General features: G+C 40.8%; 2 protein-coding genes, 1 long non-coding RNA gene and 16 other non-coding genes across 20 annotated transcripts; 16 read left to right on the top strand and 3 right to left on the bottom strand.

Annotated features, from left to right (window-relative positions):
* Window positions 1–5,044: 5,044 nt before the first annotated feature.
* Window positions 5,045–75,875, bottom strand: sema3h (sema domain, immunoglobulin domain (Ig), short basic domain, secreted, (semaphorin) 3H). 2 transcript variants are annotated; one of them, XM_037773675.1, is made up of 18 exons: window positions 75,367–75,875; window positions 45,758–45,912; window positions 38,905–38,967; window positions 37,334–37,453; window positions 36,160–36,253; window positions 34,188–34,307; window positions 32,529–32,674; window positions 32,021–32,135; window positions 15,086–15,155; window positions 11,909–12,053; window positions 11,699–11,788; window positions 10,533–10,662; window positions 10,318–10,406; window positions 9,218–9,259; window positions 8,443–8,597; window positions 7,419–7,480; window positions 6,842–6,984; window positions 5,045–6,534 (listed from the first exon to the last, which is right to left on the bottom strand). In XM_037773675.1, the coding sequence occupies exons 1-18, from the start codon at window positions 75,464–75,466 to the stop codon at window positions 6,067–6,069; spliced, it is 2,307 nt and encodes a 768-aa protein (XP_037629603.1). In that variant the 5' UTR covers window positions 75,467–75,875; the 3' UTR covers window positions 5,045–6,066. The 2 variants fall into 2 exon arrangements, with proteins under 2 accessions (XP_037629603.1, XP_037629602.1); XM_037773674.1 differs by having other exon boundaries at window positions 8,443–8,600; window positions 75,367–75,466.
* On the top strand, window positions 30,007–30,079 carry trnar-ccu. Its single transcript has one exon. It is a non-coding gene; the product is annotated as a tRNA-Arg (tRNA).
* Window positions 30,541–30,613, top strand: trnar-ccu. Its single transcript has one exon. It is a non-coding gene; the product is annotated as a tRNA-Arg (tRNA).
* On the top strand, window positions 31,189–31,261 carry trnar-ccu. Its single transcript has one exon. It is a non-coding gene; the product is annotated as a tRNA-Arg (tRNA).
* On the top strand, window positions 31,268–31,339 carry trnam-cau. The gene has a single exon. It is a non-coding gene; the product is annotated as a tRNA-Met (tRNA).
* On the top strand, window positions 34,510–34,582 carry trnar-ccu. Its single transcript has one exon. It is a non-coding gene; the product is annotated as a tRNA-Arg (tRNA).
* Window positions 35,053–35,125, top strand: trnar-ccu. The gene has a single exon. It is a non-coding gene; the product is annotated as a tRNA-Arg (tRNA).
* Window positions 35,133–35,204, top strand: trnam-cau. The gene has a single exon. It is a non-coding gene; the product is annotated as a tRNA-Met (tRNA).
* On the top strand, window positions 49,132–49,204 carry trnar-ccu. The gene has a single exon. It is a non-coding gene; the product is annotated as a tRNA-Arg (tRNA).
* Window positions 49,212–49,283, top strand: trnam-cau. Its single transcript has one exon. It is a non-coding gene; the product is annotated as a tRNA-Met (tRNA).
* trnar-ccu lies at window positions 50,172–50,244 on the top strand. Its single transcript has one exon. It is a non-coding gene; the product is annotated as a tRNA-Arg (tRNA).
* trnam-cau lies at window positions 50,251–50,322 on the top strand. Its single transcript has one exon. It is a non-coding gene; the product is annotated as a tRNA-Met (tRNA).
* Window positions 51,002–51,074, top strand: trnar-ccu. The gene has a single exon. It is a non-coding gene; the product is annotated as a tRNA-Arg (tRNA).
* trnar-ccu lies at window positions 68,777–68,849 on the top strand. Its single transcript has one exon. It is a non-coding gene; the product is annotated as a tRNA-Arg (tRNA).
* On the top strand, window positions 68,857–68,928 carry trnam-cau. The gene has a single exon. It is a non-coding gene; the product is annotated as a tRNA-Met (tRNA).
* trnar-ccu lies at window positions 69,922–69,994 on the top strand. The gene has a single exon. It is a non-coding gene; the product is annotated as a tRNA-Arg (tRNA).
* On the top strand, window positions 70,001–70,072 carry trnam-cau. Its single transcript has one exon. It is a non-coding gene; the product is annotated as a tRNA-Met (tRNA).
* Window positions 75,876–78,601: 2,726 nt separating the features above from the next.
* LOC119490492 lies at window positions 78,602–81,847 on the bottom strand. Its single transcript, XR_005207418.1, has 3 exons — window positions 81,709–81,847; window positions 79,560–79,641; window positions 78,602–78,928 (listed from the first exon to the last, which is right to left on the bottom strand). It is a non-coding gene; the product is annotated as an uncharacterized LOC119490492 (long non-coding RNA).
* Window positions 81,848–92,456: 10,609 nt separating this feature from the next.
* rhoab (ras homolog gene family, member Ab) lies at window positions 92,457–110,471 on the bottom strand. Its single transcript, XM_037772391.1, has 5 exons — window positions 110,320–110,471; window positions 100,178–100,335; window positions 97,452–97,572; window positions 96,439–96,569; window positions 92,457–95,795 (listed from the first exon to the last, which is right to left on the bottom strand). The coding sequence occupies exons 2-5, from the start codon at window positions 100,331–100,333 to the stop codon at window positions 95,622–95,624; spliced, it is 582 nt and encodes a 193-aa protein (XP_037628319.1). The 5' UTR covers window positions 100,334–100,335; window positions 110,320–110,471; the 3' UTR covers window positions 92,457–95,621.
* Between the last annotated feature and the right edge of the window lie 2,680 nt (window positions 110,472–113,151).

Raw genomic sequence — 113,151 nt, 5'->3', positions numbered from 1 at the left:
GTAATGAACGAGGAGCAATAACCCTGCACTAGCGTCTTTGAGGGAAACACTAAATGTTTAAAATGGTCCGCCATAAAAATGTCTCGTAGGAGTTCTGCCTCCCACTCGTGTGGTGTTTTGGACACAAATATACACACTCATATACACACAATATCCACAAGCCGGAGACCATACAAGATTTAATGTTTTCATATTCTTTAGGTTGTTGGATTGGCTGCATCGTGAGAGCAGAGAACAGAAACTCGATCTTACACTGGCAGCGTACTCGAAATGAAATAAAAGTTGGCGTCTTCTCACAAGGAAAATAGAGGGATTAAGCCTGAAAATGTCACATTTGGCTTTGTTTGCCTGAGGGTTTGCAGTCTGGCTCGCAGAACGTGTCAACACAGCAACAACAATTGCCAACACGATAGTGCCTGAAAGTTGGTCAACAATGTCATATGGCCACATAACGTTAGCTTATAGAGATCCGAAATCCCTCCTCCTCTCCTGGCTAGCCTCTGCCGTTAGCTTCTCTAATGTAATGGCAAGAAGGTTTCTTTTATCTGCCTTTCAAAAAGTTAAATGTCCCTGAGGTTAGATGTCCATTTTTAAAAGGAATTGTTTGACAAGCGAGCTGTATTCCCTGTTTTCAGTCTTTGTGCTAAAACTAAGTTAAGCAGCTGCTAGTGGTAGCTTCATACCACACTGACATAACATCAATCTACTCATTTAAACTCGGCAAGAACGCATAAACATATTTCTCAAAATGTTGAACTATTCCTTGAAGCTAGATTTGCATTTATCGCTAGTGCTAGCAGAAGCTTGCAAGGAGGGGGCTAACTTTGATACTCTCTACTTTTAATTGTGTACTTAATATTTGGAGGAACAAGATATAACAACGTTAGCATTCAACAGCCCAATAACCCCGTGTGTCTCCCACAAAATCACGTTTCCATAACTAAACTGCATTCTCAATTACGTTTCAAGGGAAACTCCAGGATTACGGTAGCAGTTTAAACAGGTTTAAACACGTGGTTAAGGGACAGTGACCAGATTGTCCAGGTTTCAAGCTGGGTGTCCAGAGTCCCGACAAATATCTGTTCTATCTATCATGTTCTGTCCCACTCGTTATTACCTAACTAAATATAAAAACAGAAACAATGCACCACACGTCTGACTTCAACACTGGTTTGTCTGTATGTGTGTCAATCAATGTGACATTGTTAAGGCTGTTGCTATGACGCCTGCGAATCTTTCCGACAGAATTTTTCAGCACGTTAGTTGTCATGCCGAAGAGAAAGTCGGTATTTTCAAAAGAGCCTTCGTAAAGTACCTGGCAACGGAAATGCTGTGTTCTGCACACATTGCAAGAGTACATTTTTGGTTGCCGATATGCCGATATAAAAGTTCATATTAAGGCCAGATAGTAATATACAGTAGCACGCCTATGGTGCGTGCATAAGCGCATATATATGCGTGTGCATGAACGCGTGGTACACTTACTGTAAGGGTCCCGGTTTATGGGTTTGAATATATGGTCACTCTAGGTTAAGGTTGTAAATTGAAACAAAACACAACAACACTACTTAGTTAGGTTTAGGCAACAAAACTACTGGGTTAGGTTTAATAAAAAAACATCATGGTTTTGGCTTATAATGACTACGTTTCACACGGAACACGAATAGCGGTCTCCTGGGGGAAAGTCCTGTGTTTATTGGACCCATCCACCTCCTCACCCTCTCACCAGTACTGGACTTTGCTTGTTATTACACCAATAACGTTATTATTCCACGTAACTTTCATTAGCGGTTGCACGATATACTACGTCACCTGCTCTGTACGTCACTTGCTGCGGCCGTCCACGGACTTACAAAAGTGTTTGTGATACAGTACGTCAAAGACAAACGTAATCCGCGACAAAATGTTTCCTTCCAAACGTAATTGAAAATGCAGTTTAGTTGTTCGGGAACGTGATTTTTAGGAGACAGGTCTGCAGCCCAGACAGTATGTCAGTGGCTACGAGTCATAGGATATTGTGTGTGAATGCTCACAAAATAACTGTTTTGTCGTACCCTAAATGTCACATTTGACAGCAGTTTGAAAACACACCAAATCCTGATTTCATTTGGATCGTACTGCCAGCTTCACACTCACCCACACACCCTTTTAATTTCGGAGGCGTGTCTGTACATAACACTTGCACACTTTCAACATTCAACAGAGCAACACACTAACATATAAACTGTCTCTTTACTCAAACACACATTCAGAAGTAGCTCAGCGCTGGTTAGCTCTTTCATGTGGCCAAAGCCAAGAAGCCAAGAAGCCAAAGAGCCAAAGAACCAAAGAACCAAGCCCATGTTCATTTACTGTGGGCTCTCTCTGCTCGGGTTGATTTTTCTTACAGCATCAAAAGTGTCTCCGACCCATTGCCGAGTTCCCAGTTTGGCAGATTTACTGGCTTGGCCTAGCTGAACCTGTGTTTTAGCTCCTCTCTCTCTGATGTCTCTCTCATGTCAAACATACACACAGATGCATACTGTACAAACACACCCACCCATCCATTCAGAAATACATACAACCAGCAGTGCAAAGGGATTGGGATCCTACAGGACCCAGCGTGGGATATATTTACTCTTATATAGGCCGAATTGCGTGCTCAGCATCATCATTGTGGGATTACATATTTGAAAATATAAGAGGCTGTTATTATTAGACTAAACCTTGCATTGTCTTCCAGTAAACCATACAAAATAAATGTTTTAATTTAGTGAGCCTTTCTCCTTCCCCGTCTCCATTTTCTAAACTTAAGCTCAGTTCTGATGTTTCAGCATTTGTTTTTTTTGTATACGTTGTTCTGGGAAACAATATAGACTCTCAGAAAAACAGAAACACAAACCATCAAATTTCAGTTCCTGCTGTCTCGAGCCGAAGCAGTTTTTACTTTTAAAGGAACACTTTGTAATATTTACACTGCACCTTTAAATGTTTGCGGGATGGGCCAGATTCTCAAAAAAATAAACATGATTGCAGGCAGGACTGATCTAGATTTCCACAGGTGGGAGTGGGAGGAAGGTGCATCAACAGAAGCAGATGGTAACAATTGGAAATCTTGAAAAACAAAAAAAGAAAGGTACCGTGCAGACTTCAATGTGTGGGCACACAAACACACATACAAAGACAGACCAACAAAACCTTAAATAAGCGTCCAGTTTGTGAGACATCATGGTTAAATTGGGAGCTTGATGTATTTCCTCAAAAATCTGACCTCCCAACTTTTGAAACACGCAGTTTCACTCCAGACTAAACAAATAAATACCACTAAGAAGGAAGTTAAATAGAGGTGGAACAAGTTGTGTTGGTTTAACATTTTAACAAATACGAACAAATCACTATTAACTGCTTTGCAAAGTCAGTGAACTCGCTCAAATCCCACACGCCAGCGTCCATTTGACACCAGTCCTGCTCAGCACTTTCTCGAGTTCCAACTTTGTATAATAAAGGCTTCTTTATTATACATCGGGCCTGCTTCATAATTTACAGCCAGATGTCGTTACCAGCTGGAGCTACGGGACCAGCAGTATATTACTCCACTTCTTCAGCCGAACTGGAAGTCACTCAAAGTCACCAACGGCCCAGTTAGGGTCCTGAGCCATAGGTTGAAAAACATGCATGTTCTGTACAGAGTCTCTTCGCGGTCCTCTTCAAAATGTGTTTTCTTGTCCATGTTGTATCCAACACTACAGAAAAACATCTTTAAAAGCATCTTGATACTCTATAGGGTTCAGTATGCTCATTTAACTGCCAACATTTCAGCTTCTACATGCTAGAAATGTGATTTTGAATACTACCAATTAAAATATCCCTCTGTGTTTTGACCAAAAAAGTCTAGAAGTCGTGACCCTGGTTATGACGCTTAGACTCATTAAAACCATTTCAAACAGATTCAATCATGAATGTCAGGAGGAAAAAGTTGTTTTTTTTTAGTTACTGGAGAGGCTTGATTGTGCCTCATCTAATAGCAGCTAAACATTTCTTTTCCCAGAAACTTACAAAGCAAAAATGTAAATTTGTCTGCAAATTGGAGTCCCACGTTACAACAAACATATTTTCTAAATCTGTACACTGCACTCATGTGGGACAAACTAAACCAACACTCAGAATAGGATTTTTTCTGACGCTATAAAACACACCAGTCTTCTTTTCCCCCACACCTATACTAAACTCTGTGTTGCGTGGCAGTGCCAGATATGTCTGTGAACGTTACCAGCTAATTGAATTTCTAAACCTTGAGGAGAACATACTGTAATGGAAACATCTCCTGCAGTGCGTCTGTACGGCGGCGGCGTCCTGGGAAAGTAGATCTGTAACCTCATCAAAGCCGTCGCTATGCTTTTCTCTGCCTTTCATCTTTGTGGTCACGGTCAGTCATCTCGCGGTCAGACCCCAACGATCTAAAGAAACCAGCCAAACTCTCACTGTAGGTGAACTGATGGTATACTGTATATCCAACTGGGGTAAAAGAAGCATAATACTCATCAGTGCTATTTACTGCTATTCACATTCCACAGTAAATAATTACCTCCTCAAAGCTCTTTGATTAACTATTACTGCTGATTATTTTCCAAAAAATACCCACATCACAGAGAATATTTTCTTTTACCTTCTCCTGTTCTTTGCTGAAAACACAAACTGTTTTAGGAACCAACACAGTCTCACAGCAGTTTGTGAAATATTCATGAAATTTAATGTATTTCATTCGTGTATATAGACACGAATTTCCCTTTTTTAGTGATGCTCAGCACGACTTTCAACAACATATTTTTCATGGTTTCTCCTACAAATGTCCAGCAACATGTGACGCACGTGTCAATTCCCGCTCCAGTCTGTTCAAAATAAAACTACTCAGTTTGGAAAAGATCGTGATTTGGGTTAAAATAACACGGGAAGTTACGTGACAAATAAATCAACTTTGATTTCACACTGGACACGAACACCGGTCTCCTGAGCAAAAGTCTGTTGTTTTTTCCCCGCTCTCTATACTTCACAATTACGTGGATTACACACAAATTTTGTGCTGACCATCACGAAAAAAAGGTGAAATTCGTGTCTATGTACAAGAATCAATACATTCAATTTCATGACTATTTCTGAAACTGCTGTGCGACTGGGCTGTAAGAACAATCTCTGTTGATGTGTTCAAAGATGCTCTAACATCTGACATTCGATGGTGAACAGAAGCCATGCTTGCTTGTTTTGTCTTCTTGCTTTCACTTTCCAATGACACAGCTTGTCAATCAAAATCTTATGAGCAGTTGACCCTCAATTCTACAGTATGAAGGCCAAGGATGGAGTGTCCTTGAACGCAACACAGTCAAGTTTGGAAAATGCAACATGACTTTGACATTTTTTTTAAAATCTGAAGCATTTTGCATGTTTCTGTAAAGACGGTTTTCAAAGCAAACTGAATTTAATGCAAACCAGTGTCTGCCTGGAAGGTACGAAATCTATCTAAACACATCTGTTCTGCTTTGGAGCAGCATTGTTAGTGTGTATGTGAATTATAATCAATGAGCAAAAACATGCAAAACCACTAGTACGGTCCTTTAAGGCTGCACTAATTTTAGAAGGGTTGGATGATTTTTTTAAAAGCTGAGTATCTATGTCTGGATCCAAAACATCCCCGCCCATGTCCTTGTCACGACACAGAGTCAGTCAAACTGAGTGATCTGGACACGCCGTTCGTTCTTCATTCAAGATGCTACGCAGCCCCCCTAATTTATTCTACTTTTTCCTTTGTATTCACAAGTCTTTTGTCCGGGCGCAACAGTCTTTCACGTCCTCCTGTACATACTTCAGTTTGTTTGTGTGTAGCTTAGTTTAAAAGTTTGTCACTATAATGAAAGGATGCCTTTTTTTGTTTGTAGATAAGTGCATGCGCATGTCATAGTCTCTGTACATACAGTATGTGTGTGTCTCAGTGTATAAGTTAAGTGTGTGTGCGTGTTTGTGTGTGACGTTAATATAAATGGATGTGTCTGTGTTTAAGTCACTGTAAATCTGCCCTCCTGTTCCGCGAAACATTCAAGCGCTCCTCGGTGCCCTCTGCTGCGGCTTGCTCCTGCTCTTCCTCCCCGCTGCCCTTCCTCCCCCTCCTCCTCCTCCTCCTCCTCCTCTTCCTCCTCCATGCTTGTGCCTCTCCCCCTTCTCTTTCTCCTTGTTCGGCTCCACCACGATGCCACCGTGGCGACGGTGGTTGCGTGGCGGGCGGTATCCCAGCGCCCGGCAGTGCTGGCCGAGGTTTCCGGGGTGAATCAGCGCCATCACGTCCTCGTACCAGGGTTGGGTGCCCGCGCCCTGATAGGACGCGGCGGACCAGGAAGCGAGGAGGCGATTGGCCGAGGGGCTCCAGACGGCGAGGCGGACGGTGACGGCGGTCCAGTGGTAGCCGTGCTCCTCCACCTGGCAGTGGTAGACGCCGCCGTGAGACAGCTCAGCTTGACGAATCAGGACGCCCCGCTCGATCACCACCAGCTGGTCACCTGTGACCACCTGGAGAGAGAGAGAGAGAGAGAGAGAGAGAGAGAGAGAGAGAGAGAGAGATCAGATGAATGCTGAAATCTTATGTTTTTTTGCTGTGCTGAGCTGCATCTCAAATTAATCTCCAGTTTCCCAGTTTTCAGATGATGTACACCACTTCTATGTGACATCTACTGTTGACCCCCTGTACCTCCCTAAAAAGACAAAAACGGGTCTATGGTAAACAGGAATGGAGTGGAAAAGGTTAAAAAATGAGAACACAGACTAAAAGTATTACAGTAATTTGTGTGTGTGTGTGTGTGTGTGTGTGTGTATATACCTGGTTTAGTTCAGGACTGTTCTCTCCGGCCTGTTTGTACCAGGTAACAGCAGCGTGTCTGGATCGGGGCAGACACTCAAGGTAGGTGCTGTTGCCCTCGGCAACCATCATTATCCTCTGCTCCGCCTCCACCTGCAGCCCGGCTGAACGACATCGAGGGAAAGATGTGACAGGTTAGAGAACTGTTTTGTTGTTCAGTTTTAATTCTGTTTGCTTCCTTTTGTGCAGAGAACTATTTCTATCACAGAGTTTATATTTGTGCCTATTTTACAAAATACATTTACTTTGCATTTATTTTCAGTGTGTTTTACTTATTTGTTTATGATCAAGGTTCTAAGGATGGAGGGTGTCTTATGTTGTGCAGATTATATTCAATCATATATTTGTTATTTTGGGCCATATAAATAAAGTTGACTAGAATGAGGTTACTACAGTTTCATTTAAATGTATCTTACTGTGGCTGAAGCATTATTGAAGCTGAAGTATGGCAGTAATTGCCAGCCAAAGGTGATTACACCACAGTGATTGTATCCGTGAGTATCGCTGAATGAATCAACACAGTAAATTATCTCCTCACCTCCCTGTCTGACACACTGCGTTAACGGATCCTCATCCTCCCCTAAGTGACGAGCGTTCCTTCTGTAGAGGAAAAGACATGAAATTACAGGAAACAAAGAATTACAACCTGCTAGTCACTGCAAGAGGTGGAAATTTTCATTACACCCCGTAATGTGGAAGTGTTTGACTTAACGAGCAATACACTGACAATACAGACCTTTTACATTACTGGATTTTGTGTGTGCAAATCATAGACTGTATATAAGAAGCAGACATCGTCACCGTGACGTGACCCAGTAGTTTATAGACAACGGTTTTGAAGCCTCAAGTTCGACATTTTGATCATCGCCATCTTGGTTTTAGCAACCAGAAGTGACAAAACAGGGTGGAGCTAAGCACAACTGAACGCTGAATAAAACATTTTCAGGCGACCAAAATGTTATAATTAACTTTTATGAACTGAAAACACGCTGTGAAAGGGTTAAAGTTCTAAGACGAGAACACGGAAAACTCCAAGACCGGACAACGCCGTGGTAGCGACCTGTCAATCACAAGGTAGCCACGCCCTAAAGCATACCCTGCTTTATGGTCTATTTGACTCTAAATGGGATCATAATTTGCTGGCTATTAGAAAGAATGCATTCTTCTGCATTGGCTTCACTTTTCAGACCCCGGAGGTTGCCCACTGGTGCAAAGGGGAAATTCTGGCAAATGTTGATGATGGTGGCACTAAAGGAAAGGCCAGCAAAAACATTATCATTGGCAAGCTTCATGGAAATTTGTCAATTTGTCATCCTTTGTAATGGAATCAAGTGTTGGTGAAGTTGAAAACATGCTTAAAATTTAATCAGAAAGATCTGAGTTCAGAGGAAATTTGAGCCACGTTTCAAACGATCGACAAATGTGGTTTAAATCTGATTTGAGAAGATCGATTCCATGTGTTCGTCCTCTGATATTCAGACTTTTGTGAAAACTTGTAAGAGACATCCAACATAGTCAGATAAGTATTGTTTGGATGAACAGATGTAGTTCGTCGTTCCTACCTGCGTACGGTGGGCATGTAGGGGCTGCAGGCGTGTCCGTCCCAGGTGCAGTAGGGATCTCTGGCCAAGCAGCACTCAGCACAGGCCTGACCGTACAGCTCACACTGGTACAGGGCCAGCTGGGACACACCCTCCCTGGAGCCCACAAACAACCACTGCTGGAGGAGGAGGAAACAAGGAGGGGGGTATGAAAGATAGAAATGGATATGCAGAAGTAGACAATGAACAACAGGGAGAGGATGGACGGAGAACGAAAGATGGTCGGAGGAAGAGGGAGGAAGTGAGAAAGAGGAGGAGAGTAATAAATGAAGGAAAGCCAAGAGAGAAAGAGGGCATTCAGTTTGCTCCCGTTAGACAGGAGACGCATTGACAATCAACAGCTAAACCAGAAACATCTTCACTCTCTGAGTCACACATCCAACTCCCACTATAACAATTTCACTGTGTGAGTGTGTGTGTGTGTGTGTGTGTGTGTGTGTGTGTGTGTGTGTGTGTGTGTGTGCGTGTGTGTGTGTGTGTGTGTGTGTGTGTGCGTGCGTGTGTGTGTGTGTGTGTGTGTGGCATCGCTTCATTACTGCACCGACTGAGGTAGGGTAACCATAGCAACTGGTGATGAAGCTGTCCTTGGAGATACAAGGTGGAGAGATGAGTGATAAGTGTGATGTGTGTATGTTCGTGTATGTGTGTGTGCGTGTATGCGTGTGTTTGTGAGTGTGTGTGTGTGTGTAGGGTAGTTTGGAAGTTTGAAAGTGAGTTTCTGTTTCTCATCTGTTACCTTTTTCTTTGAGAGTGTCATGGCTGTCACAGGTGATTTGTGCTGTGAGGAAGAGAGAAAAAAATCTAGTTAAAATGAGACAAATAAATAAGAAACTGTCGCACTCAGACAGACAGACAGATAAATAAAAGAGACGGTCAACTAACATATTGAATTTATAAAAACAATAAGGCCTTTGTCTGAAACTCTTTGGGTGCGGCTGCAAACCACAATAATTTAAACAGTCTAATAATTTAGTGCACTGATCTCATAGTCTGTAATCATCCATATCACTTTAAAAGGGTTTCACTAAGCACAAACTTTCCAACAGAGAGCAGAAAAAACAAACTCAGACTTTGCTCAGACAAAGAAATCTCCACCACATCAGTCAATACAGAGTTTTTCTTGAATTTGAGCCTCCAGTGGAATTAATATTGAGCTGAACTGTGAATACTGTCAACTGTGGTCGTTTACATGATAAGTAAGTGCAGCTGTAGAGTTTTAGTCTTGATACAGTAACACGTTCTGGATAATTTCATGGTAATAGTATACAATATATATATGTGTGTGTGTGTGTGTTGGTTCGTGGCTGGGAAAACACAATATACGGTATAATGGGAGATTTAATCATGCTGTTTTCTCTGTTCTCGCCTTTAAAGGAGCATACCAGAGCTTCTGCACACTGTAGTGCTTCAGATGGTTGAAACTACTGGTTTCCATTCATTTCCAAACTGAGTTGGCAGACCATTGAAACTCTTAACAGATAGGTAATTCATCACAGTGAACATCATGTTTGCATTTATTTTTGTGGCGTGGCAATCCAGTCTGAGTGCAGACTGATTTGAAAATCTGTGCTGCATTACCTCTTCAAAATAACGTAACTGTTTGAAGAGTTTGAACAGTCTGATATTTGATTTTCATACCACGAGGAAATAGATGGACACTAATAGCTGCATGAAAGGCAGGAAAATGTATTTAAAAATCTGAAACACACATGCTAAATTTACAGAATGATTAGCTGTTATGCACAGTAGTCAAGTTTATAATAAATAAGGTGAAACATGCAAAGTCTCTGGTATGGAGGTTACATTGTGTTTTTGTACAGAAAGAGTTTGCTGCACCTGAAAGACCTGCAGCTGCTCCAGAGTGACCTCCTGACTCTGACCGTGTTCTCTGGGCAGATGGATGGCCTTCAGCACGAGGCCTGAGTCTGCAGAATTAAAAAAAACAAAAACGTTTATTGCCAAAAACAACATAAATGTTGGGTTTAAAATGCTAAGCTCACAATCCTACACCCTTAAAAGCAGAGAGAAAATGTCCAGAGCACGCACTGTACCTGTGCCGATGAACAAGACGTCGTAGGTACCGTCCACGGCCTCCACTCTGTCTACCAGCAGTTTGCTGAATTTGTAGTGTACACCCACTCTGACCAGGAGGGGGCGCTCTCCCAGTGGCAGCACATTTTCCTAAAACAGTTCAACAGTTTAGGGTTTTGAATTTCATAATCAGAAAATCCACTACATTACATGTGAATGAACAGTGTGATTTATTAGGAGGCTTTCACATCAGCGACCCGGGCCCGAATCTGAGTACACTTGACCCCAAAGTCCAGTTTGTTTGATTAGTGTGAACACTATGTACAGTACTCTGGCACGGTTCGTCGATCCCTGGACTGCTATTTAACGTGAGTAGCAGTCAGCGAATAGTTTTGAAAGGGCACGCTTTTTTCAACGCCGCCGGTCTCCTTGAAATCAACCGCTAAGTGGGCAGAGAGAGAGAGAGTGGGGGGGAAGCAGAGGGTAGAGCCGGAATATTTTCACATCAAACTGAAATAACGGTTAATTTTGACCAAAACAAGTTGGTGATTGTTGGAAAAGACCAACAAAGACGGTCTTGGTGAGTTATATTTTGTTTCTTTCTTGTTTGAATGAAGTCTTTTTCTGATGCTCCACAGCTAGAACAGCTGATCTCTCAGCTTAAACTACAGCGGTGACTTCATACACACATACACAAAACCAGTGTGAATATATCGGCAATCTCTGGTTGTTGGGATGACGGGGCCGGTTGGAGAATTTGAACATATTGGCCAACCCTAGGCGTAATGCAAAGATCGACTCATACGGGCTTGGGATCTTGCGATTGGGTAGCGCTTTTCTCTTCACTTTAGCGACAAAATAAATAAACGTCACGTAGATGATGACGCAAGTGTACTCGAGTACGGAACAACATTACTAATGTGAAAGCTGAGCAGCGGGGGAGTGGGCATGGTATGAGTCAATCGTCCTAATATGAAAAACACCCTTATTGCGTTTTCGTGAAATCATGTTCATCCGTTTTGGACTGGTCTCACTTTGATGAGGACAGTCGGCTAATTTAATTTCTTAATCTCACTTAAGAATTGGGACAAAAATAGAGGGAAACTATGCGTGACCCCTCTATAAAGTAGGCCGCAGTCTAATTAAATTAGACGTGTAATTTAAAGAAGTGAATTTTCAGCTGAACCTGCAGCAGCGGGTGAGTCCTGCTGAAGAAGATGACGTCGTCAGGATACTCTCTGGTCGAGCTGTAACTCCCATACGTGGTGCTGGGACACTGAGAGAGAGAAATAGAGAAATCGAGAGGAAAAGAAAAGGATAAGAATGTTTGGAAGACATTTTTATTCAATACATGTGGTGTAATTCAACTTCAAAACAGCTGCCTGAGTTAACTTACAGTTCCTGGTCGCGGGTAGGGCACCTTGCCTGTAAATTCTGCCCACTTATACTGAGGTCCCTCTTTATGAAGGAAGTTTCCCTTAAAAGCCCGAACCACATCCTCCATTCGGTAAACGCACACTGCTGAACCGTTCAGGATATCACTGCGGACAGACAGGAAAGAAAGGAGTCATTCATCACAGTCAGATTCATATAATCCTTCCATCCATTATTCCTCCAGCGTGCGTGAATAAAAACATAAACTGAGCATGAATTCATTTGATGAGGTGCAACGGTCTTAAAGCAGAAAATCTAATAAGAAAGTGATGCACTGTACAGTAGGTACTGTATGAAGAGCTGTGAGTCATTGTGGCTTTTCAGCTTGAATGCATCAGTTCACTGAGTGTGCTTCAACCCAAAAAGTCCAGCTTGGATGAATGTGCTGCTTTCAGCCCTTCGGTCCCCACCACAACACATCCTATCCACTGTAGTTAAGAGCATGGTTAAGATTTGGACTGTCAAGTTGATGAGCAGCACTGCTAGAAACAGAACAGATAGAAAGGCACTGTTGTGATCACTGTATATAAGAAGTGGACGTAGTCACCGTGACGTCACCCGTTGGTTTGTGGACTGCTGTTTTGAAACCTTGAGTTTCATCCTTTTGGCCATTGCCATCTTGTTTTTTTGCAACCAGAAGTGACACGAGAGAGTGGAGCTAAGTACAACCGAATGCTTTAGGCGATTTTTAGGGGACCAAAATGCTTTCATGAACTGAAAACACACTGTGAAAGGGTTAAAGTTGTAAGATGAAATCACGGACAACTCCCAGACCGGACAATGCCGTGGTAGCGACCTGTCAATCACAAGGTAGCCACGCCCTAAAGCATCCCCTGCTTTATGGTCTATTTGACTCTAAATGCGACCATAATTTACTAAATGAACATCATGCTGTATTGAAGAAGACTTGAAACTAGCGATTGAGACCATAAACTCATGTTTACAATGTTTACTGAGGTAATAAATCAAGTGAGAAGTAGGCTCATTTTCTCATAGACTTCTATACAATCTGACTTCTTTCTGCAACCAGAGGAGTCGCCCCCTGCTGGCTGTTAGAAAGAATGCAATTTTAAGGCATTTCAACATTGGCTTCACTTTTCAGACCTGGAGGTTGCCGCCTGATAGAAGCTCTCTTTTCTCCCCTTCACAGAAAGGTCAGAGGTCACACTGAGGACCTCTTGAGTCCCTGTAGCTGGGATGGACTTTGGTGTTGTTCAATGGCATTTCAGAAAGAAAAAAGTCTTTCAACATGAGCTTAAAACCTCAGCGCTCTTGGTGAATTTGTATGTAAAGTGAATTAACACAGGACACCCACCGGAAAACGAATCAGACAACAATGAAACTCAGCAGCCAGATGCTTCATTTTTTATAGAAATATTATCACTGGTGTCTGAGATGGGTGAGAATCCAAACATGTGGACAGGAGTTCAAGAATTTAGCTGCTAAATTCTTATTAATCAATGTAATTTCAATTCCTCACACCTTGTAATTATTTGACCAGTTATGTCTGATATGTTCAATGAAATACCCAAACAAACAAATAAAGGAAGGGATGTATGAATGAACAACATGATACAAGCAAATAACAGAGGACAGATCCACAGCATACACTCTTTGACTTCATCACTAGGGATAAAAATGTCTGTGTGTGCATTCATGAGTGAACCAGAGAGAGAAGTTTCCATTCAGAGGGAATGACCTTTCCGCACCCTGCAGTTCTGTGGTGGGACCCCACCCTGGGTGATGCTTTGGATTTCTGTCCGTTCCCCGCTGAGGTTCCAGACACTTTCCAAAACCCAGAAACAGACCAACTCCCTGCTCCGCCATGCCAAATGTCGTCATACCTCGGCTGCTACTGTAGAGCTCTGCCGTCCGCCTCAGAAACCGGGTTATTCTCAGAGCATGTGGTGCCGTCAGTAAGTTTGGAGGAAATGAGAAACTGCAGTTTGTTGCTCATTTGTTCTCTCGTTATATATTTCCCCCCACTTTATTTCAGCCAGTGCCTGTATTTCAGTATATGTGTTGTATCTGTTCACCTGTTATCTGTCTTAAAAGGTTAGTTGAGGTGTTTTGAAGTGGGGTTGTATGAGGTACTTATCCATAGTAAGTGTATTACCTACAGCAGTATATCGCTTTGCTTCCGTGTGGTAACTCCTGTCTGTTTCTCTAAACTGGGGGCTTGCCGACCATCATCTACTGTAGGTAATACACTGACTATGGATAAGTACCTCATTCAACCCCACTTTAAAACACCCAAACTGTCCCTTTAATGAGAGCCTCTCTTTTTTAGTCCCAAACTTTTTTTCTATCCATCTGTATGTCTGGCTTCTATCGTGCAGTTTTCTGTGTTTGTGTCATTGCTCTGTCCCGAGAGGAGCAGAAAAATGCTTTTCTCTTCCTCTCTGTTTTGACAGTCTCTTAACATGTGAGCAAATGATCATTTTGTAGATACTAACAGAGATCATATTGTCCGTGGACTCTAATCAAACCCATCTCAGTGCTGCTTCATATTTTCCATGTTTTGACATCATTTTTAATTAGGTTTCTAGTTTGCAGAGTTGTTGTTCTAGTTGGAACATACATATTGTATTTTGCAATTTGTCCCTGTGAGCAATTTCAGAGGGAATGAAAACTCTCCACCCAGTGGAAATTGAAGACACTCCCAGTGCCTCCCACCCACCGTCATCCTGGCACTTTCAACTCTTAAAAAAAGGGTGCACAGATTACATTTAAAGAGGACATATCATGCTCATTTTCAGGTTTGTACTTGTATTTTGGGTTTCTACTAGAACATCTTTACATGCTTTAATGTTTTAAAAGCTGTGTACTCCTCTCCAGCTCCGCTCTAACTAGCTTTGTTTGAGGGCGTGCCAAACTAGCCGCTAGGCAGGTATTTTGCAAATGTGTTACTTGGTGACATCACCAATTTATGGAAGAAAAGGCAGGACTTCAAGCAGTTTTTCTGTGGGGTAGAGTAATTACCCTTGGCGTGGACTTTGTAACTTTGCCGACCTTTTACATGCACAAAAAAACTATATAACACACTAAAGGAAAGGGAAAAACGCACAAAAGCATAATAGGTCCTCTTTAAAGTTACTACAATATATTCCCTTGTTTTCTGTTTTACGGAGGCACATACCTCGAGGTGGTAAACAGGCCGTAGATGAGAGGGTTCTTCTTGTCTTTCGCCTGCAGGATAAAGATGTCTTCTGCATTGAGGGAACAAGGAAAGGAGACAGGAAAAGGAGGGGAAGGAGACAAAGGGGTAAAACATTAGTTAAGCCCGAGTAAAAATCATAACAGTGTCTGAACTAATGGAGACATTTTGATTGGTGTTGCACCTGCATGTGTGTTTGTGTACGTGTGTGCATCCATCAGTCTGACTGTGTGACTAATAGCGTCGGGCGTGCTGGCAGCATGGCTGACTGGCTGCTTGTAATGAATCTGTGGCCATTAATAACCGGCCACAGTGGGAGAGCCGAGCGCCGAGTCCGCCACAGGAGAACAACACCTGCTGTCACACACACACACACACACACACACATACACACTAACACCACGACGGCGTCTTCACTCTCCATCTCAAACACAGCGAATCACAACATTTGATACGTCTGTTTCACTCCGACGGCGATCCCTCACACAGAGCAATCAGGTGGAGGGAGGATTTTCATCCTCTCCATCTGTCTGTCTTACACTGATTGGCTCCTTGGTGATGTTTTTATTCATATATAACAAGATATATAACAAGATATATCATACACCAAATGTCTGATCTTAACACATCTTAAAGAGATGATGAATCTTTGCATTGCAATTTTGATTAATGACACCAATTAAAGCGCTATGAATCAATCAGAATCAATCAGCTACAACACTGGTAAAAAATTAATGTATAAATCATCCGTCACACAAATGATTAATAAAAGGTATCCTGCAGAGTTTTCGACCACCAGTTGCACTATGGAATAATGCTTTGGTGTATCTTATAATACATAGAACTTCTCAATTTGGGATCATTAAAGTACATCTATAAAGTTTAACAGGTTATAATTAATTTTGGTAGACTGAGATATTGTGCATAACAAATAAAGCAAACTGCTCTTCCATAAAATCCACATCCTGTAGTTTCTCTCCTCGGGCTAATCACTGGCATTTTCCCAAATTACAGTGGAAATGAAGTATGTCACAAATAGATGAAAATATTAATGAACACACTGACAGGAATACAAACAAAAACAAAAAAACAGATGGCAGGAGTCAGGAGACCAAAAAATTAGTCTTCTAAAAGTCTCTCATTTATAAACTTGCTAACAAACATATGTAACTCTTTAGGTGTTTACAGGAAAACTCCACAGGGTGTGAGTGCAGTATCCCTGACTTTGAAAAGGCCTAACTCCTTCCATTCCCTGTACTGCCCACTACACACGACACAACTTGCTGTCTTGTAATCGGGTGTCTTGTAATCGGGTGTCTTTAAATCGTTGTGGTTTTCACAGTACATGACTGATCGGCGACAGGAGGTCACACACTACAAGATCTATCACCGCGGAGGAACCCCCAATGAGGTCTCCACACTACGTTTTGTCCCGACAACACACTCAAAAAGTGAAAGACGTATTCGTGCTTCTTGACACAAAATAGCCTGTTTCCACACATCTTTACTATTTCCCTTATGTAGATCAGTCCCCGTGTTATGTTTATTCAAGCAAACATCCAACACCCTAGATGCAACACATACAGTAAGTTCCTATTGTTACAGGCGACCCCTCCTCCCCGAGGTTTCCCCTCAACCCGAGTCTCGTGCTCTCATTGGCTGTAGCTCCCCACCAACAGATCCAGACATTTAGCATGGTGGATATCTGGAATGTGTCTGCAAGGCACCGGCGAGCCTCTCGGCTCACGTCTTTTAACAGTTAGCACATGACGCTCGAGCGCCGACGTTCGAGCGCCGAGCCAACGTGGATTTGCCTATGATCTGGGGCTTTTGTCTCAGCGAGTGGAAAATCAGGAACAGGTGTAGTGTGAACTAGGCATAAGGTAAGAGAAAATTGTACGAGAGGTCAAGAGCACTCTTGCCATAAAATGTTTGTCCAACGCAAGGAAATAAGTTTTAAATTTGAGGAAAATGAAAAACGCATGAATATCATAATCAAATTTAGATTATTATATGTTTTTGAGTAATTATAACGATTGGATTATTGAAGAAGTACTATTGTTCCATTGATCCCAATTAAGACTATAAAACCCTTGAATGATATTGTGTGCGTTCAGCTTCTGAATGGCTTTCATACTGCTGTTAGATGTTTTTTGATTTTTGACTGCTGAAGGTTTTCTTCTTCTTACAGCCTTTTTTTGGTGGCATCTCTCCAATTCAATTCTAGTATTGGCACACGGCACAACACCTTCCCTTATATAGTGTTGAGGGGGTGTTACCTATATTAATACCTGCCCTTGTATGGGTGTTACCTATGCTAATAATAAACAATTATTCAGTTATGGATGTTTGGTGCATCTGGAGTTAGACTTGAGCTGCATGAGGCCCAATGAGAGTGTGACATAACAGACACTCAAACTTTGACAGATTGTGAAGCATTTTGGAGCTGCGTTCTTGTGTTTAAAAGCATTACACTGATGCACGGTCTTGAAATGTTAATCACATTTTCATCCCCATATTTCTAGTGTTGCTCATCGTCGTTGTATAATTCAGTTGTCTGCTGTCACAGCACAGACAATGTTTTGCTTTTCACTGTTTATTGAAATCACAGGTTTATTGTTTTGCACTTTTGTCTCAGAGAAGAGTTGGGAATGTTTTCATCATCATATCACAACGGTGGAGAACAGAGCCTTTTGTTTCCTGTGTGGCATGCTGTGATAATCTATAAATACATGACTTGACTCGGCTCCTAGGTGGGACAAATAACTTTAAAAGTCTTAGAAACTCTATAAACGGAAAGTACTCAGGTTGATGTTGAGATTCAACGAGTTTGGCAACCTCTGCAGCAACAAAGGTTGAAAAAGGAAGTTCAAAACAAGGTTTGAATGTGCTCTACATATCTCTGCCTTTATTCTCATCTCCTTGTTTCCTTTCCTTTCCTCTCCTCTCCTCTCCTCTCCTCTCCTCTCCCACGATGAGGCAGAGATGTTGTTGTGGTGACGGAGACAGCGAAGCGTATCACTGTTCCCACATTCCTGACGTTCCTGCTGCTTCACATGGCCTCCATGGAGCTACAGCCCTGCAGGAAGTCTAATCTCATCTCATCACACACACACATGCACCACACAGTGAGAGAGTCGGGAGCGCATCAAACAAAGTGAAATGAAAGCATGTACGGCCACATGCTTGCACACACCCACACACACAAACACCAAACTGCAGGGACCAAAGAGTCGAAGACACGCTGATACTGTACGTATAGACACACATACAATCAGCAGGCCCCATGGGGCAGAGCAGAGAGGACTATGGGTAGTCTGCAGCCTGCAGCATACACACTGCTCACTCCCTCCATCCCTTATTTAATGTATCACTCCTTCATTATTAAGTTTTCTTTGGCGCTTCTCCTGCTTTTAAATCACAATGCAGATGTCTCATTTGTGCAGTTAATCTCTCTCTCAGCCCTGTCTCCTAAAAATGACATTTCCATACAACTAAACTGCATTCTCAAGTACGTTTGGAAGGAAACGTATTTATGTAGGGCTGTCAAAGTTAACAGGATAATAACGTGTTAATGCAAATTACTTTTAACGCCACTAATTTCTTTAGCGCATTAACGCAACTAACGTAAAACCTGAGGAATCCATTGGTACCAACCATCTCATACTAGCTTGTTGTGAAGGAGGCTAAATAACGCTCCAAACTTGCGCTAAATTTATTTTTTAGATACCCACGAGTCTCCCCTTTACAGACATGCCCACTTTATAATAATCACATGCAGTTTGGGGCAAGTCATAGTGAAGTCAGCACACTGACACACTGACAGCTGTTGTTGTCTGTTGGGCTGCAGTTTGCTATGTCATGATTTGAGCATATTTTTTATGCTAACTTCAGTACCTGTGAGGGTTTCTGGACAGTATTTATCATTGTTTTGTGTTGTTAATTGATTTCCAATAATACATATATACATACATGTGCATACAGCAAACATATTTGCCCACTCCCATGTTAATAAGAGTATTAAATGCTTGACAAATCTCCCATTAAGGTACATTTTGAATGGATTAAAAAAATGTGCGATTAATTTGCGATTAATCGCAATTAACTATGGACAATCATGCGATTAAATATTTTTATCGATCGACATTGGCACCAATGTACTGCACAATGGTCCTAAAACGATGGGATTGTAATTGTTCCCCATAGTGGGCAGCCTACATGAAGGGTGAGAAGAGAAGGGAATTCATTTTAAAGAACATTTTGAAAATCTAATTTGATAAAATGTCCAAATAGTTTGGATATGACAATGTGTTGCCCATAAATCTGTTTGTTGAAGCATTATGTTCCAACCTGTCATCTCCTCCAGCCTCTGTGTGCCCTGTGCCTCCTTTAATCCTGTCATCTGCTGCCTCTTTAAAACTCATCACATCTCTGTCCTTTTGTCAGCCTCCATTGTTTTTCCCCCATTATACCCATCATATCACATCTCCTCTACATTTTTTTAAACATTTCCAGCTAGTTTTCTTTCCTGTTCTTATCTTCCAAAAAAATGCCCCTCCCTCTTCAACTCCTTTCATAAATCAAAACCTTTATCATCTCTCCATTTTCTGTATCTTTCTCCCTCTACTTGTCTTGAAGTTTTGTTTTTATGGCAGTATTGCTTTATTACTCTGGATGATATATGTGCTCTTTGGTGAACGCTTTCATCCAAAGCACCTCAAAGTTTTTTTCAAAGGAAGGGATGAGCCAGAGTCAAAAGAAGGGCATTGGAAGATTTACATCTAAACCTGCAGAGCTGAGTTTTATAGCCTCACAGCCAGCCTAGTGGAAGCCATCACCGTACAGATGAAATACAGACTCCCTTTAAACCTGCTGGGAACATGTTTACCGGACGGGTGATCGGATTGTGGTCCGATAGGGCTAAAAAAAATTGATAAAATCCACTCGTAAGTGCACCTAAATATGCGCTCAAACTCTAATCATCCACATCACATCTCCAGAGGTGGTCAGAGCCTTATTTGGCCACACTGACGGCAACATGTTGATGCAGTTTGTCTGCAGGACACATGTTTGAGTTGTGGAATGGTAAATAAACCCTCATGTGCGGAGGTGAAGAAAAAGGAAACAAGAAAAGAAGCTGCAGCAGTTTAGACAGAAACTTGTAGCAGTAAACAGCGACTTAAGCTCCCACAAGGAAGAACGCACATTTCCCAGAAGTTCATTACAACACAAGTGAGTCTTGAGTTGGTAATTTGCAGAGCAAAAGACTTGTAGACACGCATGTCTATATTACGTAATGTTTAGCAGCAGCTACCCTTTTGCAGAGCAACTTATAACAAGACAAAACTATTAAATCAAACCATTCTGGTGATTAGCTGAAGTAGCTTTCGTATATATAAGAAGCTCTAATGGATTCTCCAGAACTGACCTTTTTGTAAAAGTATACACAAAAGTGAATCACAGTACACTGAAATTATTCATTTCCAGGACTGCCCCCTAAATGGTTGAGAGGTTGAGTTGAAAAGCAGATGAATCGACTCACATTTTGTCAGTTGAATCACTGCACTTTTTTTCTGTAAACAGAGCAATGCAGAATAACAACATGGCAGATTATACACTTTTACAAACCAAAATGATTTAACTAGAAAACCAAAGAGAGCTGATGGAAAGAGAGGCCATCGATTTCTTTCTGTTTGCTGCGTCATCGGCTGTCCTCGGGGTTCCCCACACACAACAGGATATCCGATTGTAAATATTGAACATGTTTAATATTTACGATTTGAAATCGGTGCGGCCAGAATGGACTTCGGAGCGCTGTTGAGAGGTCATGGTCATTTCAAGTATTTCCGTGAGATCACACACGCACCGTCTGTCTCTGTCCTTGTCTCAGACCTCAATTCTGACATTTATTGTGCTACTGTAATGGATAAAGTTGGCGTTTTTTGCGTGTTGGCTTCAGGTGGTTGATTGACGCATATATTCTTGGGTCAGGCGGTGCGGATTGGCTCTCATAATGGGTTGTGTGGGTCCGGGTTATAGAGTTACAGTGTGCCCAGCATTAGGCACAGTGGTGCTATGAGCTAAATGCTTACGTCAGCATGCTAAACTGCTCACAATGACAATGCTGATGTTCAGCAGGTATAATGTTTACCATGTCCTCCACCTTAGTTCAGCATGTTAGCATGCTAACATTTGCTAATTAGAACTAAAATCAAGTCTTTCAAATCTTGGACAAAGGGAAAATCTGACCAGTTAGTAGCGCTATAAGTGAAAAGTTAAGGGATCACCAAAGTGATTACAGTTCATCCTGAGAGGGACATTAATGTCTGAACCAAACTTCAAGGCAATCCATTCATTATTTGTTGAGATATTTCATTCTGGAACAAAGTGGACCAACCAACCGATCGACAGACTGACACTGCCATGCACAGATAAAAATACTCCAAAAACCTGCAAATCACTTGCTGGCAAGGTAAGAAAAAATGCCCCTCCCTCTTCAACTCCTTTCATGAATCAAAACCTTCATCATCTCTCCATTTTCTTTAATTTTCTCCTTCTACTTGTCTCCTTCACTACCTGGCAAGGTAAGAGACAAATCTCAATTTACTGTGGATAACGAGGTGTTTTAAAGCCAGATAGAAAGGAGGCCACATAGCCTGTAAAAGTAAATATCCTCAGTTCAATATTGAAAAAGTACTGTGTAAACTTTATAGAAACTTTGGTAAAGCCTGTAGGGAAAAACTGTGACTCCACTGCCTTCTGCTTGAAAGTTAGTCAGTGTGTCTTTCTTCTGAGCACCTCACTGTGCATTCAGCTTCACATGAAAACAAAGTTAAACTTTGGAAGACGCAGCCAGAACAACATCAACGACGTCTCAGTTATTTACAGCTCGGCTTGGCAAAAATTCACTCTTATCTCTCCGTGACAAGTTTAAATCACACCTGATTTAGTGCCGTTCCACCTCGTTTCTACATCTCCCGTCAAGTTTGATTTATTAAACTGTAGTGACTATAATGTCATTAATCTTTAAACGGGGGAGGGAAAGCAAAACACAAACACACATTCATTACAATCACTGAGTGCAGGAAATATCTGCTTCTGTCTGACCAGGTGAATCAAGGTGAACGTTTACTCATCTTTCAAGTTGAAGCAGGAAGAAGTGCAGATTTTAAGTTACGTTGCAGTTACAAGAAACATCTTTACGTCTTCTTTTTAACCCCCTGAGCGACGGACTTTACTGTCTTTCAGAGGCTGTATCAGAGTCAGTTTTAGAGCTAGAGTAAAGGTATAGATAGCATATGAAACTAGAAAACCTAAGTTTGAAAACCCTATAGGTTAACCTATCCACTGGTACCAACCATGTCATGCTAGCTTCCTCCCGGAAGGAGGCTAAATAACGCTTCAAAGTTAGGTTAAATTTTGGCGAGGAAAACTGGCATGGCCATTTTCAAAGGGGTCCTTTGACCTCTGAACTCAAGATATGTGAATGAAAATGGGTTCTATGGGTACCCACGAGTCTCCCCTTTACAGACATGCCCTCTTTATGATAATCACATGCAGTATAAATGTGTTATTTTTGCCTATTCTAAAATGCTGCAGTTGAATATTTCTGCATACTGGGGTCCCTAAACAGTCTTGGAAATGCATAAATTGGGTATGACTGTAAAGCTGATACTCTTGTGGATCCAAATTAGCCATGTACACCACTTCTATGTGACATATACTGTTGACCTGCTATCTCCCCCTAAAGACACCCTAAAAAAAGACAAAAATGGGTCTATCGTGGATCTCAGAGGGTTAACCACGTCTTCTTTCTCTTAAACCGTCAGACAGCTCGCCACCATGTTATACTAACAGTAATCCCTCGTACTGAGCTGCTTTCCTCCCTCTAAATCTTCTCGCCTTTTCTTTGTGTCTCTTTATCTTTCCATCAGGTGCTCATCCCTCGTCCCCTTCTGCTCAAATCCACCTGGACTTCCCAGGATCCCTCTGGGTGTGTCTCACTCTCTTTGTTTCTCACTTTCACCGCCGCTCCCAGTCTCCCTCCCTTCCGCTATCTCTCCATCCCCTCCATCTCCCCGTCCATCTGTCTTGTCTGTCTGGCCTATTTTCTCCGGAGGATTGTTCTTGTGTCTTCTTCTCTAAACAAAAAGCAGCTGTGTTCCCCTGAGGGAAGATAGTCCTGTCTAGCCCGTAGACCTGCAGCCTCAGCCCCTATCTTCCTCCTCCTCCTCCTCCTCCTCCTCCTAATTGTCTGGCCTTAGCCCCCCAGGCGAACACCCCTATCCTCTTCATTTCTCTGCTTTCCCTCGCTCCTTGCCCAGCCACCCTGAATGCCAATATCCACCTCCTCCCTCCTCCTCCTCATCTTTCTGACCACACTCCCTGTCTTTATTTCCTCCTCGCCATCTTACAGTAATTTACCAATAACAGCCCTGCCTCCATCTTGTCTGGTTCTTTAACCCCCTCGGCTATTGGCCCTATTCCTTCTGCCACCTCACCTCTTTTCTCTCTGACACATTTTCCCCCTCCAGCCACCGCTGTTATCCCCATCCTGATGTCTCTCTCAATTTCAACCTTCATGTCTAGACTGAGATATCCATTTCGCATTCGCTATTCGAGTCGCTACTTCATGCTGCAGCCGACAGTTCACATGGCCTCTTATCTGTTTGTGATATCTTGATATTGATTTCGGGACAATGACATGGCTGGATATCTAGCTAGTCTTGTTGTTAAACATACTGTCAAGTTATATTTACAGTTTTTCCACTGTACGCAATGTTATTGACAGTTGAAGTCAAGGCTACTTTATTTAAATCAGGGGTGTCCAGAGCGCCAAAAAAATAAGTAAAGACAGATTCAGCAACTGCATGGCTTATTTCTCGCATAAAATGTTTTCAGAAACACATTTCATTGACCTATTTTTGTGATATAAGAGAAGAAAGTTTCCAAACGAGCCGACATGTCGGTTCCGGTTTGAAAGCTGGGAGCAGCAGTTCACGAGGGAAAGCGTTCGTCCAACCAGGTATGTCTTGTAACTGGTGGCAACCCATCAAGCGTCCAATGCTGGGAAGCGAGGCAATCCCTCGTGATAAAAAACGCCTCTGTGGACACATCAGGGTCACCAGGGAAACGGAGTGAATGGATTGTGGAAAAACATTAGATTTTGGTTCTGGCCTCCATTTCATCCATTAATTCCAGATAATGGACATCTTGTCGGGCTTTATCCCTTACTTATGTATAATTTTGGAGGACACTTTTGAATGATGTTCATTAAAGAATGCGCTCTCAGTCCAGAAATTCTTTTAATACCTTTAAAAGATTAAGGATATACAGTATAATAGGGATATAAATCTCCTAAAGGAACCCTTCATCTCCTCCTTGTTGTTTTCTCCTCCTTCCTCTTCCCTCACTCCCCACCTCTCTATCTGCTCCATTCTTCCCTATTAACCCCATTCCCCTCCTTCCCTCCCGTCCCGTCTCCCTCCCACCAGCCCTCACACCCTTTTAGCTTCACTTCACCTCCCTCACCCCCTCCATGTCCTTCGAGGAAAAGTGCCTTTTGTCTGGGCTGTAGTATCTCCTGCTACATAACTATCACCTTCCCTTCTCTCTGGTTTTGTCCTTCTCCTCCTCTTCTGTCTATCCATTGCCCCATTATTTAAATTCCACACTCCTTGGTAGCATCAGCGCTTAAACTAATTTTCCTACACCGTAGAGAGATGTAAGAAAAAAGTACTGCCAACGATCAGTGAGGACCTTTCTTACTTTCAAAACTTACTTTGTTCATGCACTCTCATCCGGATTTCTGCACTAATTAGCCGTCTTATTCCTCTTTATATAGTGAAAATGTAACTTCCCTTGTGTCACTTTCAGGCCACCCTATAGCTCCAGGGAAATAGGAAACTGGTTGAACAGTGGAGGCTATATGGAGGCACATTCTGCCCATGCTATTGCAATTTCCAAGAATTAAATAACCTTTTAATACCAGCTCTCTTAAACATCCAGAGCTCCTCCCGTCTGTTCTTCATCATCCACTTTCTTTACTTTTCCTACCCTGAAGCCAAATGTATTTCCAATCCTCCTCATAATCAGCTATTCCTTCTCTCTGTCCTCCTCTTGCACCTTGTCTTTTACAGCGTTAGAGCAATAACGCTTTGATAACAGTTTCTCCTCCTCATCTTTTTATCCTGTGCCTCTATTTTCCTCTTCTCCTCCTCCATCCCCTCCTCCTTCTTTTCTTCTCCTGTCTGGTCAACACCTTGTGCTGTAACCTCTACCCTCCTCCTACTTCATCTTTTTCTCTCTCACCCTCTCTCTAAGCTCTCCTCCTCCTCCCTCCGGTCCCCCTCTATACCTCTCTCCTCTGTTTCTCCTTCTGATAAACTGGGCTTCCATTCAAGTAGTTTCACACACGCTATGACGGATTAGAAAGGCTGAATGGAGGCGTCAAAACATGATTAATTTTCTTTAGTATCACAAAACATGTTTTCACACCCAACTGTTTTTGTTGATGAGGTCATTAAGCAGTAAATAGTGGAGATGCATTTGTCAGGTTAATCTGACAGGTCCGGGCGTCCTGGTGGCTCAGTAATACATGTAGCGGGCAAAGGAATCTCTGTCTTTCTGTATGTCCTTCGCATATCTTGAGAGCCACTCATCCGATCTACTTCACACTTGTCGAATGTATTGCTGAGGATCCCATGGAGTGCTTTGACGAATTTGGTGCAATTTGGACCCACAATACGTTCAATATTAATAAACTTTGAATAAACAAACGGGCTTCAGGGCTTTGCAGACTGAGATGAGCATGTTGTCCGCAGAACGGGGCTCATTGAGTGCAATTCATTTTTACTGCTGGATGCCGGATATACTAACGTTACAACCAAACTCTTCTTCACTTGCCTGGAGTCAATGAGTACAGAGCGGTTCTCGTCAACGCTGCAATCAGCCCGCTACGAACAGGCACGAGCCCCCGACGACGCTGCAAGCAGCAGCAGCGGGAGCAAACGAACCCAAAGAAGACGCAATCAACCCAAAGAAACGTTTAATTGCAGAGTAAAACTATTCAAAAGTGTCTTTGGATGAATGAATGTTGCCTATCAAATTGTACACAAGGCCTAAAGTAAAAGTAATTTGCACTGACGCCATCCAGCCAGGTGAAATTATCTCAATTTACTGGCAGATATATTTGTACTTCTAATCTTCATATAATTCTCTGACTCAAAAATATACAGACTGGCTATTTGAGATGACTATTTTCCTATGTTGAAGCACACTGGTTGGTTTATTTGTTGAAGCATTTCAAACTCATTTTCAGCTATATTTGAATCCAAACAGTCTGAGGGTAAATATAGCTGCTGTCTATTGGTCTTTCCATCCTTCCTTCATCCCCACCGCTCCCTCTTTTCTTTCTACATCCTTCGATTTTTCCAGAAAATTGTTTCTTTCTGGCCTTTGCAGACTTCACCTCATCCTACCGAGGCGTTGTGAAGATGACAGTCCTCATTTTCTTCATCATCCATTTGTTATATTTATCCTCCAAGTTATAAAAAATACTCCCTCCTTCTATTCCCTTCCAGCATTACCGGGTGGTGATGCAGTGACAAAGATATGGGTGCTGTCTTATGTCTGGAACATTGAATCTCTCACAAACAGACAAAAATAGATGACGAATATGCCTGAAAATACCTCAGTGTCTCTGGTGCCAACACTCTGAGTCCGGCCACAGTGGGCTTTCTGTTTCCAGCTTGAAAAACCTCAAGCCTGACTCTCCTCCACAACAACTACGACCACAACGGGGACAACGGCAGTAAACAGCAGAGAATCCTCTTCCTGTGAGCTGGACTCTTGAGTTGTTTCAGCTTGAATTGGCAGCAGGAGGAACGTCTGTCCTCCATGACACAGAAAACACACTAAACATGAACCACTTCCACTCGACTGTTTGGGATTTTTAAATAATTATGGTTCAATGAGGCTTGATGTGACATCAACATTTGCAGAGAGCCTCATAAAAGCGAACCTCTACAACTCCAGACATAAAAACAACTGAACAATAAACTCAAAGCAATCCTGTGTCATGAGTCGGTCCATGTGGTGATCAATGAGCGGATGCTTTGTTCAAAACAAAGCCAATTGTAAGGGTGTTCAAGATCTTAAATATGTGAGTCAACAACTACAAAAATACACTAAAGGAAAGACAAAGACAATAAAATGTGTTGATTGTCACTTCCCTTTAGAAAAACACATTTGGGGCTTTTCCATTGGCACTTTTGGTCGCACCGAGTCACACCATGCCGCGCTGATTTGTGTTTCCATTACCAGTTTTAGCGTGCCGAGTCGCACCCGAGATGGATCATCTCCGGACTTGGGCCAAAGTGCGCCCAACCCGACTCCAAGCAGGTTGCGATGATGTCTCGCCGACCATTGCCAACCCGTAATGACCCCACTTCTCCTCAAACAAGCGTGTGTTGAGACACAACTCATGTCTGTGCAGGAGACTAGAGAGAAAGACGTTGCGTGCTCACCTCTCAGGACTTCTGTAGCTTCTAACTGAATCTCTGTGGTTTGAAGTTTAGTTTCTCTCCTGCATCCCTGTTTGTACTTTCAGATATCTGCTTTCAGCTGTACAGGAGTCGTGTTAAGTTCCTGATGAAAACCCAACATTTCCTGATTTTGTTGCTTCATAATAAAAGCTTTTAAATAACAAAATAACGGAGGACATTTTACTGTGAAGAATTTATAGGAAATAAATGTGTTTATCACCAAATTAGCAGAGCTTTGTTAGCAGCTATTCTTAATAAAAACAAGTCTACTTATACTGCAGGGAGGAAGAGTACAAGCAGCAAAAATAACGGGGGATTTTTATTATGAAGAATATAGGAAATAAAAATGTGTTTATAGACCGTTTAACAGCCGCTCCTTTGACCACTAGTCACAGCCATGGTTACACACACATTCAAGCGGGCATACTTGCCAACCTTGAGACCTCAAAAATAGGGAGGATTTCAAAACCAAAGCAGGGAGTTTCAGAGACTTGCTTCCTGTATTCTGGTGACTTTTAAAGAATATACAAAAATACAAAATAATAAGTACACTGCAACAGCAATTTTTGTTAAATAGGCCTTCTTTTACTACTCTGGTGTGAACTTGTGTGAATCTCGGGAATAAACTAGTGTCCATCAATTTTCATTCATTTTTTGAGTATTTCTTTCTCTTAGTACTCTCCATTTCTCTTTCCTTCTCTCACTCACTGAAGGCCCTCTCAGACACAACGCGACAACGGCACCACTGCGCTCTGAAACCCATTATTTCCAATGGTTTGCGCCACGCCTGCTTTGCTGTGATGCTGTGATAATGCAGCGAGCGTAGCTCAAACCGCACCACGGTGTTATAAGCAGCTCTCCTCCGCTGGGAAAAGACATTTGGTGTAGTTGTATTGTCATCCAGATGGAAACAGTAGGGCTTATACTGTACATGCTGTGCAGTGCCAGAAACAGGTTGAGATAACGAAAAGGAAAAAAGGTGTGAAACTGGGAGAGGGCAATGAAAAACTGGAGTCTCCCTGGAAAAATCTGCAGGGTTGGCAAGTATGCAAGCGGATAGCCCTGCTGTAATGGAGATGTAAATCCCTGCTGTGCTGGGCTGACGCGCCGAGTCGATCCAAGCAAGCATTTTCTGATCTCACGTCCCTATTGACAGTACAGCATCATTTGTAATTTCTCTGGCTTCTTATACATAGTAAAGATGCCCAAGGCACATGGGCATTGTTCTGTTATTATTGTACACTTGAATATGTAAACTCAACATAGAAAGACTCTAGCCGACCAGAGGATTTGAACCCAGAACCTTCCTGCTGGGAACTGACTGTGCTACCCATTAAGTTCGTGATGGATTTGACCTACATGGTATCAAATACTTTTCACCTGTAAAAACAGTGTCACGGCCGACAGGAGCTGAACCCAAATAGTGCTGCTTTTTTTGTGTGAGTTACACAAATACATACAGCACTCACTACAAACTCACTCCCATTTGTGTAATTTGCACGTAGCTAATTTGTTTTCTATGACTCAGCACCTTCAGCAAATTTGAATCATAACTTTCTCACATACACACACAGCCAGGTGGTATCCACTGCTCCGCTGCTATGAGGGACCCGCAGACCGTCAAGGGTTTATGGGATTTGTAGTGTTTCTGTGTGGCTGAGCGTGGCATAAACAACACTGACAGCATTCTTCTCCTTCATATGGGTTAGTGGTTTTGTGTGTGTGTGTGTGTGTGTGTCCTGCTGAAGTGTTTTCACAAACAAATTTGTATGCACCCTTATCAGATGTGTAAAACGTGGCCACAGGCATGCTGGGAAGAAATGTTTACGCTCCTGACAAGTCAGAACTGTCTTGTGTACATAGACTGAGGCTAAAGTATGTGTTAACAGTTTAAAAGCTCTGTGTGCATTCTTAATGTTGCATGTGTGCCTGCATGAGGGTTCGACTGTATGAAAGAAAAAGAGTGTTTGATTTACTGTGTGTGTTAATGTACTGTATATGTTCACATAAAAGGTAATTCTATGCGTGTGTTCTGTCGTTTACTCTGAGAATCTTCTGTTTACAAAAACAGTAAAGATAAGAAACCAGTCCTGTCTCCACAACTCTCTCCCTCTGTTCTCTATCTCCTTGTCTCAAATGTTTTTTTTCACCAAGTAAAAGGTGAAGCCGTGTGATGCTGACCGCAAAGTGGTGCAGCAGAAGCACGTTGAGCCGATAACCCAGAAGACGATGGATTGAAATTATCCTCTCTGCTAAAGTTTTCATGGCATTGCAGCAAAAGAGACATTTATGCTTATCTCTACGAGGTCCTGGATGAGTAGTAACGAAGCTGATACATTATCTAGACCCAACACTGAAGCCCCAGTGGCCTAATGGATAAGGCACTGGCCTCCTAAGCCAGGGATTGTGGGTTCGAGTCCCATCTGGGGTGATTGACAGCAGAGTGCTGGGCCTATAACCCAGAGGTCGATTGATCAAAACCATCCTCTGCTATCAAGGTTTTATTGGCAGCTGTTTGGCCTTAAAGACATTTCAATTACTTAAAAAGGTACTCCAGTGATTTAGTGCTACACTTCCATAAAGCTGGAAGACTGAGATATGAAGGTCTTAGTCCAAAGACACACTTACAATTCCCATAAACCTGAAATTATATAGTCAAGGTCACCATTGTAAGGGTCCACACAGACTGTATCTGTGGACCGTGCACACCGACCACACATGTGAATATGTCCACTGCCACACTGCTACTTTATCTCTTTATTGCTGTGCCACCTCTGCCACTGCCACGGTGACCTTAGGAGCCATTGTTGACTAAAGCCAATGTTTGTTCTCCCATATTGTTGCTTTGTAGACAAAATCACTGCTCGTCAATAGGCCTATCCTACCTGTGAAGCCTCAGTGGCCTAATGGATAAGGCACTGGCCTCCTAAGCCAGGGATTGTGGGTTCAAGTCCCATCTGGGGTGATTGACAGCAGAGTGGCGCAGCGGAAGCGTGCTGGGCCCAAAGGTCGATGAATCATAACCATCCTCTGCTATCTATGTTTTACGGGCAGCTGTTTGGCCCTAAAGACCTTTCAATGACTGGAGGTTGGAATAAGAAGATATCCTGAGTTGCAGTCCCTTGTTTACTTTAAGCTCTAAAACTTGACACAGTGACATAGGTTGCACCTAAATTGAGAAAAACAGATCATGCCAGAGACAGAGCACAAATTATTTGTGCACCTGCAAACAGTCAGCATCTTGTAATGTGCAACCCCAAGTCTTTAACTACCCTTCCAATGTGTACTAATGGGGTGTAAAGAGGACAATTTCACCCACCAAATGGACAAAAGTTTCTGACAAATCATTGCATACTCTCAGTATAGACTGCAGATGTCAGGAGAACAGTCTGTGCTGCAGACAAAGACTGCTGAGCTCTATAACATTTGTTGCTTCACTACATCACTGCTTTTGTCTCATGTTCCCCATGTTTTCAATGCCTTGCTTTGTCATGCTGTTTATGTCCATGTTCCAATTGTCTCTCTAACACTGTTACAGAAGCCCCAGTGGCCTAATGGATAAGGCACTGGCCTCCTAAGCCAGGGATTGTGGGTTCGAGTCCCATCTGGGGTGATTGACAGCAGAGTGGCGCAGCGGAAGCGTGCTGGGCCCATAACCCAGAGGTCGATGGATCGAAACCATCCTCTGCTATCAAGGTTTTTAAGGAACTTCAAAAAATAATAATAACCCCGCTGGAAACAAAGGTGTCCAGCACAGCACAGAGGGACAAATCATTCTTAATAGTACTGTCTTCATCGCCACTGAACATCAGAGACTTACACATCTACAGCTACGAGTTCAGACAGAGAGCAGAGGGAGGCTCACATCCGAATTCACTCAAAACACATATGAAAGACTTATGCCTACATAGACCTGCTCCTGAGGACACACACACACACACACACACACACACACACACACACACACACTGGCGCGAATCCTTGATAATGAATAAACCCACAGCAACTGAATGTAGAGGCCAGTTTCCGTGGTTACCAAGGCTGAGGCACGAAGACGAACCCAAGGTGACCGACAGGGTTGTTGATCACCGTGGTAACGGTGGAGCACACACACACACACACACTGAAGCTGTAGTAGAGCGTTTCTAAATTTCTTTGGTCTGTGAACTCTTCTTCGTCATTTCAAAATATTTCAGTTCCAGCTCTTCATAAACACAAACACACACTGGCTGAGTATCTGAACTCAGTTCATCTTTTATGAAGCATGCAGTGGCTCCAGCTGTTGATGTAACCAGTGGTTGAGGCCTGTCTGATGTGATTAGTTTTACTGTGTAAGTAATGTGCTTGTCATTTGAGGCTCGTGTGCACTCACGCAGCTGGTCGAAGTGCGTCTGCAGTCCGTCTGGTCCCGGGACTGAACACACCATACGAGCCTTCTGGAAGGTACTCCACTTATTGACTAAACTCCTCTGGCCTCCGATGTCGTTCTTAACACACACACACAAAAAAGAGCAATTTAATACAAATATTTCTACACACAAACACGGTCATGCACTTTTACACATATTCACATAAAAAGGCAAATAGTACAAACCTTCACAGTGTATCACAGAAGACACAGTGAAGACACAGAGATGGCGACACACATAACCAGTCCCCTATACACAGACTTCAAAAGTCACATCTATACGAGCTGGCAGGAACATCCAATCACACATAGCTGCTTGTTGCGTAAACACATGTGCACTGACCAGCACGTACAACTCTCATACTCTACCTGTTCAGGCGAACACATGTTTACGTAAACTACATGCAGACAGTTTCTGATATGAGCACACAAACACACATCTCTATCTTTTTCCAACAAACACAATCCATACCTTGCAAACACGTGCGACTCTGGAGTAGAGCACCTTCCCAGCAGCCCCTTCTGCCTCCTGAGCGCGCTCAGTGAAGAACACGTAGACCTTATCATCTTCTGGGTTATCAGTTTCAGACAGCGGCGCTACCCGCACAAACTGGGCATCTGGAGAGAGAGAGAGAGCGAGCGACAGGTACAGCTGAGTTTACAAACAGCGGAGAGAGTCATCATGTATCTTGTTGTTATCAGCAGTAGACGTCGACACAGCGGCCAGATAAAACACCGACCGGGCGTGCAGGAGATGGTTTTAGAGATTTAGACTTTCGGTGTAGTTCAGAATATTCAGTTTACAAAGCAAGAAGTAAAGAGAAAGATGGTTGTTAAATGTATTCATTTATATCAATCTAATGACTTGACACCAAAGAGAACACTTTACTTGAGAAATAGATGTAGAAACAGCACAGATACTGTGTGTGTTGAACGAGTAGCTGTTTGATAAAAAATTCATAACCAGTGGAAACTGAACTGCTAGCATGTTAGCTGTTATCAGAGTGCCACATGTTTTAGTCTACGTGTCCACAGGGGTGTTTTTGGATGCGAGGGATTGCCTCGCTTCCCAGCATTGGATGCTTGATGGGCTGCCACTAGGCACCTGATTGGACGAACACTTTCACTCGGGGGCTGCTGCTCCCAGCTTTCAAACCGAAACCAACATGGCGGCTCGTTTGGAAACTTTTTTTTTGTATATTACAAAAATAGTTCATTGAAATGTGTTTCTGAAAACATTTTAGGCTAGAAATAATCCATTCTGTCGCTGCATCCGTCTTCATTTTAGATCCACAACGGTTAGTTTAAATGTTTTTTGGGAGTTTCCAGAGGCAGCGAGTCGCGCCGGACGCCCCTGATTTGCATAAAGTAGCCTGGACCTCAACTTTATGCAAATGAGGAGCGGCCAATGTAACGGTCCGTCTCTCAAAACGTACCACTATGCTACCAGAATGCATTACACCGCTGACAATGAATGGGATGCATGGATATGACAGATCTTGTGGACACGTACCTCAACACACCATGACTCACACTTTACAAAGAAGGCCATCAAGACAAATCGTGGGTAGCATACCAACTAAATGCAAGGTCATTTTGTTTGGTGTTTTCTAGTTGAAAAAATACTCAAGTGAAATTCCATTATTTGCTGTTTTCTAAAAGGACTTGGGACCAGCCATCTCAGCAACATTGCAGTATAAAAACTCTGTACACAAGCAGAGACTTCTGTTGCGGCATCCGACCAACTGTAGGTTAGAGATCAGTTTTCAAAAGTAAGGAGTTCTTTACTCTTTTATCTCTCCGGTCACAAGGTGGAAATCTACTCTATGTGCCCAGAGCACTTTCTAAGTCTGGTGAGATGGCTTTCAGTATTTATGCACCTGAAGATTGGAACAGTTTGCCTTCTGATCTTAGACTTGCTCTGACGCTGTGTTCTTTTAAATCCAAACTTACTTTACTCACACTTGTTTGTAGGTGTGCATGTATATGTATTTTTATATGTATGCTTTTTTGTTCTTTTGTTTTTATGTAAATCACTCTGAACTGCTTTTGTATTATATGTTGCTGTGCAAATAAACTTGAATTGAATTGAATTTTATTTTGGCTCTCTTTGACATTTCTTTGCGCTTACCCTGCAGCCAGGTGGAGTCGTACTGCTCAGTGCGGATGACGTGACGGCTGCCAAGACTGCGGAAGAAGGCGGAGTCCCGGCTCATGAAGTCTGAGGTGATCCCAGCATACAGCTCTCCATCTACAAAGAACATAACAAAAGGTTTAAGTATTTCTTTTAGGTAATACACAAGTGTTGTGTAGTTTCCAGCCCAAGCCGACTCTGTATGAGTTACTTTATCTCTGCCACTGCCACAGGGGCCATTGTTGACTAAAGTCAATGTTTGTTCTGCCCATATTGTTGCTTTGCAGTGAATAGAAGTGGTCAATTTGTGAGGTATGAAGCTCCAGTGGCCTAATGGATAAGGCACTGGCCTCCTAAGCCAGGGATTGTGGGTTCGAGTCCCATCTGGGGTGATTTGACAGCAGAGTGGTGCAGAGGAAGCGTGCTGGACCCATAACCCAGAGGTTGATGGAGTCAAACCATCCTCTGCTATCTGTGTTTTACTGGCAGCTGTTTGGCCGTCAAGACATTTCAATCACTTAAAGAGGTACTCCAGTGATTTAGTGTTGTACTTCCATTAAGTTGGCAGACTGAGATATGAAAGTCTTAGTCCCCTGTATAGGTCAAGCTCCAAAAACACCAGAACTTACAATTCCCATAAACCTGAAATTATATAATACATGTCAGACTGTATCTGTGGACCGTGAACACCAACCACACATGTGAATATGTCCACTGTTACTTTATCCCTGTATTGTTGTGCCACCTCTGCCATTGCCACGGTGGCCTCAGGAGCCATTGTTGACTAAAGCCAATGTTTGTTCTCCGATATTGTTGCTTTGTCGAACTCGCTGTTCGTCAATAAATCTAGTCTACGTGTAAAGCCCCAGTGGCCTAATGGATAAGGCACTGGCCTCCTAAGCCAGGGATTGTGGGTTCAAGTCCCATCTGGGGTGATTTGACAGCAGAGTGGCGCAGCGGAAGCGTGCTGGGCCCATAACCCAGAGGTCGATGGATCGAAACCATCCTCTGCTATTTATGCCGTAAGCATAACAAGATAACTGATGCAGCGCAACTCTTCATATTACTTCCAAGGAAAACTCATGATACTCCTGTTGCAGACATACTATAACACATTTACACATTTCCAGTGATTGTGTATCGGGCTCTGAGTGCTGCCAAAACTCCTACTCTCAATACTGTGCCTGAATGCATCCTGTGTAGACACAGACAGAGCACAGAAGCTGCTGCTCTGCTAACATGCTGCTCACGCTACGCCTCCTGTGTGGACAACATGTAAACCAGCCATACTGAGAACTAAAATATTTTGCAGCCTCAAAATAAACGTAGACAATATGTTGAGATGGCATTGTGGAAAAAAAATCTCTAAAACCTATTATAATATTAACAAAGTTAAGAGTGTGCTGATCTTTCTGCTTCTGAATAAGCTCTGTGGCAAACGCAAGTTCATGATATTTCACTTTTTTAATTTGACCGTTAGAATTAAATTGCATTTTTTATTTTGTTCAGCAAGATAATCTTCACAAATGAACACCACGTTTATGATTTTTAAAGTGTAACTGCAATTGCCAGAAGTAAAAAACTAACGTTAGGCTATAAACAAACTACACTACAGTCACATGAGTGTGAATATACACAACAAGACTATAAAGGCGGATGTGTCAGCGTGATGACGTATTGTAGTATCATTAAGCCACTTGTTAGCAACCGCCTTTTTTAAGACATGTAAAAGCTTCAAAATGTACGAGTGGGATATTAAATGATGTTTTTTATGTCAAAGGACAAAGCGTTAAAATCTCTTCAGCTTGTGTTAACCACAGACCTTATTTCAGGCATCTAATTAAAACCCATTGACTTCCAGACGAGGGAACCGGAAGTGCTCAAATGCTAAGTCATTTTCGGGTGTCAGGACTCATTCCTGTAGCACTTTATTTGAGTTGTGGCTTGAGGGAAATGACGGTCAACTTACCAACGACAGCGGAAGCTGTTTTCTGGAACGGATCGTAGGGACATTTCCCTTTCCCACACTCTGTCTGGCTGTAGGAGAGAGTCTGGTGCTCCGACTGACAAAGGAAACAAGAGACAGAGGTCACTCAGACAGAGAGGGAGAAAATCAGCTGGACAGAAGAAGAAAGACAAGAGACTGACAGTCTGTGACTCTTTAACTCATTCTTTAATTTATAAGTAATTTCATTCATCCACACAAATAAGCAAGAAGACTTTTTCAGCGGAGTGATTGGCTAATTGAGAGTGATCAGGCGAAGTGGAGGGATTTTAAAATGTGTGAAGTCCAGCCTTAAACCAGTCAGCACCACCAGCTCCTCTAAGCACCACGTCTGAACCTCTCTGATCACACACAGCCTTTCATGGCATTAGCTGTTCGCTGACACACATTCACACGCACACACACAAATACGAATGCAGGAATGCACAAACCCACACACATAAAATCACACACGGTTTCTGATCCCACATTCATACAACTGGCACAGATTTAAACCACATCCCCACCCCCACACGCACCATAACTGAGGGACTTTAGAACCATTAACCTATTTCTGACACAATGGTAACCCACATGTGTCTGAATCATGAAAAATTACCAACTAATCAGTGTGGAACAGAGGAGACTCTCTTGGGCTCTAGAATTACATTCACATTATAATTGACATAAAAATGTCACCTAAAACATCTACAGTGTCCGGTCGCCCCCAGGGTGCCGCCTCAATGACAAAAGGTACATTGTATATATTATAGACAGATGGCCCAGGGTGAACCCTGGTAGATATATGAGAATAGGGGCAGACACCACACATACAGTATATTTCAGCTGCTGATAGGACGGTGTATAGGGGCTGGGACTGGCAGTCAGTACACACACAGAGGACGGTGGGTGGCAGGAACCCTTTTTTTTATTGTTACGGTATTTAACTATTTTGTATTATATTGTATGATCGTATCTCTGAAAAAGCCTGACATTAGCTTGCAGACTAGCAAACGCAATCAGCTAGAGAGAAGATGTATCACACTATTTGCGGTTGTATAGTGGTGTTAGAGGGACCACTTTTCTATATGGTTAAGTGGCTACAGAAAATGCTACAGAAAATAATTGTTTGTGTGTATAATAATAATAATAATAATACCTGTTGGAAGATGCTGGTAGCTATGAAAGCACAGCGGGGGTTGAAGGCTCCGGTGCCACAGACGTACAGGTGAGTCTGATTAAAAGGCTGCAGAACTCGCGGGAAGTTAGCACACTCCAACTGGACAGAGAGAGACACACAGAGAGGGACCACAATGTGAGACATAATGTATGTAGAGTAGTTTGTAATATTGTTTTATTACCAGAGGTGCGACCAGGTCGTTGTGTTGCAAGTCACAAGCAAGTCTAAAGTCTTTGCACTCAAGTCCCAAGTCCTAAACTCTGAGTTTCTAGTCCTAAACAACTCATGATGCGTTCTTCACCCAATTGTAATGCCATTTTAAAAACAGAGTAACTGGCGTTCTTCATGGTTTTCTCCTGCAACTTGATTGGATACTGTCGGATTGGTTCAAACTAAGTGGATCTGAGGAATTAAGTGTAAGATAATCAAATGCAAGTCCCAATAATATTCACCAAAAATAGTCCAGAGTTCAACAAAAAAAAAACACCAATATTCGGGGATTCACCAATAAACAATAAAAGATAGAAATTCAGTTTGTCAGTTAATTTTTTCCCCGCAAGTAAATCCTCTCAAAAACTAAATAAGCCCAACATCTTTGACGCTGTCGGAGTTACCTCTGGTATCGGGCAGTTGATCGTCTTCGTGCACACACTTTTTAAATAACATACTTTCTAATCTCTGGGCTTAGGGGAATGTATCAAGTATTTTCAAGTCAACAGGCTCAAGCCCAAGTGAAGTCACGGGTCATTGGTGTTAAAGACCATGTAGAGTTGCAATTTTGTTTTGATTTTTGTTTCGTTTAGTCATCAAATTTGTGAGTCAAGTCCAAGTCCTGTTACTGGAGTTCACACCTCTGTTTATTACATATTTAAAGGAAGTGGTTATCTTATATTAACTGGTTGAATTTCTATCACCAGGCAACATTATTTGCAAAGTAATAACAAAAACAGCCAAGTTGAATTTTATTGAAATAACATCACAAACACAAAGTGCATGTTTCTTATTAGGATCTGTTGTGCATGTGAAAAACTGCCAGAGTTTTTATGTGCAAAATACTTGAATGTCCCTAGCTACACTGAACTTGAAAGTAAGATATGTTTGCTCGATGCGCATCAACTGTTTTTCTTTAGTCCCTCTCAAAGTCTGCCCACTTTGTCCCGCACATGTCGCTTTGTTGTCTCAATGAATCTAGCTAACCTGAATCTTGATATCCTCGCCAGCATCAGACCTCTCTTGTTTGTTTATTGTTCCCAAATGAATCAGATTAATTCAACTTTAGTTACACTGTAGATTGTGATCTATCATGCAACTGTCTTGCCTTATTGCTGCATAACTCTTCAGACAGTTTAACATTGTAGCAGGCAAAGGAGGGAGGATGTTAAACCTGATATGACCTGACCTGAAACCACTGATCCATATCTGTGAAGAATTCTGTGTAAATGAATTTTCTTCCCTTTAAAACAGAACAGTAGGTACCGTGCTACATGTTACTTTGCTTATGCAATCTAGTATGTGTGTGTGTGTGTGTATCTGTGTGTGTGTTGACTCACCTCTGGATCCTTCCCAGCCATGAGACATTCTTGGACACGGTCTGGACTGGCTGGCCAGTACAGCTGCAGAGAGCGAGAGAGAGATAGAGAAAAAAAAGAGAGATTTAAAAACTGTTTTTTTATTACTCACGCTAAACCCAATAAAAGGCTTTTGGCTTTGGCAGGTGCTTGACGAGGAAGCGAGGCAGCAAAACATGACTAATCTAGATGGGGAAAAAAAGAGCAGGAGGAGAAGAGGGAGATTGTGAGGCAGACCTTCAGGGAGGAGAAAATAAAAAACCAACTGGCAGCAGCGCTAATGATGAGTCAACCTGTCAGAGCAGCAGTGACGGTGGCAACATGACAAATTAATCTACCATTACACTGTGACTACACAGTCTTTAGCAACAGTTACATGTGCACAATAATGCAACTATTGTTATGAGTTTGGATGAAGCAATCCGCTGATTTTCTTGCTGACTGAATCAGGACACATCTGGATAAATGTCTTTTTTCATTTTGTCATATTTAACTTGTATTGACCCAGGCAAGTCAATTAAGAACAAATTGTTATTTACAATGGTGGCCTGGCAAAATGCAAAGCCTCTTGAGGGAAGGGGGTAGGGGGTAAAAAGAAATATCAAAAGTTAAAAAGACAGTGGTGGCATATATGACAAGCATTACATATGACAACAAGCAGTACATACAAGAAAAATGCAGACAGACACACAATCAACGGACAGTACCAAACAAACAGCATCAGGCAATACAACAACAGAACAAGAGTAGCAAGTAGTAAAGACAAACAATCACAACAAGCTTTACATTCATTCATAAACATTTGAACACCACTTCCAGTTGTGCCACTTGTTTCGTTACAGCAGTAAACTATTGTTGAGTGTGGCGGTATTGAAGTTAGGATGCTATTTAATCCTGGAACTTGGACCTTAATGGTGTGCAACGGGCCAAAAGCATTAACCTATTGTATTGTATTGTTAAGATGCAAAATGGTACTAGGATCCCAAGTTCCCCCTAAATGAATATTCTTTTAGCTTTTACATAGTTAACCACTTAAAACCCAACTGCTGAATACAATTGGGCTCATTTCCAGTCAATTTATGCAATTCAAAAACTGTTTAGGGGCCCCAGCATGTAGAAATATTCAATACACCATTTTTACAATAGGCGAAAATAACACAAAAACTTTTTTTTGGCCCAAACTGCATGTGATTATCATAAAGTGGGCATGTCTGTAAAGGGGAGACTCGTGGGTACCCATATAACCCATTTTCATTCACATATGTTGAGGTCAGAGGGCAAAGGACCCCTTTGAAAATGGCCATGCCAGTTTTTCCTCACCAAAATGTTGCCTAAATTTGGAGCGTTATTTAACCTCATTCGGGAACAAGCTTGCATGGCATTATTGGTACCAATGGATTCCTTAGATTTTCTAATTTCATATGATACCAGTATCTTCACTAGCTAGCTCCAAACCAGCCTGTTACAGCCTCCAAAACACAGTAAAATCGGTCGGGACTACCGACTCTTTTAAATTAATATGGGTCATGTTGGCTTGCGTGCCCGACTTTGGGCAGCCCTGATCTACAATTTGGGACTAATCTACTGTAAGGACCCGAACTAACCCAAACAAGCCTCCAGCTGCTCCAACTTGGTTCTATGTCATGTCAAGTTTATTTTACTTTGCCACAAGTTTCCAGTCTGTCTGATGTATGTTAAGTTTTTATAGGACCTGACAGGACCTAAGAAGAATCAGACTGTATGCTTATTATGTTAAAAGAACAGCACTCTGGCTACGAAGCAAAAATGTTGGCTGATTTGTTTTGGTTACAGTTTGCCCACACAGAAGCCCACATACATGCCTCATGTCTCTTTCTGATCAACAGCCAGCCCACAGGCCAGTTCATTATATTTTATATTAAATTTTCTTCATAATGTATGTGGGCTCTGGTGCCATGTGTATCACAACAATGTTGCAACAGAAAAATAAAGAAAGACCACTGTAATGCAGAAATGAGGAAACAATGAAACCTGTCTAATGTATGGCTCTGGGGCAGATATGGAGACGTTAACCATGAGACACTGTTTATCCACTTTCTTTAAACTGTCTGAATCACTATGTCTGAATAAAATCCACAGGTTGTTTAAGGATCAGATCATTCGCTTCGGGCCTGTTTAGGTTTAGTTGGGTGTGTGTTTTACTTTAAACGGATTAGTTCATCCTAAAAGACTTATTTTTAATCAGAAAATGGATGACTTCACCAATGGAGTGATTTAAACGTAAACGTAATCAGTACATAATGATAAAAACACACACAATGGGGATTATTCCACTGCTTTCATGTCAAGCCAGCAGGGCAGGAAATAATGATGAAGCATCGATAAGAAGAGAAAGAGAGAGAGAGAGAGAAGTGTGGCTCAGTGTCAAATAGCAGCAACATGACTAATCTAAATATTTCCCTGAGTCAGTCATTCCCTCAGACACCGGAGCGGTGAAGCAGAGATCGAATCGGTATAAGTGATCATCCTCAATTATCTCTACATCTCTAGACAAATTGCAAAGTTTACTGAAGGAATTGCAGGAACTTGACTTTTGTTTTACATCACTTTAAAATAAAAAGAGGGAAAATATCACCCAAATGTGTACTCTGATCTGATCTGTGTTACTTCACCAACATGCCTGAGCCCTGAGTCCACCCACCATAAATCTGAAAAATGCAAAAAAAAGTGCGCAAGGGGCTGAGAGATAAAACCACGCCTACTTCTCTATGACGAAAGCCTCGACGCAGCTCCGACAAATATGATATAGCTAGCTACAGTAGCTTGGAAAACAGTAATATGGGGCACTGAATTTGATGAATTTACTGTTTGTCAGACCACAAATGAGATAAAAATTAGCACCCTGCAGTCCCTCTGCCTTCCCACCGCTGAGAGACCACTTCACCGGGTGGAGAGCGCTCAGAACAGGTGCCAGCTCTTCCAAGTTGAAGTAGTCTCCCAGCGACGGGGAAGAGTGACTGCCACATTTTCTGTAACCAGTGTAACATTAGCATGAAAGCAACTGCTAAAAGAGTAAATGCGTCATCCACACACAGATGTCTTAACACACATGGCTTAATTTCAATTCCACAGAAAGGAGAGAACAGGCTTGTGATGTGCTGTGATGTAATGCTACTTAGTGGTTACGGGAAAAAGTGAAAACGACAGATGCTGTGGGGAGAGGCAAAGACGGGGGTCTGAATAGAGGACGTTAACATTATTTTTTTGTATAAATTTCATGAGGTAGATTAATCCCGAATGGTCGACTCTATCTCAGAATTGGCTTTGCAAGATTAGGACTGATTTAAAACAGTAGATTGAGCCATTTTCAACCATGAAATGAAGATTTGAAGATGAAATTTGTGAAGAAATGTCAACTGAACTGTGATGAAACACTGGTGTTAATACCAGTATTCACAGTTCAGTCATATCATTTAGTTTATAGCCTAAAAAAACATATTAAAGTGTGCAGTTACACTTTAATAGAGAAAGAAATAAGACATTATCTTTGCATGGATACCGGCCCTAACAGAAAACTCTCGAGCTGCTGTGCTACAAGTCAGAATTTGCTACATTTTAGAAAATGTGACACCAACTCTTCGAAAGTAATTAATGACAAATGATGGAGCTTTCAGGAAACAATTTCTTCTGGATGTCCAGTAATCGTTCCCTGATGCAGTCATTCCCGCAGAGCCCTGTGCGGAGCCGAGACGATCAGATTAGATTAGAGACCACGTTCCTCCTTATCTCCAAATACCACACACTGACAGGAACATTGACCACCACTAAAGGATTCTCACCAGGTAAAGACTTCGGTAAATGGAAATCTACCCCTCTGTGAAGAGCGTGCTGGTTGTCAGTTTATACAGCATGCAGGAATGTGGGTTTATATGCAAAATATAGAATTCACTGATAGGGAGAAAAAAAAGGAATTATGCAGATATCCAAATGTACTTCGGTAGTGCTGAAAAAGAAAGAAAGAAAATGGAAACAAAAGAAGTAGAGAATGACTAAAGAACAAATATGCGACCCAAAGCCACAAGCACTCACTCAAACCCTCGGTGACCCTTTGTGTAATGTGGGTTGCCAGCTGTAGACTCACACAGAAGGAATGCCTTGAGGGTTTTTAGCCCTGATCAAAGAAAAATGCGTCTGAAGGCAACAGCATCACGTTTGGCACTCTGCTCTGAACTGGGATGGACTGGAGGAACTAGTTACGTGTCCATCTCTGTGCCAAAATCTGTTTTACTGAGCCAGCAAGACTGCGCATATATCCAAGTATGTGTTAGGTTTAAATCATGAAAAATGTAGGAATAACGTGCTGCACTGATAAGAAGCTCAGTAGCAGAGAAAATAAACAGAAATGTAGAGAATATGGCACCGCGAGTGGTTTTAACACCACAAGGGAAAGAGCTGAACACGAGCTGGAACAGTATAAACAGACTATAAATACTGTATGTACAAATATATAACTTTACAGCCAGCACGGAGCTGAGTTATGAGCAGACTATGACTATCTATCCTTTTGTTGGCTGACTGCCTGGCTGAGTGGGTGGCTGGCCAGCATGACTGCTGTCTGTCTGTGTGTCTCACTGGTTGTTTGTCTGCTTGCCTACCTGTTTGGCTCTCTGATAGCTTGTGTGTACGTCTGACAGATGAGGGTATTGATTTGATCGGGCAGGGCAGACTTATGAAAAGGCGGCACTGTGGCTGTCCTTGCTCTGACCCTGAACTTAAGCAGACTGCTTGGCAAACCGTCACCACGTGTGTCTGGATTTTAAATGAAAGCTGCAGCAACCTGAAACTTAAATCTAATAGTCATTATTGATTTTTTGAAAGAAGCAGACTGGTTTAAACTGATTTCCAGCCATAGGTCATGTCCCTTTGCACCTAAAACTTGTTGTGTTTCCTGTTTGGGCTCCGGTAAAAATGTAAAAAAGTATCGCGATATTTTGCTTGGCAATATTGTATTGATACACGGACGTCAAGTATCGTTCTTTTATTATATAAACTATTAACCACTTAACAATCCGACAGCCGCTATTCTGTCTTCTGGCGGTTGTAGCGTGTTCAACGCTGAAGATACTGGTATCATATGAACCCAGAAAACCTAAGGAATCCATTGGTACCAATTGATTTAAATTGATGCTAAAGATGTAAAATTTTGGAAAGGGAAAACTTTAATGGCCATTTTCAAAGGGGTCCCTTAACCTTTGACCTCAAGATGTGTGAATGAAAACTGAGATGAACAGAGTGAAAACTGTTGTTAGATAAAACAGATGTTGACAAACATAATTTGCAGTTTAAAAAAGGTAATAAATTGCAATATATCTTATCACAATACTCAGCATATTGCAAAATGTTAAAAATCGCAAAAAGATCAGTTTTAGATCTGGTGATTTCCACCCCTAATATTAGTCTAATTAATTGACACAATCACCTAACAAGTAACAATTCGTTTTTAGACAATGCATCTTGAATATCTTGTAAAATGAAAAAAGTACTACTTTTGAGCATTACAGGCTTATTATGACACACAACACTTCCTAATACTAGTGAAATATAGATCAAAATGAGTTTCCCGGCTAATTTCTAGATCTCTTTTATCTCGGAAGACCTAAATATTACATCATATTTCAAGAAATCTTACCAAGTGAATTTTCACTTGTTCCATTGGCAGATTTTGTACTTATTACAAGCAAAAACCCCCATGTATTCATTGTTTTTTGTTTTACTTATTTTTCAAGTGGACCTTTTTTCCAGTATATGAATATTGCTTACTCTGATGCTGGATACATTTTGTCATTTGCACCATCGGTGAGTAGCATTGCAGGACTTTAGTGTGTAGTGACACAAATATCAGTGATATCAGTGAGTGATATTATGTGTCAGGGCGGGAACTTGACCAGCTGGATCTAGAGAGGGCAGAGCAGAGCAGAGCAGGGGGTCCGCCTCGGGGTTTTAGTGAGCTTAATATCATGATGCTTCATATTATTGATGCCATGTGAGCATTCTGGTCATTAAAATCTTGATATACACCTAAAATGAACTTGATTAATCCACTAAATCAGACATTGCACTCACAGGTATAAGAAATCAATAAATAGGCTACAGAACATAATCAATTTCATTAACAGGCTGCACACAGGTTGCTGTGTGTTTCCTGATGATTCTGATCATCTGTCTCTGCTTTTGTTCATAACTTGATCCAAATTTCAGCAGTGAGCGTGGACAGAGGGGGAGGTAAGACTGTGCAGAAAATAATTTGTGTTCTGACTGGAACCTATTATCTTGGTATTTATTAATGTCAGTTTGGAAAGAAAAATGGAACAAAGGAGCTTCATATCTCATTCAGGGTGTGCGAGTAGTAGATTAGAGTACATATCAGCTTTAACGGTTTAGGCTGTTCTCATACACCATTCGTAGCTATACCTACGAAAAGTAATGCACTGTAATCTGTGTATATGTCACAAAATCAATTTGTATATAATCCACAAAATCGTGAAGTATAAAGAGCAATAAGTGCTGCGTAGGGATGAGGTCGGGGGGATGGGCGGGTCAAAAGAGGGACAGAGGAAGAAAAGATGTGTATTTCTGTAATAAGAGTAAGGGATTAGAGAAAGATAGTTGATCAGAGGGGTGTGACTTTCCTCTTCCTCTTATCATCAGTAATTAGTCCCATCAAAGCCCTGTCACATGAGTTATCTGAATCTGCTGTCATTTGACTGAGTGTTTATGTGTGTATCTCCAAGCATTCATCTACTGCATGTTTGTATTGTACCATGCCTCGGATGGTATGTGTGTCCTCCGTTCTAACCTTGCGTGGGTTCTGCGTTATGTCGTCCAGACTGGTAGACAGCAGGTTATCTTTCATGGCCACGTACAGACGCCTCCTGTCTTCGTCAGGCAGCAGGGAGTGCAGGTCTCCGGCCACCAGGGGCAGCGTCAGCAGGCGGCCGTTCTGGATCAGCTCTGTCAGAGGAGAGGGAAGACAAAACGAAGGATTACAATCAGCGGAGATCGGCTCACGGCCCTTTCCGTTTTGAAAATGTTCAAGGGATTCTGGGAGAAATTAACATGAAATACACTTGTATGAAAAAAAAAATACACTCTCCAGGCAAGTTGTGGTTTTACCATCAGTCTTCATGCCAAGTTAAAGTGAGCTAATTGACTCCTGACTCAAGCTCCATAGGGGAGAGTAGAGTCAAGATCTTAATGTTCACAATGGGGAGTTTGGTTTACACACAGGCATGGGTATAAGGAACATCAAAAAAATAGAAAAAGATCAAATAAAAAATACACATAACACCCATTACAAATATCTGTTAAAGTAACAGATGGTCAGGGATTTTGAGGCCAGTTATAAAGCAAATTTTTCAACAGACAAACCATCACATAAACTAACATGTTGGTCAAAGACACAAACTTTCCCACACCTGCAGTATCTACCCCCCCCACACACACACACACACACACACACACACACACACACACACACACACACACACACAATTGTCAATTGTTTGTCTTGCAGCTTCCTTTCTCTTATCGCACTGGACACTCGTGTCAAAGAAAAGAAACTGTAATGTATCTTTTGTGAAAAACAAACAAACAAACAGACACACTGTACCTGAACTACATCTCCAGACAGATTATATGATAACGAGTGATTGTGAAAGCACAGATAACGAGCGTGCAGCTTAAATGTTGTTGAAATGATTACACCGTTTCACCACGTAAACTATGAGAACTATGAGAACTATGAGAACATCGCACGTCCGTCTGTCTTGTGTTAACTTTCATATTTGAACTGCCAAGTGTTCTTCGGTGGATTGGACTTGGCGTCGGCTCACAAAGCTAAAAGCATAAACATATAGGCTTTAAAGCAGCACCAGGCATGGCTTCACACGTTGGCAGCTCTAAATAGCAGTGAGAGGCAGAAAGAGCTTATAAAACACGGTTTGAACTTCAAAACCCAGAAAGTCGGGCCAATAATGTTGATAAATCGCACACAGTATACTCTTGTTTAGCAACCTGGCAACCTTCTGAGATGCAATACCAAAGGGACGAGAGGTAGAAGATTACATTTTCCAATCTTAAGTGTATAAACCAGACCCTAAGGAGAAATGGGATATATGGGAGAATACAGCTTGTAATTAACATAAATTATTACCCAGTGTAGCTTTAGCACACAATATTGGTTCCCTCAGGGGAAGATTTAAAGGAGTTATTAATGATTTATCATCTTTCACTGCGGCAGCAAACTCAGCTTCACTCTTATTAAAAGAGAGATCATGTATAGTTTTGTATCAGGTGGGCATTCATGCGGTGCTTCTTCCTTTGCAGGGATGGAGAAACCCCTCTCAAACATACGCCGTGTTTCCTCAAGCGGCTGAATCTGAACTGACACAAAGATCATACAGAATATAATCTGGTCAATATTCCTTTCAATATCACGGTGGTGTTAACTTCCAGCATGGGCACCTTTACTGAGAATCAATCATTCAACCCTAGCAGCTCTACCTCACTGAATTATACAGGAGGCACTGGTGTGTATAGTGTGTGTGTGAGAAATTCACTGATTTTCTACCACTGACAACCCATTTTTGTAAAGATCAACAGCAAACGTAAGTCTGCAATAGAAAGCTAACTAATGACGTATCTGTCTCCATCAGATTTTCAATTAGGGCCGGGCAATATATCAGTATTATATCAATATCGTGATATGAGACTATATATCGTCTTACATTTCGGATATCGTAATTAGGGGTGTAAGAAAATATTGAGTATCGTGACATTATGTTTTGTGATACTGTAACGATTCTCAAAAAAAATGTCAACACATATTGATTCATAATCAACAGTTAAATTGCAAATATTAACTCAGCCAATACCTTACTTCATTTGCAAAGTGAGGAACCCATCCCAAGTAGTGCTACTGTATGTTGTTGGATGTTACAGGGACTGTGATAAATGCAAATCTCAATGTCTGATTTTATGTATATGGCAGTGTGTTCTTTATACAATGACAGTTTTTTTATATCACCTTGCTTACAGTATCGCAATATATCGCAATATATTGAATCGTAACCCCTGTATCATGATACGCATCGTATTGCCAGATTCTTGCCAATACACAGCTCTAATCGTAGTATCATATTATGGCATAAGTGTTGTCTTTTCCTGGTTTTAAATGCTGCATTACAGTAAAGTTTATGTAATTTTCTGAACTTACAAGACTGTTGTAGCTTTGTCTTTACACACTTAGACATTATATCCACATTACTGATCATTATTCATCAAAAATCTCACTGTGTAAATATTTTGTGAGAGCACCAATAGTCAACTCTACAATATCGTCGTAATATCGTATCAAGGTTTTTGGTAAAAAATATTGTGATATTTGATTTTCTCCTTATCACCTATAGCCCTAATTTCAATGCAGTTTGATAAAGTCAAAACCTCTTCAACTTCTTCTGGACTTATGAAATGAAAAAGATAATGCAATTATCCAACACTATCCTGTTGTAGGACTTCTCAGGGTTACAAAACCCAAAAGGTAAAACTTCTTGCTTTGCCCGCTACATTTAACAAACCAACAAACAGAAATCTATCCGTCAAAATATAAATCTGTTTGCTGACACATCACTGTGGCTGCCCCTTATTCTATAAATAAGCCCCACAGCCTTGCCTCTGCAAACACATGGCAATTATCTGAACTACGGCTGACAGAGGCAGATGTGGGATCTAAGAAAAAAGTAATGAATGACTCTGAATACCTTCAACACCCTCCTGTTATATCTGCTCTTTATATGCTACACATCATGTTAGTTGGCATGTGGGTTTAATAGAAAACACATGGTTCGAGAGGAGTTGAGAAAAGATGGAGAGACTTATAGATGAATGAAATGCGTTGAGGAGTGAACACAGAGGAAGAGAGGGAAAACAGAAAAAAGGAGAGATTGGCAGACGTGGTGAGAAGTGGGAACTGTTGAGATCGATGGCAAGACTAAGAAATAAATGAAAAGAAATGATGACAGACTGGATATAAAATACATGGAAAGATGAGGAGATGGCAAAAGGGCTGACTGGGGTGAGAGAAATGGTAAATTCATTGAGATCATACTCATATCAGTTTGTTCAAATTAATGAGGACAAGACCATTCAAACTGGCCGTATTCACCAGTAACAGCCCCAGTGGCCTAATGGATAAGGCACTGGCCTCCTAAGCCAGGGATTGTGGGTTCAAGTCCCATCTGGGGTGATTTGACAGCAGAGTGGCGCAGCGGAAGCGTGCTGGGCCCATAACCCAGAGGTCGATGGATCGAAACCATCCTCTGCTATCAGTGTTTTACGGGCAGCTGTTTGGCCCTAAAGACCTTTCAATGACTGGAAGTTGGAAGACGAAGATATCCTGAGTTTCAGTCCTTTGTCTGCTTCAAGCTCCAAAAACAATTAGCTCTAAAACAGTGACATAGGCTGAACCTAAATCGAGAATAAGAGATCATGCCAGAGACAAAGCACAAATTATTTGCACAGGCATGTGCACCCGCAAACAGTCAGCATCTTGTAATGTGCATCCCCAAGTGTTCAACTGCCCTTTTAATGTGTACTAATGGGGTGTCACCAAATGGACAAAAGTTTCAGACAAATCATTGTATAATGTCAATACAGACTGCAGATGTCAGGAAAACAGTCTGTGCTGCAGACAAAGACTGCCGAGGACTATAGCATTTGTTGCTTCACTACATCACTGCTTTTGTCTCATGCTCCCCATGTTTTCAATGCCTTGCTTTGTTATGTTTCTCCCTCTTTGCATCGTCTAGGTTGTCTCTCTAATACTGTCATTGAAGCCCCATTGGCCTAATGGATAAGGCACAGGCCTCCTAAACCAGGGATTGTGGGTTCGAGTTCCATCTGGGGTGATTGACAGCAGAGTGGCGCAGCGGGAGCGTGCTGGGCCCATAACCCAGAGGTCGATGGATCGAAACCATCCTCTGCTATCTATGCTTTACTGGGCGGTCTCTTCCACTGCTTCCTAACTGACAAAATCACTCTGAATTGTTTTTTGCAGCTTTACAGTCTCATCCTCCTCTTTCTGTTTCTTTTTTGTTGTCTCTGTTACGGCCACAGTAGCATCAGGGGCCATTGTTGTGTTATTGAAAGCCAATGTTTGTGCCTCCCATACTGTTGCTTTAAATTGGAACTCACTGTGTGCTCATGCTGTTGAAGCCCCAGTGGCCTAATGGATAAGGCACTGGCCTCCTAAGCCAGGGATTGTGGGTTCGAGTCCCATCTGGGGTGATTTACAGCAGAGTGGCGCAGCGGAAGCGTGCTGGGCCCATAACCCAGAGGTCGATGGATCGAAACCATCCTCTGCTATAAATGCTTTAAGGAAAGTCAAAAGACTTCAACCTCCACTTTACTAATGACGATAACCCCGCTGGAAACAAAGCTGTCCTTGTAGTACAGAGGACACAGACAAATTGTTCTTACATGTGACTTGAGGATCTTCATTTGTGACACTGAACCTGTTTAGATCATCAGCAGCAGCACTGACAAACAAAGCAACACTCTGATGCGACCAACTGTCGTGCCATCTTGATAAAAGTCTTAAAGGTCACGACTACAATCGAAACCATTCTCTGCTAACAGTGTTTTACTGGCAGCTGAGTGACTAACATTTCAAATACTTAAAGGAGAACTCCTGAGGTTGATGAATCAAAACCAGTCTGTGTCTGGTAATACAGGGCCCCAAGTGTTCAACTGCTCTTCTAATGTGTGCTAATGGGGTGTAAAGAGGGCAATTGGGCTCGCCAAATAGACAAAAGTTTCAGACAAATCATTGCATAATGTCAGTACAGACTGCAGATGTCAGGAAAACAGTTTGTGCTGCAGACAAAGACTGCCGAGGACTATAGCATTTGTTGCTTCACTACATTACTGCTTTTGTCTCATGTTCCTGTTCATGTTTTCAATGCTTTGCTTTGTCATGTTTGCTTCATGCTGTTTATGTCCCTCTTTGCATTGTCCAGGTTGTCTCTCTAACTCTGTCACTGAAGCCCCAGTGGCCTAATGGATAAGGCACTGGCCTCCTAAGCCAGGGATTGTGGGTTCGAGTCCCATCTGGGGTGATTTGACAGCAGAGTGGCGCAGCGGAAGCGTGCTGGGCCCATAACCCAGAGGTCAATGGATCGAAACCATCCTCTGCTATCAGTGTTTTGGCGGCTGTAGCTTAGTGGCAAGGGCTCCTCCAGTCTGCAGGTGGAAGTGTCCTTGAGTGAGATAACTGAACCCCAAGTTGCTCCCCGTGCGATTCACAGCAGCCCACTGCTCCTAAATGCAGTTATCCCACTTCATGTATGTATCGCTATGTATATGACGAATGTAATAAAGTTTTTTAACAGGGTGTTCGATTAACAGATATCTTAAGCTTTAACACTCATGCAGGTGCTGCTAGTCATTTCATGCAGTCCCACGAATATGGATTTTCTCGCTCTGCTTACTAAAGATGCCACCAAGCGGTAAACCCCAGGCGTCAGACATGTCTTCAGAAAACCATTCATGTGATTTGCAGATAGAAATTCATAATCAGTCACGTCCTCGTGTACTTTTAAATTGGTACGAGCGACAGACAAAGAGAATGTGTAAAAAGTCATTTGTTTGGACCCGAGCCAAATTCATCAAAATGTATAACATGGTGGGATGACAGGTTTCCACAACTCTGCCCAATTAACAAGCTCCATGCTGTGAGCCCATGTGAGTTCTGCTTACAGTACGGTTCCTGGCTGGCGTGTAATTGTGTGATCCGAACAGAACTGAATATTGCCACTTTTCTCATTGCATCTGTATTTTTCACCGTGCACATAAATCACAAAGTAACGGTGAGAGGGTAAAATAGCAAAGGTGGATAAAGTCAAAAAGAGGAGGAGGAGGAGGGAGAGAGGATGGGAAAATGACATGGCAAAGTGACAACAAGATGAAAACGGTCTGATGGGTGAAGACGGTTGCGAGATGAGAATAGGAAAAATGTCAAAACATGACACGATAACAGACAGATGAGGAAGAAAGGGAAGAGGAGGGGGGGAGGGGAGGAGAGCAGAGTGAAAGAAATCTTGATGGAAGAAATGAATAAATATTGATTGATGATGATGAGGATGAACAGGAAGAGGAGGAATGGGAAGAGACAGGTGGGGATTGGACAGGAAAGGTTGATGAGGATAGAGGAGACAGCTTCTGTAAAAATCATGTTGCGATGACAGGGCTGGGGGGGAATGATGGGCATACGGGTGGATTGAGGAGGAAAGTGGGAAAGGAGGATGAAGGGGGAAGAGTAGCCGAGAGCGTGAGGGGAAAATTGTAGCGTAATAACAGAGTGAAGGATGATGAATAGATAGGTGGATTGAGGAGGAGACGGGTGAGAGAGCCGGATGAAGGCAAAAGTGAGAGGAAAAATGATATAATGACAGGGTGAGAAATGATGACAGGTGAGGGAAAGCAGGGAAGACAGAACGGCGAACGGGAGAAGAGACGAGTAGAAAAAATGAAAGGCAGAGACTCATGGAAGGCTACGAAAACAGGATGAAGAGGAAGAAGAGGAGGAGGAAAAAAAAAAAAAGACTGATGCTGGAGACAGACAGCAATGAGAGGAACCACAACATGCTGACAGGCAGGAGAAAACACAAGAGATGGATGAGTGGAAAAGAAATGAGGAGAGAATAATAGAGAGAGGAAGGCATGAGTCAATGGAAATGGAGAGATAATCTGAAACAGAGAAACAGGCCGAGTAGGAGAAGAAAGCTCTGCACACTAAAGGTAGAAACCTATACTTTAGCTCAGTGGGAAATCTCTGCTTATTGGCTCAGTGGGTATACTTTGTTAATATTCAGCAAACGGTCAGAGAGACGTAAATTGTTTTGCTTCACACTGATCTTGGCTTCGTTGATCCCAGCGTGTGCATCAGCAGCACAATGAATTCAACAGAATCGTGACTCTTTATGTTTGTTTTGTTCAAGATTTAATTGTTTGTTTGTTCACCACTACCCCCATGTCTTAACGATGAATTTTAACAGCAAAATGTTATGATAAACCGATTGGAATGATGACCAAAAATATGATTATTTTTCTACTCTTCACTGCAGCACATGAAGTCTTTTGCTGTCGTATGTGCACTGTCCTCTTAGCAGCAGTGTCATACTGGTGTCAGAACGGAAAACAGTTGTCATTCTAGTTGACCTTTTCCACCACATTTTGACTCATCATAGCAGAAAAAGCACAGCTGTAAGCAATGACATTAATAATGTCTCCGTTCCGTTTAGATAACCCAGAAATCCAAACCACTGAGCCAGCATGAACAACACCCTGCCCTGAAACAGCACACAGAATTGCAATGCAGTGATTATTATTGTTATTAATAACACCTGTGCTTTTTCTGCTATGAAATATCGATCTACGGTGCTTTGAAGTGCGGTCTTGTTTCCTGTTTTACATGACATTTGTATGACCAGCTGATGAAGGATTTAGGGACGTCACGATACAAGAAATTTAGTAGTCGATATACCAGTACCAGTGAAATTCCACGATTCTCCATAGCAATCCGATACCACAGTAAAAAACAAAAGTAAAATAATAAATCCCATGTACTTCAACATCCACTCCTTTATTACTGTTTGCATACTGGTTTTTGTTATGAAGTTAAACAGGTCAAAATTTCCTCTGTTACCTATTTAATAACATCTCCTTCCAACAGCTGGACTTATTCAAGTTTCTCAACAAAAAACTCATTTTACAAGATCACATTTCAACACATCCTGATAACGTTAAAATACTAATATAATACAAATTTTCTGGATAGAGCCTGAATGCATCATAATGTGAATTAATGGCAGCTGGTAAGCAGCACAGTCCTGCACAGAGCTAACGACTAACATTAACTAGCTCTCGTCCTGCCAATTTCATCACAGATTTGTTGTTCACAGTGTGGCGTTATCAGGGGAAAATAGGGTGCGTCCCCCGGATGCATTGATAGTGAGTTTACTGCGTCCCAAAAACATTTTTTATCGTCTCAGAGACAACGAGGTGCCGTTAGTCTCGAGCCCTGGCGGTACTTACGGTACCTGTGGTAATGTAGAAAAACGAGTATCGTCACGTTTTAAGGATTTTGGCATTGACTTGGTACCGAAGCAGAAAAAAATTCCTGTGCAATTTTATGTTTTTCCCCCTCAGCCTATACTTGACTTGCTTCAAACATTATGTTGACTTGCAAAAAAATAAAAAATCATTCAATCCAATTTTAATAATAGAACAAGGCGAAGTCCATTTTTGTTGCCAGTTGCCTGGGATAAACTATTTGAATGCTGAGCCCATTTGGAGACGAGACATTTCCGCCGCCCTCTTCATGGGGAATCTAACCCTGTTGGAATTCATGCCTTGCTCTGCCTCCTCACACATCAGACACTTCATCTGAATTACAGTCTGTGCGCCACAAGAGCGGCATGACCTCGCTTAATTCAATAGAAAGGGAAAAGCTCAGCTTAATTGAATGTGAAACCACCTCTGCAGTGGAAACACCAGCGACATTCAGCATCTGTTACCATCACGGGATCCTATTGGGTCAGACAGCACACATCCTCACTTTAGAGGGCATTAAATCAGCATTATGACAAAGAGATGACACTCAGATCTGCAAGAGGGAACTGAGAGTGGCTTTGTAAAAACACACACAAAGAAAGAAAGTGGGTGCAATTGGTGAGTCAGCAGCACATGTTCCAGACTGCAACAAATTTAGATTCAGCTTCCACACACACACACACGATTTCTTGGTCTGGATTCAACTTCTCTAAATCACACATGCACAGAATTTTTGGAAATTTTTTGTGTCCCATCTTGACCTCACAACGATGAATGGCTCTTATTCATGAAAACACACACTCTTTTCTCCACCATGCACACACACACACACATATATACAGTCGTGAAACACCAGCTGCACCCACCCCACCCTTACTCTTGGGACAGTTGCCTTGGAAACAGCAACCATGCCGACATAATTTTGTGAGGGGGTGTGTGTGTGTGTGGTGTGTCGAGGGGTGTCTCTTGGCCTTGCCTCCTCACCCCACACCCTCCACCTCCCATGTCTCACACACACACACACACACACAGATGAATGATTTGGCCCACACCGCTCATCAACACTTTGGCTAAAACACAGAGGGCTGTTTGGAATAATGGAGTGTTTTTCCAAGACATCAAAGCTATTTAGTTAATGGGAGGGCACACACATACTCATTCACCATCAACCACTCACATTTCCAGATATTTCAGGACACAAAAAGCGCCATCTGTGCCCCGCGGCCTGGCTATCTGTCACTACCTAACATTCAACAGGATATTAACACACACACCTGCCAAGACTTAATTAAATCTTCGGCCATTAACCAAACACGGTCGGGAAAGGTCAACCAATTCACCTCAGAGTCTGCACTAACTTCTGAATGAAAGCTTTTATAAGTCGTACTGAAAGTGTGAGAGAAATTTTCAGCATTCGTCTGTGATGATTTTATCGACCGAGCGGTAATCTGTTCTCCAACTCTGCAGCCTTTTCAGAAAACTTCAGAATTAAAATTGATTTTTTTTTTTAAATCACTCTCGGCTCCGAAATATCTTCAAATTGCATTGAAAGCTGGAAGAACAATCTGATACCAAAATAATGAGTTGTCATGCGGCACAGAGAGAAGAGAACATAAGGCAAAAGAATATCAGAAAAATATCAGAAGACACTTTATATTGTTGGAAAAGCTGGTTTAAAAGTACAGAGTGACTATAATTACATTCTATGAAGAAGATAATTTACAGTAAGTTCCCTGTGCAATATTTCTTTAGAACTGATCGTTTCATCCTCCAGCTACCATGTAGCTTGTCATTTTATTGAGTTTGACATAGATCGTATAATAACTTCCACATATTCACTGACTTTCATTTTCCAGCCAGTAAACATGATAAAGATGTCACTTGAAAACATCAATTTCAAATTTCTCTTGAAAGCTCTTTATGATGACTTTTCATAGCAAAATATTGAGTTTTAACTTTTACCATTGTTATTGTAATCCTTTGAACTCTGCATGAGAAATGGTCCATCAGTGCCTACATTGGCATTTTTTAAAAATAGAATAGAATAGAGACTTTATTGTCATTGTCTTTGAAAACAACGAAAAACGGTTTAGCAGCTCTTGGCATTTTTGCTTATTGTGATTTCTTGGCGTATCTTCAAATGCTTCACATCCCTAAAATCTGTGCTACCTAAGCTAAAAGGTCATGTAAGTCAATAAACCATAATAATTGACAAAAGTATTGAAAACATATACAAAAATCAGACATTCATACAATGTTACAAAATCAACACAAAACATATTGATGATTTCTAAATGTAGAAACATGACGAAAATATTTCTTTAGTTATTTGAACTATGAATATTTTTTTAGTTTTTGAGATATGCTTATTTTCATGAGCAGATCGAGAGTTATGTTACGTTCTGCACGTAACATAATGACGTCATCATGTACAATATGATAATGTGAAAGACAGAAGCCTTAGCTTTCTGCTGCAAAAAGAATGAATGCTGTAGCTATTACATTTTTATTTTAGATTGATTTAAACAGGATCATGCAAACAACAGTCTGTTTTTATAGGGTTGACTTGAGACTGTTTAGAAATGCCAATTATCTTACATGGTGATAGTAGTACGGTGGATAATAGTTAGTATGGGGCTAACACCTCGACCTCTTCCCTACGTGACGTTTGTCTATACTTCCTGGTTTGCAATTACGTGAATTACATACAACTTGATTCTGTGGGATATACGGATTACATTGCATTACTTTTTTGAAGGTAGCTACGAACGGTGTATGAGAACAGCCTGACCACTGTGATATGCAAGCACCAAGTAGCACACACTTGCTTAATGTTTAATGTCAGCAAAAGTTTAACAGACTACAGCTACAAGTTACGATATAGAAATATAAAATAGGTTATTATAATAGTAAAAAGAGATTCCTTGTTCTATGAAATCAGCGCAATCTGCTCATTCTGCTCACATAAACTTGCAGCACACACGCGCGCCTGCTGAGTGCAACCATTCTTATCAGCATCAAGTTGACAGCGGGGTCAACGAGGGTCGTGACCTCTGACCCGAGCCAATTGGCCTCTGACTCCTGTCAGTGGGAATCAAAGACGTAAATGGTTAAGACGTAAAAGAACAGAAACGCTAAGACATAATCCTGCCGGTGCAGGCACGCACACACGCGGACACACACGGTGAAATGTGCGTGAATGGTTCCTTTATAGCAGTGCCAGCCTCTGCCGATCCATATTTACCTCCTTGAGTTTCTGTTTTTGTTTATATACTGTTTGTGTATATATACGAGTGTATTAGTGGTAGATACTTTTATCCATGGTGAATATTAGATTAAAGGCTGCTGGTCATGGGAGCTCTGATGGACCTTGATGTGATTAGAGAAAATGTGTGGCGTGTGATACAGCTAAGAACATTCCTGCATTGTACTACAAACACACACACACAAACTCATGGCAGTGCATCTCTGTGCTGGCTTTCCCATGAACAAACACACCTGCGCACAAGCAAAACACTGCAAAAGACTTTATGCAACGTGCAAGTAAATACTCCTGGATGCCAAACTAAAGTAGAAAAATGTAGCTTCCGTGTTGTGCTGATCCAGCTGTTTTTCAAATGTTGTTTAGACTGAGATTTTTGTTGTTGTTGTTTGGTAAACCGTAATGTCAGCACTGTTTTCCACACTGGCATCACAACACATCAGGGCTGAGATGACGACCTGACCTGCACACTGCTGGACAGGTAGGATGTTTGCTAATTTGGTTAGCATGCTGAATTATTCAACAGTTTATGAGCAATAACAAGTTTTAGGAAGGAAACTTCCCCAACTCAGTGCAGGACTTGCAACACATATCAAGTAACAAATCAGAATAGTTCTGTAAGCCCTGCAGGAGTTCGCACTGGCACAGAGAAATATGACATATGAGAAACAAACGAAAGAAAGGATGATGAAAGAATCAAGTTTCTCTTCCAATCGTTATCTCACTCATGGGAGTCCAACTTTGTGTTTTTCCTGGTGTTTTACAGTGAGTTCTCCTTGTTTTTACATCCACACACACTGCTGCTGCATATACACAGACACACAAGCTACACTTATCATTAATCTATCCAATTATTCCCTCACAGTCTACAGCATCGTCCATGTCGGTTTGTTAGCTACACGTGTGCAGTTTTGTTTCTGTGTCTGTTTGTGCGTCTGTCTTTGTCCGTCTGTTCATCTACTTGCCGAGCCCCAGGGAACTTCAGCTGTCTGGTGCAACGTTCCCAAAGGGAGGACTTTGTTGGCTGCGCCACCAGAGGGGGACGATGGTGGCGGGGGCGAGGAAACCGGGGCACATTTCCTGTGGAAATGGGGTTATCACTTCACCAATTACTGGTGCAATTACAGCGGGAGGCCTGCAGAAGCCTGGGAACAAAGCCCATAGGCACACAGATGGGCACTCATGTGGAGACATGCACAAGTATGAACACACACAAAATCATTTCTAACACACATGTCCGCATGCATACAGCAGTTATAAAATCTCACTCCGTCTCTGTCTCGCTCTCTCTTACGCCAAGATCACATCACACTGCATTTATGCCCTTTGAGATGGTCACGCTGTCAGTGTTCTTGGAGCCATGACTTGTCATGTCAGAATCAATCATAGCTTGCCGTCTCTCCAACTTTCATAATATGCAAACGTGATCAGGCAAGAGAGACAAATTTCAAGAATGAGTAATGTAAAAAACAACGGCATCCAAAACTCTGACATGCTCGTCTTTCTGTTGGATCCTTGTGAGGTGTCCTGGATGCAGAATCAGTTGTCTAACCACTATCACACACTACATAGGATAAAATGACAATATGTCATGTCCAATGCTCATTTTCATTCCCGATGCCCCTCATCTTCAAATCGGACCAGCATCAGGCTGACATCTTATAGTCCAAACTGGTACCACGCCAATGCGTGTAATAACCTCGCCTGTCCACCAGATGATGGTGTGTCAGTGTCACGTTTTGCCTCGATGAGGCATGAATATTAAACGCATGTGGTGCAGCACCAGCAGGGAGCAACAAAACCACTTACTTAGGTTTATGCAACAAAATCACTTTAGGAAAAACGTCATGGTTGGCCTTAAAATAAGTACGGAAACTAAGAACAATACGTATGGAAACAACATAACAGAACGGACACGTCACAAATGTCACTAAAAAACACACACGTCAATAAAAAACACGTCATAAATGTAACAAAAAAAACACGGCACAAACGTCACTAACGTAACAAAATACAGTACTCCTGGTTAAAAGTCCTGTGTTTGTTGGACATATCCACCTCCCATCCCACCCCACCCCCCCATAAGCAGTCTTTTTCACTTCATTTTCTACATCACTAGCTCTGAGCGTAGCATATTTACAAAGATGCATTTACATTGCAGTCAGTACAGACTACATGGCGAACAAGAGTCACGCCTAAAGCAAGAACGGCGTTCTTATTGCACGTTTTTACCTTGCGCATTATCGTGCGATTGGGCTGTGTATTCTGATACATCTTGCAAACCTGTCAGATTCATCCTCTAATCCCTTTGGGCATCATGCCCTATAGGTTGGGAGCCATTGTTCTATGGTTACGTATCTGTTCCTATAAAATAAAAATAATAAACATAAATGTAAATGAATTATTCATCATTCACATGCACACTAACTAATTCTTCTTCCTGTTCCACATGGACTCAAATCTTCTCACACATTCAAACATATGTGCCCACACACACACACAGAAACATTATAGCCAAACACCCAGACGCAGTACGTCTGGACTGTGTCACCGACAGAACAGACCCACGTGGACAGCTTGACCTTCGACCTCAAGGCCTATGATTATTCATCATCATCAGACTGCTCGGCCTGTGTCGCCGTGCTGCTGCACACACACATTAGAGCCCATTCACTGTTTGCTTTTTATCGTTTTCATCTTTATTTATCTAAGAGAAGGTTCACTGGGAACACTCATTGTTTTCTCTGCTTCACATTCACACAGTTGCATACAGTCTCATGTGGGAGGCGTCCAGTGCAGAACAATGTTGGTGGTTAAATGCTTTGCTCATGGCTAGACGGACAGCTATAACAAGTCCTTTTCTCTTCCTGATATTTCGATTTGAACACACAATATTTATTCCTCTTCCTAATGAAAAAGACAAAGAGAAAAGACCACAGATGATCGCAGTCACCATCTTGTCTCCTACCAGCAGTCAATGCCGGTTTCCTTAAACCATTGAAGGTAATCTTTAGCCAGGTTTCCACCAAAATTTCTTTGGGACTTTTAGTCCCAGAAACTACTTTTCAAGGAACTATAAAGGTCCTTCAGTCCAATGTTGTCTGCGTTTCCATAGCGGTCTAAAGACCTGCGAAGATTAGGCAAATTAGTCCGACAACGTATGAAAAAGCAACATGTCATGGGACGAGTGCTGTTGGTAAACACACTCTGCAGGCTGCAGTTCAGTGTGTCCGCCCGTTTCATCTAAAAGAACACATTTATTGCTGCATAGTATTTACCGATGCATGTTGGATGTAAAGAATGAAATGCAGAGGAGGAAAATGAAACTAAGAGCCTCTGTCTCCACAGTAAATCATCTGTAGAGTGTTTGATGGTTATTTATTTGTGCTTTAAAACATAACTGCCATGAAACAATCAAAAAATAACTTATTTTTCTCTCATTCACAGCACCACTGTGCTGTCTGTCTGTTCTACCGCACGCCCTCTCAGCATGCTCGCGCAATTTTTTTAAAACGAGTCAGGAAGAGAGGGCCCTTGTCCTAAAATGGTCCTAAATCGACACTACAGTACTCCCTTGTTTTATGAATGAAGCGGTACAGTTGAAGCAGTGGCGCTGTGTGTATTTTACCAATCAGCAACGGTCATCCCCGCAAACTCCACCCCGAAAGTTCCTGTACATTCAGAAAGTACCACCACTCAACCAGGGCCTTTTGGAGGGTTAAAAAGGGCACTGGAAAAATGACCCCGGAACTTCATTTAGACCCCTGGTCACTGCGGTCGAAACGCAATGTGTTCCTCAAAAGGTTCTTAGTTCCGGGTTAATGTTCCTGTGGTCAAAACAGGGCTTTACTCTAACCTTAAGCAAGTAGAGTTGTGTGTTTTCATCTTACCACTACACTCCTAATGCTGCCAAGGTAAGAGGACAGGAAAGCAAAACCCTCTCCAAACAATAACCTCACCTACAACAAAAATCCTCTCAATCCTGCAATCATACCTTTAGGATTTGAAATGCTGTCCCTATTCCTAAAAAAACACATAACCTTGACTTCAGAGCTTTAGATGTACTTGAATAAGTACCACATCATGCTGGTGGGGCTGAGATTTGAGGTCTATGACTCTGAAGTTGACTTATCCCCAAGAGGAAACAATCTCCCTTAGTGGTCTGGTCTGGTGACAGATACTCCAGAAAATCTCTATTGTATTCACTCACAGACTAGTGAGTACTCTGAGCAGCAAAATCATCAGCATGAATTTAACTACGTAAGAGCGAAGTTGACACTTTGAAATTCTGTACGTCGGCACCCGTCAGAGTGAAAAATCACTGCGGTCTTTAAATTGTCTGAGGCTTCTACTTCTTGGCTCGACATCAAAGCATGTTAGACATTCGCTATGCTTCGTGGACATTTGCTCTGGCAAATGGGCAATAATGATATCTCTACATCTTAAAAATGGGCGCCCATAAAAAAAAGCAGCTGTCCTGTGAAGGTTATGGATAGTTATGATGGTTACAGTGAGTTCAGATTTATATTTACAACCAGCTTTGAGGGCCAAATTTATGACGAATCCCTACTTGAAAGCCCGGCCAGATGATAAAAATCCACTATCTGTTGCTGTACATCCTCTCTATTTTCTGATAAGTCCTGCTTCTATTTAAACAGGAAAAGGAAGTCTGACTTCCAACCTTTTGTGGCACTTGTCTGATGTTTCCATCACTGACAAAACAGACAGAAACCACAAGAATTTAATTCTCAATCTTGTGGTTTCTTCTTGTTTACACCGCTATGGGAATGTCAGATCGCTAACACCAAAGGTTAAAGATCAGATGTTTTGTGCCACTGTGCATGTAGCGCTAATCGAAGGCTCGACTGTAGTCTAGTAGCTGCCATTTTCCTTCAAGTTATCTTATACTCAATCGATCAAATTCGTCACAATCATTGTAGAAGTGACAGCTTGATATTTCCTTTGGGAATGAACCTCCAACTATCCGCTATGTGTCTACACGCCCTCATATCCTGCATCTCCAGCCTGCCCTAATCTACAGCTAATGAGGTAAACTGCTGGTTAGATTTGGTCTTAACACTGTTGATCCCGTCTACTCCTGGTTTTCCAGCTGGCCAATTAGTCAAGTGTGTCTTTGTGGATTAAATTTCCGCATGCAGCTAAAGTGAAAGGAATGCAGTGAGAAATATACGTCTGCACAAAGCTGAAAAGAGAAACAACCCAAGACGTCCAGATCAGGGTTATTAAAGCTTTTGCTTTTACTTGTTTAGAAAGCTTTAAATGACCTTGCTCTTCCATACATCAGAGATTTTCTTTCTAAATTAATGACCTATCTTTTTTTAATCTGGCTTTTAATTGGGAGTCATTTTAATTTTTAAATTTTAATAATTGAATCCCTGGTGTTTATTTTATTTTATTGACTTTTATTTTACTTAACATTTTATTGTTTTATTGTTGTAATTTTCAGTCTTGCAAAATTGCATCTATTGTTGTCCACTTTTTGTTGCTTTTATTTTTTATTTGTGTTGTTTTAATATTGCTATGTGAAGCACTTTGGGCTGCATGTTTGTATGAAAGGTTCTATATAAATAAAGTTGAGTTGAGTTTTCCAGCCGATATGACATAAATGATGAATTTATTTTGCCATAGCTCATAAATAAAATAACAATCCCCTGGCCACTTGTGCACAGCATTTGTGTAATAGGAGTGAAAACGTTTCTGGTGTCTCTTGAATGTTATATAGAAATGCTGACGCACAGTAAGAGCCACCGAGGAGAGGTGAGAAACTCAGCTCTAGATTATTGACAACAGGGCAGATTGGAGTAAATTAATACTTAAGGGAAATAGAAGAAATATGAAGCTTGTAGGTTTTTTTTTTGCTTAATTACAGGCTTCAGGCTAAAGATAGCCGCTGATATTAACACCAGAAACCTCATGAGGGGAAAAATGTACAGCATGTCCACTGTTGTCAGGGGCTGTTGTTGCCAAAGCAAGGATGTAATTATACTTTCACTGTCTCTGTCCAGAGAGAGGGGAAAACCCCCCTAAGCTCCAAGCCACTTAATCAGAGTTTTTTATGTCTTAATAAGGGCCTAAAGTTTGCTTTGCAAGAAAATTTCATCAGGCCCTCTAAATATTCTGGAAAAGGGATTTCAAACCAGTGGGCAAACTCCGGTTCTGAGAAGTGAAGCCAATGTGGAAGTGCCTTAAACGTGCATTCTTTCTAATAGCCAGCAGGGGGCGACTCCTCTGGTTGCAGAAAGAAGTCTGATTGTATAGAAGTCTATGAGGAAATGAGCCTACTTCTCACTTTATTTATTACCTCAGTAAACATTGTAAACATGAGTTTATGGTCTCAATCACTAGTTTCAAGTCTTCTTCAATACAGCATGATGTTCATTTAGTAAATTATGGTCCCATTTAGTTGACTCCGTCCGTTCCATGTCTCCAATTCATTGTCGATGTAAGCAGCCGTGCAATGCATTCTGGTAGCGTGGCGAGAGATGGGGCATCACGTTGGCCGCTCCTCATACGCAAAAAGTTGAGGTCTAGGCTACTTTATTCACATCAGGGGCGTCCGACACGACTCGCCGCCTCTGGAAACTCCCGAGAAACCTCATTCAGCAACTGCATGGCTTATTTCTCGCATAAAATGTTTTCAGAAACACATTTCGGTGAACTATTTTCGTAATTTAAGAGAAGAAAGTTTCCAAATGAGCCGCCATGTTGGTTCTGGTTTGAAAGCTGGTAGCAGCAGCCAATGAGGGAAAGCGTTCGTCCAACCAGGTGCCTAGTGCTTTGTGTCAAGTGGCAGCCCATCAAGCGTTTAATGATGGGGAGCGAGGCGATCCCTTGCGATAAAAAATGCCCCTGTGGACATGTACCATTACAGCTTTACTTTAAATTTTTGCAAATTAGTATTCAAACAACCTGCAAAATAAGGCCTTCTTCCAGAAGAAGCTTCTGCGTTACTGGAGTCTTTTCTGAAGTGTGGGATGAGCAAACAGCTGCCATTTGACTTCGATCGTGACAAGCAATGGTAGCGCCATCGTTGGAAACTGCCTCCATTAAAATTAATAACAGAGAATAGCCTGATTCTGTGCCAGATAACCGTCCCAGTGAAATCCACATCTCAGCAACATCCCCAGCCCTGAGCCTGGAAAGCACTGGCCTAGATAGAAACAGATCTGAAAGAATAAATGAATAATGAAATATCTTCTGATTTTTAATATCACTCTGAAGGCTTTTGTGCTTTATTGGTACACAGAGAGAAAAGAAAGGTGATGTTGGGGAAAGTGGAGGAAGACGTACAACATACACCAAGGACCCAGGTCTTTTAACTTTCAACCTCAACACCACAAAAAGAGATTATTCGTTTCTTGGGAAGATAAAACCAGACCAGAGGCATTTATTTGTATTTCCTGTTTCTCTGTGCTGGATCTTCAAAAATATGCTGAGATATATTTCAAGGTTTAGGAGATTTTTTTGTAAAGTTTTAGGTAACTAACCAAGACGCAATGACAAGCCAGAACAGTAATAACGTCTTTAAATTCAACACTGAGCTGAAGAGTGAGTGGGGAGAGAAGGAAAGTCTTAACAGACGATTTACAAGCAATAAAACAGGTTGATATTTTTTACGTAGCCTTTTACAATTTCATCAAAACAGCTGAAATGTTGTGGGTGAATAAATATTCAATCCCCTGCGCAGTGAATGGGATTACAGTTGAACCCGAATTCATTTGAATCTGGTTTAAATTAAGTCCAACGGTGGTCAAATAAGCTCCCGTTTTGTGTGTCTGTAGGCTTGTTTCTCTCAAACACAACACAGCTAAACAACGTCCTTCTACTTTATTAAAAACAGACAGCTCATCTGGGTTTTGTATAAAAGCAGCTTTTTATGGCTCCTTAAATTTCCTCAACAGTTTGTCGCTGGGGATGACTGGGCTTATCCATCATAAAGTCACAACATATAGATAAAATTAAGATGTATTTCCTACTCAAACTTTTATTTGTGCACCACATTTTTTCTCCGAGGAAATCTAAATTGAATATACAAACATTCACATGAGCAAACATGCATCTGGACACTGATGAACTAATCTAACGTTTAGTATAACCAAGCAATTTGCATGCTAATAGCATGAAATTGAAAAGGACTCATTTGCATTTACATTATTAGTCGGGCATTTCTCCAGAAAGACACCGGGGGGTAAACAGCAATATAAGCTTAAACGACTGAATCACAATCGTCACAAGTAATCTGCAGTATAGAGGTCAAAGGTCAAAGCCAATGTCTCCACAAAGACACTCATACTCACATACTCTCCAGTGACTGATTAACTTTAAATGTCTCCGGCAAACCAATTCACTAAGTGAATGCTGTATGAATAAAACATGACTCTCTCCATGTGGGAAAATAGATTCACATCGACTTAATATACCATCCAAACCTCCTCTGAGGCATTCATGGAGCTTTATTCTGTGATTGTGACGATGAATCTTTATATTCTCATGTGACAGTTACGAGTTTGACAGCAGCTGCAAGTGTAACTGTGACAGCAGTTAAGGTGGTTGTGTGTGTGTGTGTATGTGTCTCTGTATGTGATTATGTATAAAGCTGCATTCACACCAGACGCGAAGCAAATTTTTCCAACAACGTTTCATCAGCCATGGCCGAAATAACAACTACTGTTGCTCTGTACATGTTGTGGAAGTCCCAGATACGACGGAATTTCACTGAGCTGTATTCACTGTATGTAGCAAGCCACACATCGGCTGAATTGATCTGGTTTACTAAAGCGGTATGAACCCAAAAACAGATCGTGCTGTGACTTAATTGCAATAAACTAGCACTGTCAAAGTTAGGTTAATGATAACGTGTTAATGCAAATTCGTTTTAACGCCACTAATTTCTTTAATGCATTAACGCAACTTGCGATCTTAAGTTGTAGCGGCCTCAGTTTTAAAGCTAGAGTGAAGACACTGACATCATATGAAACTAGAAAGCATAAGTAATCCATTGGTACCAAGCATATCATACTGGAGGCTAAATAACAACAACAAACAATAGCAATATTTGTCATTGTTTTGTGTTGTTAATTGATTTCCAATAATAAATAGATACATACATTTGCATAAAGCAGCATATTTGCCCACTCCCATGTTGATAAGAGTATTAAATACTTGACAAATCTCCCTTTAAGGTACATTTTGAACGGATAAAAACTGTGCAAGTAACTATAGACAGTCATGCGATTAATCCTGATTAAATATTTGAATCGATTGACAGCCCTACAATAAACGGATCTAAAGGATGCCGAAATAAGTACATAATAATGCAGAGTTGTAATAAAGTCTGATTTCAGGCTTTGTCAGGTCTGTCCGCAAGACGATAAGCAAACAACTTTTGAAATGCTTGTTTTCTGAATGGAGTTTGGATCGATCGCTGTGACGCTATAATAACATTGTAGCTGCTCCATCAACACTCAACATAACATCATTTAAGCATAAATACATACAATTTATTTACATATAATTTTTTTTTTTTTTACCTTTAGACATTGATTAGACTTTTGTTTTCCAACATTTTTAAAACTTTTTTTTCAGACTATTTTTTTTTTACATTTTTTAGACTTTTTTTTTTTTTTTTTTTACATTTTTCAGACATTGTTTAGACTTTTATTTTCCAGCATTTTTCAAACTTTTTTTCAAACTTTTTTTTTTATACCTTTTTCAGACTTTTTTTTACGGACATTTTTTCAGACTTTTCTTTGGGACCTTTTTCAGAATTTTTTTTTTTTTTTTTTTTTTTTTACGTTTTTCAGAAATTGTTTAGACTTTTGTTTTCCAACATTTTTCAAACTTTTTTTTTTTTTTTACCTTTTTCAGACTTTTTTTTACGGACAGTTTTTCAAGCTTTTTTTTTATTACCTTTTTCAGACTTTTTTTTAAAGGACATTTTTTTCAGACTTTTGTTCTCCAACATTTTTCAAACTTTTTTTTCAAACTATTTTTTCAGACTTTTTTTTGGACATTTTTCAGACTTTTTCTGGGACAGTTTTTCAAACTTTTTTTTTTTTACATTTTTCAGAATTTTTTTTTTTTTTTTTTTTTTTACCTTTTTTAGAAATTGTTTAGACTTTTGTTTTCCAACATTTTTCAAACTTTTTTACTCAGACTTTTTTTCAGACATTTTTTTTGGGACAGTTTTTCAAGCTTTTTTTTTTATTACCTTTTTCAGACTTTTTTTTAAAGGACATTTTTTTCAGACTTTTGTTCTCCAACATTTTTCAAACTTTTTTTTCAAACTATTTTTTCAGACTTTTTTTTGGACATTTTTCAGAATTTTAATTTTTATTTTATTTTTTACCTTTTTTAGACGTTATTGTTTATACCATAGACAGAGTATGGTTTATACACATACATTTATACACAGAGTTTTGTACGGTCTCTGTACAAATATGATTTGCTATCGTAGAGTTCTGGGTGACTACAGACGGCTACAATATTATAATATCGTGTTTGGTGTAAATGCCCCATAAGACCTTCCCATAAATGTGCTTTTGCATGTTTACGTGTGTGGAAAACGGTAAACAGTAAATGCCCCTTTTCTGTGCATGCGTGTGCCTCTTGAATGTTCTTGCTTCTGTGTGATTGTGTTTGTTCAGATATACAGTACTTGGGTGTGTTCTTTAAGATGGTGTGTCCAATGTGATTTAGTTCTGTATGTGTTTCAGTTAATGCTTTACAGGGAAATGTCTCTTTTGTGCGTGCAGTGCGTGATACAGACGAGGTATCTCTAACTGCCATCTATCATCAAGAAAATCACACTACCGTCCACTGAATGGCTGGGGTAATGGACTCATTACACTCAAGTCGTTTCTGTGTGTGTGTATTAGCCCTGCATGTGGGCGACATGAAGTTTGAGTGAATAACTGGGATAATTTAGTCATTAAGAGAGAGATGGGGGTTTAGGAGGTAATCAGGCATGTATTTAAGTATTTAAAGCTGCTTTTTTTTTCAGACACATGAAGCTGTCTGGTCAGTCAGTCTGATTACACTTCACCAATCAGAGCAAATCTCTCAGACAGTGAAAGGACCTCTCTCTCTCTCTCTCTCTCTCTGAATGTCTGGTTCTGATGTCAGTAGCATCTTCACTATATAACCCAATAGTAAAATTGCACAGAATGTACTATCTACAACTGTCTAATCACTGTTTTTACTCTTAGTATACAATAAGATATTGTACTTTACCATTTTGTAATAACATTAATATGTGATTTAACAGATGTCATTTGAACTGAGACTGTTGAGCATTATAGCATTGTTGCTTCACTACATCACTGCTTTTGTCTCATGTTCCCCATGTTTTCAATGCTTTACTTTGTCAGGCTGTTTATGTCCCTCTTTCCGTCTTGTAGGTTGTCTCTCTAGCATTGAACAGAAGCCCCAGTGGCCTAATGGATAAGGCACTGGCCTCCTAAGCCAGGGATTGTGGGTTTGAGTCCCATCTGGGGTGATTTGACAGCAGAGTGGCGCAGCGGAAGCGTGCTGGGCCCATAACCCAGAGGTCGATGGATCGAAACCATCCTCTGCTATCAATGCTTTAAGAAAAGTCAAAAGACTTCAACCTCCACTTTACTGACAACGTTAACCCCGTTGGAAACAAAGGGGTCCTTGTAGTACAGAGGACACAGAGAAATTATTCTTACACGTGACTCGAGGATCTTCATTTGTAACACTGAACCTGTTTGGATCATCAGCAGCAACACTGTCATAAACAAAGCAACACTCTGATGCGACCAGCTGTGGTGCCATCTTGATAAAAGTCTTAAAGGTCACGACTACAAACGAAAGCATTCACCGCTAACAGTGTTTTACTGGCAGCTGAGTGACTTTAACATTTCAATTACTTAAAGGAGAACTCCTGAGATTGATGGATCAAAACCAGTCTGTGTCTGGTAATATAGGGCCCCAAGTGTTCAACTGCTCTTCTAATGTGTACTAATGGGGTGTAAAGGGGGCAATTGGGCTCGCCAAGCCAGGGATTGTGGGTCCAAGTCCCATCTGGGGTGAATGACACCATCCTCTGCTAAAAGTGTTTTTCTGGGCAGTCTCTTCCACTGCTTACTGACAGAATGACATGGATTAAACCCACATTTGTAAACACTCTGAGAGTTAATGATCCAAAATCACAAAGCAACCAGCTGCCATCTTGTCAAAGGTCACAACTATTATCAAAACCATTCTCTGCTAACAGTGTTTTACGGGCAGCTGAGTGACTTTGAGATTTCAAATGCTTACAGGTGAACTGGATGGATCAAAACCAGTCTGTGTCTGGTAATGTAGAGCCCCAAGTCTTCAACTGCTTCCAATGTGTACTGATGGGGTGTAAAGAGGACAATTGGGCTCATAAAATTGACAAAAGTTTCAGACAAATCGTTGCATGATGTCAGTACAGACTGCAGATGTCAGGAAAACAGTCAAAGACTGCTGAGCACTCTAGCATTGTTGTTTCACTACATCACTGCTTTTGTCTCTCGCTCCCCACATTTTCAGCTATTTGTTTGCCATGCAACACTGATACAGAAGCCCCAGTGGCCTAATGGATAAGGCACTGGCCTCCTAAGCCAGGGATTGTGGGTTCAAGTCCCATCTGGGGTGATTGACAGCAGAGTGGCGCAGCGGAAGCGTGCTGGGCCCATAACCCAGAGGTCGATGGATCGAAACCATCCTCTGCTATCAATATTTTACTGGCAACTTTGAAGACACCACTATTCCTTTTCCAGCTTTGAGCAGCTCCTTCATTTCTGTTGTGCATTGCTTTCTGGCAAATTAGCACAATCAATAACAAATACAGAGTGAATATAGTCTGTTCATTGGCATCTTACTGAGTGAGTATGCGGTACATATAGTTTTGTAATTTTGTCCAGAGTAAATGCAGTACATACTTAAAAGTCCAATTAAAGTGGGAAAGTTGCTCAGACTTGGGCCACAGCTTCGGTCTAACGTTTCAACTGGTAGGCTGGATAAAATAGTTTACTGCTGCTGGCAGGTGAAACCTTTCTGTGTCAAAAAAAGCTTAATTTTCAGCTTGATGGATTTCAGAGTTTCTCCAGTGTGGTTTTGAAAATGTTTCAAAAGCACAGTGGTTGGAGCGGTTTCTCAGCCAGCAGAGGAAATTAAAATGTGTAGTTAGTTTGTTTTTTTATTTAGGTTTTCTAATAATAGTGTATATTACAAAACGGCTGAACTGTTTTACAGTTTGCTGGCGTGAAAGTGAAACAGCATTATTACAGTTTTGTGTCAGATTAACACCTTGTTTGCTAAATAAATAAAAAACAGAAGTTTCTCTGCAGTTTCACATTTTGTTTTTCTTTATATTCTATGTTTCACATCATTTGTCTTATGTTGTATATTATAGTGTATTAAGACACATTTTCAATAGTGATGTTACGTTCGTACGCATTTAACTTAATTGATGTACTTATTTTATGGCCAACCATGCCGGTTTTCCTAAACCTAAGTGAGTGGTGTTGTTTCCCCCTGCTGGTACTGCACCATCAAACACTTGTGTAATATTCACGCCTCGACGAGGCAAAATGTGACACTGACACGCTATCCTCTGGTAGACTGGTGGGTCTATTACATGCTTTGTCAGCTATGAGTTCAAAATATGAAGGAAAATCCAAATGTGCAGTGTCTCTGATCTGCCAAACAACCTCAGTCGTCCAAGTGTTTAAGTGGAGCTGAAATCGTTTTCTAATTACAGCGATTCCCCGACGAAAAACCCTCCTCCCTCTGTCTGAGAAAAACCTCCGTGGTGATGGGAAGGGAAATGACCACAGCATGGAGCTCCCACAGAGAGGGAGAGCACACACACACAAAAACACACACATAATGGTGGACATCACAATCCCTACACACATTTTTTGTTCTCTTTCCAAAGATGAACATACTGCAGCTATAAAAACACACACAGTCAAACAAACACAAACCTTTGTTGTTCAAAGTCATGAGCAGAATACGCAACAAAGACTGAGGTGGGCAGAGATCCTGGAACTGAAACAGCTCTATCTAAACACACACATATGGTCATATCTTAGAAGTGACTTAAATAAAACCGCTCACAATGCATCAACACATGCACATTTTCATACACTCCATACACTCATTTAGAGCACATATACATACTCAAGGACATACAGGCACATAGTTCGTATGTATGTACGCTCAAGAAGACACACATGCAGCTACTTAAGCAGCTCATCACATTTTCATATTCAGATTTCATTAGAGCTAAATTCCCACCTGGGAGAATCCAACAAGGTTTCCCTCTTCCATCTCTCTTTACTTTCTAGGTCACGGTTGGTCGACTTCAGCCTTATCACTTCACAGACCCTTTGTGTTTTGGCTTATGCAAGACCGTGTAATCAGTTGGTTTCTTACTTTACGGTGTCTCTGGTAAACATCATCGTAACTAAAGGCCCTGGATACCACAAAGAAGCTTTTAATTTAAAGGTGATTCACTGTAAATATGGCTGAGAGGGCAAAAGATCAAACCTCAAATCCTGTTTTAATTAGAAGATGCAGATCTTTGCTTTCTCATTACTTTTGACCGTCATGTTTATTATATACCCAAACAACAAAACACCCAACATGGGTCATTGTGTTAAATCTTATCCTGAGCAGACTGATGCTACAACTACAACCACACTGTCTGTCAAATCTTTCTTGTATTCTCCATTGAGGCAAACCCCACCCCACTGCTGCTTCCACAAGGTTAAAACAAACGCCAACAGCTATTAGAGGATTGTGCAGCAGCACCCTCTCAGAGGACCCGTCTACTCCAATTCAACCATGCATAAACCTACTGACGGGAGAGACTGTTCAACACTGGCATGTTGATTCAACACCATGTGTTTATGCAACGTGCTACACAGTGGCCACTAACAAGTGCATGAAGAAAAAAGACACTGAGAAAAAGAGGGTGAAATACATCTGAATACCAATGCACAATTCAGTTCTCCACCAGAGTGAAAACACAGCTGAAATTTCACATTTTAGCTACAATGAATTATGGCTTTCCTTTCCTGTTTTATGGATGGTCTGTTGTGTTTGTCTGCAGGTTTTTCCCAGCAACCTCTCTGCATGGATTTCAGTCTGTGGTGGACACATGGGCCTGGGGCCAAGAAGTAATTAATTTGGTGGTGATCTGGTTCTGGGACTTCTGCCATCAGATAATGATTTCTTTGTTGGCCATAACTGAAACTAACAGACATGGACACTTGATTTCAAATCCTGAGGGGGGGTTTTGTCCTGTCAAGAATGACAGGGATGATGTCTTTGGGTGTGAAGCCTAATTGGTAAATTGTTTCAAAGATGTTGGCATAAGATTTGATTTCTACAGGAAATCTAAAGGCCAAAAAATGGCCTATCTGATTTCTTGTTGCTATCATTATTGATAACAGTGTAGCCCTAATTGATATTTCAAATACACTTTAAGTAAAGGTCTTAAATAGGGCTGTCAATCGATTAAAATATTTAATTGCGATTAATCGCATAAGTGTCCATGATTAATTGCAATTAATTGAACATTTTTATCTGTTCAAAATGTACCTTAAAGGGAGATTTGTCAAATATTGAATACTCTTATCAGCATGGAAGTGGGCAAATATGTTTGCTTTATGCAAATGTATGTATATATTTATTATAGGAAATCAATTAACAACACAAAACAATGACAAATATTGTCCAGAAACCCTCACAGGTACGGCATTTAGCATAAAAATATGCTCAAATCATAACATGGCAAACTCAAGCCCAACAAGCAACAAAAGCTGTCAGTGTGCTGACTTGACTATGACTTGCCCCAAACTGCATGTGATTATCATGAAGTGGGCATGTCTGTAAAGAGGAGACTCGTGGGTACCCATAGAACCCATTTTCATTCACATATCTGGATGTCAGAGGTCAAGGGACCACTTTGAAAATGGCCATGACAGTTTTTCTTTGCCAAAATATAGCCTAACTTTGGAGCGTTATTTAACCTCCTTCGCGACAAGGTTTTCTAGTTTAGTATGATATCGGTATCTTCACTCTAGTTTTAAAACTGACGAAGCTACAACCTCCGAAAGATTGCGTTAATGCATTAGAGAAATTAGCGGCGTTGAAATGATTTTGCTTTAACGCCTTATTAACGCGTTAACGTTGTCAGCCCAAGTCTTAAAGGATGACTCTAGTTTTTATTTTCCTAGTTTTGTCCATCATTCCTATTAGTAAAAGTCACATTGTACGAGATCTGGGACTAGGTCTACATCGCTAAATAACGGGGCAACGAACATGAAAAGTCAGGCGATCAGACAGGTTTTAAACCCCCCCCCCCCCAGTTTAGCCTAATTTTGGAAGAGAAATTTATAAAACTGTTCCAAAAGGTCCTTTGTAAACATCCACTACAGATAACAAACTGACCTACTCTTCAAATTTGACCTACTCTACTTTCTGTAATTGTGTTCACACACAGTTTTCCAGTGTATTAAGAGAATAATAGCAACATTTCAGTTCAGTTTTGCAGATTAAGGGGTTAGATAATCTGGCTACAGCCTTGACTTGTTTACAATAGGGCTGAAAGATCATGGCCAAAATGATTTTCACTATTATTTTGATCGATATTGAGCTACATTCCTACTAATCTTTGTACAAATCTTTGCATCAAAATAAGACTGATCCTTATTCACAGTACATCTCCTAGAAGCAAAATAAAATTGTACCAAAACTTTTTACCCAAAATGAAATCAACAGAGCACTGCTTTCACTTTCATGTTCTGCTACATTCCTGCTAATTAACAAATCTTAGCATTAAAATAAGATGACATGACGTCTCCCCAAAAGTGAAGCCAAAACATCTTGATCGCCCCCTGGTGGCTGGCTGTTAGATTAGGAAGCACTTTATTTGATAGGCAGCAGAGTTTTCTATGAGCGGAACAGTTTAAACGTCATTATCGCAGTCAATCATGTTCATTTAACTGTGGGAAGCCAAAATTGTGATTGCAATTAATATTTGATTAATTGTGCAGCCCTTGTTTACAACCTGTCTGTCTGAGTCTTACCCAGTCTGACTTTGTTGTAATGGTGTCACCGTGTCTCCAGATCTCAGTGATTACTTTGGTGAGTACAATGTTATCATAGCTGAGAGAAATGATGGACAAAACTATGAAAATAATGATGAATGCTGAACAAATGGTAACTGCAGAGTGGCACAACGCTAAGCTACTTTTGGTCAGTCATCTTTTTCAGTAATAGGAATACATTTTTGGAATGCCCTACCAACGGAAATAATAACACAACCTGATCTGAAAACGTTTCATAAAAAGGTGAAACATGGGCTGAAACTAAACCAAACCTGCAATCATTGATCACTGATAGGGAACATACATATGTAAATTGATTGTAATGTATGATGTATTATGTGATTTTATGTATGATGTTGTATTATGTGTTTTTACTTCTTAAAAGCCTAACCAGGGACAAGGTCTGCAAATTGACTACGGCTAGAAGTCCTACATATACTGCATCGGTAGCACTTTATTTAAATCTAACAATGCCTACATGTATTGTCCCTGTCAAATAAATTCATAAATAAATAAAAAAATATGCAATTTAGTAAACTCTATTTATAACATTACAAGTGTTGGAGAGGCAAAATGAGCACTTAAATTAGCCACTTCTGAGCATGTTGAGAGGAGAAAGTGAGGTGGGCGTAGGCTAAAGACGAGGCTTACTTGACTACTGGGGGAAGATGAATTCAATACAGGTGATTACAGAGATGGAGGAAGTGAGACAGTATGGAAAGGAAACAAAACGGGTAGAGGGACAGAAAGGCAAAGGTATAATTTGGTGCTCCACATATCGCGTAACAGTGTGTGGGCAGTAATAGAATAGGAAAGAAAGAAGTGTGTGTGTTTGGAGGATAAGAGCGGGACAGATGTATTAGACAGTAAGAGCGAAGAAAGCACAAAAAACAAAAAGCCTCTTACCGGAGTGTGTGAACTGCAGTCTTGGTTGAGATGCTCTCCATGCCCCCGTTAAGGAAACCCCGAGGTGGGCTAGCAGGACCGCTGTCACCGGCCAACACATCCTCCTCCTCACACACACACAGAGTCCAAGTGCGAGTCTAATCTTACAAATTGAGGCAACTAGAGTAACAAGTGCCACCACAGTGTCAGTCAAAATCTCACAGGGGGCTACACACTCTTAGTCCAAAGTGTTGCACTGTTAAAAAAAGTCTAAGTCACAAAGATGCTGAATCCAAACAGTCTTGAATAAGTCCAGATCCTGAAGATAATTCACCGCTTCCAACAGTAGCACTCACATACAGACTTTACCATCTGTGTGTTTGTGTGTTTATATTTTTTGAGTGAGTGTGTGGGCTTCAGAGATGGAGGGAAAATGTATTCCAAGAAAAAACTAAGTCGTCTCTCCGCTGCCTCCTCGCAGCTTGACAGCTCTCTTCTGTTCTGTCTCTCGTCCCGGCTCCTCTCTACATGTGACTGCTCTCTCTCTCTCTTTCTCTCTCTCTCTCTCCTTCTCTTTCTCTCTCTCTGGGAGGCGGAGGGAGAAAAGATCCCAGATCATTGTGGCCACCCTGCACACACTCAAATGCAGGCACGCATGCCTATTCACAGCTCCGGGAACCCCTAGTTAAAGTGGAAATGAGAGAGACAAATCAGCTTTCATCTTTAGTCCCATTTCTCTCACTCTCAGTTGCTCAGTCTGTCACTTTCTCTCTTTCACTCCTTTTCCTTTTGCACTTACTCTCTCACCTACTCTTTCCCTTTCCCCTACTTTCTTTCTTTATAATATATAACACTTATCAACACCAGATTACTCCAAGCTTTAAAGAGGTCACACAAGATTACTCCGAGCTATAAAGAGGTCACACAAACAACAAACTAAGTGAATTGTAAAAAAAAAAATGTGATCAGGTAGCAAGAACAAAAATGAGAGAAAAGTAAACAAACAAAGATAAAAAAGCAACAATAAGAAAAGTAATCTGAACATCCATACCTACATACACACATTACTTGTATTAGCAAGTTAAAATTAAATGATAAAAAAAATGCTTGTGGGTTTTCAGACGCAGTTTAAAACTAGAGACCATCTTGCGATGGGAACACACCAGCCGCGAAGCAAAATCGGGCCAGTGGCGTAAAGTGAGGGAGCCAATGGCCTCTTCCCCACTTCCTACCCCCCTACTTCCGGTGGTAGTGTCTAGAAGGGAACCCGCAAGTTGGGGAAACTCTTGCGAGATGGTTAAGGTTAGGCATTGATCTGGAATAGTTAAAGTTAGGCATTGATCTGGAATAGTTAAGGTTAGGATAGGTCGTCAGGCAGCGAGTCTCGTGAGAGTTTTTGCAAGTTTTTGCAGATTTGGGGGTTACCTACTAGACACGACCACCTCCGGCTCCCTTGCTCGGACCACACCCATCTTCGAACTCGACCTTAATTTTATCTCAACTACACACCTGTAAAGTTTTGCCACTCTAATAGTCGGAGGTAATAGTAAACGCTGTCACGGCTGGTAATGGTCGAAGCCAAAATTCTGAAAACGTGACAGTGCTTGTTTTTCTACAGTATCGCAGGTACCGTCAGGACTCAAGACTAACATCGTCCCTGGGATGATTGAAGGAGATGTTTTCACAGCAATGTAAAAAAGATAATAGATCGAGAATTATGACCTGTTTAACTTCCTAACAAAAAACAGTATGCAAACGGTAATAAAGGAGTGTGTGTTGAAGTACATGGGATTTATTGTTATACTTTTGTTTTTTACCGTGGTATCGAATTGGTATCGAGAATCATGGAATTTCACTGGTATTGGTATTGACTACTTAATTTCTGGTATTGTGACATCCCTAGCTGTAAGTAAGATATTCAGATATTCAGATCAGAGTTGAGGTTCCCAGCAAATATTCAGCACCCTTTGGTCGGCTCCTGCCTGAAGACCTCAAGTTGATACGGGGAGAAGGACTCAACAGATATAATCTGGGGCCAACCCATGAAGTTCATTGAAAGTAATGAGTAGATCATGAAATCAATTCTAAAACAAACCCTCTCCTTCACTTTCTCAGTACCTTCGTCTCTTTCCTCTTTCTCATTATTTTCTCGGTTTCCACTTCCAACCCAAATGTAATCATTAAAGCTTCTGCCTCCGTTCTTGCTCTGTTATTTTCATTAGATAGCTGCTGCTCACTGGGGTACGGCAGCGCAGGCTGAATTTTTCACCAGCTTCAAGTTCAATCACAGGCTAACGGGGACAATTTATTCATTCTCTGGGATAAATAATGAATTTAGGTTGCGTGCAAATGAACAACTGTATACTCCAGCCACGGATTTCTGGTTCGTAAATGATTCATCATCACACTTGTTTGTTATTGTACGTATTGTATAATTAGTACATATTTTTGTTTTCAAATTTGACCCAGCAGTTTAGTTGTATGATTAGAAGTCCTGTAACCTGGTGTTTACACAACCTCATGCAGCTTTTAATTGGATGAGGGCAAACCCGCTCGTAATTATTTAACAGAAGAAGAAGAAGTTGCCTCGTGGTTATACAGACTGACTAACCCTCCTCCTGTGATGGCACGGTGCCCTGCTGGAGTGACCTTGAGCAAGATGCTAATGAAGCTTCATGTTTTAATAATTAACATTAAATGTTGTTCATATCATCGGACAAAGTGGAGCTCAATACAACTCCTTCATTCCCTAAAGACGGCATGTTTTTGCTCAGTTTCATGAACGACGGGTCCATTTTTATAATTATCATCATTAGTAGTAATATAAGTTTTTACTGCTTATCTCTATTGAGGCTCTCACTCTGATCTCAGATAAAACCTGCTAATCAAACAGAGTAGGACTTTGTTTACTTTAATTTCACCAACAGGGCAGCTGTGGCTCAGAGGGTAGAGCAGGTTGTCCACCAATCGGAAGGTCGGTGGTTCGATCCCCGGCTGCTCCGGGTCACATGTCGATGTGTCCTTGAGCAAGACACTTAACCCCAAATTGCTCCCGGAGACATAGCCATCGGTGTGTGAATAAGTATTTAGATTAAATCCTGATGGGCAAAGTTGGCACCTTAGTAGCCTCTGCCATCAGTGTGTGAATGGGTGAATACTGACATGTAGTGTAGAGCGCTTTGAGTGGTCGGAAGACTAGAAAAGCGCTGTCCAAGTCCATTTACCATTTACCAACCATGTGCAACAGATGATTTTTCAACAGAAAGAAGTAAGTAAAGTGTATTTATATAGCACTTTTCACAGATATACATCACAAAGTGCTTAACAAGATCATAATGCAAACAAGAAAGAGCTCATATAAAATTAGGTGACCACTCGAGCCACATGGTTAAGAAATTAACAAATAAAACACAATACATAGAGAAAAAAACCTACAAGATGCTGTGTTTAAAACTGCAAATGTAAAAGTTTGAATGAGGTGAACTACATGTGTGTTTAATCAGTTGGTGATAAGACAGTTATAAAAATGTACATTTAAGGTCTTCTAGTAATGCAGATTACTCTGAGGATGTGCTGCCATTTCCTGCCAATGATGCAGAAAATACAGGATGAGGGGAACTAGAAATGTTTAAGTTTGCTTTTCTGTTGAGATTCTGAAAACTAGGAAAACCAGACTAGTAAAGTGTAAAGGTTAAAAGTGTAAAAGTTAAGAAACAGTGGACAGATGCTGCAGTCATCATTTGAACATGTGAGTCAATGAGTCACCATTTGCTGCCTCTTGTTGCATTGTTTGCTAGTATCAAGAAACTGCAATTGTGTATGAATAAAGTTTGTATTTGACCTGTCAGCCATGTCCTATACTGGTGGTTCTCAACCAGGGGTCAATAGTTTATTTCTACTATTTAATAAAAGTTAAAAGTGAGCCCAATGTGAATAAGAGTCAGTGACCTCTCTGATCATAAGTTTCACTTCCTCCACGGTTTTCTCCTCAACTGTAGTTGACAACTAGGATTCTGGTCTTAATCATATCCAACAACCAAAATACTGGTATTTTTCGAAGGAGGTCCCTGAAATGAAATCTTATCAAATTAGGTCTGTGACCTAATGTTTATCAATTTAGGGGTCCTTTATACAAAAAAAAGGTTGAGAACCACTATCCTATACTACAGAGCCAAACAAAAAATATCAACAGCCACTCAAGAGTAGGCTACTACCTGAGATGCAGATTCTTCTTGTGCGGTTAGATCTGTGGCCAACAAAACAAAAGAGACTCCTGCTGCTGAGGTCATCACATCTCTGAGGAGAAGAGATGGAAAAGACAAGCATGAAGCAAAGTGTTGTCAGTTTAATGTCACTTTAACCTTTCTCAATTTAAGCTCTCGCCATAAAACTGACTTACAAGGACCTCCTAAACTCTCGGGTCATGAAGACAGAATAATTACAAGCTCTTCACAAATCTTAGCTGATCACTCAGCTTGTTAATTACAACTAATGACCTCCCAGCTAGGGGGAACAAAAGGCCTCTGATTTCTCTCTGACAAGTGACGTCAATTACTCAATTAGCGTGTGAGCTCTGGCTGCCGGGATCATTACTGGTTTCAGATCTTACCGCTGCTATTCTCTACAAACCACATACACACACACACATCTATTAACTCATGCACATTTCCTGTGTTTTGTGGGCTGAGTGAGAATGCATCATTTAATGAGAGTTCAGTATCATCTTGTTGCTTAGTTTCATGAGGTTTGCGCCCCCTTTTGAGGCTGATATGAACCCTAATGTCACTAATTCAAAGTGTATATGATAGTCATGGTTGGTGTAAGTCACTATGCACCTTTTAGATGGAATGAACTGCAAACTGTCCTCAAACTAGTCTTGCATTCCCCTTGGAAATTTTAACGCTTTATGTTTTTTTATGATTCTTGTAACTGTTTTGAATTCCTGTTTATTGTGTTGTTTCTGTTTTGCTGATTGTGTTCTTGTGAATGTTTCTTGTTCTCAGGTTTCTCTTGGAAAAGAGATTTTAATCTCAATGAGACTGCCTGATTTAAAAAAGATTAAATTCAAAAAATATATAAGTGGAAGGAAGACAAAAAAAACATCAATTCAGCTGTTTCTCGAACATACCCATGAGTGAGGGTGTTTTAAGATACTAGTGGCTGTTTGTAAAGTTTTTGATTTAAAATATGTGTATTATTTTTGACAGCATAATGGGAATACAAACAAACAAGAAAACAAAAACAAAACACAAAAGGACACAGCCTGGGGTGGATTAATGCACAGGCTGGCCTAGGCTGCAGCCTAGGGGCCCCATGTTTACAAGGGCCACAGATTTGCCAGATTATTTCTAATTATTTAAATGTACTTCAGACAAAAAAAAAAAACGTTACCCCTTTTGGGCCATAAGAAACATAAAAAAATATAGAGTGATATTGTGGTTTTAGCTGACGTGTGTCGCCTCACTGTTTTGACGGATGCTCGTTCACATTCAGGTAGCGCGTGCACACGGGCGAGCGCTAGCGACAGGACGCTGACTTTCGTTGACTTAATGGCCACAGGTGTCGCTGTTACAACCAATTTCTGATTCTTACAAACAGTCCCTTTAAAGTATGATGAGTAAGGTCGGGGGGCCCATACAAAGAGTAGCCTAGGGGCCCCTGACCACCTTAATCTGCCACTGGGACACAGCACATCCTAGGTAATATCAATAACCACAGTCATAATTAAATTAAATATAAAGCAGTTTTTCTTTGAAAAGTATAAAAGTGTATATACATATATAAAAAAGGAATATACACAGCAAGGTGATTTACATTGGACACATCACACTAGTCCTCACCCTGAAGGCTGTTTGCAAGTTTTATACAGTACATACATACATAGTGGGATTGATACGTGATTGATAGTTTAGGTCACTTAAAATCTCATATTAAGGGCTTCACTAAACAGGTATTGTCTAATTTGAGATGAGTGACAACAACTTGGGGTCTTCTTTACAGACAGTAATGAGGAAACAGCTGAAGTAGTAACTTGTTATTTGTTTTAAAACAGTTTTATCCTGTTTATTACAGAGCTAGCTACCTGAAACACCAGTTCACAGCACATAAATAACTATTAATTTAAAAGAAAATGTGAAATAGCATTCATTATCATATATCATTATATATCATTATCATTACCATCATTATGTAGGTGGAAGGCCTTAAAGCCTATAAAGTTAGCTGTTAGCTAGCTAGTACAGGGCTGTCGTTATTTACGTTAATTGATTAATTAACGTTAATTATTTCATATTTTTAATGTCATAGTGAGACAAACACAATGAGAGAGATTTACATAACAAGTTGGGACAACCAAAACCTTACCTTAATGTGACTGTTTGTCTCTAACTGAATAAACTGTCTGGTAATAATGGTAGTACATAATCCCTTCACTTCACACAGGTGGGACTGTGCTGCCATCTACCTGGTTGATTGAGATCTCGCGTTCCGCAAACACTCCGGATTCTCGCGAGAACTCCTATGGGAGAGTAAACTCATAACGAGACTTGGCTTGTATATTCAAGATTCAAGATTCAAGATTCAAGCCCTTTTTTGTCATTGTGTAGTACAACGAAATTAGATTGTGACAATCCCAAAGGTGCTAATGAAAAGATAATACAATAAAAAAGAGATAGTGCACTATAAATGTAAAAAAAAAAAACCATATATAAAAGATAATACAATATAAAATATAAAATACAATATGTATATTGATGAGATGACAGTTTTGCCAGATTATTGCACAAAGTTTCCATAAGATAATTATATAATTATTGCACAGCATCATATCATTATTGCACAGAGTGGTAAGCATGTTATTGCACATATCCGTAACAGTAGATTTACAGTATTTACATTGCAAAAGTGACACAGTAGTGACCAACGTGTTATTGCACATATATGAAATGAGTCGTGTAAATGTGTAATTTTTTGCTCAAGTTAGACGTCTTTCTGCACAAACAAAGTGGACAAAACACGTCCAGACTACAAACCTGTAAAACTATAAACTGTTGCAGCGTCACAGAAGAAGAGAAGCAACTGTTATAAACACACTTAAGATGTAATGTCAGCATTATGTCACTAGAGGTCAGTGTGTGATTGTGTAAATTCAGTAAGCTATGCCTAGGAGAGGAGGGGAAACATGCTTTAGATGGGGTTCAGAAGACATTTTTTTTTATATATATATATATATATATATATATATATATATATATATAAACCTGCAGAAAATAATAGCATTTGACACCCTGCAGGGATTATGTTCCTTTTTTCTGGGAAAAAAAAATGGGGAAAAATATTAAACTGTTTTGGAAACATCTCAGGGCCTGTTGAAATGACACTTTGGATATTTCATGAATTAATTCTAGGTCCTGATGTTACATTTCATCTGACCCTCTTTGGGTTTCTCACCTGCTTTGAATCACACAGATCAAAACTAAGATTTTAAGAGAGACTTTGCTCCATTATATGGGTGGTGGGACAGATATTGGCTTGATTTTTTATACAATATTATTATCATCTAAAGTTCTATTATATATAATTTATGATATATTTGCCCATATTTGTAACATTAGATATTCAAAAAATGCCAACACAAAAGAAGATTTGATGAGCCCACTGTGATCAAATTCTTACCAGGACTTTTTATTTTTAATTTTTTACAAAATGTTGTTAAAGAAAGAAATTATCTTTATTGACAAATCACCATAGTCCACCCACTTCAGTCTAATGTCTTTATGTGTCTCAGTAGTGAGTTTACTGTAAGTCTTACTTTCTGATATGATTTTAATCTCATGTGGTGAGTTACTTTGTATCCCTATACTTTATTTAGAATGTTCAATACAGTAGTTACATATACATCAGTATCTTTAAAAGTATAAAAACAGAGTATTCTTTAAAGACATATAATTTCAGAAATAGAAAATACAAAGTCTGCTTTTAGTGTACAAAAGGCAGAAATGTATCTTTGGTTTGCATGTGCAAAAACTGCTATTAAAACAACATATCACATCCAGACAGATGCACATTAAAACACATTCACATAAACACAATACATCAATGGACACCTTCTCACATAAAAAGTACCTCAATCATATATCTTATACTGTATATACTGTATATGTTCTTAATGTATATGTTCTTAATATGCCTGTATATATTCTTAATATGCCTTGTACAAAGTATTTCCTTTTATAATTGTAATATAACTTATTATTTTTAATGGAGCTTCCCAGCAAAAAGTATTTAACATGATTGTACTTGTATAACCAGCGTGACAATAAACATCTTGAATCTTTAATCTTGAATCTAGAAGCTACATTAAAAAGGAGCAGCAGGTACCAGGACTGAATCAAGGTTAAATAAATAGATATAAAGTGCTGTGTGCTTTTTATGGATGTAATATGTAAGATGTTAATCAAATTAATTATGTAAATTTCCCCTTGTTAAAAATGAGTAATAGCCTATTACTGATAACATAGAGAGGTGGGCTACACACTGTTTTCCCATAAATTAATCAAATCATAATGTGCACCTTTGCTGTGATATTTGATTTCAGTATATTTTTAATTAAGGGTTACATTATTTATAATATTAGCCAATCAGGTTTATTCCCAGAGAGCGGTTTGGATTTAAATCCTTCAACAGATGTGATGGAGTTTATGATGGGTGGAGTAGTGAGTGTTTTGGAGGGAGTGGGTCTTCTGAGCGTCCTGCGCGCTCCCGTCATGATGTGTTGGAACCTCTTGTGTGGGGGCGCGGCTGTCACGGGAGCGCGCATGGTGCTGAACAGTATAGCCAGTAGTGAACCTACACAGTAAAATATGGACATCAGCATCTCAGTAAACCAGAGTTAGTTAAATATTGGTGATTTTTTTTTGTGGTTAACAAGCCAGGGTTTTGGTTTGGTTTTGGGTTGATTTTTTGGTTTGTTATTTGTCATGGACACTATAATAAACTTGTCCCACCAGAGATACAGAGACACATGGGGTCACTGGGCGTTGTGTTTCCAGTTGTATTTCAGTCTAAAAATAAACTTTGACAAACAACAGAATAAGGTGGGTGTATGCATGACTCACAATCATGGGGCAATCCTTGTCATAGCCCTCCTTTTACTCCCAAAGTCAGAACAAAAAAAATCCACCTCAGACACAGAGCAGCCAGTCCAACCAGTCCAAAGTCATCACCAAAGATCGTCTATTGCAAAGATGAATAACACAGTAGTTGAAAGAAGAGGCCTCACTCTTGCTGTACTCTCAATGCAGCAGCAGCATACATTATTAACACAGCAGATCTGTGGACGATGGGTCATCCCAAATTCTCTCTGAAATTTGCAGGACATCGGTGGGTCTCACGATGTCACAGGTCAAAGTTCAATGAGGGCAACATCTCGAGATCTCTTCATGACGTTGAATGTTTTTCGTTCGGCCTTCATTGAAACAAATAGGGATGAATCCTGGAGTGAATCTACCTTAAAGGCAAGTATAGGCTGAATCTTTGCCTCCTCCCAGGGCTGGACTGGCCATCTGGCATACCAGGCGTTTTCCCAGTGGGCCGACGTATGTCTTTTTCTTTTTTTTTGGCCCATAAAACAGGTAAATCGGCCCATTTCTTTTCCTTAATTGACACTGGGCTGGCCCAATCACTCTGTGCCGGGCGGCCACAGTGAGGAGGAGAGGGAGGGATATGAGGGAGGGAGTGTAGAGTTTGCGGTAAGCAGTTACGGGCTAGGTTTATGAGGTCTCAAGATTGGCAAAATAACCACATTTGAAGGGATTTCATCGAACAGAGCCTTCAACAAAACGTGGTACACACAGTACAAATGGCCAGTGATGGGGCCGATTTGGGCCAAAATGCCAGGGCCGATTTTTAGTCCCAGTCCAGCCCTGCCTCCTCCCATTAAAAGTTGGTCTGCATACCGTTAGCATCATCTTAAATTAACCCTGGGTCATGTTGCACAATGCATTTTGGAGAAACTGAAAACCACAAACACACGGTTATGTCCTACAAATTCAGGTCAAACTCGGAACAACCTGCAGCTGAACACGCTCAAAAGAGATGAAAGTGGACTTCAGGAGGAGCCCCCCCCCCCCCCTGACATCCAACACAGACACCATCAGGAAAAAGGCCCAGCAGAGGATGTAGGCCTACTTCCTGCACCAACCTGCTTCAGGAGCTGCTGATCCAGTTCTACGCTGCAAAAATCCAGGCTGTTCGCTTCAAGTCCATCACTGAGCGGTTTGGAACAGCAGCCAAAAACGGACTACAACGGACAGTCAGGACTGCAGAGAAAATCATTGGTGCCAACCTGCACAGTGCCCTCCATTCAGGACTTTTATTGCTAGGCAACAGTTTGGGTCCATGTTTACTTCCTGTCAGCTTATGTCATCCACATACACTGAAACAGGGAATAAACTGGGACACATTTACAGACATCTATGCATGTACATACTGTACATAATCATCCAGTCCATTTATATACAGTCTGTGTTTATTTCTTTGCACTATTTGTATGGTTAACAACTTACAGAAAGACTTGACTTAGACTATATGTATTCACCTATTTTTCACACAGTTATTCCAGTCTATTGTTTACCTTTATTTGTCCAGCTTTGTTGTCCTTGTTAGCTCCCATGTCTATTTATGTGTATGTGCATTGAAAGCAACAAAAAAACTGAGTCAAATCCCTTGTATGTGTTCACATACTTGGCCATTAATGCTGATTCTGATTCAGATATAACTGCATTTGTAGGAGCCGCTAGACTTGACATCCATCATGACATACTCAGCCTTGTATTGCAGACTTTAAAGGAGAGAGCTCTGAAAACAGGACCAGGCAAGCTATGAAACACAGACACCCGAGGGAATGACTACAGCTTGGCTTTGGCAGAATATACTATCTGTTATTGTTGAATGCTCACAAAATATCTGCTTAAAGGGACTGTTTATAACTTCCTACACGTATAAATCACCCGGGTCGGTGTCCCATGCGCGCCCACATATGCGCGCTCGCGTGTTGCTACGCTGTTCAGACAAGACTCCAACACAAACTACACGGAAGCACCAAAACCGCAAAGTTATATCTAGTGAAGCCCATCTTGCAAAACAGTGTTGGCGGCGGTAAGAGGACGCGGGGGAGACCTTAGCTTTGGTCTCCAGGGCTGGAGCCTCTGCTCCTCTGCTCCTCTGCCTGCCTGCCTGCCTGCTTGCCTTCACTCAGCTCGCTCCACCTCACGTGCATACGCGCACACTACACACTGCAGAAGAGTTAGTAACTCTGAGAATATCTAGTGAATGTACAGTGGACATTTGTGCAGAAATAAATGCTGCAGCTCCTCCAGACCAACAGAGGTTTTCCGTGTCTTGTGAAGTGACGGGGCTCCACAGCGAGAAACGTTATCGTCTCCCTCCCACCGCGGCCGGGATGCTGAAGCAGGAAAAGCCAACACTAGGATCAGAAGTGATTCATGGAGAGACCTTCGTCTGGTCAGCTAACATTACTGCCAAGCAGCTGAAATATAGAGTGATATTGTGGTTTTAGCTGACTTGTGTCGCCTCACTGTTTTGAGCGATGCTCGTTCATGTCTATTTAGAGCGAGCACAAGCGCGAGCCCGACGCTGACTTTCGTTGACTTAACGGCCACATGTGTCGCTGTTAACAAGCATTTCTGATTCTTACAAACAGTCCCTTTAAACCTTTAATATGACCAGAAAGCCCTGACATCACGTTTTAGCCTTTTAGAATGAAACCCTCTGTGACAAAATTCACAGTTAGCTTGAAAATTGCCAGGACTATAGCTCTCAAAGGTTTTGTGGTGCCTTGGAAAAGCAGCAGAGTGAGAGGTCTTTCCCTTTCCCGCTGCCTGTTTCCACAGCAGATGATTGGCTCTTGTGAAGCCCCGCCCCATTTATCTCCTCTCCCTCCCTCCCATTGGACGATCCCCTTCCTCTTCCTCTCATCCCATTGGACGAGCCGGACGGGCGATGAGCTCATATTGGTTAAAAATAGTTGGGCTCGCGAGGGGCTAAAAATAGAGCGGTATATAAAGCCGGCGGTTGAGCTCCAGTGCGCGCTACTCCTCTCTGACCGGCAGCAGGAGAGGAGCAGCTAGAGAGAGAGACGGAGAGAGACAGAAAGAGAGAGACAGAGAGAGAGAGAGAGACAGAAAGAGAGAGACAGAAAGAGACAGAAAGAGAGAGACAGAGAGAGAGAGAGACAGAAAGAGAGAGACAGAAAGAGACAGAAAGAGAGAGACAGAGAGAGAGAGAGAGAGAGACAGGGAACAGCTTCCCTCCAGCTCATTCCTCCACAAGTGTTGCACCAGAAGCAGCGTTGTGTCTTACATGATACCCAGCCACTGGTTTTAGGGTGGAGCAGGCAGTGACTAACTTCCTTCCTTCCTTCCTCTTTGACTCTGGTTTCGTTGTCAACGTCTCTCTAGAGAGCTGCTACAGTCATTTCCCCCAAAGCAGAGCAGACGCTGTTAATAAGTGATGAATAATACTACAGCTCTGATTGAGGTAAACCACTGTGGTTCACACTTGTTGTCTCTTATGTTTAAAAAAAGTCACATTAAACAACCTAGTGATGTGTATTTGTGTCCCAACATGACTGCACGTCCTGTTGCAGTCTTTACCATTAAAGGGACTGTTTGTAAGAATCAGAAATGTTTGTTAACAGCAACACCTGTGGCCGTTAAGTCAACGAAAGTCAGCGTCGGGTTCGCGCTTGTGCTCGCTCTACATATACATGAACGAGCATCGCTCAAAACAGTGAGGCGACACACGTCAGCTAAAACCACAATATCACTCTATATTTCACCTGCCTGGCAGTAATGTTAGCTGACCAGACGAAGGTCTCTCCATGAATCACTGCTGATCCTAGTGTTGGCTTTTCCTGCTTCAGCCTCCCGACCGCGGCCGGAGGAAGACACCGGCACCCGGTCGGAGACGATAACGTTTCTCTCTGCAGAGCCCCGTCACTTCACAAGACACAGAAAACCTCCTGTTGGTCTGGAGGAGCTGCAGCATGTATTTCTGCACATACATCCACTGTACATTCACTGGATATTCTCAGAGCTACGAAGTCTTCTGCAGTTTTTAGTGTGCGCGCATGAACGTGAGGTGGAGCAAGAACAAGTGCGTTGTGTGACTGAAGGCAAGCAGGCAGAGGAGCGGTCACACGCGAGCGAGCATATGCGAGTGCGCATGGGAAACCGACCCCGTAGATTTATACTTGTAAAAAGTTACAAACAGTCCCTTTAAAGGACAACAATGGAGCAATTTAATGGGGTAAAAAAAAAAAACAGTAAGGGCCTTATAAATAAATAAAACCCAGAGTCTATGACGCCTTTATAAAGTAAAACACTGACAGGGACCATTTTTCTGCAGCATGAGTCCTGAATGCAAGACTTATACTTATAGTGGAGTATTTTCACAGTTAAGTAAAGGATCTGAATACTTCTTCCACCACTGCTTGCTGTTATCTCTTTGGCTTAAAGTTGCTTTGCCATCAGCCCTCATCTGCCATTGGGGGGAAAATAGCATGCTCTGGAGGACCAGTGTTTCGTGCTGTAACGCAATCCAGCAGATTTCCCTTTGAATCAAGGGTTAACAATGTACAGTAAAATACAGCTAAGTGGCGACTGACAGTGTTCTGGCTGATGGTGTAGTGTTTTACAGTAAGGTGCTCTCTTCTCATTCACACAGGCTGACTTCTTGTTTACTCTCACATCCACCCACTACACCTCTCGTAATCCATCATTGGAGGCCTCCTCCTCCTATCCATCCTCCTGTTTATCTCTCCTCCTCCTCTGACCATACCACACAAGACTCCTGTATAACTGTAGGTCACTCTGGGCACCTTTCTTATGTAGTAATATGGAAACTGTTGAGTTTGACCTCTGATCTGAACGGTATGCAATGGAGGGAATAACAGCAGGAAAGCCACAAGGAATGTAGGAAATGTAAGTCGTCCAAACACCACTTCTTTTTTAAAAAGAAGCTCACAAACCTCATCCTCGGTTCTTTTATTTAGACTACTGTAACTACTTATGGAGGACGCAACCTGTCAAAATAAAAAATAAATGAATGAATAAATAAATGACTCAATAAATAAATAAATATGTCATTAAATGTATCAAAAATATTAAAAGTAAATGTATAATAGATATAATATAATAAATGCACTCTAACCCATGCTTTGACCCCATAGCACACATTGAGTGACAGCCCCCTCATTTGCATAAGGAGGCAGAACTGCATAAAGAAATGTGTAAAGAAAAGAATACAGAAATAAATAAGTTTGGGGAAATAAATAAGGGTGAAATGCAAAGGGGAAATTGTGCATAAATAAATAAATGCATAAATAATAATACATAAATAAATCACACATATAAAAATAAATAAAATACATAATTAAAAAATGAATAAGGAATAGATGCAAAGTAAATAAAAAATAAATGCAAACATTAATAAATTCAAAAATGAATAAAAATAAATAAATAAAAGGGAAAATTAAACAGAGGAGTAAATAAATAAGGGAATTAATACAAAATAAATAAATAATTAAGCAAATTAAAACAGATATATCAATTTATGTCACATTGTATCAATTAATTAATGGCTAGAGTTATTTTTTATATTATTTTTAATTACATATACATTTAATGACATATTTATTTATTCATCGAGTCATTCCTTTATTTATTCCTTTATTTTTTATTTTGGCAGGTTCCATCCTCCATAACTACTAAGATTTCACTTTCAGTTCTACATCACTCCCTATGCTTTCCCCACTTTGAAATACTTTAGTCATAGTGTCTACCTTGAGGTTTGGTTACGTCCATGAATACCAATGAAATTTACTTAACCTCTATTGTTGTGTCCTCTTGCTAACAGTGGCACCAAAATGATGACAGCCATTTGTTGCTCTGGCAGCATTGACAAATGATGATTTCAGTGTTCACATTCAAGTGGCTGTCAGCTCAAAACAGAATCAGCATGGAGAGATTTCTGTCTCCATCTGATCCAGATCAGCTGTAAAACTGTGATGTGATGTGTGCTGCACGTGATGGTAAATATACGTTTCTATAGGAAAAGGTTACTGTAAGTGTGTGCTCCCTGTGAGAGCCATCCTGCTCATATACATCCATTTTATTATTAGATTTCCACTCCTCCGCGCTGCCTTACACAACTACTGTATTTTATTGTTGGACACAGAGCAGTTCCACACATTACTCCACAACATCCAGCAGCAATCATCCCACACAGGCTGAAACCGTCTCACCTCGCCATCCCACACACTCTCTGCAGCACAGGCTTCCGAGCGAGGCTGCTGGCACATCTACGTACTGAGTGGTGTGGCGCTGCTTTCTGCTCCTTCAACCAGCACTCATCCTAATGACCAGCATTATACCTGCGTTTTAATGAAACTTCATCTACGCTGATTGAGGAGAGGTGAATGAGAAATGGTTTCTCTTCCTTAAAAGTGAGACTACAGAAGCTGCAATTACAGGATGACACATTCCATTAATATCTGATGAGGTACAGTGTGTTTACCTCATTTTAATTTTGTGATAAGACTATTGCAATGTGTATTTGTGGTGCACTAAAACACAGAGTAACAGCAGCATGAGTCGACACAAAAGGTGCTTTGATATTTAGCTGAAAAATTCTTAAAAACTGTCATTTAAATGATGATATTGGGAGGTTTGGATGACATTGAGTGTTTGCTGACCCTGGTTTATGATCAGATGAGGCTCTGTGTTGAGTCTCATCCAATCAAAAGGGACTACCGTGGGATTTTATTGTTGCAATGATCTGTGTCTCTGCACCAGAATGATTTAAAACCCACTACTGCATGCAACACTAGCAAACTATTATCTGTACTTACTGCTATATAGTGTCCAACAGAAACCCATGATCACAAAGGCATTGTTTTGACACTCAGCTGTGACCGCAGTGGGTTGAAAATGTGGGATTTGGGGGTGTGGCACTAATTAAAATGCAGTTGCTTGACTGAAAAATCCACATTTCAAGAGCGACACGTTCACATTTCTAATGTCAATCTCACCAACGCACATCAAAAAGTAAATAACTCACACTGTGATAATTTCTAATTTAAAGTGTCATGCATGGATGTCTTAAAGGGAATGTTTGGGTGTCAGCACGTCCCCAGTTTAGAGCAACAGACAGGAGTTACCGCACGAAAGAAAATCAATGTACTGCTGTGGACGGGGCCGGCAGCAAAACATATTATAGACACCTAAAAAAAAAATCAATATTAGTTTGAGTGTACGCTATATTTAGAATATTTTCACAGACAGCTATACAGTTTATATTTCCGACGGGGTACTGAAACCGTTATCTATGCTCTCGCCAAAGCGACCAGACTCCATTGAAAAAAACAGTAATTTTACCTCCCCGAACACAGGAGTTTCTAGTCTACTGCTGCGAGGTAAAATTACAGTTTTCTTTCAATGGAGTATGGTGGCTTTGGCGAAAGCATAGATTGATACAACAGCTTCAGTTCCTCGTTGGAAAGGGCTATCTGACAGCAAGGTAAAGTGGTGAAAATATTCCAAATATAGCGTACACTTTAAGATATATAATTTTTTTAGGTGGGTCTTTCTTTTATGTCGCTAAAATACGTTTTGCTGCCGGCCCCGTCCACAGCAGTACAGGACTTTCCTTCCGTGCTGGTACTCCTTTCTGCTTCTCCAAACTGGAGGCGTGTCGACCGTCATCTACTGTAGGTAATACACTGACTATATGCAAGTACCTCATACAACCCCACTTCAAAACCCAAACTATCCCTTTAATGTGCACTGACAAGACGAGCATAACAGTGAGCAGACTGCAGTCAAGAGCATGATTGGGACTTCATCCAAATTCTCTCCGATAAGACAAAGATGTGAACATCTTGAGTCAACTAATTACTCAAGACAACTTATGTGTGACATGCGTGTTCAGTCTGAAGACACAAATAAACTAATCCATCACTCCATTCATACTTCCGGTGTATTGATTGAACTTAAAAGCTTCCCCTGAGACCACAATGAAAAAGAGCTGGGTGTTATAGAAAGTAATTTATTACACAAACCAAAGCTAGTTTACAAATACAGTTTCCAGTCCTGTGCGTGTGTATAGTCTAGTATGAACAAACCCACATTATATATTTACAGACTTTGCATACAGCTTGGTTTTCCTGTTCCTTTGTTTACGTCACTGCTTCAGCATCCAAAATAAGGATTTAAAACATACAATAAAAGTAGAAATAAAAATGATTTTGTACATAATAAAGGAGACTTGCATTGTTTTTTTCTTTTCTTCCTTTTTTTGTCTTTTCAGCCAAGTTTGTGTTCAAAACAAAGAACAGAAAAAGAGCCGGCGATGCTCTAGACAGGCAGCCGAGAGGCCAGCCTTTCTCCTGACTGCCTAACAACAGCATTTGGCAGCGATGATTGACGGTGAATCATCAGAAAAATTCAGTTAAAGCACAAAAGAAGAGTAAACTAAAGCAACGACACAAAAGCAGTCCCACAGTCTTCCACCTCCTATTTTTAAATACTGATAGACAACATATTTATGACTTTTTTTTCTTTTAAAGAGCAGGAAATAAAGTATAAAAACAACAACACAAGACAAAAGTTTCTGGTCCTCCCTGTAGGCCAGGAAGAAGAACAGGAGGGTTCAACACTGTCAAGAGAGCCTGAATGTGCCAGTAAAAACACACAGGAGAGTCAGGGAAGGCTGGTGGCTGATAAATCCCAAATATCACTGGCCACCGTTACCATTTATAGAATGGAAATACTCTAAAAAATACGCCAAAATTAAAATTACACACACAGCAGGTGGTTAATTCTCACTCTGCTAGTTAGTGATGTAGATTATCAGCATGTTTCACCCCAAAATCTATCCGGCTGCCCAACCTGACAATTCTGGCATTTCCATGCACAGTATTCTGGATAAAAAAAGGTCATGTTTGTCTTTTGAACTGTTATAGCAACAGTTAACCAGTAAAAGGCAAACATGTACAATATGGTGGATAACGTGGTATATCCCAGGCATCCTCAAACATTTCTGGTTATTGTACATTTGACCTTTTACGTGCCTACACACACAAAATAATAGTCGTTCATCCTAAATAATGAGTTCAGTGGTGTGCATGTAAACACAACACTCTCCTCTCCTTGTTCTTTGTCCTGGTCTAAAACCAGGGGAAGATGAGCACCAGCAGTCAGCTATGTGGAGCAGGAAGGGATGGGAGCTGAGACATGGTGGTCGGCCGGTACGATGCAGGACAGGAAGCTACCTTTGTCAGTGGGAGCACAATTCACCTACTGCCACTTTCACTGATTTAGTCCGACAAACATTTAAAGGCTCCGACACACCAAGCCGACGGACAGTTTGGGGCCGTCGGTGAGCGTCTTCCGCTCTAATTTTTGCAACGTCGGCTCTAATCTGCCCGTGTGTGATGTTTTTCGGTCAAATCAGCATGTTGAATTGGCGGCGGAGCTTGTCGGTGAAAGGAGTCACTCTGATTGACTGTTCAGCTTAAGCGAATCAGTGCACGAGAAGAGAAACGGAAGTGAGGAAAGCAAGCCAACGAGTAAAGTCAAGAGGAAAAACAGAAGGCTCTTCTCATTTTCATCTTCATCATTCCGATATTTTCACTACGACTTGGCCATCTGGAATGAAGCCAAGCCGTGAGTGAGAGTGGGGAGAAAATGGCTGCTTTTTAAAAAAAATACATATCATAACAATGGCTTGTATTTCCACAGTCTTCCGGTTTCTCTTTTTGAATGACAAATACAGACTACCGCGACCTGCTGGTGTGGAGAAATATCTCATCTCACGCAGGCGCAGAACGTACGTGCTAACTGTCCGTCGGCTGTAGTCTTTGTGCTGTGTTCAAGGGCAACTTTTTGGCCAAGACAAAGGCGACTTAACATCTGCCTTCATCACTGCTAGTTCTTTGATGTCGGCTTGGAGTGTATGGGCCTTAAAGTAGACAAACCATCCTCAGTAAAGATTCACCAGCATGTGGGTACTTTTAATATGCAGCCCTGATGCTGAGGGTGCTAATTAAACTTCACACTGCCCTCTGAAACACTGCTACGGCAAGATGCCCAACACTTTAAAGCAGCAACTGGAATACAGGTGGCGACTTTGAATTACAGATCAGATGATGATGGACAGCGCTGTGGGCAATTTCCTCTCAATTTAAACTGTGCGTGAGCTCTGCAAATAATAGAGCGTTCACTATTAGGTGGCTGTAACAGATGATCTCGGTAAGAGTACGGCTCAATGTGGATTAGACACAGCGAGAGACTAAACTGAGCTGGACATACGAGCATGTAGCTCCACGCCGCTCTGATAATACGACACTTGAGACACAGCAGCTTGTTTAACACCGTGGATGTAATTTTTTTGTTGTCCTTGAATTGAACTGCTAAGCTAATCAACCTCAAACCAGTTTAATACAGTTTACTGATGATTTGTCTACTTTTGGGGCCGTTCAAATGACCCGCCATGGTAACTACAGCATATGAGAACTGCAAGTTTTGCCCTGGTTTGGTGGATACAGCCTCATCATGGTCACACCCACGCTTCAGTATTCCCATCCCTTCACCAGTCCAACTCCACACCAAACCCAGCCCTACTTCCAGGTATGAACACCCGGGGATAAATAGTCCACTGGAGGCCGTTCACAGTGGTACTCGTTTACTGTGCCGTCGGTTTGTCATCTGTCAAGTCATCCAGGCAGGAAAATAAACCTGTTTTTTTTTTTTGTTGTCCATACTGTGCGCAGTCAGGACCATCCCATAATTCACCAGTCGGCCAGATATTTTTAGAAAGAAGCAGGATCTCCTAATGGTGTTTATCAGTGTAAGTGGCTTGTTGAAAAGACAGAGTGTACCTGCGTTTGGCTGGTGGCTGGTGTTAATTTCCCAACTCGATGGTAAACAGGTAAAGAGCCCAATGGTTTACAGCGGTAGTCATCCCCCCCTCCTCCCATCCATCCACCCACCCGTCCCTCTCCGTCAAAGCTTCCCAAACCCAAGTCCCAGGGTAAATTCAGTCCAACAAACAGCCATTTTACAGCAGTAGTCATTTACTGCACTCTTTTCTTCCCCTCCCTCCCTCTCCCGTCTAGTAATCCCTCCGTCCCTCCCGAGCCCTAGCCCCCGGCTACAGTAGCCCAGGGTGAAAACAGTCCAAATATGTCGGCCAGTTTACAGCACGACACATTTATTGCTCTTCTTTCCGCGGCGGGCCTGCAGTGCCGCCCTGGTGGCCATCTCGAACACCTCTCGCACGCCGTCCTTGGTCTTAGCGGAGCACTCCATGTAACCGAACGCTGCGATCCGGCCGGCCATGTCCCGGCCCTCCTCTGACTTCACTGGCTCCTATTGGATGAAGACAAAACCAAGAATCTGGTTTAGGAACACATTCACCGCTGAATATTCACAAGTAGAGCTGCAACGATTAGTCGACTAATTGATAAGTCAATCGACAGAAAAATAATCGCCAAATATTTTGATAATTGATTCATCGTTACAGTCATTTTGCATGCAAAAATCCTGTTTTTAGCCTCTCAAACATGGAGATTTCCTACTGTTTTATATCATATTATTGAATATCTTTGGGTTTTAGACTGACAAAACAACATTTAAAGACATCATCTTGACACTGGGATGGACATTTTTCTCTATTTTCTGACATTTTATAGACCAAACGATTAATCTCGAAAATGTCTGCAGATGAATCGCTAATGAAAATAATCACTAGTTGCAGCCCTATTGACAAATCCAGAAAACATTAGCTAATAATGCTAAGTACTACTATAAACATGAGTGAAAGCTGTGATCTTTACTCATTTTGCTAACTGCTCTGTAGTCCAAGTCATCAATGATAGATATAGTTGAGCGGGGGGATGCATGCATGAAATACTAGATGGTAATACTACAAGACAGAGTCTTGCACTTGCCTGTTTTGGTAATGCATCTCTATTTAATAATAAAAAGAAGACAAAGGAGAATGAAGGTATACCTGCTTCATCTTGGCCAGCTCTCTGCGTGTGTGCTCGTCGTTGCGCAGGTCTTTCTTGTTTCCTACCAGGATGATGGGAACGTTGGGACAGAAGTGTTTGACCTCTGGGGTCCACTTCTCAGGAATGTTTTCTGTGGAGGAAAATATGAAATATGAAATGACCTATATTGTGATAGAAGATATTGGCCATATGGCCCAACGCAACATAAAGAATCACATTAACTCACAGGAAATGCTAGGACCACTTCTTCTCGCTACAACACATTGAAAAACTGACAATGGAACCGTTGCATAAAAGCTATTTTATGGGAGCAGCAATTACCCTTATCTTTAAATGAGTTAACAGTTAAATCACAGGATGCCAGCATTTTGATTAGACCAACATTTACAAAGTAATTTAATTTAAAATTTGAGTCACTGGAAAAGATAATTGTGCTTCTGAAGACAAAAAGAAAAGAAAAAAAACACAAAGAAGAGCCTCCATATCTCAACTGAGCATCAAGTGTTGGAAAAAAAATCTCTCCAGCTTGGTCAGCAAAAACACTGCTTTAAACGGAGATGTAATGTCTGAAGAATGGTCATATAAAACAATGTGAAATTACAAGCTCTAGTACAATAAGCCTTTGTTTTGTTACAATTGTAGCTTCCTCTCATTTAATCCTGTATAATTCATGTCTGGCATTTTAATTATCTGCAGCTTTTAACACCTGATTTCATGCAAATCCATTTCCATGTGATCACAGGAGTGCTGTTCATAATCATGACAGAAAAGGCATGACATGTTGATTTACAGCTTGGCTGCAGGCCATTGCATGACAGATAATTTGTCTCTGTGTGTGTTGGTGTGCAGATTTAAGCAGTTCCTCTATGAGTGGCATTAAGAGTCACAACAGGAAGAACACTCACAAGCTACAGACCCCAGAAATAACTTCAACGGAAAGACAGATGTTGTATTTTACGTCATGAATGTGTGTAGGTGTGTGTCTGTCCATGCGTGTGTGGTTTGTACTCACCCAAGCTGTCGGGGCTGTCTATGGAGAAGCACATGAGGATGACGTCGGTGTCTGGATAGGAGAGAGGTCTCAGCCTGTCATAGTCCTCCTGACCTGCAGTATCCCAGAGAGCCAACTCCACCTGACACACACATCGAGGGAATAGAGAAGGACCAAGGAATGTGGAGAAAAGGGGGACGAGAAAGAGAAGAAGAAGAACAAAACAGAGAGAAAAAAGTTAATACACCGTGTCCGTCCTGATCAGCACAACTTTCACATTAAAGCCAGCAAATAAATAAGGTAATAAACAAGGGCTGCAGCGGACCTCGTCCTGAACGGGAACTATAAAAAAGACAGATTTATTCTCTTATTGCATGAGAAGAAATTAAAGCATCATAATAGCAAAAATAATTATGGGTATAAGAAGGAAAGCGAAGAATTTAAAATATAAATTTTAGGTGGAGTATCTCTGTAACGCTGGTGAAAAGTTCTATAAAGAAGTGGTCCTATTTTATAATTAGATATAGGATTTTCTTTTCATTAACTGACACATGTGACGCCCTTTTTTAAGCATGAGTCATTTAATACAAGTGTCGAAGATAAAAACAGCAACATGTACACCAATTCCATATTTGTACATTCCTAATAAACCCTTTGGCACACGGCCCTTAAGCCCCAACAGTACAAACTGTGACAGTGACATAAAAATCTCTCTGAGCCAGCAGACTGCAAAGCTAAATCTGGAAAGAAAAACCAGATTTGGAAAAGTGTGACACTCAACAAGAAGTAGCCTGAGTCCTCCTCGGCAGCACAGAGGGTTAGAAATCAAACAGCCAATAAAAACTCAACGTCCCAGAATCCCATTAACCTAGAATGAGGTCAGGACGCATGGGTTTATGACTGATGAGTTGGGCTGGATGCCCAACTGCAGATATCCAGAGAGGCACATACGTACAGTACATCATGAACCTGGAAGTCACAATGAGTCTTACTCCAGAGGAGAATATATAATTTCTAATTTCTGAGTTTTAAACGTAGTACTAGCCCTACGATGTTCTGGTTCTGGGGGGTATGAGAGGTTTATCTAAATCCGGAATGATGGGGTGGCTGTGGCTAAGAGGGTAGAGCAGGTTGTAAGGTCGGTGGTTCGATCCCCGGCTGCTCCGGTCACATATCGATGTGTCCCTAAGCAAGACACTTAACCCCAAATTGCTTCCGAAGGTGAGCAATCGTTGTGTGAATGATAATTTAGATGACATCCTAATGGGCAAAGTTGGCACCTTGCATGGCATCAGTGTATCAGTAGTATCAGTCCATTTACCATAACCATCATCAATGTGTCCATCTATATCTATATAGGATGTGTATGCATTGCTACAGATGGAAAATAACTAGTGGCTAAATCTGGTTCAAAGCATCTTTTCTCTCTTTTGAGATAAATGCATTTTTGTACATAGTCCCCGATTTAAATAAATGTAATAATCAGGGTTCAACAATAAGGATTGTCCGCTTGCCTGGGGCAAGTAAAATGCCACGTCGGGCTAGTAAATCTAGCAACTCACTCGCTCTATTTGGCAAGTGGTTAAAAAATAATTAAACACATTGCTTTTTCAGGAGCTTATGATGGAAGTAGTTAAGGAGTGAGCCATTTCGCTTCCTTCTCATATCTGTTGGGAGTTGCACATGCGCAGTACCGAACAGGCACTTGCGAAAAATGGTGGCGGGTAAAGACAAAGTTTATGAGCTGAAGTGCAAACGAGCATCGCAATGATCCTGGAAACAGGAATTCAGTTGGGTGGCGTTAGAGGATGTGGGCAAAACTCCAGATTCATTATTTACTTAAATAAATATTAAACAAGAAAATTAACTTTGGTCTTCGTTGTTATTTTATAACGGCTAATATATAAAACTATTTGTAAAGGGGCAAGTAAAAATTGAGTGCGGGCAAGTAGATTTCTGACCCATTTTCCCAACTGGGAAAGTGGAAAAAACATTAACATTGAACACTGTAATTTATAAAATAAAATCATTAAGACAACTGGTTAGTGTGAGTTATGTGTAGCAATTGACAGCATTTTAGATAAAACACAGACTCGCACACCTAAAATTTACATTACTATTTTATATTTACCTTTGCTTATATTTAAGCCCTATATTTTAACTGCACTATTTTATGCCTTAGATTATCATTTTGCTTTTACTTGTGTGATTTACCCTTTTATATACAGTGTAGATATTTTATGAGCAATGTTTAAGGAACCTGAGACCAAAGAAAAGACGACCCAGAAACACCTACAAATAGTTTGACTTTTAATTTGAAGGCCTGTGACTAAGCCCAAACGAAGCAGACAGCAATGTGAGGGAAGATGTGAAAATGGAACAGTGCAATTTTATCAACACTTTAAGCCCTGAAGGTAGAATTAAAGCGTTGAGCATGATTAAGCACCCAGGGAACAAAATTAGCCTGGATATAAAGCATAGAAACCATCGCAGAGACTAAAAGAAGCAGGGATGTGTTGTGACAGTTAGGAAGCCCAAGTAGATGACTCAATAGTGTCAGAAAAAGGTGCAAATTCTCTGTTGTCATTTATTTAAAATATTCACCTTAGAGTCATTAAATGGTATTACTTCACTAAGCAAAACACTTAAGAGTGTCTCAGGTTTATATCAACCCATCTACCCCGAGGCATGACATTAAATGGGAAATAACTGATACTAGTGACACAGAATCACTGTAGTTGCCTCACCTGTTTGCCATCCACTTCTATGTCAGCAACGTAGTTCTCGAACACGGTGGGGACGTAGACCTCAGGGAACTGGTCCTTGCTGAAGACAATCAGAAGACAGGTCTTTCCACAAGCTCCATCCCCCACTATCACCAGCTTCTTACGGATGGCTGCCATCCCTGGAGGAGGATACAGAGGAGGAGGAGGTAGAGGTTATGATCAAGGAGCCACGGGAAAGGCATGACATTAAGTAGAATCAAAAGTGCAACTGTTACAGCGGAGCTTTTGATTATCCAAAACCAGACATATTTGTGATCGTCAGGGGAAATACACGGCAAACTATCCTGGGTACAAATGCCAGGACCTGTCTAACTGTCATTTTATGCATTAAGATGAAAGAAAACCTGAAAATAACATGCAACATACGTGGCATGAAAGCAAGACTACGTGTCGAGTAGTGTTGCATAGTGCAGGTGCACCATGCATCACTATACTTGACACCTTTAACCACGGAGCCTGAAAAAACGGTTCTCAATCTGAGGTCTTTCATAGAAGTTGTGAGATGATTAGTGGAATCTGAAAAAAATCCAAGACAGAAATATAATTGCCTTCATATTTGTGATTAATGCAGTTTCCTTGAAGTAAGTAAGGCTTGCAAACCTTGGGGCTTGTTTAATATTGTACAAGTGGCCTTACGAGAGCAGGGATCACTTCATATCTGGGGGCTTGTTAGCATCTCAAAAGGGCAGATGACACAGTATGAGCAAATTAGAGCTACAACAATTAATTGATTGGTTGTCAGCCATTAAATTAATTGGCAACTATTTTGATAATGAATTAATTAGTTGGGGTAATTTTTTAAGAAAAATTAGTCAAAATTAAATGTGAATATTTTCTGGTTTCTTTACTCCTCTATGACAGTAAACTGAATATCTTTGAGTTGTGGACAAAAAAAGAAATTTGAGGACGTCATCTTGGGCTTTGAGAAACACTGATCTAGATTTTACAGACCAAACAACTAATCAAAAAAATAATCGACAGATTACTCAACAATGAAAATAATCGTTAGCTGTACCCCTAGAGTCAATGGAAACCTGAATCACACAAACATCTTGCAAGCTAGCTGCATAATAAGCTAAAGACTGACCGATACAGCTGGCTCAATAAAAAAATAGCGTGTCCAATTTGTAAAGATTGAACAAGAAGAATTTGCCCTGCATTATCAAAAATATAAATTCTATTATCAATTGTCTGATTGTGATTTATGATGATTAAGTATGCCAATATTAGGATAGAGAACAATGGGGAGATGGTAGGGCTGCATGATTTTGGAAAAAAAATAATTGCAATTATTTTGACTGATATTGGAATTGTGATATGATTTGCAATATTAGAGGGAATGACAATTTTTACATTACTATTCCCATTTTCATTGAAAAACATTAAAATGATTATGGGGTGATTTTTGTGGGGATCTGTACCAAACAAAGATGTCTGTAGAACATGATGTGTAGGCCAAGACATCAGGACACTGCAGCACGACAATATTCAATCTAAAATGGTATTTTGACACACATTATACCTTTAACAAGTATTGCGATTTGTAAAATTGCAGTAGGCCATATTGCAATTTCGATAAAATTTTGATTAATTGTGCAGCCCTAGGAGATGGTGACCCTGTACTGCAGGTTCCTGCCCCCTTCTTACACAACATACAGGTGTCAAAATAAAGGTGTCATTATGGCACAGCGCAACAAGAGCTACTAGGAAGTAAAATCTAGCCGAGCTTCCCGTAACTCATGACAGTAAAAGACCCAACAGACGTGTCAGTGTGGGCGTACGGGAACGAGCTTGCTCAATAGAGTTAAAGGAAGTTGGGGCAAATGAGTGTCCTGTGGTCTCGTGTTACTGGCTGAGAGCAGCTTGGATCGCTCCATATTGGGAAATTTTACAGAAAGTCACAAACACAGGAACTAGGTTTAAATGTTGTGGATTTTCTATTGAAATCTTTACAATTATTCTGTTCTCGCTGATGCATAATAACAAGAATGACGGTCACATTTTACCAACAGTAGATCACAACGTCAAACAGGAAACAGCAATTTCCCTTCATACTTGAAGAGGAACTGCGTCCGAAAGGTCGCTTTATTCACCCAGTACACATCAAACGCACCTAATTTTTCATGTGGGCACTGCCGCAGAGACTACTTTCACACCAACACAGTACATGTACTGTGTACTTACTGACTGCACAAGGACAACCAGACACCGTACAGAGAGGGTAATAAATCATATCCCTGACGGGTTATTTCCACCTTGATCTGAGAAGGTGCAGCGCTGTGTGGTGTCAACCACGTTTCTCTACCCTGCCATCTCCATCACAGAGAGTCAGCTGGAGGCGTGATGGAGGACAAAACCCCCCGACATCTCTCCTGTTCTTTCTGAATTCATCAACTGCAGTTTTGATCTGCAGCATTTCTGTAGCTGTAACCTGGTGTTATCATAGCCCAGGTTAGCGGTTCAATTCCCTTCCCTGTGTCACTTTTGCCTCTTTGAACAGAGAGCTGGGGTACCAGGGTAGGGGTGCAACAAACAATTATTTTCATTTTGATTAATCTGCCGATTTTTTTTTCTGGATTAATCAATTAATTGTTTGGCCTATAAAATGTCAGAAAATAGTGAAAATGTCCCTCCCAGTTTCTCAAAGTCGAGTTAATGTCTTTAAACCCAAAGATATTCAGTTTAATATGATATAAAACAGAGAAAATCGCCATATTTGAGAGGCGGAAAACTGCATTCTTCTGCCATTTTTGCACGAAGCATTACTTGATTAATTGATTAATTGATTATCAAAATAGTTGAAATTATTTTCTGTCGATCGAGTAATCGTTGCAGGTCTATACCAGGGGATTAATTGATAGCATGTGGCTGTAAGAAAGATTGCACTGCTAAAATTTGTTTGAATGAATATGTTCGCATAAGATGTTCTCTGAACCCAAACAGTCCGTCTTCCCTTGAGTTTTTTGCCGTGTTAGATTTTTTTGTCCACACAGCAGTTTTTATGCAACTTGCACTTTCAGCTACTGTAAACCGTGTGCTGCCTTCATTTTCTTCAGCTTCTGTCTGCGTATTCAGTCATTTTCTGATGAAAAACACATTTCTCTATGTGCCCACACAAGTAGGGCTGTCCTCGACCAAAGAGATTCTTAAGGCCCTGACACACACCAAGCCGACGGTCGGCCGTCGGACAGTTTGGGGCCACCAGTGAGCGTCTGTCGGCCTAGTTTTTCAGTGTGTTCTCGCATGCATCTTCAGCATGCTGAATCGACTGAGTCGACTAATCAACCAAGAGAGGGCAGCCCTAAATATTTCAGAGTGTATTTCACCAGTGTTTCTAATAGTTAGTGTTTCCATAATGGGTGTGTGACGCAACTATGTCATAGCAGATGTATTGCTCAGGACTGAAGGAAGCGCAGTGTCAAGCGATTCTGGAGAAAGCTGCTAGCAACACCACCAAAGGCCAAGCATTCAGCTTTTAAACGGGCCCTGTACTGGTTCTATAAACAGTAGATGAATACTCCAAGTAGGACAGCAGTGTCAAAAACGATTAGACCATTCCCTCCATGACTTGAGGAAAAAGGAAAAAACAAAAATGGGGGCAGCGGTAGCCTCGAGGTGAGTGTATGGTCAATGCTAGAAATGTTTGACCAGCGGTAAATAACAATGTGCCCTCCTTTCAACAAATGCTGCCTTGGTGCCTATAAGCAAGTCATTAAATCCACCAATTATTCCTTTAGAGCAGCTTACCAGACAACAGGAGTCTAGAAACCAGTAATGATACAAAACAGCATCTAGGTATCAATGTCAGTATCAGACTATAAATTTCTGTAAATCCAAAAAAAGTTAGCATGTAAAACTTTTCCTGGCCTAAAAAAAGACGCAGGAAAACACTTAACAGGGGCCTAATGAAGACAAAACACAATAGGAGGGGCACAATGTGTATAAAAAAGGCAACACAACAGGAAAATCTCCATTAGCAGTGGAGACTGTTATGTCTGAACTCTGAACTGTCTGAACTCTTGTTTCAAAGGAGCGGGGTAACATACAGTGGAAGCACAGCACATACTGCATGTGCAAATGTTACGACAGGGCTGCAACGATTAATCGATTAGCAGTCAACTATTAAATTAATAGCCAACATTTTAGTTTTCCTGCATTTAGCACAAAAAAAATAAGGAAACGCATACTCATACATGGTTTCTTTTGTCTTATTGCTTTACATGTGCTTTTCTTTTTTGGCCAAATCAACCAGTCCTATACTTGCCCAATATGAGCCAAATGTGTACATTACTGTCTCAATGCTAAATGTGCCTGCAAACTTCAAGCTTGTGAGAGACCAGCAAAAACCTGCCATATTTAAAGAATGCGTGAACACAAGGTAATACAAAAAAATTTGATAAAAATTGGTTGGATCGGCTAGTTTTTGATGCACAGGAATATAAAATCTGACAATCTTAACTATACCTTTTCTAAAATCCAGATATTTTCCAGTGAAAGCTCACTCGAAAATGGAACCATGACCTGAAGACCAACAAAGAGAACATGAAACTACCACCAACAGCACACAATATCCTCACGGTCTGTTGCGAAGATGTTAGTCATATCTGCCAGACGCTTTGGCTAACAGCCAGCCCAAAACATTAAACAGGCCTGTCAAGCACTGCAGTGGTGCATGTGTGAAGCGGATGAAGTGATGTAACACCAACTAGTACAGCCTGCAGACAATCACATCACAGCTGATGTCCAAACTGTCTTCTTTGGGTGCTTAAATCTAAAATGTTTACGTACGCCAAACAACAAATTGAGTACACGCCAGATGTACTCCCCTGATCAATTATAGGCTAATCCTGGTAGGTAATAAGGGCCAGGCTACATGTGCAAATCTCTGCCCCACCTGAGACCCTGAGGTGAAATTAAGAGACGGACAAACAACGGATAAGGAGAGACGGGATAACCCAAACAGGATCAAATTAACGGAGTCGGATAGATACAGAGAGCAACAGGGGACACTCCTGTGATAAACACAGTCAATGAAAATAAAAGGACGGGAGCAGGGGTACGCCTTCTTGTCAATTTTGTGATTCACTTCATCAACTGACTTCCCCAAAAGGAATGTTTGATTCATGATTCACACAGACACACACATAGTGAGCCAGCACTGATTGTGCTCCTTTTGAAAAACTGCTCTTGCATAAATATGACAACGCTGCTCGTCCTACTCTACTCAACTGAATAATAGGGCTGGGACGATTTGATACTATCACAATACTTGGGTGCCGATGCGATATTTATTGTGAGTTTTAAGTATTGCGATTCAATATTGACATTTATGTTAACTTTTTTACCACTAGACTATTGGGAAAAAGTTGAATCATACACTTCTAGGGAATTTTACTTTGCAAAATATCTAACTTGATAAAGTAAAAATATTTGATTTTCAGCATGTATGTCGTCAGAGATGTCCTGATGTCATATATATGTGTCAAATCATGTAATGTTTTATACTTCTGGTGAATATAACCCAACTAATCTTATTTCCATATACATATTTTGTATATACAGTTTCCCTTGTTAACACCTTATTTTGACTCCGCCAAGTCTGTTGCTAGCTATCCTGTCTGTTTATACATCCATGGTCAGCTCCATCGGGGCCGTTTGAATGCATTTAACCTAAATGTCAGTATATGGGTACTCTACAATTGTAGGGTTGGCCGACTTGACCACGGAGATTGCGAGTGACGGCTGGCTTGACCACACGTTACTGCAATACAATAATGTTTCCTGTCCATGACAGAGTTAGCATGCAGCTTTAGCTATGATGTCTAGCTCTGCTTTTCCTGGCAATGTGTGAAACCCAAAGTGTTTCCATATTTTACTCTATTGGTAGGGTTTACCACTTTGGATATAACATGTGAGGGTTCAAGTTGTATCCACGCAGACCCCTCCGCCGTTTTCTATTTTCTCGTTTCGGCTCGCTGCGGCCGACCACAGTTTAGTTTGCTTGACAGATACAGAACAGGTATGACGTCACCTTACTCAGACTACAACAATAAAAGCGGTAACTTCGTTCTATCTCCACATAGACTCAAATAAAGCAAATATATCGATTCTGGCATTAACAAAAATCAATTTCAAAATCGTCAAAAAAAAAAAATCACGATACATAGGTGAGTCAATTTTTTTCCCCACACCTACTGAATAAGCAACACAATTATTCAAAACAATGAGTTAGATCCTCTTTTTCAATCTAGTCTCCACCTTTGTGATGGTTAAGTATCCTGTAAGCTGTAATCTAATCAAACTAAAACAGACAATGTTTTTGACAGCAGGCCTGCCAGTCAAACCCACTCATGCGTGCACACAACCAATTTTCATCCAACACAAAACAATTGTTAAGTGAAACACTATTCATTCTGCATTGTTTCCTTGTATGACACAGCTTTAAATGTGTTATTAAAATGGTTACTGTGATGATTCATCAGCCTGTCCTTTAGAAAACCCCACAGAGGCAACAGTTGCATCAAAAAGGCCTGCGTGTGTGTGTGCGTTTATACCAAGAAATACCCCACGCAGTCTTCAGCATGGAAAATTAGCCCCAGCTTAGTGATGGTTAACTGACTGCTGCCTGATGAATATTTCAATTTCTGACAGAAACTTGGCAGGTGTTTTTCCTCTGCCACAGGACAAGTATTTCTGTGGGCGGCGAAATTTTTAAATTATCCATTACTGTGAAAGGAACAGAAAATTATTTTTACCACTGTGTGCACAGCACATGCATAATGAAAAAATACACTATACAAAAAAAATATCTCCCTGGAGGACACTGGTGAGGGATTTGTTGGCTTAATGCAACAATTTGTCTAACCTACATGATGACAGCTACAACATGCGTGTGCTCAAGAACATGTCAGGGATCCTGAATTTAAAAGTCAACCAGATTAGTCATACTGCTAATTGAACCATTGAATCGTCTGACTTTAAGACAAATTGTCACGAAGCTCCACCTGGGTATTCATTAATGCCAAGCCTTTAAACAGGTCCTTGTTAATAAGCACAATCATTTCATAATACATACTCTAATCCTTATAATCAAAACAACGAAACCTGAATAACACCATTAAGACTATAATGAGCAACTGCTACACACGAACACTGCTAACACAAACTGCCGATAAACAGTGAAAATGACCCCTTTGGAGAGAAGAGAAAGTACTGCAATACACAATTAAGTTAATAAGCACAATCGTTTCTTAAATGGACACCCTAAGCCTTATAATCAAAACAAAAAACTTGAATAGCTTAAATAAGTGGACCATAAAGACTATAATAAGCAACTGATGCATGGAAACACTGCTGATAAACACTAAGAATGACCCCTTTGGAGAAAGGAGACAAAGTACTGCAATACACAATTAAACCGTAGTTTCAAGAGGATTAGCATATGCTCACTTTCACAATTAAAAAGAAAAGAAACCACACCTTTAGCACAAAGCTCTAGGGATCTGACGTATTCGGAAGAAAAGCTTTTACCAATAGGAAAAAATTGGCCAGACATCTGAATTGGCTGTTTAATGAAATTGGACACCAGTCAGTCATTGTTATCTACTGTCATTACAGTGGAGGAGAGAGGATATGATTTTAGTTTACAGCTTCAATGTTGACAGTGTGTAACACCTGCAATAAAACCTGCCTCTACCTACCCTACCCTGCCTTGCCTTTAGGTGCTGTAAAAAGAGCTACGGTATCTTCTGATGGACTAAATGCGATTCCAGATGCTTCTCTATAATTGGGAAGAATAATAAAATGAGTAAAAAATAACTACAAAAAGATTTCCGTTACCATTTTTTCCTTGCCGATACCAACAAAAATATATAGTTATTATTATTATATTTTACACAGCTTTGTTGAATACTCAATTCTGATCAAGGCAATCAAGGCGTTCTACGGTCTGTTATTTCTATATAGCAGACCATCGCTATGGACGCATTTCTGATGTTGGACTCTGTCAAATTATTGATTTCTTATTATTATTATTATTGAAGTAAGTAGCCGTGTAATAAGCGGGATAACGTAAAGCTAGCGGCTCATTGTTGTGAAAGAAACCCTTTCAGGGCGATGCAAGACCGAAATCGCCCTGTCAGCTGGATCGGATATCGGTGACAATGGGGTCGAGCTATTCGATTCAATTTTTATGTTTATATACTATATACGTTATATACTAGAATTTTAATTCCTGTTTAAGTTTTCCCCAATTTGTTGCTGCATTTAAAAGGTTTACACTTGAATTGTAATTCCTGTTAATTTTGAAGATTTTTTTTACCAAATTGTTGGTGTACAATTATTATTTTCTAATAATAGATATCAATTCAATAAATTTGTATCTATGCATTTATTTGTCACATTTTTTTTTACAAAGTTAGGAAAGCAATGTTTAAGTCGAGCCTGGTGTTACCTTACACATAAAAGAATGGTCCCGATAACTTCCACACAGTCAGGCATACATTTTATTAATTAAACAATGGTATTGAATTGGTACTTGGTAACGAAAGATTAGCAATATCGGGACTGAAAAAGTCGGATCGGTACATCCCTAATAAAATTTTCTTAATATTTCTCAGGGTGAAATTGACAAGAAATCCATCTGCCAGCTTGACAATCATGTACATTATTGCTATAAATCCCCAAGACCATATCACGTCTCTAACTTAGATTTACCATTGCAAACCAAAACTCACACCCAAAAGATCACATCATCAATAACCGTGGTCAATAAAAAAATATAGTGATGGATCATTTTGTCAGTATCAACCCAAACATTTTACACTTACATGGCTGTTTTACAGTCTACCAACCACCGTACCAACACCAACGCACAGAAAATGTAGTGTTTCTTAGCCTGTGTGAGAGCTCCCAGTGTTTAAGTCAAACATTGTTTTTAAAACCAGCAGCTCTCCACTGGGTGGGTCACCAGAAAGATGGCGATGGCGTCATCACACCAGGCAACAGATGGCTAGTGTGTCCGCAGTGGAAGAAGAATGGGTGGGTGGCCCCGATCCAAACTAAACACCCAAGACCCACATACATACATACATACATACACATATATCTATAGATCTATAGATATATAGATCTATAGATATCTATATATCTATATATCTATAGATATAGACATACATACATATGTACAATACACAGCATCTGACCATGCATACAATATTCTTATACCCAAAATGAAATATCCACAAATTTGCATTATTCTTTACAGAAAAAAATAGGAAGATGTATCACCGCGCATATTAATTGAAATTACTATTTGTATTGTTGACATAAAGATAGCTAATATATGTAAAGCAGCAATGGCACACACACATAGGACTTCTCAGGGGCGAACACAACACCTTATATTAGTACAAAACCTTATAATAGAAATAAAGAGAAGTTCCCTGAGATATATATCACACATATAGGACTTCTCAGCTGCAAACACAAAACCTAATATTAGGACAAAACCGTATAATAGAAAAACTTAAAACGCCCCACCAAGTACAGACAGAGTACTCTGTGTTCACTGACATGTCCTAAAACACTCTAAATGAGGAGAATACTGGTGTTTAAAGAAAGTACAGTGGTGGTGTATTTGTTCCTTATAGTGTTATTGTAAAATTAAACGTCTAACATTAACAGTTAAGAGCTATTCACAGAAGAAGTGTCGCTGAGCTGAAGCCGCCTGGTCATCAGCCGGCGGAGCAAGTCAGGAAAAAGAGCCTCATTGTTTGTCTCCGGCTGGATTTACAACCTAGGCCAGTCTTTATGGTTACATTTATAAGTTTATACAGTTTACTAACACCCGTCTGTAGTGTAAAACCAAAGTGTTTCGGTCTCAGGAAGCTTCTGCAGCAGTTTAAGTATGTGGCAAAGTGCGGAAGCGGCACTGAAATGGTGATGTCGGTTAAAAGCTAACGTTAGCTTAGCGAGCTAACCGCGCTAGCTTTCTACATTTTGCTAGCTAACAACTTTTAAAACACCTCTCTCCGCTTTTAAACTTAACAATACAACAGAAGTAGTACTTCACAACGGTGTGGTGTTATATAAAGTAAGTTTACCTGTAGTTGATGTGGCTAAAGCAGTGGTATTTGTCGGTGTTTCCCGGAGAGCAGAGTCGCTTTGAGGAGTCGCTCGTCGCTGCTTCCTTCAACGTCTCAGTCTGATACAATGAATTACTTCACGGGAGCGCGCGCCGACAGGGTTTGTAGTTTAGTAGCTGCGGGGGGAGGGGTGGCGGGCACGAGCCTGAGAGCCACACCTGCGCAGGCACGAGGTGTACGAGCACTCTTGGCACTTTGGAGCAGAGTTACTGGCTCTTCAACTGTATGGAAATATGTAGGTTATAGCTATAATAAACAGTCTATTTCCCTAACTTTCAGAGGGGTTAACTTATGTTTAGGAATCTGCTTTTAAAATACAAAAAACAGTGCATTTCTAAGGGGTTTATTACAGGTAATTAGTGTTTCAATTCAATTCAATTCAATTTGCTTTATTGGCATGACGTCAAGCGTCAATTCAATAATAAATACTAATAAAAAAAGAACAAAATACAAACAAAAACATATATATACATATATACAATTCATTAAGCAAAATTACAATATATAGATATTTAAAAAGAACATGCATGTAAATGGAAGAAAACAATAGAGAAGTAATTAATGTTTGCTGTGTCAATAAAACAAACAAACAAACAAATTAAAAACAATTAATAACAATATATTGCAATGTCAAAGGATAATGTAAATGTAATTGTAATGTAAATGTAATATAACTTATTATTTTAATGGAGCTTCCCAGCAAAAAGTGTTTCACACGTTTGTACCTGTACAACCGGCGTGACAATAAACATCTGGAATCTGGAATCTGGAATCTTGAATGTAAAATAAATAAATAAATAAAAAAAAAAACATGAAGTAGAGGAGTAAATAAAAGGCAGAGTGTGAGTTACATCTATTATGTGTTGTTGAGGTTGTCTCTTAGGCTGTGACATGGGTCCAAAATGAGTCATTTCCCATTATATCTCAAGTACCATTGGTGTTTTTCAGGAGACTGGGTCCCATCATAAACACATCATTTAGTTAGCTTCTGAATGATTTTAATGGGCACTATAATGGTCCAGCCTACAAAATGCTGCAGCTTTTTAGTCAATTGTGTTATTATTCCCCTAATCAGAGTTAATTGAGCCAATTACAGCTTTGCTGAACAATGAAGCTGGAACTTCCTGTCATTTTAATTGCCTGTTAGCCAGGAGTGAACTGTACTTAGGCTATTGCCCCACCTGGCGGACAGTTTAGGTAACTACATAGATTCAGAGAAATGGAGGACAAATCATGTCACATAAATAAAGAGAATAAAAATAATAGAAACATGTCACCCAGTTGTAAAAGGACACTTTCTAAGTTACTTACTTAATGGTCCCATATCACGCTCATCATCAGGTTCATGTTAGTATTTTGGGTTTCCACTAGAACATGTTTACATGCGTTAATGTTCAAACAACACATTATTTTCCTCATACCGTCTGTCTGAATATACCTGTAATTACCCTCTGTCTGAAACACTCCATTTTAGTGAATTTCAACGGAATGGCAACGGAATTGCGTTGCTAGGAAACAGCTTGGGTCCATGTGTACTTCCTGTCAGCTGATGTCATTCACATACACTGCAACCAGAAATAAACTGTGACACATTTAGAATGTTTACATTTAAAACTGTGAAATTGTCTAAATATTGTAGATTTGTGACATCACAAATGTACAGAAAATGTCTTGTTTCAAACGCACAGTTTCTGAATATGGGCTGTGTGTATTTATCTGTGGATTTTGATACTTTCACAGTATTTATATATCACTTAAACCTGCTTTATAATATAAAAGACTTGAAAATATCACTTTTAACAATATGGGACCTTTAAGTAGTGCTGATAGCCTGAATTGGACGAAAAAAACTGCAAGTACCCTAATTCATGACATGACATGATCATCGCACATGTCTTGGATATATTTATATTATACGCATACAGGGTCTGAAGTTACATTTTCTTTTCCTCACCTGCCACTGTTGCAAGTCATCAATGTTCAAATCTGTCAGTTCATGTCAGTATGCTAATCTTTTACAAATATTCAAGATCTGATAGAACACTCAGATTTCCTTTTATATATGATTCAGTAGGATTCCTGGTTGTTGTGGGACGTTACAGGTCAAGCCACTGAGCCACCTAACCACAATCTAACCAACCCTTATAATAAAATCACATGCTCATCCACTGCAGGACGGCAAATATCACAACAGTAACGCAACAAAGACTGAAACACTCGTTTTAATTTCATACAATCGTCTTTTATTTCATATAGAGATAAAGAAATATATCTGAAAACTAAAACAGAAAATTCTGTGCAACCGCCACAGTGCAGAGAGAGAGGGAGAGAGAGAGAGAGAGAGAGAGAGTCATTAGTATGGACAAGATCTGTTGGTGCAAACGTAGGGACAGATAAGGAAAATTAAATCAGTGAAATCTATTAAATAAGGAAAACATTGCAGTGAATGACCACCTTTGCCAACAGCACACAAAAGAAAACAGTCTCATTTGTAATCTGTCATTCATTTTAGGGCCTAGAGACAGGTGTTACCCCAAAGTCACTATTTTACCAAACAATTAGATTTGAAGGTAATTGGTTGCCTTTCTGGCTAAAAGACAAGTCAAGCTACTAGAATATGTGAATATACCGTACAACTCATAATCAAATCATACCAAATTTTGTGTCATGCAGATGTAGTCACGTTACTAAATTCTTGACGAAGCACTCCAATAATTGTTAGTAATCAATTTGTACCTGCAAATGAAGACTGGCAAATTAATTTTAACATTTTAAATTGAAACTTTTTGG

Source organism: Sebastes umbrosus, chromosome 6, assembly GCF_015220745.1.
Source record: "Sebastes umbrosus isolate fSebUmb1 chromosome 6, fSebUmb1.pri, whole genome shotgun sequence".
NCBI lineage: Eukaryota > Metazoa > Chordata > Actinopteri > Perciformes > Sebastidae > Sebastes > Sebastes umbrosus.
Note: the sequence above shows the minus strand (reverse complement) of the source record. Positions and strands in the feature narration are given on the sequence as shown.

Bases quoted from the DNA above. Each gene is read 5' to 3' on its own strand.
- rhoab (XM_037772391.1), bottom strand. From the start codon at position 100,333: ATGGCAGCCATCCGTAAGAAGCTGGTGATAGTGGGGGATGGAGCTTGT. The intron at 96,570-97,451 runs GTGAGTACAAAC...TTTCCTCCACAG, and splicing joins AGACAGCCCCGACAGCTTGG to AAAACATTCCTGAGAAGTGG. The intron at 95,796-96,438 runs GTATACCTTCAT...TTCATCCAATAG, and splicing joins AGCTGGCCAAGATGAAGCAG to GAGCCAGTGAAGTCAGAGGA.
- sema3h (XM_037773674.1), bottom strand. From the start codon at position 75,466: ATGTGTTGGCCGGTGACAGCGGTCCTGCTAGCCCACCTCGGGGTTTCC. The intron at 9,260-10,317 runs GTGCAGCAAACT...TCTTCCTCACAG, and splicing joins AGCAGCTGCAGGTCTTTCAG to CACAAATCACCTGTGACAGC. The intron at 6,535-6,841 runs GTATATACACAC...CTCTCTCTCCAG, and splicing joins ACAGTCCTGAACTAAACCAG to GTGGTCACAGGTGACCAGCT.